Consider the following 110,669-nt stretch of genomic DNA (forward strand, 5'->3'; position numbering starts at 1 on the left):
TAGCCTCCTTAAATTCCCCATTCATTACCATACACTCTACCTCCGTAGTTGAAAGCGCCACAGTAGACTGCAAGATTGATCTCCAACTTATTGGTGCCCCTGCTACAGTAAATACATACCCTATAGTTGAACGACTCTTGTCCAAATCACCAACATAGTCAGAATCCACATACCCAACACACAAGTGATTGTTACTTTTATCCTTCACAAACTCCAAGCCAACATCAATTATACCATAAAGATACCTCAAAATCCATTTAACAGCATGCCAATTTCCCTTACCAGGACAATGCATATAACGGCTGAACATACTAACTGCATGTGAAATGTCCGGCCTTGTACATACCATCGTATACATCAAGCTACCAACAACCTCAGCATATGGGACTTGGGCCATATACTTTCGCTCTTCTCCAGTAGTGGGAGACATACGAGCATTCAACTTAAAATGAGCAACAAGGGGAGTACTTACATATTTAGTTCCTTCGTAGACACAAAACTTCTGTAACACTTTCTTCAAATATGCCTTCTGAGAGAAACAAACCTTACCCTTCTCTCTGTCACCTCGAATATCCATACCATGAATCTTCTTAGCCTCTCCCAGATCTTTCATCTCAAACTCAGATGACAACTTGCACTTCAAATTATCGATCTCTTTCTTGTTATTCGATGCAATCAACATATCATCGACATACAATAGAAAATATATGAAAAATTCATCACTGAATATGCTCGCGAAAGTTGGTAACACGCATTTCTCAAGAATGTTTGCATGTGTTATATCATAAGTGAATGGAGATTTGTCAGCCTCCTCTATTACCTCTGCTATATGTACTCTCCCACCTCTCCGGGAGTTGTTTATTAATGCCCTCATATCTCGTAGTTCGTTCAGGACTTCTTGATTCAAGTTTCCTCCATTTTCTTTGCGGGCACGTCTCCTTATTTCGTCATGCATTCTTTCTTCTTCGCGCATTCTGTCTTCTTCGTATTGTCTTTCCTCTTCTTGTTTTCTTTCCTCTTCATACCTGTGCCTTTGATCCTCCCATCTTGTTTCTTCTAATGCTCTTCGTAAATTCCTTTCCTTGCTGCTTTCTCTTCGTTACATTCTTCTTCGTTCTCTTCCATTCTCACTTCTTCTTTCTTCACTTTCTCTTTCATCATATGCATAATCCCTTCGACGCAAATTCCTTCTTCCTGACGAGACTGTTCTCATTCCTAAGTCCGTATCTCCTTCGCCCGAATCATCGACTACTCTTTCCTCGTTGAGATGGCAGTTCTGCAATGTCAACGCTGCATTTTGTCTTGCTAATCTGGTGCGTTGTGCCACCAAATCTCTTTCGCGTTCTCTTTCCTGGCGAAGTGTCTCCCTCAGTTGTTCCAACGTCATGTTCTCTTCGTCGACATTTTCTTCCATTTCCTCATGTGTTGGTTCTTCTTCCGTGGCAGTTTTCGTGTCTGAGCTATGGACGGATCCTTATCTGAAGTTATCTTAGTTAGCATATCCGTCTTGCCGCTGGTTCACACCGTGCCTACCTCCTGCAATTGACGTTTCTCCTCTTTCCATTCTTCCTCCTCTTTTTGCTTCCAAACGCTTGCTTCTTCTCGTCGCTATCACGTGCTTTGCTCGATCCGGTATTCTTTCCATTAACTAGCTCTTGATCAATATCCGCGTATCAATTCACTTTCCAACTCGTCAACGTTCTTTGATGATGAAAAGTAATTAATCTTAACTTAAAACTACAAAACAAACCTTTTCTCAAATCTAGGCAAATTTTCAAAATACTACTCAAAACTTCCTTATTCCTCATATTTTCATATCAAATAAATCGTCTGGGGTCTATGAAATCATGCTTTCCTAATGAACAGCTCGTTTAAAACCTTAGACAACAACCACTTAAAAGCAACTTCAAAGTTTTATCTTAAACTTTTAGATGAGGATGGATCCTCAATCTAAGTTCCTTGTTTCTGGACGCCAAAATGTAACTACCGGAAATCCAATAGCACACCCAACTAAGAAAACAAACAAGATCTAAGACATCTCAAGAACAAAGTGAAACCGAAATCTTTTATTAACTAATAATTTAAGAATGAAATACAAGTATGTGAACTCTCTTTATCCCTAATATCTCTCTTCCTAGACAATATCTCACCCAATACCAAAAATCCAACCTCCCTTACAATGACCAAAGGTCTCTATTTATAGGCAAACTTTTTAGTGGAATACAGCTCATTTTACTTCGCCGATGAACATACTTTTTGTGTGATTTTACTTTATACTTTGTGCAGGCCATTTTCCATAAAGTTTTTCCCTTCTTTTCGCCGATAATTCTGGTGGTCTGTCGGGACAACTTTCTCTTTTCTTGTTGAGTAATCTATCTACTTCGTCGGTTATCTTCTTTTCCAAGTAAAACTCACTTCGCTAAGATGACTTCGTGGCTAGTATCTTGCTCAATACTCTAATTGTTTCTTCGTGTCTCCGGTATTCTTTGATAGTTACTTTGCCACGAAATACTTTCCCGCGTTTAAATCCTTTTCCTTCGTGTCTCCATATTTACTTCGGGATCAATAATGTGATTTTGACTCTTAATTTGATAAGTCTCTGATCACTATTTTTGGGGAATGATACAGGATCTTTTGGTAAGATTTTTAGTCCCAATTCGTTCATTCTCGTGCAACCACATGGCGAGCATGTTTTGCGTATCTACACAATTCTTTGAGTTCTCAATTCTCCAACCTGTCTAGCGGAAACCAGAAATATCCATTCCAAGCAAACACTCACTTCCAATGAGTAAATTAGTAGGGTAGATCAAGAGATTCAACTTATGATATGAGGACGTCTATCTGAATCTAGGTTTTCCGTTTATGATACGAGATATGCAATATTTCCTTTTGGCGCAAAAACCACCAAAAGATATTGCGTATTTTTATGAATCTAGCTATATAAATGTAGTTTACTCCTCATTTTGGTTTGGTGATGTCACATCTCCATCACCCAAGGATTGTGGCGCCACAAATTTTATTTTGAACTCGCACTAAGAGTTCAAAATTTTTTCCGGTGCTTTTGGAAGGAGGATCAATTGAAAGTATAATTTTGTAAAAGTGAAACATAATACAAAATTTACGCTAAAGTGGTATATTTAACATGCAACAATTCAAGGCCGCGACCGATGTTATTGCAGTACAACGGTAAAATTAGTGATTTGAGTTCCAAACTCTTTCGTATAAAAAAATTTACCGACCAGAAAAAAACAATTCATGACTTCGACCACAGTAGAAAATTTGTATTCTACAACAGAAGTTACAACGCCCATGTGCATTTTGAAGAAGTTTTTTTTTTTTTTTTGATCGGTCATCTTGAAGAAGTTTAACTTAGATGAAGTATGTTTTGATTAGGTTATTGACACTTTTAAAACAAATATAGAACCCAATATCAAATATATATAGAACAGACACTTATAGAACAAACCTGCGGATTAGTGCAATAATCTGCAACAAATCTGCAGATTAGTTGCAGATCCTTACAGATTATCATGAGGGGGATAGAACATTGCAAGCAAGGGTCAGTTGGTCCCTGAAAATCCCTTGTTGGCAGGTCAGTTGGTCCTAAAAAAAAGGGGGATAAACCATCGCATGCAAGGGCGGTAAATCCCTTGTTGGCAGGTCAGTTAGTTCCCAAAGAAAAGAAAATTCATCGGGATAGATCTATGCAAGCAAGGACGGTAAATCTCTTGTTGGCAGGTCAGTTATTCCCAAAAAAGAAAATGACTGGTCGGATACCGATGATGGCCGGGTCAGAACAACGGCTCGATGGATTTAGCATGGGCAGCTATTCCGGATCGGACAACATCAGTCGGGAGGGATGTATATGGTGGGGATGCATTGGGAAGCGGATTAGTGTGGAGATTGAAGCGAGATGGAAACCCGAAATGTCGGTATATAGTTTGTTGAGCGAAGAGTGTTCTCCTTGGAAACAAGGGCGCTGAGGTGGTCTGGCCATGCTGGCGGGACATCAAATATCTGCAGCACTCACGGTCTAAACGGTGCGGATTAACTCTCCCCCAAAATCACCCAACCCGATAAGCGTTAAGGGAACAAAGGGTAATCTTCACTTATAGAACAAACATCGGATGCATTAATGGAAGGAAGCAATACTCTGCAATAACAGCAACCCGAAGTCTACCGTTAAGGAAAGCCTCGTATCCAATTTATTTACAACATTATAACACTTTTAGGAAGCACGTAATGAATCATCGGATGCATTAATGGAAGGAAGCAATACTATGCAATAACAGCAACCCGAAATCTACCGTTAAGGAAAGCATCATATCCAATTTATTTACAACATTATAACACTTGTAGGAAGCACGTAATGAATCTATTCTTTAGTTGTTTCCTCCCAGACACCGTTTGTGTGCTTCTAATCTATTCTCTTTGATTGATAAAAAAAAAGGAAGCACGTAATGAAATGGCAGTGCTTTATTTATAACTTATTAGACTTACATAAAGCACGTACGTAGTGATATAGCCATCATTACGATACGTCGATATGAAAACATACTTGCAAGGCCCATTTCTAAAACACATATATTATGTCTGTCTCGTAGTAGAGACACATCCACAGTTGAATTTACTTAACACACGATGAAAATACTCCTCCATCCAACGCCGAGGCACCTTCGGTCATTGCCGTTGAGATTATTAGAAACCGCACCAAGACAATTCCCGGTGTTGTACATTCTAGCAGTTTGACCAGTGTAAGAAAATTGATAACCACCCATATATAAAAGGTTTGAGCATCCACAGTTACTAAGGGTTTGGCTTTCGCCGCCGCAATTTGCTAAGCGATATACTGTTAACGAACTTGCATTTGCCACTTCACTTACTACAGCCATGAGGACCAAAGCCATGAACAGCACAGGGAGTGAGTTCTTACCGGATGCCATTGCTAAGAGAAGGAATGAGCTTAGAAAGTAGAAAGCAAAATAAGAATTTTCCTTTCTCTTTTTGGGTTTTTTGAAACTGTGTGTTTTCTTCTCAAGTTGGATGCACGTAATTATAGCTAAATGTTCAAAGAATACGACATGAATTGTTGGAAAACCATTAATAAAAAATTATAATTTATTGTTTTATTTTGTGAATGAAATTTTTTATTCCCACATCGTGGAGTTTCCAATTTTTAGTAGTTTTAAGAAACTATATAAACCTTTTAGTCCCACATCGGGGAGTTTTTCTTCTTAAGTTGTATTTGTCAATTATATAAAGAAATTCACTACTTTTGTAAAATGTATGGGAAAGGGGTTGCTCTATATTTTAGAGGGACCCCTAAGGGAAAATATTTTATAGCGGTTTTTAAGCATTCGCGATTTTCCTTAACGGTTTTTTCGGAGTTGCCAAGCTCAAGTTGAGCATCTACTACATATGCTAGTAGTAGGTGTATTAGGGTGTTTTATCCTGGAGATATCCGTCCTGTGAGGGCTATAGCATCACTCTTGAGTGTAGCCGGGCGCTAATGTCTTAAGGACAGCGTGTTGAACACGTGACTCACTCTATTTTCCAAAGTTTTGCCTTGTTGCTGTTGCGGAGATACGGGGAGCTTGTTCGTTTCGTCAAAGCAATCACTTCCATTATAAAGGAGCTAAGTATCAATAACTTTTGCTTATTTGATTTTTCTTTGTTTTTGATTATTGCACCCAACAATCTTAAGAAATTATCATTTGTAATAATCGAAAACGATTGATTGGTTTGTGAATCATGGATGTTAATTGTGGAGTGAAAAACAAAAACGAATTTCTGGTCAGATGTAGAGTTTCAATTTTATCTTTTAATATAGAAGGAATTTAGATGAACCCTTTTGACACAACGTAGTAGACATTCTGATAGTTGCGTAAAATTTCAGAATTTTTGGAGTTGTAAAAGTTTTTTGATATTTTACAAAACAGAAAAACGTTTCTGAAAAATTCTGACGAGCAGAAAATTGTTGTTAACTAAATTAATTTTTGTGGGGTAACCATGAGTTTTTTGAAACGCTGATTCAAACGAAGTTTGTATATATAGATGTTATCTTCAAAACTCATATTTTACTTTTGATTTGGAATTGTGATTTGTGAATAAAGGTGTCATCTCCGAGGGACATGGCTAATAGCCGCATGTGGTTGGAAACAAATCTTCCAAAGATGGCAAAGGTGAGAACATCGAACGCAACTCTAAGCATGGTCTTCATGATAAAGGTATATTTCGTAAACCTGAATCCGGAATTACTTTAGTTAAGGGTGAGTGTTATGTTTGTAAAATTTTGGCCACGCGCAGTAAATTGTAGACAACATAAAAACCTTAATAAGTAGAAAGTTAATGCTAATTTAGTTGAAACAAACTAGAACGAGTTTGGTGGCATGATGTCGGAAGTTATTTTAATAACCAATGTGAGAGACCAGTAGGTGGACTCTGGAGCCACCAAGAATGTTTGTTGAAACAGAGACCTGTTCACCTCCTATCATAGGATAGGGGATGTCGAGAAACTCTTATTGAGTAACTCATATGCAATAGAGGTTGCATAAAAGGAAAAGGTCGAGCAGAAGCTCATATCTGTAATATTCTCACATTGAATGAAGTTTTCATGTTCCGAGCATATGCGAAAATCTTGTATCTTGTTCTGTTGTAGATGGAAAAATATTTAAGATCTTAATTGAATCTGGAAAACTTGTTGTAACTAGGCAGTGATTTTTTAAGCAAGAGTTATAGGACTTTGGGTCTATATAAGCTTAACGGAAAAACTGATGATGTGAACGTAGTTGATTCTTGTGATATCTTTGTGTGATTGATTGTTTTACGTGGTAGACTTGGAACCGTAAACTTATAAGTCAATGCTTAACTGGCTAGCATAGGCTTCGTACCCAAATTTAGTTTGGATTTTGAACACAAAAGTGAAATCTGTGAAGAATCAAAATATGTAAAATCTTTTAGCACAAATGTTCAGAGTAATTCTAAGCCTTTAGAATTAATTCAGTTAGGCCTAGTTGACATGAGTTCAACCCAAAACCACTGTGGTAAAAGATGGTTATAACTTCCGTAGATGATTGTACGAGGTACTATCTTGTATACTTGCTTAGGATAAGGATGACGCCTTAGAAGCCTTAAGATGTATAAACTTGAAGTTGGAAACCAATTAGAAGCCTTGAACATAACAACCGTATCCTTAAGGAGATGATAATTTCCATGTTGATTAGTTCAGGATTACCTGCGGCCTTGTGGGGGGAGGCAGTCCTCTTAACTAGTATATCCTGAATAAAGTACCCTTTTAAGAATCAGATGAAACTCCATATGGTTTATGGAACGGTAGATGACCTTCTTATGAATGTGTCAAAGTGTGGGGGCGTTTGACTAAGATTGTAATTCCTCTTCCTAAAAGAACTAGATTGAAACCAAAAATGTTGATTGTGTTTTCGTATAGGGTATATTGAGTATACTTCTACAAATAGATTTTTGGTTGTGTGTTCTGATTTTTTCTGACATTGGTGTGAATATTATTACGGAATCTAGGGATGCTGAGTTCTTTGAACATGTTTATTCTAAACCTGTACCTCATTAGAGATGTGTTGTTGATCCCCTAGATTTATCTTCAAATAGTCAGAACTTATTTTAAAGGAAGATGAAGTTGATGTTGAGCCTAAGAGAAGTAAAATAATTAGACTTGAGACTTCTTATGAAACCGACTTCATAACATGCCTAGCTTAGTCTGAGCCACAGACTTGTAAAGAAGCCTTAATATCTACTGAAACCCCATTCTGGTAAGAAGCTTCATTTAGTGAAATGGACTCAGTCCGTTGGAACCAGACTTGGGAGCTTGCTAGTTTACCTCCAGGTTGTAAGACCATGGGATGTAAATGAGTCTTTAAGAGGAAACGATAGGTAGATGAAACTGTGGAAAAATATTAAGCTAAGTTGGTAGCTAAAGGCTATAAACTAAAAGAAGGTGTAGATTTCCTTGATTCTAATTCAATTGTGACGGAAATTACTTCCGTTGAGATACTAATTGTTATTGCTGCCATAAAGAACGTAGAGATACATCAGATGGATGTTAAGACAGCTTTTTCTAAAACCGTGAATTAGGTAAAGAAATTTACATAGATCAACCTGAAGACTTTGTAGTGAAAGGTTGTGAATACAAAGTTTGTAATTTGAAAAATCTTTGTATGGTTTTCAAATAAGCACGTAAACAGTGACATGGAAAATTTAATCATGTGATAATGGATAGTGGATTTAAATTAATGAATCTGACAAGTATGTCTACAAGTAACTTGTTAAGGATGTCTGTGTAATTGTATGCTTGTATGTTGATGATATGCTTGATACAAACATAGATGTGATCAATTCCACTAAAAACATGCACTGAATGAGAACATTGACTTGAAAGACTTGGGCCCTTTTGATGTAATCTTAGGGATGAGGATTAAGATAATCAAACATTTATAAGTCTTAGTCGTTCTCATTATGTTGAGTTGTGCTTAAGAGATACAATCAGTCTGATTGTAAACCTGCTTGTACTTCGTACGATTATTCTTGTAGTCTCAAGAAAAATAAGGGTAGTGGAGTATCTTAACTTGAATACTCAAAAGTTATAGGATGTCTGATGAATTTAATGAACTGTAAGAGTCCAGACATTGCCTATATTGTGAGTAAGTAAGTGGATATAATTGTAGTCCAGAGCAAGAGAATTCAGATGCACTGAGTAGAGTATTATGGTACCTAAAATACTCTTTTGATTTATGAAAGGTATCTTGTTGTCCTTGGGACTTTATGATGCAAACTGGATAGTTGACTCAGAGGAGTCTAAGTCTACGAGTGGATATGGTTTCACTCTAACATGTGGGTTTGTTGTTGGAAGATTTCCAAACAAACATATCGCTCAATTCATTATGGAATCTGAGAGTATTGCGTTAGATAAAGCATGAGAGAGGGCCGAGTGCCTAAGATGATTTTTAGAAGACATTCCTCTTTGGCATAGGCCTGTGCCAGCTATATCTATACATTGTGTTAGCCAAGCTATAATAGTTATAGCTAAGAAATAACTAATCTCAATCGGCGTTATTTCCATTGATTGGATAAAGTCCAAGGAGAATATCGCGCAATCTTTGACGAAAGGTTTGTACAAAGAGATAGTTAAAAATGCATCGAGGGGGTTGGGGCTTAAGCTCATATATTAAACTTGCCATGAAGTATACTCAACCTTGCTGACTGGAGATCCCATGATCAAGGTTTCGAATGAGACAACTAATTTGTGGTGGGTAAAGGTAAACACTATCATAGATTTTTCATTCTCTGTCCCTTCCCTATGGTGTAGACGTGATAGTGTGACTGCATGTGGAGGATGACTTTTTAATAAGTCTTAATGAGTTCTATAGTTTCAATTTAAGATTGAAGTGGGGTGTAGCAGTAACACTCTTTATGGAAACTCACCTATCTGAATGAGGAAGTGGGTCGCTTCCTATGAGAATATGAGCTGATTCTCTAGAGCATTCTGAGAAACAGGATACGTCCAGGGCCAAAACGGACAAAACGGCACGAGCTTGGCAGCAATCTTGGAGATATCACCCGTGGTTGTTATCACGAATTACATCAAATGCTAGCAGTTCAAGACATAGTTCACTGTCTCTAGCAAGTAATTCTGGTAATATCTCACTAAGCAAAGGTTCAAGACCTCATGGACACCTCTGCCTAAAATGGTATTTCCTGCGTTTTTTATGTGATTTTCATTTTGATGGTTTTGGTATTACTGGAACTTAGGACCTAAAGGTCACTAAGGGTTCACTAGTTCATGCTTTTTCACTTTGGTGAAAGATACCTATAGTCTCACCATGTGAGAATTAAAGATGAAAGCTCTCAATACTAGTATGATTTATGCAATCCATAGTATGACCCTGGGGTCAACACACTTTTGTGTGAGGGAGAGGACGTAGAAATGACTAGTATGATTTCAACACTTGCACGATCAGTCTGTTTGGATCGTGAGGTTGGGATGTTTATTTACCAAGATCTATTTGTGTTTTCATGTTTTATTGAGTTTTCATTCATGTGGGGGATTGTTGGAAAACGATTAATAAAAAATTATAATTTATTGTTTTATTTTGTGAATGAAACTTTTTAGTCCCACATCGTGGAGTTTCCAATTTTTAGTAGTTTTAAGAAACTATATAAACCTTTTAGTCCCACATCGGGGAGTTTTTCTTCTTAAGTTGTATTTGTCAATTATATAAAGAAATTCACTACTTTTGTAAAATCTATGGGAAAGGGGTTGCTCTATATTTTAGAGGAACCCCTAAGGGAAAATATTTTATAGCGGTTTTTAAGCATTCGCGATTTTCCTTAACGGTTTTTTCGGAGTTGCCAAGCTCAAGTTGAGCATCTACTACATATGCTAATAGTAGGTGTATTAGGGTGTTTTATCCTGGAGATATCCGTCCTGTGAGGGCTATAGCATCACTCTTGAGTGTAGCCGGGCGCTAATGTCTTAAGGACAGCGTGTTGAACACGTGACTCACTCTATTTTCCAAAGTTTTGCCTTGTTGTTGTTGCTGAGATACGGGGAGCTTGTTCGTTTCGTCAAAGCAATCACTTCCATTATAAAGGAGCTAAGTATCAATAACTTTTGCTTATTTGATTTTTCTTTGTTTTGTATTATTGCACCCAACATGAATGAGGGAACGTGCATGGAATAAACTAGTGTATTATATCGTTGAGAAGAAAATATCGTAAGCGAATATGCTTATTTTCATTGTCGTGGACGTGGATGTGCTTTTTTCCATTGATTCGTTGAAAGCATGGTCGTCGGTAATAGATATGATGGCAAAAACTTCAACAAAGGCGGCCAGAAATTATCAGCCAAAGCTATCGACAAAATCTCCCAGCTTTATTGACAAAGTGTCCCAGCTATAATGCAGTACGTAAGTGTCATCTCTTTAGCAACCAATACCAACCAAAAACGAAAGATAGAGATAAAGAGGTTTTTATTTCGACTAGAGTCACTCCTCAAATCGGAGTTTAGATCTTAATCAGTTTCCGTATTAAATAATGGTTTAACGGGTCCTATGTCAAACAAATGTACGTTACTTGTCCCAACAAGCTTCACAAGCATGAATCTCTAAACGTGACTCCCTTTGTTCCAACTTGTCCCTTGTTCTATGACAAGCGTGCAAGCCCATATTGCCAATGGAGATGCATTTTAGGTGCTTCACAGACTTACAAGTACTAGCCACGTAATGGTTATGTCTTGGGCTATGCAAGCCTGTCTTTCGCGACCTCATTTATCTTCGACAATTTGCTAAATGGCTGCACAGATCTTGCTCGTGCCTAGAGAAATGACGCATGTTATTTTTACCTAGAGCTTCCTAACTTGCAATACGTTTAGCCTCATTTGTTGGCTATCCCTAATTCACAGTTGTTTTATATTCACACCGCTTAACTCGATAGGTAGTAACAAAATATCGAGAATCGAATTTTTTTTCGTTGGTTTAATTGAAAGGATGGTGATAGGTACCATGGAAAGAAATTCAACAAAGGCGGCCAGAAATTATCAGTTAAGACTGTCGAGCCATCGACAAAGTGTGTCAGCTATTATTGCAGTAATAGAAGGTCTGATTTCCTTTTCTGTACTTTGTACGATCATTTACGCATGTTATCTCCACACAGAGTAATTTCTAGTCCATGTTTACACGCCAGTGTTTATCTATCTCGGTATCCGATCCAGAAAGAAAATGCTTTCCAAATAATAAAAATCAACGGTTAAACCACCAGAGACCATACCACATGGATGAAATGTTTATCCACTGTAGACCAAGCATACAAATATACAAAGTACATGCATGCCCTTTTATCATTCATTAAGTTTTTCTTTTTCCTTTTTATTCTAATTAAATTAAAAGTTTCACCGGAAAAATGCACAAGGCCAATATCTCTTAAAACATCTGAAACGTGAAAACCACAAGGGGAAAATATACGAGACTTATCGTATGTTTTCATAAACAACTTCTCCATTCATTTTTTTTCTTTTCTTTTTCTTCTAGAGGCCAGTATAATTGATCCACAGGTGCAAGTATATAAAATCAGCCGATTATTTAACCGATATAATATCGGTTTCGCTTGGTAGGATAATGGAATATGTAAGATTAAACAGGGGTTTCGAAATAGGATTACCAAATGACTACCCGTATTGTTCCTCATATACTTAATATGATTGCTTATTGTTTGCTCGCAGGCTTACAAGAACTGGTGGGGATACTATTGCTCACTGTTTTCTAGCTAACTGTACTGTGAAGTATACACTGAAGACTGAAGATTAGAGAGAAACAACATACCCAACTTTTAATAATGGGATATGATAAGAACGGGGAAGAAACATTTGCTTGTCTATACCAATTTGGGGATTAATCATGGGGTCATGATGAGACTAGTCACATGGTTTTGCTGCTACGTAGTCAAGTCAGTTATTGCAGTTGTACGTGGACTGTGATTCAACATATTATGCCCTACCGTTTGGGAGATGTTATGTGGTAAAAGTTAATGGGGAAATGAATGCAGTGATGAAGAAAGAATTGTCTTTCAACAAAGGGTGGGCTCATCGTCTTAGCTATGACGGAGATTGTTGCCGTGTTCAATATCCACAAATGTGGTTATTGCTAAGATTAGTCCCGTATTATAAGGGTTATTCAACGATCTTGCGGTTGCAAGTTGTGAGAAATCTTAACTTTGTAACTCCTTTTTTGAGGTTACTTATGAATGGAGACTTCGATAATTTGATGAATGGTTAATCATGTGTTGTTTTTGGATGGCGGATCAATTCTAATAACCATTTAATTTTGAGAAGTGAAGCTCCATAATTTTAGATGGATTTCCTTGTTTCCCAGCCCCGTATTCTATATTTTCCATTCCCTTCCCAACTTTTAAAACTAATTTACCTTCAATTTTATCTTTTACCATGCATGTACCACTTATAAATTTAATTTGACTATGACTATATAAAAGCTAAATTGACTATACCCATCACCGTTACTAATTTATTTAAGTGGAAATTTCTGGATAACTCCTGTTTGGTTCCTCTTTCTTCTAGAAACACATTATTAAGAAGGTATATATCTGTGGCCCAAAATACAAGGTATATGGTTGAGATTACTGGTTTTAAATTGAATTTAAATTTCCATATTTTATGTGAGATTAAATTAACCTTTATCTATTACACATTATTAATAAAACAAAAAACTTTAAAAAAATCATTAATTACGGTCAAATAATTATGAATAAAGAATTAAGCACAAAAAATCATTAACTACGGCTTTCTCTCACCTACGTATTTTCAGATCTAGTTTTCTCTCTCTCTCTCTTTCTCTTCTTCTTCTGCTGCTCCATAAAGATGAAGATTTATGTGAGTTCTAGGCTTTTGATTTTGTAGATATGATGAAGACGATTTGCAGAGATGATAAAGATAATGAACAAGATTTTTTGCGACGATGTGCGACGATTTTTTTGTTTTCTCTATGTTTGATGTTGTTGCGATGAAGATGATGATGAACACGATGAAGATGATGAAGACGACGATAGATTTATGTGTTAAAGATGACGATGATTTTAATTTTGATGTTGATGAGCTTGATTTTTGACGTTGAAGATCTTGTTTTTGATGTTTGTTGCTCGTGTTAAAGATGAAGATCTACTGCTGTTGAAGACGATGATACTTTGCTGCTGCTGTTCAAGACGACGAAGATGATGATGCTGCATTTCATTCCATAAAATGAATTCTGTTTTTTAGGTTTTTATATGGAGTTCATTTCTGAAACGAACTCTGTGTTTTTAAGTTTTTATATGGAGTTCATTTCTGGAATAAGCTCTGTTTTTTTTTTAGGTTTTTATATGGAGTTCATTTCTGGAATGAATTATTTTTTTAGGTTTTTATATGGAGTTCATTTCTGCAATGAACTCTGTTTTTTTTAGGTTTTTATATGGAGTTCATTACTGGAATGAACTCTGGTTTTTTAGGTTTTCATATGGAGTTCATTTCTGAAATGAACTCTGGTTTATATAGGTGATTTCTGAAAAAATAAGTAGAAATTCACAGGAGTTCATTTTGAATAATGAGCTGCTACAAATAAGTAAGTAGAAATTAACACGGAAGAATACATTTGTCTATTTAATATTTTTAAATAATTATGGACCAATCATTAAAGATGTTTTTCCCAAAGAACCAAACTGACTTGGGAGACTACGTAAAAAAGAACCAAACGATATTTTTCTCGTACAGGAATACCATTTTTTTCCATTACCAGTTAAAAACAACCACTGCCCCTCCCCCACGTTACTGCATATTAACACGCATGTCTTCACTAACATGGAAAACACGATCAAGTAAAAGGATGCGTTTGCGCCGTTGTGCGGCTGGTTACCCCAGCCCAGAGTGGCCGAGCGGCAATCTCTGTTGACTTCATCTAATTGGCATCTTTGCCGTTATTATTCTCCTCTGGGTGACCAATAGCAAAGTCGAAGTTACGGGATTCTTTTCATTTTTATTTGCGTTTTCTTTTCGTCAAATATTTCATATATGCAATCTGCTAAGTCATTACAACTTGCTCAAGCTAAGCTAGTGTTTTCAGTGGAAGGCTAGACAGTGAAAGGTTTTTTTTTAGAAGGTTTTTGTGATCTCATGAGGACGTGATTTTAACATGCTGTGGCTGTGATGATTGGGTGTTCAGAAGGGTCTTTCTTTGGTGCCTGTAATGGGGGTTTTAGACAGTGGAAGGTGTTAATGTTGCAGATTCAGGATTGGCTTCTTGCTCATCTGCTGCTCTTCTATTAGGAATTGACTAGCGCTTTTGCTGCAGAGTTGTGGTCTCTGCACGTCTCTGCATCTCTTTCTTTCGGATTTTGTACAGCTGAATTTTGTGGGTTTGTTTACTCGTTGTGTCAGGCAAGCTCTTTTGCTTCTCCTGTTGTATTGTTAGCTCTCTTTTGAACTTCTTCTTTTTGATATAACTTTCTCTTCGAAAAAAAAGCTAAGCTAGTGTTTCGTTAAGCCTAAAAAGAGGACAAAACTTATGTGAATATCTCTTATTTGTTAAGGTTTGTCAAGTAAGGGCAGCTTTGTAAACGCGTGTTACTAAGTATCCTTGGTTAAAAAATACATAAAATTGGTTAAAAAGATCAAAATCAACAATTTCTGGGTGAAAAAGATATTTAGATTTTGATACTGTTTAAATGGACAAAAATATAAAAATAGCCAGGATGTAAACAGTTTCATCATGCCCATTTTCAAATATTTTTTCTTATTTTTAATTTACACAGGATGCATCCAGTTTCATCCTCGCTATTTTTTAAATTTAAGCCAGGATGAATCCAGTTTCATCCTTGCTATTTTTTTTGTGTCCATTTCACCGATACAAATTTTTACCCGTCCATTAGAACTGTGTTTTAAAAATATTTGGACAAATGACCCATTTTCTCTAAAAAATAATATAACCTAAGGGAAGTAATTGTATTAAGCAGACGCTAAGATTTGAAACTGCCCTGCAGCTAATTAGACGTCCCCCTCCACCTTCCACGATCACCAAACAGTATACTACGTAAATGAAAAGGTGACATGGTCCAAAAGGTGGCAATAAGTGACCTTAAATGTTGTGAAAACGGATTCATCGTCTCTTAAACTTAAAAAAGAGTGAGGGTGAAACTGGATGTATCCTGATGTAAATTAATATGGGAGACATGGACAAAAAAAAAATAGCAAGAATGAAACCGGATTCATCATGTCTTAAACTTAAAAAAGAGCGAGGATGAAACTGGAAGCATCCTGATGTAAATTGAAAATAAGAAAAAGTATTTGAAAATGGGTAGGATGAAACCGTTTACATCCTGGCTATTTTTACATTCTCGTCCATTTGAACAGTATCAAATTTTACATGTTTTTTCATCCACGAATTGTTGTTATTGGGTTAATTGATCAATTTTGTGAAAGAAATACATTATCCAATTTAACGGAACATAAAAAAAATTATGTCTAATTAATGAGTGATTGTGGTATATGGATTTGGTGTAAAAATCGTGATGGGTATATGCCTATATGGGAAACATATTCATATATACACTTCACTAGGTTAGTAATGCAACATCTTGCCGGTTACCGGATTGCCTTTATGTATTGAGAATTGACAACCAACCATATAAATATAATGAGTGAAATATGTTGAACCGATATAATAAAATTCAGTATAAAACAGACATTTTATAGGACAGACATCGGATACATTAAGAAAGCAACGGTCTGCTTTAGAAACAACCCGAAGTTTGTCATTAAGGCACGGGCCATATCCCAATTTATTTAAAACCTATAAGACTTTTAAGAAGCACTGCTGCACTAATAAAATGGCCTCACTTTATTTATATCTTATTAGGCTTATGGGAAGTACGTAGTGATACATCTATCATTACGATACATAAGCATATTGCAAGGCCCATTCCTCAAACACGCACATACATAATGTCTGTCTCATATATAGCAGAGACATCCACAGTCGAATTTACTTAACATTGGATAAACATACTCCTCCATCCAACGCTACTGCATTGACGGGAATTTCCGTTGAAAGTGAAAACGCTCCCACCAAGACAATTCCCTGTGTTATACATTCTAGCACTCTGACCAGTGTAACGAAATTGATAACCACCCATATATAAAAGGTTTGAGCATCCACATCTACTATACGTTCGGGTTTCGCCACCGCAACCTCCTAAACGATACATAGTTATCGAACTTGCATTTGCCGATTCACTTATCACAGCCATGAGGACCAAAGCCATGAATAGCATGGAGAGTGAGCTCTTACTAGATACCATTGTTGAGTGAAGGAGCTAAATGGACTTCCTTTTGAAAATAGAAAGCAAAATGAGAATTTTTCTTCCTTATATTTTTTTTTTGGTTTCTTGAAATTGTGTGTTTCCTTTTGAAGTTGGATGCATGTATTTATAGTTAAATGATCAAAGAACGAGACAAAAATGAGGAAACTTGCAAGGAAAAAAGTAGTTGATATATAATATCATAGAGAAGAATATCTAGTTAACGAATATGCTTATTTTCATTGATTATGGATCTCGATGTGTTTTTTTTTTTCATTGATTATGGATGAGGAATTGCGCTTTTTGTTAATTAATTGAAAGGATGCATGGTTGGTCATAGATATGATGGCAAAAACTTCAACAAAACCGGCCAGAAATTACCAACCAAAACCATGGACAAAGCGCCCCAGCTTCAGTGCGGTATTGATCTTTTTACCAACCAAAAAAGAAAGGTTTTTATTTCCATGGCTGTTAATAGGGGTATCGATTTCATTGTGGGTGTACCGTTGCACAGGTATAGGATGTTTTGTCTTGAATATAATCTGGTCAGCCTTGAGTAAATAGATACCCCCATTAGCAAACTTGTTTATTTCGTCTAGATTCACACTACTCAAATCCTGTATATATATATTGTTGGCGTGCGGACATGTGGCTGACTCACCATATCACTACCCAATAGACATCTAGAAGCACCACCAGATCAAGATCAAGATATATCACTACCCAATAGATAAACAAAGTGATTATCTGTAAATCCTGTTTAACCTAATTAGCAAGGACACGTACACCATGTATGGTAAACTACTGTATATAGGTTTCATGCAGTAGTCCCCTTCGCATAATGAAACGGAACACTTCCCACTTTCTCACTTATTTCTGTTCATCATCTTTTAAGTTGAGCTTTGGACTCTGTTGTCCATTTCATCCAATTGGTTATTTCTTTACCGTTAACATCCTAATTTGGTTAAAGTCTATATGTCGATCAAGGTTCCTCAAGGAATATCCCTCACTCTTGAGATATAATTTTTAGCCCTGAAGGATGCCAAAATTGAGCCTATATGTTAGTATGTTGTATAAGGCGCTAAGCGAGGTGAGGTGAGGCGCCAAGCCCATCACCACACGCCTTAGCGCCTAGGCATGACTAAGGCACCTTAGGCGACCACTTGTATGCCAGATGAGTATTTTGACTGATACGATAGATTTTTTTATATAGCTGACTGAGCTTTTTTTATCAACTAAAAGAAGACAGTCAATGTGAAATCACGAGGTTTCTGTCTTTCAGACCTGAATGGTAATCGACTAGAAGAAAAACCAAGAATGGGCAACGAAATTAAATCACATCCTTTGTTTTTCTCACAACCTGGCTTTTGCAAATCTAAGAAAATAAAAGAAGAGTATATATATATATCTTGAGAAGTATTTACAAAGATAACTATGAATGATCTCTATATATAAAAACGAGATTTTCTGCTAATTGAATAGATAAATACAAAAATATGGTATATATAGTTCCATTAAGATATATTTAGTATATAAAAACTAATGCCTTAAATATTCACTGAACTCAATCACGTATCGCATACACGATACCTACTGTAGTTTGCTATGGCATCCTTCTAGCATGAAACGTGATCCTGTTGCTTTTGTTCGCAGCTATTAGAGATCGTAGGACTACGACCACAGGTTTGGGTTTGGATTTCGTGTTGAGGATCATGTCTTTGGGTCTTTCCTCAGAGAGCCTATGCATATCTTAATGAGAAATGGTAGTTGGTTGTTCGCCTCCAGCACTTCAAAATGTAAGTGTGCATGAACCAATAACATTTTAAATTCTAGCTTTCCTCTTTTGACAAGAGTCTGGATTCTTTTACATTAGCTGTAAATTAGTTATTTTGGGTATTATTTTGCATCTTTTTATCATATGCGTGTACGTGTAACTGTAGTTTTATGGATTATTAAGTTCATTCAGTAACGACATGACCTTATATGCTTATGTTAAAGTGCATTCTTATTGTAACGAGTCTAGGTCTGGTCATTAACACCTTAATTGGTAGTTCCTATTGAAAATTTGTGGTCCTGAAATGTTATTTACTTATAAATACATAGTATTAACTTATTTTTATGTTTGGTGTTTGTGTTGAACAGGCTGAGTTCACCCTAGTCGTAAGCAGTTCTTGAATCTACATGTAAGTCTTGTATATTGTCTTATCTACTATTTTAGCTGCAGTTAGTATATATTTACGGCGTGTGAGAATAAATGTTGGTGTGCTCTACTGTGAGATAGCTTTGAGTGTTCGAGAAAATGTAGTCACAAGAGCAATAAACGCAGTTTTTTTATTTTAGTTTCCTTTCCTTTGTTTTTTAAATGTACTTGATGTTTAAACATGTATCATTGAACATATCAATATCAATATTATTGGTGAAAAATTGGATTGATTAAATCAGAAAATTATGGGGTGTATGTAATAGTTGCAGGATAAACTTGAAATGGGAGAAAATATTGTGACTAGGTCAATGAAGACTGACCCTTTTTTTGTCTGTTGCATAAATTTAGCAACAGCCAGTACCTGTTGCTAATATTTACCGCGATTTTTTGCGTTAGTCTTCATTGACTCAGTCAAGATTTAGCAACTAATAGTAAAAATTTCGCAACTGCTACTCCGCTGTTGCTAAAAGTTTTGGTCGCGAGCTTAAAATAGTTGCGAAAATTGTTGCGACTCCAAATTCGCAACATCTACATTTTCGTTGCGAAAATTCGAGTCTTCCCCTATCGCAACAGTTGTGTGCAGTTGCGACCCCGATTTGCAACAGCGGGAGCCAGTTTTTGGTGTAGTGTAAGTAAACCCGCTCTCAACTGACCCAATGTAACAATAACTCTAGAAGAACACCAAGGTTCATAGTGAATCCACCCATGATATAACTCTGTATTCCTCAAAGAACCCTTAGCAGGAGAAAGGGAAAAGCCTTTCGATTTCAGCGCTCTCTGAAAATCTTCCAAGCTATTAGACGATGATTGAGACGAAATCCTTTTACGGTACATTGTGATTCCAATTTAAGAATGAAAGAAACACAAGATCAAGGAAATGGTACAGAAGAAGATAAACGACAGCTGAAAAGATCAAGATGTTGAATAATAGAAGAAGAAGGGACTTTATCTCACCAATCCACGTATATAAAAGCGAAAACCGGCTAAAACAAGTAACCAACTGTAAAAAGGGAATTTGAACCGACACATGCGAGTCAAGCATGTGAGAAGATCAAGATGTTGAATAATAGAAGAAGAAGGGACTTTCTCTCACCAATCCGCGTAGGGATGCACATGGGCGGATATGGGAGGGTATAAGCTAAAACCAACCTCGCACCCACAGGCTGCGGATTTTTATTTTTATAACCAGCCCCGCACCCACAAACAACGGGCGGGTATTGAAACCCGCCCGCTGCGGGTTGGGCAGGTATGGGTTTAAGCGGGTTTAACCCGCTTTATATTCAATAATCATTCATACACATCTGTTTTTTAAAATTTAAATAAACTACTTACTTAAGTTCTTGTATAACTTAAAAAAACAAACCATAAACATAACATTGCTAAGCTAAAACAAGTTTAAACAGTACAACTACTCTACTACTTTAAAGTTCAGATTAAAACTTAAACAATAAAAGTTTCCAGACTATCATATTCAAGTCTCTCATCCTAACATCCTCAAGGATCAAGGACTTCCAACACGGTCTTCTTAAATAAATCTGCAACCAAATTGAAAATTATGTTAGCTTCTTTTAAGGTCTTTACTCTTTACTCACATATACATAAAATAGAAAACAAATAAGAAGAACATTTTGAAGATTACCTTCCTCAATGCTAGAGGAATCATCTGGTACATACTCCATTAAAAAATCAAGATCGACAGGCTTTTGTAACCAACTCTGCGTATAGAGTAACGCCTCAACTGTCCTCGCAGACAAAGAGCTTCTCCATTGGCTAAGAACACGCTTCCCTGTACTAAATGCAGATTCAGACGCAACTGAAGAGACAGGTATAGATAATATATCCTTCGCCATATGTGAGAGTATTTTATACTTGGTGCTATTTTCTTTCCACCAAGCCAATATATCAAAATCGGGATCATTTGGAACATAATCATCCATCAAATACTTATCTAGCTCTGATTTTGCATCAATAACTGGGTTTTTTCTACTCTTTTCTTCCTTGACTCAAGAATAGCCTCAATCGAATCATCTACCATAATATCAGGAGTTACATCCACAGCAGCAACACTAGATGACCCTTCCTCCACTGTTGAAAACATACACTTATACTCTTCAAAGAGTCTCACAAGTTCTTCCTTTACCTTTTTCATAACACTTTCAACCCTGTATTCATCGCTCTCATACAAACACTGAAGCATAAACTCTAACCCACCTTCTTTCTCTTTTGGATCAAGTATTCGGGCAAAAAATAATGCTGAATTCATACCTTCATACCTATCCCAGTACTTATTGTACTTGCCAATCATAAGAGTTGCCAAACTTGAAATATAAGGATCTGGATTTCTGGTATCTCTAAAAGAAATTAATTGTTCATGGATGATTGTTAATTGCCATAAGAATATATGTGATATAACCTTTGTTGAAGCAGAAAACTTAGCAGTGCAGTCAAAGAATACCTTAAAACACTTCACAAGGCCTCTGGCATAATCCCAATCTTTGGCATAAGGAGCATACTGCTTAGGCTTCTTCTTCTTTTTCTTTTTCTTTTTCAGTAGTAGCTTCCTGCCCCTTGGATTAGCATTCACACTTTCACTGTCAGATTCAGAACTAGATGAAGAGTCGGAAGATAACTCTCCAAGGTCAGACTTATCAATATCAGAAAGTATATCTTGAATATTAGGTAAAGAAAACGATTCATCTTCAGGGAAAATATACTTCTTTTGGAAGTCTTTGTCATTCCTTGCTAACCTATTAAAAACTCTTTCGTACTTTTCAGCTGCCTCTAACATCAAATATGTGCCATTCCAACGCGTTTTAACATCTAAAATAAAACCTTTCTTGGAGTCAATCCTTTCTTTTGTACAATACTCTTTAAATGTAGCCAACCTAGTAGGAGAAGCAGTAACAAACTTCACAACTGACCTGATCCTCTTAATCGACGCGTTATATTTAAGTATTGCATCTCTTATAACCAGAGCAAGGACATGTACAGCACATCTCACCTGATAAGAACAAAAACAAGAGAAACTTAGAAATTGCATTGTTGAATCAGAAATTAAATCGTCATTTGTAATAAGAATAAATATAACTTTCTTACATGTAAGTACGCAGCTCTTTCAACTGCACCTGTCCAACCAATTACACTAGTCTTCAAGTAATCAATAGCCACAGTATTAGCATTAACATTGTCAAGAGTCACAACAAAAACATCTTCGAGTCCCCAATCCACCAAACAATTTTCTAGCATGATACCAATGGCTTTACCTGTATGACCTTTCACTAAGCAAAACATGATAATTCTCTTTTGCAAATTCCATTTATCATCTACATAATGAACAGTTACACACATATAATTGAAATTATTCGGCGATGTCCATGTATCTGTTGTTAGAGATACTCTTTGTTTGTTCGCCTTGAAATATGCTTTCAACAATTTCTTCTCATCAATATACATTTCTAAAATGTCTCTGTAAATTGTCATACGACTTGGGACAGGTAATCTAGGCTCAAACTCTTGAAGCAAAGACCTTAAACCCTCTGCTTCAACAATTCTAAACGGCAACTCTAGCTTAATTATAAACTCCACTAAACGCCTTCTGCACCTATCATAACTATAAGAGGAAGCAACTAGTTTAGCACTAAAACCTGGCTTTGGGGGTAATAAAACAATACTCTGTTGTTCCTTCTTCCTATCAAGATTCTTAGGACATCTAGCTGCATGATTCTTCAAACTAGTTGTCCCATTCCTAACCTTTGCATCAAAAGTATTTTTACAATGATTGCATCTTGCTTGAAGAGGATTTAACCTAGTAAAATCTTTCACCCATACATCAGAATACTGTTTTGACTTCTTGTTACCTTCACCTGGGGTTGTAACTTCAGTTTCAGAGACATCAGGTACAGATTGAGGTGTCCCACCAGTTTTAGATTGAGGTGCTGCCGAGGCTGGTGCTGCACTTGACATTTGGCTGGAAGTAGCCATAGCCAAAGCCAAAGGTTGAGATGATGAACCTTCTTCCATTAACCTCACTGAAAAACATTGAACACCAATTATATTCCATACCTAGATACAAATGAAATCACTTTTGTTACAAGAGACAATCGAAATAAATTCATAATGAATATTGGGTTAAACACTAGATAGACAAATGCTGGAGAATCAATTGAATAACAACATACATCACCACATCTGAAGGAAAGTCAGTGAGCAGTATATTGCTTCATTCCATGAATCTCATGTTACTAAGTTAGCTGGGGAAAGGCTAGACTAAGCAAATAAAGATTGTAATACAGGACCTAGCACAGTTTAACATGACAAAACTAGAAGAAAGGATTCCAATGACAAGAATAAAAAATTACATGTAACAGCATCAAATTGAACTTCCTAATAATTTCAAGGCTAGTTTCACCAAGTAGAAAGACTAATCAAACAACATATTATTAAGGAATTAGTCTACACAAACACTGATTGTTTCATTCATTCGAATCATGGATCATATTTCTGTTCTGATTCCATAAAATCAAATTGAAACAAATCAAAATTATAAAATCAAAACAAAAAATAAGAACAGTATAATTAGAATTCACAGAATCACAGATGAACATTAACTCAGTGAAGAAAAACCAAAACCCCAAAAATTTTCATACCTAGGAAGTTCACATATGCAGATTAGGTGTTGAATCTGTTGATTTTTTCGATTGCATGTGAAGATTCGAAGTTGTAGTTGTTGTTGTTGAACTGTTGATGAAGAAATAGACAAGTTATTATTGTTTTCGTAGCGAATCGTAGGTGAGGAAGAAGACCGAGGAGGAAGAAATGGAGAGGCCGAACAGAGTCTAGAGTCTGAAAGTCTAAAAGTGAATGAGAGTTTCCTAGGATTAGGGTTTTATAATGGATCGGACGGCTAGGATTATTTTTATCTAAAGGTATATATTTTTCGGGTTTTTCGGGCGGGTATGGGCGGGTATGAGCTAAAACCAACCTCGCACCCACGTACAGCGGGTATTTTTTTTTATAACCAACCCCGCACCCACAACGGACGGGTATGGACTAAAAACCCACGGGTTTAGCGGGTACGGGTGGGTATGGGTATCGTGGGCGAGTCTTGTGCAACCCTAAATCCGCGTATATAAAGGCGAAAACCGGCTAAAACAAGTAACCAACTGTAAAAAGGGAATTTGAACCGGCACATGCTAGTCATAATGGGAGTCAAGCACGTGAGAAGAAAATATAGCGAAAAATCCGGAGACGTGGCGGTTGCATTAACTGCTAGGAATTCTATTTCCTCTCTCATTCCACTCTAGCGAAAAGAGAAAGGAAAAAATGTGGGTACAAAATACCTTCGCCATATATAATACTAAAAAAGAACAGAATCAACGATCGAATCTCATTTGAAGACATTGCTACTAAATATTCAGACAAAGTATGCAAAATAAGTCGAAACAACGGATAAGAGAATATTTTAAATTACAAAGTATCAGTTACGAAGTAAAAAGACTAACGAAGCAATAATGTCAGGAAAAAACGAAGACATCGAATGAAAAAGATAACTCGATCAGCTAATCAACGAGAAACATCAGAGCAAAGAAGAGTGATTTCCGGTGAAGGAAGATTGTCGAGCAAAAAACAGTGACAGCTATCCAGACAAAAAGCCGAGGTCATCGCCGATATAGTAGCAGGGTTTTGTAATGAATATAGGAGTACCAAAATAAAAGGTAAAATGTGTGAATATTAGTGAAGTAAATATGAGTTGTATCCCACTTCAATCGTGGTTCATAAAAGAAAGCCTTAGGGCATTCTATGAAGGGTTGTGTAATTTTGTAAGGTGAAGGTCATATAGTGAGAGAGATTCTTCAACTTTCATATTACGGTTTTTGCTGTAGACTTAAAGATTTATCAATAAGATCATCCATATTTATCATTCTGTTTTCCAAATTAATAACATGTCTTAGTTTACTTTCCATTTCGATATTGTGGGTGTACCGTAGGATTTCCTGCGGCTACAATTAATCCCCATAAGTTGAACTCCTTGCAATTGCATTTGACATACTGAGCCTTATATAATGGACTTAATTTGCTGATTTGTTTAAGATTGATTTTGATCAATGAACTCCGTTATCAATGTTAATTAGTGAAGCAAATTAGCGGGACCATGCATTAAACATATCGAGTACTAAAGTCCTATTTATGAAGACCACGTTTAAAGCTAATAATATTTAAGCATCATTAGTACATCCAGCTTGCCTACATAAATTAGGCCTTGTTGGCAAGGTGGCTAGCAATGGCTTTACTAGCAGAAGTTGCGAACTCTACATATTGATGCGGATGAGGAACATCTTCGTTTTCTTTCTCATACTCCCCGGACAGTTTCAGTAAGCAGCTTTGCTCACGTCCTTGTTTAACCAGTGGAGTTACTGCCAACGTGTACTCAAACTTTGGGTACATATGCAAGACATCTCCATCGACAACACTGACACTAACAGTCCTACTTTCATCATCAATAGTTTCAATCTTATCTTTCACCGTCTCCACATGAGAAATCCCTAAACAGCAACAGATAACAAACGTGTGTTCAAATAATGAGATCATAATCACCTAGACTAGCTACTGACTGAACAACACTTAATGAAGTGGTAAATCTATGAGGGGCTTGCGGTTAACTCGTCCCTTAATTATTTTTCGGGGATCAATTCCCCCTTGAAGTATAGCTCTAGATTCATTGTTGTCTAAATATTTTGATCACAATTCAATAAATTCGTAATTAAATATCAGTACTTACCAATTGCAACTTTCGAGAGTCTTATGGTAACCGCGCTCTTTCCATCTCCAGCAAGAATTTCGAAACTCTTGAAGATATGAGGAATAACATGCGGCAGAGTGTGTTGGGACAATTGGATCGCTCTGATACCAATTGTTGCGCCAAAGCCCGCGGAAGCGTTTAGGTTTGCACTACTACGAGGTAGCTCAATATCGTCAAGAACATAATCACACACATAAGAAGAACAAGTATTTAACGAGGTTGAATCCTCGGGAAGGAATAACAATTTTATATATCACCGTATAGGTTTGAATATACAAAGCTCAAGCAGAGAAAAAGAGAACTCGTTCCAGTTCTGGTGTGATTTCTCTAGTTCTCTCTATGGCTATTTATACACATCAATAGGAGTGGACACATTCCTTAACAAGGATTAATTTCCTACAAGTATAGGGTTTCCTAACTTAGCTCCAAGAGACAAACTTCTTAAGCTTCTATACTTAGGACACAAGTACTTGGTTTCCTTAACCAACTAGATTTCCTAATCTAGTCCTTGACCATCCTACCAACAATTCTCCACCTTGGATCATGCATTCATGCATGAGACGATCAATAGACAAAATCACCTCCATCTTCCAACGTCGATTGAACCATCACTGGCTGCCTACGTATCCTCAATAGGAATCAAACCTGACCGTAGTTCTCTTAAATGGCTTTGCTAGAAGACCTCTACCAGGTTCCTAAGAAACTCTACCCAAAAAAGGCCTTTCACCAAACCGGAAGAATGTGGATCAATTTCGAACAATGTCGAAATTTGATCCCAGATACTACTTTAGTCAACATACCGGCTGGATTGTCTTTGGTATCGATCTTCGCAAGTGCAATGTCTTCTTCTTCAAAAATTTCTCTCACAAAGTGAAACCGTAGGTCTATATGTTTTGTTCTAGCATAATGCACTTGATTCTTAGCCAAATAAATTGCACTTAGACTATCACAATGCACAGGCAGTTGGTCTTGTATAACTCCTAAGTCATCTAGTAAACCTTGTAACCATACAGCCTCTTTAAATTCCCCAGTCATTGCCATACACTCTGCCTCTGTAGTTGAAAGCGCCACAGTAGACTGCAACATTGATCTCCAACTTATTGGTGCCCCTGCTACAGTAAATACATACCCTAAACCAACATCAATTGTACCATAAAGATACCTCAGAATCCATTTAACAGCATGCCAATTTCCCTTACCAGGACAATGCATATAACGGCTGACCATACTAACTGCATGTGAAATGTCCGGCCTTGTACATACCATCGTATACATCAAGCTACCAACAACCTCAGCATATGGGACTTGGGCCATATACTTTCGCTCTTCTCCAGTAGTGGGAGACATACGAGCATTCAACTTAAAATGAGCAGCAAGGGGAGTACTTACATATTTAGTTCCTTCGTAGACACCAAACTTTGTAAAACTTTCTTCAAATATGCCTTCTGAGACAAACAAACCTTACCCTTCTCTCTGTCACCTCGAATATCCATACCAAGAATCTTCTTAGCCTCTCCCAGATCTTTCATCTCAAACTCAGATGACAACTTGCACTTCAAATTATCGATCTCTTTCTTGTTATTCGATGCAATCAACATATCATCGACATACAATAGCAAATATATGAAAAATTCATCACGTAGCTTCTTGAAGTATACACAATGGTCATAGTGACTTCTTGTGTATGTCTTGCCAATCATAAACTGATCAAATCGCTTGTACCACTGTCTTGGAGACTTCTTCAGCCCATACAACGATTTTTCAGCTTGCATACACAATGTTCTTTTACAGCAACCTTGAACCCCCTCGACTGATTCATATAGATCTCCTCTTCTAGATCACCATGTAAGAATGTCGTCTTAACATCTAGCTGAACTAGTTCTAAATTATATTGTGCTACCAAGGCCAACAAAATACATATTGATGAGTATTTTACCACCGGAGAGAACACCTCATTGTAGTCAATCCCTTCTCTTTGGGCATAACCTTTTGCAACTAACCTTTCCTTGTAGCGTACTTGATTCACCGAAGATCCTTCTTTCTTAGCATATACCCACTTTCACCCTATGGCCTTCTTACCGTTCGGAAGCTTCATAAGAATCCATGTGCCATTCTTGTAAAGAGACTCCATCTCGTCCTGCATTGCACCTTCCCATTCTTTACACTCTACACCGCGTAAAACTTCTAAATAGGAAGTAGGAGTACTATCTTCAACAACTGGTAATGCATAAACAATATAATCATTCATCCAACCAGGCTTCCTGGTTGATCTTCTCGGTTTACTGGTAGCTATGGTCTCAGTGACCGTAGCTTCTGTATCTTCTACTGACTCTTGTTCCTCTTCCTCAACAGTATCACTATCATTTGGAACTTCAGTAGTTACCTCTCTTGCAGATCCAATGTCTTCAGAAGTATTCTGAACAGATACAGATTTAACTGGAATTGATTGAGTTGCATCAATATCCACCTGCTGCAAAGGCTCACTAGTACTGGTGCTTCTGTCCTCCACCTGCCGAGAACCCCAAGACTTTACCATAGACATCTCATCAAATGTGACATCTCTACACATGGCTATCTTCTTCTCAGCTGGATTCCAAATCTTGAACCCTTTTACTCCACTCTTCATACCCACAAAGATTCCTTTTACAACACGGCTATCAAGCTTGTTTTCACTAACATGATACCACGCAGGACAACCAAAAATATGAATTGAGTCATAATCATAAGCTGTTTTACCAAACCACTTTTCCATATAAGTTTTACTTTCTAATGCAGCTGATGGCAACCTATTAATGAGGAAGCACGTATACATAACTGCCTCAGCCCAAAACGCCTTACCTAATCCAGCATTAGATAACATACATTGTACCTTCTCCAGCAAAGTACGATTCATGCGTTCAGCTACCCCATTCTGTTGCGGTGTCTTCTTAACTGTGAAGTGGCTCTTTATCCCCTCATCCTGACATACTTGCAAGAACTGATCACTCTTGTACTATCCACCATTTTCCGAACGTAGTCCTTTGATCTTTCTGCCAGTTTGAGTCTCAGTTTCCTTTTTCCTCCTCACAAAGATTTCTAGGACTTCATCCTTGTGCCTCATGGTGTACAGCCATACGCGCCTAGAATAATCATCAATGAATGACACAAACCAATGTTTCCCTCCCAATGATGCATTCTTGGAAGGACCCCAAACATCTGAGTGAACATAGTCAAGAATTCCACTAGTATTGTGGATAGTTGTGCCAAAGCTTGTTCTTGTTTTCTTTCCCTTAACACAATGTTCACAAAATGCTAACTTGCATGCAATAGAACCTTTCAACAAGTCTTGTTGAATCAACCTATGCAACAACTTCTCACCTGGATGTGCAAGTCTCATGTGCCATAGCTTCGTCTTCTCGGTAGCTGGTCTCTCGATGTGTTCAGAAATAGACACATCCCCTGTTGTTGTACTCCCAATAAAGTAATACAATTTATGATGACGTGTGCCCTTCATGATTACCATATATCCAGATATTACCTTTAGAACATCATTTTCAGCAACTATCTTATAGCCCTTAGCTTCTAAAGTTCCGAGTGAAATCAGATTCTTCTTTATGGCAGGTACAAATCTTACCTCCTTCATCTCTCTAACCATACCATCATGCATCTTGATACGAACACTACAATCCCAATCACCCTGCAGGTATGATTGTTTCCCATACGTACTTCTCCATCAAGCTCTTCAAAACTTGAGAACCAGTCCCGATATGGGCATATATGATATGTTGCTCCAGTATCTAATACCCATGTACCATATGTAATATCACAATCTGATGGTGCCACAGTTAGCGAAAAATCATAGGCATCATCTGATTCTTCATTACCTTTAGCAATGTTCACCTCGGTATTACCGTTATCTCCTTCTCTCGCCTTACGCTTGGTACAATCCTTAGCCCAATGACCAAAGTCATGGCACCAAGCACACTCATTTTTCCGCAGTCGCGTTCTACTCTTAGAACGTCCTCTACCTTTACCATAACCACCAGTCTTCCTTCTCCTGTCTGTTGAACGACCTCTTGCAAGAAGAACATCATTATTAGATTCACTTGCAAGGTCTTCACGGTCCATCTTCCTGAACTCCTCACTACGCAATGATATAATGACCTCAGCGTATGTTATCTTATCCTTGCCTTGCATTAATGCTTTAATCACGGGTTCATACTTTTCAGGAAGAGAGTTTATCAGACACAAAGCTTGTTCCTCGTCGGCGATTATCTCATCGTAGTTAACCAACTCAGCAAGAAGTTTATTATATGAATCTAGATGCTCGGTTAGGGTTGCACCTCTCTTCATGTTATGGCGATACAAATTCCTTTTAAGATGTATCCTATTGGCCACGTTCTTCACACGGTATTCCTTCTCTAGCTTTTCCCAGAGATCCTTAGGTGAAGTCTCGTGATGATAATTAACTCTTAATGTAGTTGCTAAACACCCTCGTATCGAATCAAGACATAATTTATTCATCTTGTTCCACTACTTTTCAGACATCTCCATTGGCTGACCTTCTAGAGCTTCTTCTAGGTCAAGATGAACAAGAGCATCCATTACGTCTGTTCTTCATAAACCAAAGTTATTGGTTCCTGTAAACTTTTATACCTTGAGTTGTGATCTATGTGAATGAAGTATTTCTTCTTTTGTTTTTTTATCTTTATTTGTGGAATCCGAATGTTCTCCTAAAGGATTTTTCGGATATTCATCCCCGTCAACCATTGTTCACAAACAACCAAATATAGATAAAAAACAGAACCTTTGAGATTTGTATTACCTCAAGCAATCTTCAGAAATAAAAAATACCTTCACTTCAAGTGCAATTCGAGTACCCGTATCCAAGAGCGTCTCCTTGCTCTGATACCAATTGTTGGGACAATTGGATCGCTCTGATACCAATTGTTGCGCCAAAGCCTGCGGAAGCGTTTATATTTCACTACTACGAGGTAGCTCAATATCTCCAAGAACACAATCACACACACAAGAAGAACAAATATTTAACGAGGTTGAATTCTCGGGAAGGAATAACAATTTTATATATCACCGTATAGGTTGGAATATACAAAGCTCAAGCAGAGAAGAAGAGAACTCTTTCTAGTTCTGGTGTGTTTTCTCTAGTTCTCTCTATGGCTATTTATACACATCAATAGGAGTGGATAAATTCCTTAACAAGGATTACTTTCCTACAAGTATAGGATTTCCTAACTTAGCTCTAAGAGACAAACCTATTAAGCTTCTATACTTAGGATACAAGCACTTGATTTCCTTAACCAACTAGATTTCCTAATCTAGTCCTTAGACCATCCTACCAACAGAGTGATCATTTCATTCTTAAGAAAACCATAAAATTGGTCTGTTGTGCAGTTTTCCAACCCTATTTGAGCATCCAGCCTGTGAATTTGAGCCATTGGTATGCAATAGTAAATAGTGTAACTAGCTTACAAGTCTATGATAACAGATACTTAGGGCGGGACTTTAATAGAAAAAATTATTCGGGTGTTGCAATAGGTATCAAATTTATATTATCAAGAAAGGCACACTTTAATAAATGTAAATGTTCGATTCCCATTAAGGAAAATACCCTCTTTAATATGCATGATCATTCGGCAATCTCAAATTTTATTTGATTCTTTAGTTCTCACTGTCTCTACTTTTTATACTCGCCTCCCTTTAGCCATTTAGGGGCACACCTGCAACCGTATTATACACCGTTTTTTTTTTCATATTGAAAAGTTAGCTCAGTTGGATAATTACATCAAAGTTCGTTACATCAATAGAAGTAGAGTTTATTAATAATGTTCATTATGAATTTTTCATTTTAGTTCGTGCGAAACCATGTTAGGCATTTTTTTTAGATTTCAGCTAGCTACGTTATTGATTCAGTTTTTCTACTTTATATTACACTTTCTTTTATTTATTTCTATTTTTATTTTATTTTTTTTGTAATAAAACCCCCAGTGGCTAATTCAACGAAATCAACTCCTCTCAAACCTCTAATACTGTTGATAAAGATGATTTTGTAAACCTCTTGTACTGCATTTACTAGTTTTTATATATGAACTTTTCCATCTAAAAAAACCCCTCTCAAACATCCTCGTTGTTCTACCGGTGGGGTTCGAACACTGGTTACTCACAAGAAATAGAAAGTTTGGCATTATAATCTTGTGTACATAAAACAAAAAAAATGGTTCAAGAAAAAAGAAAGCAACACTTTTAGATTTCAACTGGAAAAAGCAATTCTAACCTCCTCCGGTAGACTTGTATATCCTAGTTTAATTGGGGCCCTAAAAACTAATTAGGGACTTCCAATTAAATGACAGAAAAGGTCACCCAAAACTAATTTGAATCACCCCTTATCCAAATATTTTAATAATGGCTAATCTACCTCTTATCTAATTAGTAATAATCTAACTGAATTAGTGCAATCTTACTTATTTGGAATTTAACCTCTTTTTTAAATTTTTTTTACTTTTGCGATATTTTTATTTTTTATTTTGTTTTTTTTCACTCGGATTTGTATGAAAAGTCATCATGATACATTTTGAAAAAAATTTAATCAATGACGACTCTAAAGAGTCGTTAATATTTTCAATGACGACTCTAAGTGTGGTTATTTTTTCAATGGCGACTGTACACTAACGACATTTTAGAGTCGTCATTCAAAGCATTAATGACTCTTTAAAATCGTCAAGAAAACACTAAGACGCTTAGAGTCCTTATTGAAAAAGTTAACGACCTTTAGGGTCGTGATAAAAATAAAATCGACACTTAAAGTCGTCATTAAAAACACTAACGACTCTGAAAAATCGTCATAGAAACAATAACGACACGTAGAATCGTCATTCAAAACATAAACGATTCTAAAGAGTCATCATTGAAACAATAACGACACTTTAGAGTCGCTATTTTGTAGCGACACCTAGAATCGTCATTGATTTATACGCCCCTAAGGAGTAAAACATTATCTTCACTTTATTATTTATTTATACGCTCTAAAAATTTTAGGATGCAAATAAAATGAGTGAGGCCTCTAATTAGTTTTTAGGGCCCAATTAAACGAGGTTATATACCTTTGGATAGAAATGTGACAAATGTCAGATACGAATGCCAACCACTAAAATATTGTCTATCAAGAAGAGATTCTCCTATGGAATTTTTGTTTTTTTTGATTTCTATTATTAAATACCTTTACCAGTTTCTAATTAATTAAATGAATAATATGTGATGCCAGGCCGGCCACCACCACCATTATGATGATGATCAGTACTGTGTGCGGAAGCATTCATAGTATTTGCAATAACCGTACGCTAGTAAAATTCCAAATCAAATAATAATGAGTAAATTTAGTTTTTGTTACTTTAAAAAAAGCCAAACATGCCCTTTTGACCTTTTCTTCTTCTTCTTCTTCTCTGATTTCTTTTTTCTTCTTTCTTCCGTCTTCTTCTCCCACCACCATCATCACCAGCAACAACAATGGATCTCCACGAACACCAACAATAATTTTATTCTCCCCCGACACACCACTACACGTCCGTATCTCACCACTACCACCACCCTCCTCCGCCTCCTTTAATTCCTTCACCACCAACACCATTTCCACCACCGTAAACATCACCATCCCCAGCTCCTCTTCACGTCACATCAACCATAATCAAAACCCTAACCATAGTTTCATTTTAAAAATCATAAGGAAACACAGGTGGATCTAGTGATGTTTTGATGATTCTGTAAGATCGGATGAAGAAATTGGTGAAATTAGGGTTGCAACTGTAATTACAATTGAAGAACAAGAAGAACATATATGGGTTGGTGACGAATTGATTCTGCCGCTGATGAGTACAATTGAAGCAGGAGAAAATTGAAGATGAAATTGAGTCCGATCTTGAGAGAGGATGGAAGCAACTATTGAGTTCTGAACCGAGAAATTCAAGGGATTGAGAAGATGTTTCTGTTGCTGTGGATATCAGAGAAGAAATCAGAAAATAAAAAGGAGAAAATGGGTTTGTTAAAGATGGGTATTCGATTCGAAGAGTTTGTGAAGATTTAGAAGATAGGTTTAAATTGGATTTGATTTCCAGTTGAACAAGGGAAGTTTTGGTTCGATTCAGAGAAGATGGGGTCGTATTAGGGTTTCCTTGAACTGAGATTTGAAAATGGAAATGCTGCAATTGAGAAGAATTGTAGATGGGTTTGATTTGTTTATGTTGTTCCTTTTGAGAACAATACATGGAGATAGCAGCGGCGACAGTAAGCTGAAGATAATGTTGCTAATGATGGCGGAGACTGAAGATAGAAACAGAGATGGAGTGATGGTTATGAGCTACAGAGAATAGAAGGTTTGAAAATTGTGTAACTGATGCTGAACTGAAGTAGCAGAATGAATGAAGTCACAGATGAACTGGAGTTACTGATGGAACTGCAAGAAGGAGGAGTTGTGCTTTAAAAGGCCTGAACCTAGATCTATGTTAGGATAGGTAAAAATTACAGGATCTAATGGGTTTTGAACTGCAAAGAGAACTGCAGCTGAAATGAACCAGTGATGATGGCTGGGCATATAACAAGAATTGGCAGATGATGGTGGTGTTGAATCTGTGACTGAGGTGGGGCAGTTGTGAAGTTGCAGGTACAACTCAAGGAGGAGATGTTATGCTTGCATTTAACTGGATAAGTTCGATGCTCAAGTGCAGGCAGTTGGAGTTGCTGCTACAGGTGGTTGAATTGAAACTGAAGTTGTTGCTGATGGAGTTTGAAATGGAGGTAGTGCTACATTAGACGAGCAGTCGAACTGAATTAAAGAAGTGTGGTTGCAGAATGGATGTAATGGAAGTTAGTATGTGCAGAATTTGTAGGCCGGGATAGTCTGTCATGTTGCTGTTGTTTAGAAGGGATTGCGAGATAGAAAGAAGTGCAGGCCTGAAGTTCAATTGCAGTTTCTGGTGGAGAGTTTAATGGAAGCATCGCAGGTGGTTTTGTTTGTGGCAGGAGATGTAAAGTTGCAAGAATTGAACTACAGGACCTGGCTGCAGTTGCAATGGAACTGGAGTTGGTGACTGTTGCAGAAGCTACAACTATGGAGTAATGGTTTCAGTCAGTTGAGTTAACTGAATCTGTAATGAGTGGAACTTGTGTGTTTGCAGTGAAGCCAAGGATGAGATTGAAGTGAATCTGTAGTTGCAGGTGCAATGAAGTGTTGCAATACAATGAGGAATTTCCTATAAACCTAGATGGAAAGATGTACCAGGTGAAGCTGAGTAATGGGTCTTGAGACATAACTGGTGGTATTGCTGTTGAAGCGCAGAAAAAGGTCTGAATCGCAGATGATAGACTGGAAGGGAAGTATGGTTTGAGATTCAAGGGTTGGATGCAGTTAGCTGGAGCAGTTGTGCAATACATAGTGGATGCAATGTATCGAGCTGTAATAGATTCTTGAATTGAACAAGATGCATATGGGAGATGCCGCTATTGCCGAGAGAAAAAGAAGTTGCAGGAACTGAAATGGTTTCATCTTATAATTTTGGATTGGATTATAGAGAAAAATGATAGCTAGAATTGAAATGGGAAGCAATTGCAGATGGTGAATTGGATTGTGGAGCTGAGTAGAGTTAGCTAGGAGATGTTGCTGCCGCTGCTTTCAGATTGGCAGTGTGCAAGTGTAGCTGCTGGTATTGTTGATATGGTTATTGCAGTGATGGGTTTGATATGGTTATTGCAGTGACATGGTCTTGTGACGAGTTTCATTTGATGCTGCTAGTAAGCTCCGGTTGCAGCTGAAGTTAATATTATAGAGAAGGTGGTACTGGTGTTGGCTTTGAGTTGGTTCTTTATGAAGAATGGTTTGAGATGATGCTTGAGAATGGTTTTTAAGTACAGTTGCAGGTTGAGAGTGTAGAGAAGAACTGAGATGCCTATGTTGGTGGTGATTATGAACTGCATCTGGTGATAATCAGAATCCATAGAGGAACTGGTGTTGCTCTGGTTGAATTAATATGGATATTGCAGGTCCAGTTGAAGATCAAACTGAGCCTGAGATGGAGCATTTGTGGTGTTCAGGTATGATCTTGAACTGAAATGGAAGGCAGTAATGCAGTGGGTATGGGATTTGAAGTGAATTTGTAGTTGCAGGTGCAATGAAGTGTTGCAATACAATGAGGAATTTCCTGTAAACCTAGATGGAAAGATATACCAGGTGAAGCTGAGTAATGGGTCTTGAGACATAACTGGTGGTATTGTTGTTGAAGCGCAGAAACCAATTATGGTTTCATCTTATTTATGATGAAACCAAAATCGGTTTCATTGTATTTCAACAATGTATTTCTATCCATGAAGATGTATAATACCTCTTAAAAAATTTCTTGCAGGTGATTTCTCACGAAACCAAGATGAAACCAAAATTGGTTTCATCGTATTTTTGGGAGGTGGTGGTGGTGGGCGGTCGTGGTGCTGTTTTTGGTCGGCGGTGGTCGACAGTGGTGGTGCTGGATGGTAGGGTGGCTGGTATTGGTGGTGCAATTACGTAGTATCGGTGGTGGTGGTGGTGGTGGTGGTCGGAGGTGGTGGCGGTGGTGGTCGACAATGGTGGTGTTGTATGGTAGGGTGGCTGGCAGTGGTGGTGCAATTGCGCAGTATCGGTGGCGGCGGCGGGCGAAGGCGGCGGAGTGGTGGTGGTCGGTGGCGGAGCGGTGGTGGTCGGTGGCGGCGGTGGTGGTCGGTGGCGGCGGTGGTGGTCGGTAGTGCGGCGGTGGTCAATGGTGGCGGTGGCGGGCGGCGGTGGTGTTCGGTGGTGGCGGCGGTGGTGGTCGTGGTGGCGGTGGTGGTGGCCGGTGGTGGCGGCGGCGGGCGGCGGTGATGGAGCGGTGGTGGTCGATGGCGGCGGCGGCGGTAGTGGTCAGTGGCGGCGGCGGCGGTAGTGGTCAGTGGCGGCGGCGGAGGTGCTGGTCGGAGGTGGCGGTGGTGGTCGGTGCCGGTGGTCGGTGGCGGCGGTGGTGGAAGGTGGCGTTGGCGGTGGTCGGAGGTGGTGGCGGTGGCGGCGGTGGTCGGAAGTGGTGGCGGTGGTTATCGGTGGCGGCTGTGCTTATTGGTGGTTGTTTATTTCTTGTTAGGGGTGACAATATAATAAGAATTAAAGTGTGGTTGATTTTTGTTTTTGTTGGGGTGATTTATACTAGAAGGGTAATATAGACAGTTTATATTAAATGGGGTTTTTGTGAACAAATTATTTTGTTGGAGTTTTTGTATATGGATAGTGACACCTTTGGGGTTATAACTCGCGGACCGTTTAGGATTTGATAGTAAATCAACAGGGAAATTTGAGCATAGCCTTTTTTTTCCTTTTTTTAGAGATTTGATCTCTTTGTTCTTGGAGCTTAATTTTGTTGCTGGAAGATATGGATAGCTCGGCGACTGCTACAACTCTCTTTCCGATGCACCGTACTAAGACATTGCATCTGGTATTGAATTTTGAATCGACGTTTATTGAAATCTATGTCAAGCTATGTTTATTTCTCAATTTTATTAAATTGGATTCGTCTCAACATTCTAAATGAATCGATTAATCGTCATATTAAACTGTACTTTCAGGTGAGGCATGCCCAAAGGATTTCACAATGTAGAAGGAGAAAAGGATTTCAGCGCATACAAATCTGAAGAATTCTTTGATGCTCAACTTACTCCTCTAGGATGGGAGCAGGTAATTGCTTCTTTTATTAACAGAATTCAGCAATTGGATGTATTTCAAGTGTAAATCTTAGCTTCTGGATTGACATTACAGGTTGATAACTTGCATAAGCATGTTCATGAATGCGGACTTGACAAGAAGGTTGAATTAGTAATCGTGTCTCCGTTGCTAAGGTACTCGTTTTCATGGCTTTATTCTCTATAAGATAGGCTAAAATCAAAAAATTGATAGTATCTTTTTTTGCAGAAACGGAGGGAGGGACATTTTTTATAGGTGCATTACTGTGTTATTTTCTCCTGATTAGAATAGGCGCCTATTTGGAATTGCATTTCAGGACCCTGCAAACAGCTGTTGGATCATTTGGTCCCGGAGGATACGTGGATGGGACGGATGTCACACCACTAATGGTGTCAAATGCAAAATATAGTAATCGTTCTGCAATTTAAAGTTTAAATACCCCACCATTCGTAGCAGTGGAGCTTTGCCGAGAACAATTGGTAATGTCTTGTAACTTGAAGCTTGAATTTGTGCCGTCATTTTAGCTTTGAATCCCCAAAACGGGTTCGATCCCTTCTTGTGGTAGGAAAAAGAAAAAACTTATCTATGGATATTTCATTTTCTTAATCTTAATAAATTTCTTTGAACAATTGAGGGATTGATTTCTAAGTTGAAATTCTTACTACAGGGTGTTTATCCATGTGATAGGAGGAGAAGTATATCCGAATATCGGACCATCTTTCCTGCGGTTGATTTCTCAGTGGCAAGTATCTGATAGGATCCCATCGTCACACAGTTTGCGTATTATTAGCTTTGCAGTTAGTTTCCAACCGCTATGTCGTGTGTTTGCTGCAGATAGAAGATGAAGAGGATGTTTTGTGGGAGGCTGATGTAAGGGAGTCGAATAAAGCTGTAGCTGCCAGGGGAATGAAATTTATCAATTGGTATTAAAAAAAATTGTTTTTTTTTTTGTTATCTCCCTTTCAATTTAAGGATTGTTGTATTTTGTTTTTGGACAATAATATCTAAAAATAGTAAAATTTAATATCTGTTTATCTAGGCTGTGGACTCGTAAAGAAAAAGAAATTGCAGTCGTCACCCATAGCGCATTCTTGCTTCAGACCCTCGGTGCATTTGGAGATGACTGCCACCCAACGGTGCAGAAATAAATCCACAACCGGTAACTGTTATTGGGTCTCCCTATCTATAGAACATAAATTGCACTATTGGCCTCAAACTTTTCCTGTTAAGACGTTTCTTTTAAGTTTTATCATTCACATTTTTAGTGTTTATGCATTTACAGCTTTGCTAACTGAGAGCTTCATTCTGTGGTGATAGTTGATACTGGGTAAGGATGCTTGTATTCTATGTTGACAGACCTGTTGGCACCCTTTGTTTATTTTCCATGCTGCTGAATCCTATTTTTTTTCTCTTCTTAATTTTGTAGTTTGATAGGATCAGATACTTCAGTTACCAACTATCCTGGAAAGATACCTAGCGGACTCGATCTTCCTAGTGCTGCTGCAATCGACAAGCACCCAGAGAAAGGAGCACCAAATTCCTAAGCCTAGATTGGTTATCTTGATTTTTTACGTGCAATGTTTTTACTATTCTTCTTCTGAAACGGGTTATTTTTGGTTCTGGCTTCATATTAAATAACAAGTTGAGATGGTTACTAGTAATGGGAAATTAAACCAAAGATTAATTAATTAGTTGTTTTCTTAATCATGTTCTACAAATATCAACTGATTCTAAAAGAGGGAACTAACAGTATCATTACCATGGATTTGGAGGATGTCTTGATAAAAGAATCGAGGTTGGTGTCGGATGAACCACCTTTAGCCAATGCTCTTCTACACTTATCCTTGAGTTCACTTGATCTTCTTCTCATCTCCTTAGCTTCATTCACATCATCTTCTTCTGCTTCATTTGTGTTCATGAAATTCTTCACAATCTTTTCAACTTCATCCCTTTTGACCACTGCTTTTGCTCCAAACTCCTTTGTGACTTTGATTCCAACTTCCAAATCATCTGCAATCAGTTTTCTGTTTGGAATTTGATCAAAATAAAAGGGAAATGTAATCATGGGTACACCCGCGTATACGGTTTCCATTACCGAATTCCACCCACAATGAGTCCAAAAGCCTCCAACTGAAGAGTGACAAAGTACCCTCAGTTGATCACACCATGGCACTACTAATCTTGGACTATTAGTACTTATCTCATCATTGGCAACAACACCACTGCGTGCAATTAAAGTAAGGTATATATCACGCGAAACTAACAAATATCGAACCCCAGTTTTACGCAACCCAGCCAAGATCTCCTCCATTTGTACCCCTGGAATCGAAACAATGCTTCCAAATGCAATATACAAAACCGAGCTAATAGGCTGAGAGTCTAGCCACTCTAAGTAATAGTGTTCTTTGCTGGTTATATACTTACCTGCATTTGATTCTATTTTCTTCCCATGGAACTGCTGATAATGCCCATTGGTAGCAGTGATGTTAGGTATGGAAGGGCCAATCGTGTAAGTTGGGAAGGGAAGTATTGCCTTTAGAGTGTCTGTGACTAGAGGTTCAATCTCATAAAAAGTAGCAATAAGAAGACAATGGACTTTATCCAACATAGAGAAGGCTACCATTGGAGGGTAGCATGGACCATTTACACGCGGAAACAATGGCATGTCTGCTAATCGTGTTGGCGAAACTCTTGGAACGTAATCTATCACCTCGTCGCAACAATCTATAACACAAAATAAAGAAAATATTCAACATGAGTTTTGCTTCTTTGTAACAAACTATGCAAATTGCAGCATACTATATGCATTGTCATGTACCTGATACATTAGCAAGGCTGTGCCCGTTCTTAATTAGAAGGTCAGTATGATACATCACGGTGAACACGACAGCTGGTGACGGCCAAAACAAAATCACCGGAATATTTCTTTGATTGCCGATCGAAATTGCCCATATCAAGTAGAAATCCGTAACAATAGCAGTCACCGGTTCAGATGTGTTCAGAATGTGCTCGAATGGAGATCCCATTTTTGCAAGTACGATTTCGAGAAAGCTGTCAAAATCTAATTTTGATGACCAGACAAATTCTGAAGGAATCACGTTTGGTATTGGTCGGAGATGAATTTGAGACGGCATCGGAGTTGATTCAAGGATGCCAAGCCATTCTTCGGTGACAACGAAGGTGATTTTAATATTATCTTCTAATTTATGAGCTAAATGCTTACAAAAATTCATCATTGGGTTGATAAGACCTCTTCCCGGAAATGGCACTACTACAATGTGGCATCTCTTCACTGATATTGGCGCCTCATCAACTTTTCCCTCCATGTCTCATTAGTTAATTTCAAACATCAGAGAGATGTAAGATATAGATCCTTGAATTACATTGATACACAAATTTGAACTTTGAAAGAAAGGCCTTGAGCATACAAAATATCTTGGATAAGGATAAGTTATCAAGAGTGGACTGATTAAAGTTTCAAGGACAATGATTTAGTGGGTCTTCTTTTGTACTTGTGAATCAATAATTGACTGTCTAGTAGAAATTAGGTGAATTCCTAGCTAGAAGAAACTAGTCCTTACAAAATGTTGGAACAAAAGATGGACTGTGGCACCAAAACTGTTGGCGCCCCTTGGGAACAGAAACACAACTGTTGGCACTTCTAAGTGCAAGTACAACGGCAATCGGATGGACGATGCCATGGAGTGTTTTGAAACGAGACCTACCGTGAACACAGCTGTTAGTAGGTTTTCATGATATCTCTAATGTAGCTTGTACCCTTTTCGACTCGTTTGTAGATCAAAAAAAAAAATGCCATATTACTACTTCTTTCGAATTATGAGATCAGAAAAAGTTTTGTTTATATGAGACATTACTACTAGTGGGAAATTGAATCCAACGTTAGAACGAGGAGGTCTCGAGCTTAAACTTTATTGAATTTTATAACATCAATAAACTAGCTTTACTTGATGCAAGTTCGACAACATAAAAAGTATTGTTAATATCGCCAGGAAACAAAAAAAACATAAAGAGAACTCGTAGGGTTCCCATGTAAACGGAGAATTCCCTTTATAAGTTATAGCAGCCAACTACCAGAAGACAATAAAACATCAGGATCGTAAACTTTACACCATGACCAGATCAGATCAGTCACTTACGAAATGTTGCAGACGATCACGTTTATATGGCACATTATTAGTAATGGGAAATTAAGCCAAATATTTGTTCTTCAGCATATACAGCAGTTCGGTAAATATCCTCTCATTCTAAAAGAGAGGAGTCAGAGGATAATAACATCATTAATTAACATGGATATCGAGGATGTCTTTGATAAAAGCAGTGAGGTTAGTGTCAGATGAACCACCTTTTGCCAATGCCGTTCTACAGATTTCCTTGAGTTCACTTGATCTTCTTCTCATTTCCGTTGCTTCATTATTAAAATATTCTTCTGCTTCTTCATTTATGTTCATAAACCTCTTCACAATCTTTCCAATTTCATCCCTTCTTACCAATGTTTTTTCTCCAAAATCCTTCATTACTTTCATTCCAACTTTTAAATCATCTACAATCAGTTTTCGGTTTGGAATTTGATCAAAAGATTTTGGAAATGTAAGCATTGGCACGCCTGCGTATATTGATTCCATTGTAGAATTCCATCCACAGTGAGTCCAAAATCCTCCAACTGAAGAATGGAAAAGCACCCTTAATTGATCACACCAAGGCACTATTAATCTCTGATCACTAGTACGTACCCCTTCATCATTGTCGCCATCACCTTCACCATGTATATCTGAATTAAGACTCCCACCAGGTAAAACTAACAAATATCGAACCCCGCTTTTATGTAACCCAGCCAAGATCTCCTTCATTTGATCCCATGGAATTGAAACAGTACTGCCAAATGCTATATACATGACGGAGCTCATAGGTTGGACGTCTAACCATTCTATGTAATTAGGTTCCTTGTTGTTTACATGCAAAGTTGTACTTGATTCTGTTTCCTTATCATGGATGTGATGATGATGCTCAATGATAGTGGTTGTGTTGGGTATGAAGGGCCAATCTTATAAATTGGAAAGGGAAATATTGCCTTTAAATTGTCTGTGCCTTGGGGTTCAAGCTCGTAAAAATTAGGAATAAGAAGACATTGGACTTTACCTAACATGGTGAAGGCTACCATTTCTGGGTTGAATTTTGGATCATTTCCACGAGGAATCAGTGGCATATCCGCTAGTCAAGTTGGTGAAATTCCAGGAATGTAATCTATCAACTCCTCGCAGCAATCTGTAGCACAAAATATTCTCAACGTGGTTATTACATTCTTGTGACAAACTAAGCTGTCTATTTGTCTATATGCATGGTTATGTACCTGATATGTTAGCAAGGTTATGCCCATTCTTAGTTAGAAGGTCAGCATGACACAGAACAAAGAACACAAAAGATGACGTTGTCCAGAATATAACCACCGGAATATTTCTTTGACTACCTATCGAATATGCCCATGTTAAGTAGAAATCTGCTAAAATAACATTTGCCGGTCCAGATGTATTCAGAACATGCTCGAAAGGAGCTTCTGACTTTGCAACTACGATTTCTAGGAAGCTCGCAAAGTCTAATGTCAATGACCTGGTAAATTCTGAAGGAATCACGTTGGGCATTGATCGGAGATGAATTTGAGGCGGCATTATAGTTGATTCAAGTATGCCAAGCCACTCTTCTGTGATTACATAGGTGATTCTAACGTTATCGCCTAATTTATGAGCTAAATGCTTACAGAAATTCAACATTGGGTTGATGAGTCCTCTTCCTGGAAATGGTACCGCCACAATGTGGCATCTCTTCACTGATTTTGGCTCCTCGTTGATTTCACCCATGTCTCTCACAAGTGTACTGATTATATTACTACAAGATGACTAGTGTTACTGGGATGAAAAAATGGATCTGCTAAACAGTGCAAATTCACAAAAATTTCGTGACCCCAAAATCCCTAAAAAGAGGAAATGACTTCAAGAGGTGAAGGAAAATTTTTAATTGTAAAAAAAAGGTGCAACAAATTAGCATCTACTGGTGTTCACAAATCAACAAACTAAAGATTACAAGCTACCAAGGGTCCAAGACCATCATTTGCAGAATGGATTTTGCAGCATCATTTTAGTGCTTCATAAAACAATTAGGCTACTAGAATTAGAAAGTAAAAAAAAAAGAACCAATCAAACAGTGAACCCGCTGAGGTTGCAGAGATTAGAGTACCTATTGAGATGGGTCGATTGAGGGGATTCTTTGAGCTTCAAACTTGAGTTGTGAATTCCACAAATTCTAGATAGAGAGGAAGATAGACATTAGTGGTTAGCTAAATAACATATGAATTGACCAAACAGCAGCATAGACTAATAATACTAACATCTGGATGCTTAAACAAGTAAGAAAGATCCAGCTAACACACTACGTGTTCTAATAGCTAACATGCTTTTGCAAGTACTACATAGAAATTTGCCCCTACGTTGGAGGGCAGGAGCTCCCCTAATTGGCTAAAAACCGGAGGCGACTATATGTTAAACATGAAAGGGGCTCCAAACAAAAGTCAGGTCATTAAATAGTAATTAATGCTAATGATTAGGTTAACTAAGCTAAATAAGATTATTAAACTAATCATTTCATTTATACTCCATTCGTACCATATGTATAGGTGGAGGTACCAACTTTCTTAGATTAAGAAAAAAAAATTGATTTCATAAATATCCATGTTTTTTCCTGTTTTGTCCTTTGTTATATTTCCTATGTTAGAGACATAAACCCAATTATGATGATAACCAAGCAACATAAATAAGGGTAAAATAGTTAAAAGCCATCTTGGAATTGCTATTCCGCCTATCTAATGGTACATGGAAAAAGCTATATTCCGCCTATAAAATGGGTACGAAGGGAGTAATTAATATTTGAAAATCAAAATAAAAAGTTCGGGATTTTTCTTTTTTCTGAAGCTAGAGTTATGGTTGGGAAACCTAACTGTATATTTTATATACGGTTGGGAGTTCATATTTTCCGAACCGTAAACAAAATCTGGATAAGTTACGGTTAGGTTTCCCAGCCGTAGAAAACATCAGGACAAGTTACGGTATGAAAAGTTTTGATGTTCTTTTGGAAAAATGACATACAATTCGGTTTCCTTAACGTATAGTGTATTTACGGTTGGGAAAATATTTATTTCCAACCGTATTCACTACTGAAACCAATTTTTCGAACCCTAATTTTAATCAAAATTTGATATATTTTTACAGAGAAAAAGGTGGGTTTGTTGATTCTTATCTGATTAAAGACGTTACTGATTTAGAATCAATGACTATCGTCGTCAAATAAAAAAATTGAAGAAAAAGGGAAGAGACGATCGAGGAGGAGAAGCGAGCAAGAAAGAGGTGGAGGAGATGAAGAGAGAAGAAGCAGGTTTTTCTTTTTAGTTTAGGTTAGGTTTTTGATTAAATTAGGGATTGAAAATATTATGTTTAAAGCCCTTATATTTATCAAACTAGGTTTGAGACCCTATATTAATTAGATTTAGGTTTGGAGCCCCTATATTGGGTCCCCTTTATCCATATTTAGGATAGTTGAATCCATATGAGCCCTCAAAACCAAATTCTTGAAGCCCCTATTATAAGTTTCTTAAAGAGATCCTGCATGTTTTCGACCAAGTTGGTGTTGGGTCAATTTCCCTTATGTCACACTAGCCGTGGAATCTTCCATGTCCATTCTCCGTGTGTTTATTTGACACATGGACTTTAAGGGAAATTCTTATAACAATCCACAAATACGTTTTGTTTTTTTTTTGAGCCACGTGGATGAACTAACTACGTTATTAGAATATAATATTTAGATAAGATAAAATAGGATAAAGTGAGATAAAATAGTATAAAAAGTTAGTAAAGAAATCAGGTGTTGTACTTGGCGTGAGTGGAAGAGTCGCGGGCGTGTAAAGAAGAGAAGTGGGCGTGTAAGGATGGTCCACGCGTTTTTGGTACAACCGCCAGCGAGTGTTTCACGATTGTCCGTCCTTCCTTCACATGCGCGTCTCTTTTTCCAACTCACTCCAACAAATTTCTCTAGTAACTTGTTGGTTTGTTTGTACGGGTGAAATATCGCACAACATTAATTCACAACTTCGCTCTGACCAAAACAGCCTTACGCACGAAGATACAATAATTATTAATGGATAGGACGAAGAGCAATCATGCGACAGGAGAGAAAGTATGTGAAGAGTAGACACGCGATTGATACAAGGCGATGATAACCTCTAAAGAAGAAGCACGAAGAAGAAAGTAGCAGTGCGACAGAAAGGGACAGCTCTCAAAAGCCTAGCGAATAAGACAAACTGATACAGAATCTATCTTTAGAGATCTTGCGCGTGAATATGGTTGTCTTCTACTGATATATTTTCCTATATAAGGATTCAAATGAAAAGGAGAGAGAAACAGGTTAAGATAGAGTTCATTTGAGTAAGATAAGTTATCAAGAGAGAAAATAAGCTATAGTATCTAGCTTTCATCTTGTATTTCTTCATTGTTACGTGAAAACTCATCTTGAATCTCTTGTAAGAACATCATATCGTTAATAAGTGTTTTTGAAGATCATTTTAGTGTCAAAGTAATTAATAATATCATTAATGTTTGGGTTGACTCATATAACTTAAGCTTTATGTTTTTATCATTACAATGGGTGTAGTTGTGGGATTTTCCGCAACTATATCGTTCATCCGCTTTTTCATGTTTGTTGAGTTCATAATAGAACCAAAATAAACAAATATTTGATTTGTTGAGTCTATAGGAACTTCTCCAAGATATTCGCTAAAGACAGCGACTTCACAACAATACTGTAAACCATACCGTAAGCCAAAAGGCATCGAAAAATCTTGGGGAAGATACTTTTCTTAAGTAATTCTGACCGAGTAAATTACTAGGGAAAATTTCGTAAGAGAATGGCCATACCATGGAATTTGGGTGGGGGGAGGGGGAGGCGATTATGATTATCTCTAGCGAGATCTTCTTGGAAATTTTATGAGGTAAACACAAGATTATTGTTTTCTCTAAGTATCCTGGTGGGAGTCGAAAAAGTTAGTTTTATTGAAGTGTGAGACAATAAACTTTTAGGGGGAATTGAACAAAGTTACTTTTATTGAAGTGTGGGATAATAAGCGTGGTACTAATTGCAACTGTTAATGCAATTTTCATTAATGCTAGAGATGTTCCTAATTCTTTTAGCGATTAGGTGGGGTTCGCCCTCCCGTAGAGATACATTTTTTATTTGGAAAATGGGTTATTTGTTCAATATCTATATAGTGTGAGGGTAATGGACTTGTAAAATATAGGTCTGGTTGGAAAAAACACCAGCCAATACAGTAGAACTTCGATAAATAAAATGATAGAATTTTTTGATTCCAATTATATTTGGATAAGACATATTTTAACTCGATAAATTAATAACTTACGTGAGGTATCGATCGGAGATGAGTAGATATCACCGGTCCTTTATGTAAAGACCCACAACCTCGTCAACTCAATTTGACCGATCAAGAGACGATTTAGCCGTTAATGACTCGATTATTCAACTAACAACAATAATTAATAGAAATTAATCAAAAAATAATATGGAAATGAAACTAGTACCATTAGAGAAATCTCGAAAAATTATGAGAAATGGATTATTTGATCGTGTCATTTGGATACTAGATGAAGAATAAATCATCTGATTTGTGTGAAGGGTAAAATGGTTATTTTACAGAAAAAAATTTCTTAAGTCAATCATATTTTTTTTTTGGTGCCCTATTAAAAAAATTACACCCTCTGTCCATAATTAGATGAGCTAGTTGTAGTTTGCAAATTTCTTAAGGCAAAGAGGAAAGAATATAATTTTTAAGTATTTTTTATAATTATACTCTTATATATAATTACCAGCAAATTTATCTCTCAAACTATACAATGGATATTCGTAAATTTTATGCTATCGGAAGACATTTTAAAATACATATATAAAAAATATAAACATGAATATGAGATTATACAGATTTCTTATACTACCAACTTTAATAGTTCTACGCATTGTACGAAGGTGTTGGGATTACACTTAAGGTTGTTGCATACCAACTCCCAAACGTACGTGGTCGGCTCAAGTGTAATGCAATAGCATATCAAGCGCATCTTATTGTAGGTTTTATTAATGCTTGTCTACGTAGGAAATACTCAAACACAAGATTATTATTTGAGTATTTCCGGCGAGATCTTATTGTAGCATATTAAGCACATCCTGATTGCTCAGACAATTATGATTATCTCGGACGAGATCTTCTAGGAAATTTTATGAGGTAAACACAAGATTATTGTTTTCTCTAAGTATCCTGGTGGGAGTCGAAAAAGTTAGTTTTATTGAAGTGTGAGACAATAAACTTTTAGTGGGAATTGAACAAAGTTACTTTTATTGAAGTGTGGAATAATAAGCGTGGTACTGATTGCAACTGTTAATGCAATTTTCATCAATGGTAGAGATGTTCCTAATTCTTTTAGCGATTAGGTGGGATTTCGCCCTCCCGTAGAGATGCATTTTTTATTCGGAAAAGGGGTTATTTGTTCAAAATATATATAGTGTGAGAGTAATGGACTTACGTGATAGAATTTCGATAAATAAAATGATAGAATTTTTTGATTCCAATTATGTTTTGGATAAGATATATTTTAACTCTATAAACTAATAACTTACGTGAGGTATTGATCGGATATGAGTAGATATCACAGGTCCTTTATGTAAAGACCACAACCTCGTCAACTAAATTTGACCGGTCAAGAGACGATTTAGCCGTTAATGACTAGATTATTCAACTATCAACAATAATTAATAAAAATTAATCAAACAATAATCTGGAAATGAAACTAGTACCATTAGAGAAATCTCGAAAAATTATGAGAAATGGACTATTTGATCGTGTCATTTGAATACTAGATGAAGAATAAATCATCTGATTTGTGTGAAGGGTAAAAACGTCATTTTACAGAAAAGAATTTCTTAAGTCAATCATATATTTGTTCTGGGCGCCCTATTAAAAAAATATTCCCTCTATCCCGAAATGGATGAGCTAGTTGTAGTTTGCAAATTTCTTAAAGCAAAGAGGAAAGAATATAATTTTTAAGTATTTTTTATAATTATACCCTTATATATAATTACTAGTAAATTTATCTCTCAAACTGTACAATGGATATTCGTAGATGTTATGTTATCGGAAGGCATTTTAAAATACATACATAAAAAATATAAACATAACTATTAAATTATACAGATTTCTTATACTACCAACTTCAATAGTTCTACCCATTGTACGAAGGTGTTGGGATTGCACTTACGGTTGTTGCATACCAACTCCCAAACGTACGTGGTCGGCCCAAGTATAATGCAATAGCATATCAAGCGCATCTCATTGTAGGTTTTTTTAATGCTTGTCTACGTAAGAAATACTCATAAGAGAACCCAATTAAACATCCTGATTGCTCAAACAATTATGATTATCTCTGGCGAGATCTTCTTGGAAATTTTATGAGGTAAACACAAGATTATTGTTTTCTCTAAGTATCGTGGTGGGAGCTTAGTTAGCAATTCGGGATTCGGTAAACGTACGGAACGGCAAACGTACGAGTATTATACGGTTTTGTAAAATCCAGATTCGGTCCAAAATTCGGTCAACGGGACGTGATTCGTCATTAATTCGGAACGGCATACGTACGTGTATAATTCGATTTATAAATGTGAGTTCGACTCTGAAAATTCGGTATATATATATAACAAATAATATGTGTATTTATAAGGTCATAGACCAATTTTTATGCATATGTGTGAGTTATTTAAGGAAAAAATAACCTCAATATGATGATATTAATAATATATACAACATTAGTTATCCAAAAGGACGTCGTATGGTGGTTTAGATGCTTGGTTATTGAGTTTGAGATCTCTCTCACCTTCACCTTCAAATCTTTTCAGTCGTTTTTGTTTCATAAAAATTACAACACGTCCAATATTCGGTCGTGTATGTTCGGGAGGCAGTAAAGCCCAAAAAGTGGAGTCTTTGAAAAGTAAAAGCTAAAGAATTTATGGCGAATTAAGCGGACGTATCATTCGGGATACGTAAAATTCGTGAATGATTCGCGAATAATCCGGGAATGCCACATAATACGCGATTTGGGTTCGGAGTTGCAAACGTACGCGAATAAGACGGTAAAATTCGTGATACGGAAAAATTCGCGAATGATTCGCGAATCATTCGCTGACTTACTAACTAGGGGAGTCGAAAAAGTTAGTTTTATTGAAGTGTGAGACAATAAACTTTTAGTGGGAATTGAAAAAAGTTACTTTTATTAAAGTGTGGGATAATAAGCGTGGTACTAATTGCAACTGTTAATGCAATTTTCATTAATGTTAGAGATGTTCCTAATTCTTTTAGCGATTAGGTGGGGCTTCGTCCTCCCGTAGAAATGCATTTTTGATTCGGAAAATGGGTTATTTGTTCAAAATTTATATAGTGTGAGAGTAATGGATTTGTAAAATATAGGTCTCGCTGGAAAAAACACCAACCAATACAGTAGAACTTCGATAAATAAAATGATAGAATTTTATGATTCCAATTATTTTTGGATAAGATATATTTTAACTCGATAAATTAATAACTTACGTGAGGTATCGATCGGAGATGAGTGGATATCACCGGTCCTTTATGTAAAGACCCACAACCTCGTCAACTCAATTTGACCGGTCAAGAGACGATTTAGCCGTTAATGACTCGATTATTCAACTATCAACAATAATTAATAGAAATTAATCAAACAATTATATGGAAATGAAACTAGTACCATTAGAGAAATCTCGAAAAATTATGAGAAATGGACTATTCGATCGTGTCATTTGGATACTAGATGAAGAATAAATCATCTGATTTGTGTGAAGGATAAAATGGTTATTTTACAGAAAAGAATTTCTTAAGTCAATCATATATTTGTTCTGGTCGCCCTGTTAAAAAAATACTCCCTCTGTCCTGAATTAGATGAGCTAGTTGTAGTTTGCAAACTTCTTAAGGCAGAGAGGAAAGAATATAATTTTTAAGTATTTTTTACAATTATACCCTTATATATAATTACTAGTAAATTTATCTCTCAAACTGTACAATGGATATTCGTAAATTTTATGCTATCGGAAGACATTTCAAAATACATATATAAAAAATATAAACATGACTATCAAATTATACAGATTTCTTATACTATCAACTTCAATAGTTCTACGCATTGTACGAAGGTGTTGGGATTGCACTTAAGGTTGTTGCATACCAACTCCCAAACGTACGTGGTCGACTCAAGTGTAATGCAATAGCATATCAAGCGCATCTTATTGTAGGTTTTATTAATGCTTGTCTACGTAGGAAATACTCATAAGAGAACCCAATTAAACATCCTGATTGCTCAAACAAACGCGACCAGAATCCAAATTGAGTCTGACCAAATATAATCCCACTACTTGGTAACTATATATAGATTTCATTGACAAATCAGAGATTTCGAGTGGTTAAGCATAGTCTTCCGGCAGCCACATTCACTTGGCCTAAAATGACCCCACTGATGGAAAATATTTTTCCAACTCCCAAATAGTGTCTCACATAACCTAATCAACCACATGGGCACTACTTATTTTCGAGGTACCACGTTTATGTTACATCCATTTTTTCCCACAAAATTGTAGTGGGATAAAGTATAGGAGATTGCAGAGTTGGACAAGCCTTATCGCATGACTAGGTTGCCTGATACTAGCTCTGATTACCAAATTCACTCGGCAAAGCCCAGCAGAAGCGAAAATGGACTGCAACCCATGATTTTTGCCCAATTGGCTACTCCAGGTTTTCTTTTAATGTCTTGATTGCACCTAGTTTGATTATTCTTGAGAGCCTTCTCTTATGACATAAGGTTACTCAAACTAGACCAACAGATTGGTAGTTCAGATCTAATTTTAGATCTGACGTTGACTTCTGATCATTCATTATTAACATACCACGTTATGTGCGTGATCGATTTAAGTTGGTTTCAATTCGTCATTGTGCATGTACAAAAAAAATATTGAATATTTGAAGAGACAAAGATTTTCTTATTGGTTTCGTTTCTTTGTAACTTTGCTTCGTACACAAACTTGATCCGTTAGGATGTGACTAAATCTAGTTTATCTTTGATTATTAGTCGTGTCAAGATCGAAAGCTGTCATTTGACAGTATTTTTCAGTATCAGAATCTGATAGTTTGTTTGAATTGACCTTGTTAAATGTTAATCCATATCTTGGAACATCTTACCTAACGAATTAAGGATTCATTGGTTTAAACAGAAGAGTCTTTGTTGGATACTGAACTATTATATGTCTAACTAAATTCATGAGATAAAAAGAGATTTTGTTTGGAATATTTTACCTAACAAATTAAGGATTCATTGGTTTAAACAAAAGAATCTTTGTTGGATACCAAACAGATTAGTCCTTTACTGTTTGGAAGATGATCCAAAGGGATTGAGTGCTAGAAGTCTTCATAGCCGCCGAAACAACTTAAGATAATAGACTCTATTTTAGGATTCACGTGTGTTGGCCAGATTGGAAGTAAGCGAAGGGATAATGAGGAAATTACGAAATTATGGGTAGTTCACTGGTCTCAACTATACGAAGTTGGTAGTGGTCTTTGAATAACGACTTAATTCTGAGATTAAAAACTGAACAAAATCCCGAAATTTTTATGCATTTACGGATTCCTCACTAGTAAAATATTGTTGTGTGCTTTTATTTTACTTTTCGCATTATATTTTTGTGTCAACTATAATAAAGTGATTGCACTTGTACGCTAATCCAAACACACCCATATAGTTTATGGTGCGGTTTCAGATTTATATTATATTTTTAGTGTATACCTTATAATTGCTATCTTCTTAAGGGTTCATGTCTGACGTACAAATATTAAAATTGATAAGTTTACAAAGAGATCCAAGCAAATCAAAATCAGAGCTAGGGAGCTTTTCCTAATGGTCGTAGTCTAGTTACTTACGGTTATTGCAAATACTATGCTGATCATCGTAGTGGTGGAGGTGGTAGCCGGCCTGGCATCGGCATCGGCATATCATTACTTTAAAAAATTAGAAGCTAGTAATAAAGATTAATTAATAATATTTAAACGGATCCATTTAAGTTTTATTTATGCGGAGTTGCGGACCAACCTTAAGCTGATAATATTTAAACATGCATCATTAGTACAGCAAGTATGTGTACATGAACTAAGCCTTTTTGTCACAGTGGCTAGCCACGGCTTTAGTAATACAGCTTGCCAATTCCACATACTCGGTTGGATCAGGGCCATCTTCATTTTCTTTCTCATATTCCAAACACCATTTTACTAAACAGCTTTGTTTATCACCTCCTGGTGTAACTAATGGAGTTACACTCACGTTATACTCAAACTTAGTATACACACGCAAAAGATCACCATCAGTCATTTTGAAACTAATAGTCATACTTTCGTCATCCACGGCTTCAGTCTTCTCCGTCAACGTTACAGAAGTCCCTAAATATCATAACAGAATCTTCAATTAATGAGGTCATCGTTAAGATAGTTAATCACCTATCTTATTTTTAAAATTTGGCTTAACAAAATTCCCTTATGCAAGTGTATAGACATTAATGGTGAGTTTGGATGTAGAATTTTAAGGATGGGATTTGTGGGTGCAGGGAATTTGGTGGAATTACGTTTCCCTCGCTACATTTGGTTACCCAAATTTCTGGAATTACGTTTCCGACGTGATTCACTTTTCCAGCAAATCCTCCATATGGAGTCCGACCTCTCCCCTAACATTTGTTGGGAAACTTATCAGGAGATTTATGGACCCACTTTTTTTACTCCAAATTTCATATATATACGATTTTAAGATTCTTAGAGCAATGCCAAACAATACATGGACTTTAACACAAGAAAATTTAATGAATCCTAGAAATCTCAACTGAGTTACCATACATACGAGGGATTTACATGAATCCCAGAATTTATAATCACGTGGGATTACAAATTCCTGAAAATTGTGAATTCTGCAACTAAACCCACCATAAATAAATCTCGTGGTGAAACAATATTTGTCGTACTTACCCATAATAAGTTTCCAAAGCCAAACAGTGCCCACACTTTTTCCATCTCCTGCAAGAATTTGGACACCTTGAATACAAGAGGAAGAAGCTTTGGGTACTTGGTCCTTTCATTCTTAAGAAAACCATAAAATTGGTCTGCCGAGCAGTTTTTTGCCTCATCTTGAACCTGTATCCTGTGAATTTGAGCCATTAGTAATAGTACGAACTATATGATTGGAAATAAGAAATTAACCGGTTCACAGTTCCAAGTGTATATCACCGGATATTTATGGAGCGCATTATATAGACTTTTATAAACTTCTGGACTGTACACTTCTGGGCTAGTTGATTACATATCCAAAGCAGGGCATCATTTGATGTCATTTAAATGATATCACATCTGTCATTCTAACTTGACAACATATGCATCTGTTAGTGATACTATAAAGGTAAAACACAAATTAAGTAAGCACATGTAAGTGCGATGAGAAAGTGGAGGAGATCATATTACTTCTGTGTCTCTTTGATACAAAGGTGATCAACCTTTATATAGCTAGCTGACCCATAGGTTAAGGAAGTCCGTGCGATGACACTTCATTTCATAATAGCTGAGTCACTAGCACATCTGTCTATTAGGTGGACAACCACACCATTAGCCAATAGTATTATAACACTCCTCCTTGAATGTCCACCGTCTTAAAATGTTGTTTTGTCAAAATATTGTCTGAAAAATTCAATTGGGACAAAAAATGGTTGAAAGGAAAAGAGTGTAATACTGGTAGCCTTAAAACGGTGACAGTCGTCTCTGATCATCTCTTTCGTTAAAGATGCGTCAGGAATACCTTTTAGGACAAGACCTGTACGCTGGGAGCTCGCAACATTATTGTCGATGCAGCTTCTTTGGCTTCGGGTAGAACTTATTAGGAAAACCGTGTGCGGTAAAAACTTGATTTAAGGGTATGAGAATCCGATTACTGATTCTGCCAAAAGTTCTATGGATATCCATTTCTTTGGATGATGCTCACCGTTCTAAGTTGTTATATCATTGAAAACCTCGTCAGTAAAATCCATAGGGATAAAACCTGAACGGAGGAAAATATGAGTTCTTATAACTATGATAAACCCGCAGATGTTGTCTCGTTAAAACCTTTCCCGGAAAAACTCAGAGGGATAAAAACCAGGACGAAGGAAAAAGAGTACAACACGTCGAACTGCGGATAGCAGTGGACTCGCATGCCTCATTAAAACCTTGACAAGAAAAACCCAGTGGGACAAAACCTTGACTAAGGAAAAAGAGTACACGACGTAATGCCCATATATCCATAGTCTTCCATGGATTTACTCCCCCTGATGAGAAGCCTTCTCGGTTGATCATTATGCCCGGTAGTACTGTTTAGAATTATGGACCACCCTTTAAAGTCTTCTGCAGCTCCAGCTTCCTTTAGTTGAGAAAATCAGTCTGATTTTCCCCTGTGCAATTTCTTTATGATCATCTGGTTGTGCCAGCCTTTTATATATTCTCCACTAGATTTGTCTGAACAATCATAATCTCTCGGAGGATACACAAGTTCCTCTTTTACAATACTATTAACTAGGAAAATATTTAGTTGCTTCAACGACCCTGCCAAAAATCAAAACATAAACAGTCCGATTAGCTTTTATTTGTGGGAGACATTCAGCGATCTTTCATGCAAAAGATCAAGCTTAATGGTACCGTGAAGATGAAGGAGCTTTTTCCGGACCAATGTCTCGATATTGGTGTTGGGTAGAACCAGGCTTACATGTTTACTACAAACCCAATATCAGGTATCTATAGCATATTTCAGCTAATGAACCAGTTACACATCTTTTGTGTAATGCAAACCACAGAGTGATACATCTCCTTTGTTGAGATGTAAATCGATCAATCTTAAAAATAAGAGATCGAATGATTAACTTATCCATTTAAACATGTCTAAAACCTTTATGGTTGATGAAATTAAAGGACTTCTAGCTACGATGCTCAATCAAATTGAGCCATTGTTTTACCGAGATTTTCCATCTCGAACTCCTGCTTTAAGCATTTTTTTGCTTTAGAGAACTCTTCAGGAGTTCCAATAAAGTAGATGTTGCATAAACAAATCTAGTAAATGCACAATTTATGAGCATATAAGATGGTTTACATATCCCTGGATAACATAAACATTCACTTAGACGATTGATTACTTTCGTCCTTGTTGAGTAAATGTATATGACATGGTAATTCAACTGATAGTTAAAAACTTCAGGAATTTATATGCAGTTTTTCATAAAGATCCGCAGTAAACACATCCACTAGATGCACATCGAGTCCTTAAAAGACTGTCAGACAAATACCAAAAAGGTAGTTGCATCCATAACAGGGAACATGTTACAAAGCAATCAATCTCAGGTTCCTGTAAAAGACTTTGTGCCATTAATTGACTTTACTTTTCTCACTATGCACATACACCCACCTGTAGCCACTAGGGGTTACATTATCGGATGTCGGAACTGGAAACACCCGTTTGTGGCCAAGAGTAGCTCACATTATCGAGTGTTCGGGCTTCAATACCAAATTTATGCATTTTTGCGAGAAACTGTTATTCTGCTTTGATTTCTCCTGGTTTAGCCAATCATACCTTTGATGACATTCCCATAGAGAGTGGTTTAAACCAACAACACCTACGGTAGTATCAGTGGATACTTTGACTATGTCATCAACAATCATTGGATTACGATCGCAAATTTCTCTATCCCATGCATGCCTTATGGAAATACTCTCATTTTGAGGTTTCACAGCCTTTGCAGAGACATTCTCTTATTAGGAGAACTATACTCATAGAATTAGATCTTCCACTGATAATCTCTTTGAGAGCACTATCTTTCAATGATTGTGATTGGCTTTTCCTTTCAGGAGGTGCAGAATATTTTAAATCAACTAGTCATCCATATTATGGTGTGTTTTAAATGACACACTTACTACTGCATACACAGCTTCTCATGGAGAAACTTGATTTGTAATTCCTGAAGATATCAAATCTTCTATGTGTCTTTCAGTGATGAAAACATCAAGATGAGATACATCCTGGTTTATCTTTGTGCAAACCGGGATACTTCACGCCGTTTTTCAGGAGATCGCCTTTCCTCCCCCAAACGGTGGGAAGACTTTCTCATCAAATTTGCAAATCTTGTAATAGAGTAGTAACAGCAATGGAATATAGCACGTCTCAAACAGAAAAACATGACAATGGTTACATGAGTAATAAGTTCAAAGTGCACAAGAACATCAAATGTGTTCACCATCAATGCCCAAAGCATCACTAGGATGATACAACATCAATAACTGACAAACAGGAGTTTCATTTAATATTTATATGAGTATAGATACACAGTTATCATCCAGGTGATATGTCGAGTCATTTATGACTACCAGACCATACTTCCATCAACCTGGTTGGTGTTTGCGGAAACTCGTTGTCAAGGTGGTGCTAAACAACAAGCGACCTTAGTTTTCTTCACCACGCTCTTTGATTAGCATCAAAATCGTAACCGATGCTGAGACTAAGGCCTGAAGAGCGTACAAAAGGGAGAAAACACATTAATATAGACTGAGGTCCATACTTGCCAATCATATAAACTTTGTCGATAAATCCTTTGCAAAGGGGGATATCCACCTACATCGATTTCAGTAGCTACTCAGAGTTTTATCGACGACCAGTTAATAATTAGTTAATAACGATCTTACATCATTCTCTAGAGTACGAGGAATCCTAATCCATTAGTATCAAACTTCAATCTGCGGATATTATTTCTGAAAAAAAATCAACGCAACTTTTATGGATATGCTCCTCGTCAGGAGAGATATCAACTCATCACTCAAAGAGAATATGGACATTATCTGATTAGATTGAGATACTTCATACAAGAGGTTTTTCGTCTATGCTTCTAAGCATATTTTCGGACGAAACAATCGCTGCGATTCCATGGCATTCCTTGCAAGAACTTTAATTTACCCCGAATCAAGCAAGCGTGCTCTTGATAAATCTAGCAACAAAGTAATCTCCAACACCTCAGGCATTTTTCGGTGTGAGAATTTAGATGAGACACAATTGGAGTTAACCAATATCGTCGACGATTCTCCCTCTGATCCTTAAGCGGGAATGTCTCATCAACAGAACATCCAGTTCTGCAAGACTCAACCTATCAAGGGAGCAACTGGGTGCAGAAAACAATAATAACACGCAACCCAGGAGAGGTAAATGATCCGGTTTGCTCTCTCGTTTACTGTCCAGCTGGTTTAATTTTAAGAATTTACATTTACCTGTAAAATTAACAGTAAACTGTGAACGAATTTTGTGACCATAAACACTATATCAATATCAGTACCAGTCCTGCCAAGACGACCGATAGAGATCAAACACAATGAACAACATTTCAAATGCACGTAACGTGTCTTTAATGTCACAACGATAGCAGAGCTCTTCCAGGCTCAAGGATGACTTATTCAGACCAATCACTATGCTACCGTCCCGTATTATTCCACTTCTAGTGGTACCGTGCTCATCAGGTTCTTAAACTTGATAACTATTGCGGTTCCCATATTCAAATATGCCTACCACAGTTGTATTTTCCTTTTTTTTCTTGTCTATTCATTTTTCCAAAAATAGGCTAATATTTGCATAGGTACAAGTGAAAATTTAATTCACCTTACTCAGGATTTTAGGTAATAGCTCATCCAGTGATAAGATATGATATTAACTCTAAATATCATTTACAAAATGCAACACTCATTATCGCAAGACGCTTGTATATCTACGAGGCACAGTCAACATATGCAGCACTCGTTGTTGTTGACACAACATATACAAAGTGCAAATTAAGAACTATCTCTTTAAAGCTCGTCGACGCATATAATAGGCGTATTTTATGCACGACGCAAAGCTAGCAGAGACACATAAGGGCGCAAAATGTGCGACTCTCCTTATTGCTCCCCGTAATATTATAAACAGTGCATATATCTTCTCTAAAATCAAGTCGAACTATTTTCCACAAAAATCAATGGTGAAACAAGAAAGAAAACATTCCAAATGCAATATATACGGTTTTAGCATAATACCAGCAAATCTCCGACTTCATCAGCTAGGGTCGCCGAAACATTAATTTATCAAAGTTGAAATATGAACACTTTTATTAAAGAAACTGTCTCGATATCAATTGTTGGTCATTTCACAGACCATAGATAGAGACTTTCTAACCGTGTTAACCCGGTATCCATTTTTCATCGCATTCCGACCCTTTAGGTGGAACGACTTTGAATTATGGAGATTACTATAGCAGAGGAATATAAAATTTTTCTATCCCAAGGATGCAATAATTCCTCGCTCTGCCGATATTAAAACCGTTAATACCATGAAAATTATTGGTGTACCAACAAAGATAATTTTACTCTCTACGCTATCCAAAAATACGCGAAAAATCTTCCGTTGGTTGCGTAAAGAGGAAAATAGCAAAACTTCTACAAAACTCAAATTTGGATAAATTCGGAAATCGAATAACATCACAAATATGAGTCGTTGCTAATACGTACCTATTTTTGGATATCTCTTCACATACCGTATATTGCCAGTGCTCGAAATAGCAAATATAAGAAACGGAAAAATATCTAACTTTCTCTTTAACAAGTCCTAATCAAAATAGGAAACAAAGTTAGACATTAAAATTATATGTATAAAATTACTTAGAAATAGTTAAATTAAATATACAAAGGTTGAAGAGAATTATCTTTTTTTGGCATCGTCAGTCCCATGGCAATCACCACGTAGCAACTCGTGTTGATGACGTTTTATAAAATTCTGAATTGTACACTTCTGGGCTAGTTGATTACATATGCAAAGCAGGGCATTGTTTGATGTCATTTAATTGACATGACATCTGTTATTCTAACTTAACAGCATATTGTTTGATGTCATTTAATTGATATCACATCTGTTATTCTAACTTAACAGCATATGCATCTGTTATTAAGGAAGCACATGTACGTGCGATCAGAAAGTGGAGGAGATTATATTACGTCCGTGTCTCTTTGATACAAAGCTGATCAGCCTTTATATAGCTAGCTGACCCATAGGTTAAGGAAGTCCGTGTGATGACACCTCATTTCATAACAGCTGAGTCACTAGGACATCTGTCAATTAGATGGACAGCCACACCATTAGCCAATAGTATTATAACATAGACAAACTTTTTTAGATTAAAATCTTATCACCATGAAATTTAGAATCATGTCATGCAAGTGGTGTCAGGACTCAGGGCCTCTTTGTTGTATTCGATTCCCACTATGAAGAATACTTTCTCCATGATTTCGTCTGTTTAATAGCGACTTTGATCTGCTTCTTATTGTACGTAAGGGGAACTTTAGTGTGTTCGATCCATATGATCCTGCTGCTACATATGGTTCCTCTCAAAACATGTGTAACCGGATGTTACGCCCCATTAGTTGCAAAGATGTTTATAACAACAATTAACCCAACTTTTAAGCAAAGGTTAATTTACACAATTTGATATCTATAGATCTTTTATGGAGACTCTTTAAGTTATCAACCTGTTGTGTTTTAATGGAGACTCTTTAAGTTTTACACTTGAAATGCATCCAATTTCTGAATTCCGTTTCTAGTTCAATTTCATTCCAATCTCTCCTACCGTGCCAGCCATAGTCCTGTGTTGTAGTAGTGTGTTTGATATATTGAGCCACTTATAAGTTCAATGTTGCGTTTCAATTAGTCAGTGAATTCAGTTATCGTGTCAAATAGCGAAGAAAATTAGCGACCTCATGCATTAAACGAATCCATTGAAGTTTTATTTTGTAGACAACGTTTAAGGTAATAATATTGATGCATCGTTAGTACAACCAACTTGTGCACATAAATTAGGTCTTATTGGCTAGGTGGCTAGCAATGGCTTTATTCATAAAAGATGTCATCTCCATATACTCATGTGGAGGAGGGGTATCTTCATTTTGTTTCTCATACTTCGCGCACATTTTCACTAAGCAGCTTTTCTCACGTCCTTCTTGTGTAACTATTGGAGTTACAGTCATTGTGTAATCAACTTTTGGAAACTTACGCAAGAGATCTCCTTCGATGATACTGAAACTAATAGTCCTACTTTCATCGTCCATGGCTACGATCTTTTCCTTCACCATTTCCTCATGAGAAGTCCCTAAAAAACAAAACAAGAGAAACACAATATGATAAAGAACGAAATATCATTTTGCAAAACCTAAACCAAATACGTTTTCTGCCGTTTTGGTATTTTGGAATTTAAAAATGATAAAAGCGGTATTCTGGTCACAATATGATAAACTTTTCGTGCTTACCCGTAGCAAATTTCACGATCCATATGGTTCCGGCACTCTTTCCATCTCCAGCAAGAATTTCGAAACTCTTAAACATATGAGGACAAACTTGAGGAAGCGTGGTCATATCATTCTTTAGAAAACTATAAAACTGATCTGCTGAGCAGTTTTTCAACTCGTCTTCAACATGTAGCTGGTGAATTTCAGTCATTTATCAAATGACCAACTAGCTTACTAGTGTGTGGTATCAGAAACTTAAGAAGGGCTTATCTTATATAGACAAATTTATTCCAGTTTTGCAGTTAGCACTTGGCAGCAAGTTTGTTATATTATCGTTAAGCACGACCTTTAATAAAAGTAAGTGGCACGCACTTCAATCTCCGTGATTTCTTTTTCAAAAAAGAAAGAAAAGATCTCCATGATTTATCGCTCCCAAACTTTATATGATTCTTAAGCACTCACCTTCTTTACCTGTTATACTGACCTCATATTGTTCATAGCGCGTTTGAATACTAAAAGATATACTTCAGCTTCACCAGAAGTACATAGTAGTCTTCGTTTCAAAAAAAGAAAAGGTGATCTTTGTACTTTCTAAAATGGGTCTTAAAATTTGTATCCAAACTAACTACTTATTGTTTGAATTTTAAAAATCAAAAGATTATTTCTTGATTATATAGAATCCACTTTATATGGATCATCACAAACCTAAAAACGGATCTAAGATGTTTGGACCCAACTCGGAGAAACAAAGATAGCTAGCGGATCAATACTTTGATGCAAAAAAGAGAGGTCAACTGTTTTGTTTCGTAGACCACATATTTGCTAAACATCATGTTTCTCTCACATCCATTTTCTAACCATTCTCCAACCATAGCATTCTTCATCCCTGATAGTGATTAGATTTCTTAGATCCCTTAGTTTCCTAGCCTTAAATCCATTAAAATCCATAGGAATCATGTCCTCAGAACAACGTTTCATCACAATTGATAGGAAGTTTTTTAGAATAACATGTAGTAAGTCCACTCCATCCTCAACCATTACCTTAACTGAGTTTCATTCACATGGAAAACTTAGTGGTTCTTTCACCCATAGCCTAGCCATTAATTTTCAGAAGCTACTCTTTGAAGCAGCAAAGAATGAAGATCTTGGAAGAAAAGTCTGGAAATTTGAAGATAATCAGCAATGGTTCAATGCAACGAAACTCGCCAATGATAAGGGATATTATCTTCAGATTTTTTTATCTAGGCCAAACCCAAAAGCATACCCCGTTTCTTTTTATATTTCATCTGGAGAACGTTTCGAAGGCTGGTTTAACATGGATGATGTAATGGAATCCATCATCAATTTTTCTTCATCATTGTCAAAACCTAAATCTCAGTTACTTTATCCACAAAACCATTCCACCTCATTTGAGAATTTCACAAGACCTAACATCACATATGCACAATCCCTGTTCCACCAGAATTCAAAACCTAACAAACCAAAGCATCATCCCAAGCAAAAACTTTCACCATTTACCTGTGACCGGTATGCAGCACCATCATCTGCCAAAACAAAGATTTCCAAATATGGAAAATTCATACATATGGACCATAACTCAGCAAACTTAGGAGAATGGGATAAGGCTTTTGTGATTTCTTCTTCTGACAAGGTTAACTCATGGTCGAAATTAGTAAACTGCTTTGTTTTGAACTCAATATTCCGAAACCATTTGAGATATTCCCGATCAATTCAACACAGGCTATCTTCTATGTTGATGAAAACTTTTCCAGGGAAAATCTTGAGTTCCAGTTCATTGTAAACAACATTAGTTATTATGTGTTCTGATGGCATCACAAGATTTGGGGTAGTGTGGCAGAACATCATTATGTTTTTAACATTGAAATTGTGGGAATTCCGTTTCATTATTGGTCTCTGAAACTCATTCATGCTATTGGTGAAATCTGTGGTGAGTTACTTTTGATCGACAAACATACCCTTAAGCTTTCCAACCTTCAAGCCGTGCGAATGAAGATCAGAATTATGAATGGTATTAATGCAATCCCACGAGTAATCAAGATCTTTTGTGGTAATCAAATGTTTACTGCACATATTGCAATAACTGGAAAGTCTTCTCACGCTGACTGTAGTTTCATAATCACACCGTTGAGAGGTCAAGATCCCTGCATATCAGTTACACATGATTTGCGGGATATCATTAATATCAAAAAAAAGGAAGACTCACCAGAATGCCAATATAATAGCGGATGCATGCAGGGAATATTCTCAGTCAAGGGATTCTGGTGCTAATATCACGGAAGTTAAAGATGTAGTAATTCTACGGTGGTTAAAAAACTCAGTAAAAAAAGGAAAAAAATATCGAGAAAAGCCACACGAAAGTTTGTAGTCCAGGTCTAGCAAAAAGTCCAATATGCGGAGCCGTCATCCAATGTATCTGCAGTGGCAATTTATGTGGATGATGATATGGACATTGATGTGGTGAGTCATACGGCATCCTTCAAACTCACAGCCCCAGAAATAATTGCACTAAAAGTCTAGAAGATTGTCCCACTGATTTCAAAATCCATGCAGTTCATGCAACAGATAATTCGATCCATGCATATCAAACAGATAATATGATACTTGAAGTAGTAGAATCTGTTGAACCTGTAGCCTTCAACCTCAAAACAATCATCCATGACCTTCTTCAATACCCTAAACCTACATCCATTCACCTACAATACCCTAAACCAACATCTGTCAACTTTCAAAACCCTAAACCTATAACTTTCACCTATCAAAACCCTAAACAAACATCTCTTCATCTACCAACTTCATTCAAACACCTAAAAGAAGTTACGAAAGTTTACAGAAACAACAACAACTTACTGCAGCCATAGATTGCATCACCACAGCATACAATGACTCAGATTTCGATTCCAATTTGGATAATGAAAGAAGTTAAACGTCTCTTTGCACTGGGTGTTACACTGAGTATTGGATTTCCAGCAATGGAAAATCACACAAGGAAGTACCTCATCTCTAAGGTATCAAATTCAGGTCATGTCCTCAAACCAATTCCAAATTTACCAATAAAGAAACAAATACATAAGGATTATGTTGTTCAAACCTTTATCAGTATAGAGGATGTTGATATTGTACCTGTGCATGAAGAACGACAAAGCTCTTTACCCTTATTGGGTTTGGAAGATTCTCTTCTATCTTTGGAAGACGACAGCAAACAAACAGCAGAAGAAATTCCACCGGGATTTGAGCATGCAGCAAAAGAATTCGCATATGACACTGATAGTACTTCACTGGAATACCCACCGGGCAATGAGCCAGTAGCAGCAAACTTTGTAGATGATAATGTTTCATCTAGTAATTCTTTAGCAGCAAACCTCTCGGATGATACGAGTTCCAATGACACTTAGTTCCGGTTATACCAAGGAAGTTTAGGAATGAGCTAAGAAGACTGGGGATGTCCATTGAGGTGATTTCTTCACCAACATCCAGAACAAAGAGGTCAGTAAATTCAAGGGGCGAAGTTTGTTTTAAATGAATCTTAAAATTCATACTTGGAATGTAAGGGGATTGAACTCCAATAGAAGAAGAACGGTGGTTCATAAATTCCTGCAGATGATTAGAGCTCCTATCATTATTCTTCAAGAGACAAAGATGATGCAATGTTCTTCTTGGGATATTAAGCAAATATGTGTTTATAAGAATGTAGGTTGGACTCTACAACAATCGTTAGGAAATTCCGGTGGCATGTTAATTCTCTGGGATAGAGATTTTTTGGAAGTAAGTGATTCACTTGTCGGTGAATACACGCTATCAATTTTATGTAAAAATAAGAATGATAACTTCCAGAGGGTGCTTACAAACGTTTATGGACCAAACAATTCAGTGTAGAGGACTAAATTTTGGCTAGAACTCGATAACGTTTGTAGATATTGGATTAATATTCCATGGTGTATTGGGGGTGACTTCAACACAACTGTGAAGTGTGGTGAAAAAAATAATTGTAAGAGGATTACAAGAAGTATGAGAAAGTTCAACAAATTTATAGTTGAGCACGATATCATTGACTTGCCTCTGAAGGGTGCAAGATACACTTGGTCGAATGGACAATCAAATCCGGTTATGTGCAGGTTAGACAAGTTTCTCATTTCCCCATCTTTGGAACAATATTACCCTTTCTTTACCCAGTTAGATAAATCCAGACCTAAATACGATCACATTCCACTCCTTCTAGACATTTCTAACCCTTCCTGGGGACCTAGTCCTTTTAGGTTTGAAGCTATGTGGTTCATGGAGAATGGTTTCTTACAATTACTGGAAGATTGGTGGCTTTCTTTTTGTTTTGCAGGTACACCTAGTACAGTGCTTTGGTTGAAGTTAAAAGCACTTAAGGAAAAGCTAAAAGTCTGGAACAAAGAAGTTTTTGGACACACAACCACAAAGCTCAATATCATTCTCTCGAATATTCAAACTCTAGATTTGCTAGGAGAAGATAATGGTCTCACAGAAGAAGAGCGGAATGTGCATATACAAAATAAAGCGGAATTCGAAAGAATTTCTAAAATGGAGGAGACGTCATGGGAAATTAAATCAAAAACCAAATGGCTACAAGATGGAGACCGAAACACTTCATTTTTCATCAGCAATGCCTCTGCGAGACGTAGATACAATAGAATAAGGCAGTTATACGTCGACAATGAACTTGTGTCTGATAGGAAGAGGTTACAAGAACATATTGTGGGTTTTTACAAGACACTTTTCACTGAAGAAGAAATTAGGCCTGATTTAGAAGGGATTGATTTTGATTCCATCACTGCTACATAAGCTATTATCTTAGATTCTGATTTTAATGAAGATGAGGTCGTACGTGCCATCAAGGACTTAGGAAATGACAAAGCTCCGGGTCCAGACGGATTTCCAATTATTTTCTTTCAGAAGTGTTGGCATTTCATCAAAGGAGATTTTATGGCTACGGTGAATGAATTTTGTACCACAAGTAATATTAATTCTAAGCATAATTCTACTTTTATTACTCTTATACCGAAAAAGGATCACATCGAAACAATCAAGGATTGTAGACCTATATGTCTCCTTACTAGTGTTTACAAGATCATTGCCAAGGTGTTATCCACGAGACTTAAACTTGTCATGGATAAACTCATATCCCCGGTGCAATGCGCGTATATCGAAGGCAGACAAATTATCGATGGTACCCTAATAGCCAACGAGTTGGTAGATTCTAGACTAAGGTCTGGGAATGCTGGAATTTTATGCAAAATTGATCTGGAGAAGGCGTTTGATAAAATAAATTGGAATTATCTTGAATCTGTGCTTATTCAAATGGGGTTTACCTCAAAATGGCGCAACTGGTTGAGGTTCTGTTATGCTACTTCATCATTTTCAGTTTTAATTAATGGATCTTCTTTTGGTTACTTCACAAGTACAAGAGGAGTTCGACAGGGATGCCCTGTTTCTCCTCTTTTGTTCAACATTGCGATGGAGGGTTTTTCCAGATATATAGATAGAGTTGCGAATCAGGGTCTTTTCAGCGGTTTCTCAGTCACACCTACAAGTATCATAGTGAATCACCTTCATTATGCAGATGATACGATTTTCTTTGTTGAAAATAACAAGGAGCAATTACATAATTTGTTTTCAGCTTTACAGTGTTTTGAGTACATTGCAGGTTTAAAGGTAAACACTGCCAAGACAAGGCTTATTTCTGTTGGAAAAGTCCCAAACTTAGCCTTGTGGGCTGAGGAATTCGGTTGTGCAATAGACTGTTTACCTTTCCAGTATTTGGGAATGCCGTTAGGTGCTAAATCCAGTTCGAAGAGAATTTGGGACCCAATTATAGAGAAATTCGACGCCAGATTATCCGTCTGGAGACGTATTTCTTTATCAAAGGGAGGTAAGCTCGTTCTTATCAAATGCATCTTGTCATCTCTTCCAACATATTATTTTTCGTTGTTCAAAGCACCAATTTCTGTTATTAAAATCCTCGAAAAGAAGATCGCAATTTCTTATGGGAATATAAAGATGGAGTAAAGACTTCTCATTTGGTTAACTGGAATTTAGTCTGCGCTACTAAAGAAAAAGGCGGGCTAGGTGTGTGTAACCTGAGATTAATGAATTTATCTTTGCTTGCAAAATGGTGTTGGAGGTTTGGTGTCGAAAAGAGCAAGCTATGGCACAAGATAATAGACGAGAAATATGGCTCAGAGTTTTCTTATTGGAATCCCGGTAAAATTGCTACAACATATGGTACCTCTTGTTGGCGAGCCATTGCGGAAACTGCTAATCTTGTGAGTGCCAATTCTACCTTATACTTACATTCAGGTAGTTTAATTTCTTTTTGGAATGACATTTGGTGTGCAGATTTGTCATTAGCAAAAGCACATCCTAATCTTTATAAGCTTTCCCGGGATAAACATATAACAGTTGTTGTAATGATATCTTTATAAGGTGGTTGGAAGTTTGATTTTAGGCGTGTTCTTTCAAATACAGAGGTGGTGGAATTTTCTACACTACTTACCATTATAGGGGACAATCCACCTACTCAAGATGATCTGACAGATACTCGCAGATGGAAACTTAACTACACAGGAGTTTTTACTGTGAAATCACTATATGCTTAGTGGCAGAAGATGGAGTTAATCACTTTCCTTATTCGTTCATTTGGAAGACGGCAATACCACCAAAGATTAATATCTTAATGTGGTGTTTGATTCACGGTAAACTGAATACAATTGATATCTTGCAACACAAAGGTATGGATCTCCATAATTCTTGTGTTCTGTGTGGAATTGGTGTAGAATCTCAGGATCATTTATTCTTACATTGTAAGATTGCTTATAAGATTTGGTCGAGCATTCTGCTTAATACAGGTTGGAGTTGGGTTTTACCGGGTTCCATGAGAATTTTGGCAGAAAGTTGGCACCATAATCATTTTTCCCCTACAGGGAATTATATTTGGGATCTAATACCAGCAGCGGTTGTTAATACAATTTGGAATGAAAGGAACTGCAGAGTTTTGAGGAACAATATATTTACAAAACAGATGATGATTTGGTTTTGTCTGTCAAATCCTCTATTTTAGTTTGGGCAGCAGCAACAGGTACACAAGATTTTGTGTCTTCACAGATTCAAAATTGGAACTCTATCTTTTTGTAATTTGCTTATTTGTCCTTTTCTGTTCTACCTATGATAGATTTACATGTACATTCTTCTTCTCTAAATAAAATTTCTCTTTCGATCAAAAAAAAATAGAACACATCAACCGATAAACGTTCGCGCTGCCCATTTTGCTTCTGATAGAACCCAATGAATCTTGGTGGCATTTAAGTATAATTGGGCTACAGAACCTGATTATTACTAGTCCGTTCTAGGAAAAGTGTTACTTTCATTTTTTTCACTTTGGCCTAAAAATAGACCAAATTAAAAAAATAAAAGTAACATCTTTTCTGAAACGGAGGGAGTATAAGATATTAGACTTGGAAGTCGGTTAGGTCGGGTGTGCAAACTGCTCATCCATGCTTGATGCCTGTCTGATATGATTTGGTTTCCCATCTTATCCCTTTTCGGTGAATAGAACAAATTAATATCTAGATGTGGTGGAAAGATTCCATACACTTTTGCGGGAAATTCATTTTATCCATTCAATTTCGTATACATAATCCATCAACGGAAACTCATTTTTATCGAATGAAGTTGTCCAGATTCCACACATATACAAGTTATGCCACCCACCCACCCCCATTTTTTCTTTTTGGAAATCGGATATGTATTGAACGACTAGCTCAGATGGCTAGTGTAGTGTGTTAGCTATTTACTTGGACCTATGTGGGGTCTAAACGAGGCTCATGAGAATTATGGGCTTGATTTAAGGTTTCAGCCCAGGAATAAAAATTAACCCTTCCTGGTGAGGGGGGTTGATAGCCATCTAAACTTTAATATAATAGAACAATTTTTCTTCGGCACCATCAAATTTTCGATGAAGGAAATTACTAAATTAAATTACGCTTTACTTATATAAATTTACTGTTTTTATTTTTATTTTTAATTGCTAAATAGAATAATACTTTCTTCGTCGCTAAACAGACGACCTAGATCAAGTTTGCACAATTCTAAAAGCAGAGGTTAGAGAATTTTAAAGTATTTTTTTGCAATAATACCCTCATAAATAATAACTCCCTCCGTTCCATTTTACTTGATGTTGTAGAGTTTTTCAAGTAGATTAAGAAACAACAAAGAAAATAATTTTTTTCCAATTCTATCCATATTAATAACTTCCTAAGAATTTAAATTACCTAGTTTTTAGGTTTATAGATTTAATATAAATTATAAATCCCGTTGTAATTTACTTTGGATAAACCAAATATTCCTCCATGGAATAGATTTAAAAATTGGATTAATTATATGTCTGCTGATTACAATGAGAATTAATGTTATGGTGTGATTCCAAGACAAGGGAAAATCAGTGAGAATTTTGGAAAAATACTTAAACTCTCATCTATTTTGGAACGCAAAAAAACCCTTAAAACATCAAGTAAAACGGAACGGAGGAAGTAATAAACATTGAAATTTATAATTCTCAAACTATACCACGAATATTCGTAAATGTATTACCATTGAAAAGCATTTTAAAAGATAAAAAGGAGACAGCTTTAGAACTTCATAATTATTTGGATAATTTGTTCAAGGCATTGCCAACTGACCAGAATGAGGAAATCTTTTATCATCTCTCAGTAGGAGTAACAGAGGAAGACAATATAACTTTAATGAAGAAATCTTCTCTCATCTCTCAGTAGGAGTAACATAGGAAGACAACATAACTTTAATGGCCACTCCCTCTCATAAGGAAATTTGGGAGGTGGTCAGAAGTATGAAACCTAACAAATCACCCGGACCAGACGATTTCCCGGTATCTTTTTTTAAACATAATTGGTCTTTAGTTGGATATCAACTAGTGGGATTAATCAAGGAATTTTTGGAAACAAAGAAACTAAATACTGAACTTAACAAAAACTTTTCTCTTCTTAATTCCGAAATGTAAAGAACCAAAATTTGCTTCTGATTTTAGTCTAATTGGCCTTTGTAACACTCTTACAAGGTAATCTCTAAACTGTTAGCTAATAGAATGAAATGCTTGCTGGATAAGCTTTTTTCTCCTTATTAGTCGGCATTTCTGTCTAACGGGCAGGTTTTTGATAATGTCATTGTAGCTCATGAGCCAATTTATGCTATAAACCATAAGAAAACAAAAGAAAAAGGCTTGGAAGTAAAAATTGATATGTCGAAAGCTTTCGACAGAGTGAGTTGGGATTTTTTATTAAAGGCTATGGGAAAACTAGGTTTCTGCAAGGATTGGTGTACCTTAATAGGACAACGCATATCCACTGCTTCAATTGCAGTTCTTTTAAATGGTTCAGCAAGAGTTCTTTTTAAACCTTATGAAGGCTAAGACGGGGGAATCCTCTATCCCCCTATCTCTTCCTCATTTGTATGGAGGTGTTTTCGAGATTTTTGATTTCAAAGGAAAGTTCAAAAGAAGTTCAGGGTATAAAAATAAGTATGAACAATACTCGGATTTCTCATCTATTCTTTGCAGACGATTTCGTGATCTTCACCAAGGCAAATCTGCAAAGTTGCAAAAATTTACTAAATGCTCTTCATGAATTTAGTCTGGTGTCAGGGCAAATGGTAAATTTTGAAACATCAGGAATTTTTTTTAGTAAAAAGATACATCATAAGCTGAAAAAGATGATGTCCAAGCTGTTAAAAATAAAGAAAATAGATATCAAAGATTCTTATTTGGGAGTGCCTTTATTTATTGATAAATCAAAAATCAAAACTTTTGATTTTATTGTAACTAGAATGGAAGAAAGGATAACTGGTTGGAAAAACAAGATTCTTAGCCAAACTAGTAAACTTGTTCTTAACAAGTCAGTCTTTTCTAATATTCCTATTTACCAAATGGAGTGTTTCAAACTCCCCAAAAAAAATCACAGCTAAGATAAATTCAATTCAAACTGAGTTTTGGTAGGGAAAAGAATCAAATGCCAAGGGCTACTACATAAAATCTTAGAAATTCTTTTGCAAACCCATCTCCATGGGAGGTTTGGGATTCAAGGATTCCGAAAAAATGAACCAGGCAATGCTAGCAAAGATTTCCTGGAGGATCATATCAGAACCCAATTCATGGTGGATAAAAATGTTTAAAAAAAATATTTCAAAAAAAAATCTTTTTTGGCCATTAAGAAAGCTTCATGATCCTCTTGGATGTGGAACTGCATTATCCAGGGAGCTTCCTTAATTCATAAGCATACTTGTTGGGAGGTACGAGATGGACGGTCCATAAATATATGGACTGACCAATGGATACCTGATCTAGATTTTACTCTAGATCAAATTTGTTCCGAAAGGAACATTCAGTTAACACTTGTATCGGATCTGATTAATCCTGATACTAATAAGTGGAACCAAGACTTAATCACTGCTTCTTTTCCTCATATAATTTCTCAATCTATTATGCATATTAACTTCTTATAGATAAGAATAATATCTTAGAAAAGGAAAAACCTATATGGAAACTCACTAGGAATGGCATCTTCACTGTTAGGTCTTTATATGATAAACTTTGTGGAAAGAATGATATAAACACATACAATGAGAGATTTTGGAAGAAATTTTGGAAAGGAAAACTGCCACAAGAGTTAAATTGTTCTTATGGAAATGTATGAATGATGCACTTCCTATGAGTGAAATTCTTAGTAGACATATGTCTGACGTAGATAACAAATGTATTTTTTGTAAAGAAAATATAGAATTTGTGCATCATCTGCTATTTGATTACTGGTTTGCAAAGTCCATCTGGATGCAACCTCCCTTTGCTGATGGAGGTAGGTATGATACTGCTAGAGACTCTTTCATGGATTACTACAAATGGTGGCAGCTGCAAGGAGAGAATGTAACAGAAATCAATGCGACTAAATGTTGGTTCATTTGGAAAGAGAGGTGTAATCGAATCTTCGAATAAAAAAATGTCTCTTCCTTGCAAACTTCTATTATCATATAGAGACACTTAAACTTCTGGAATTACAATGGAAGAAGTTTAACTACTCCAAATGCGGGTCCTACTAGAAGTTTAAATCTTAATGTTCCATGGACACTACCGGATTTTAATTGTTTTAAGCTTAACTATGATGCATCTTGGATTTCTTCCACTGATTATGCTGGTTTTGGCCTAATATTAAGAGATGATGCAGGTAATGGGAGAGAAGTAAAGGAGGGATCTTCATTGTCTCAAGTGCTGAGAAGGCAGAAGCTTTAGCTCTTTTACAGGGAGCTAAATGGGCGAGAGATGAAGGCTTATCGCATTTTTGGCTGGCGGGGGACTATGAAAGGGTTGTAGGTTTCATCCAAGGAAGACTGACTTTGATGGACTAGAGAAATGAGATGGTAGTCAAGTAAGAAGTGCAAATCTTAGCAAACCGCAACAACTTTTTGGGTTTTAAATTTGTCCATAGATCTGGAAACTCTGTGGAAGATAAGTTAGCGTCGGAAGCAAGAAAATCCTCCATTTTTAACACTTAGAAGGAGGATTTTCCATCTTTCCTAAATATTATTCTTAGTAGAGATAAATTAGGTAATCAGGAAGAAGGTAGTAGTACTACCATTAGGTTGTTGTCTACATCTCAGAATTGGGCCTGTCCTGTTTTGATAACATGACAACAGCTTGTGTTGCTTTGTTTATCTCTTGTTTTGTGTTTCGTTTGGGTTTTAATACATTTAACTTATTCTCAAAAAAAAAAAAACATTTTAAAAACTAACTTAACGAATATAAACGACTACCAAATTATACATATTTCTTATACTGACAATAATCAATTAAACGGGTAGTTTTAGAAAATATCCCCTTGTTTAGTGATACAGGTCATCTATTAATGGGACAAATTTTAAAAATGAATAGGTCATCTATTTAGGGACGGAGTGAGTATAACGGACTACAAGAAACTGGTTTGAAAACTAGCAACAAAATGGGCTCCAACACCTTGCATCAGAATCCTAAAAAAAAAATTAAGATTAAACAAGCTTTTTAAATTAAATTTAATTTTTTAGTATTAATTTTTTAATTTTTTTATTGAGTTAAGCTAGGGGAAAAAAATATAGCTAACCTCTATGTTTTTTCACATGAGAAACATTCTATTGAATTCGTCGGCTAGGAAAAGTTAAATAAAACGTAACCGAACCACTGTTGAACATCCATTGAATTCATGTGAGAAAAAATAACTAGCCGAGTTCGACTATGAGAAAAAAATCTAAGTCGAACTTCTATGTTGCTTTTAAAAAATGAATAAATTATTGAATCCGGGTAGAAGAAAAAACCAGAGAGTTCGGCTACGAGAAAAGAATTTTTAAAACATTATTCGGTTGAATCCACCCAAGCGTTGGCATGTCAAGATTGATTGTCATATTTTAGTATCAAAACTCAATTAGAGTCTCTTGATTAAGATTATTAGAGTCAACTTCTTCTAAATTAGAGTAGAAAGTATAGAAATGTTGAGACATACAAATATTACTCCGAAGACCTGAGATGTTACGACTACAACGAAGACATCAATAGTAATGATGACTTGACTTGTTTCGTTCATATCATTTCTTTCAAGACGTTTAAGATTCCAAATATAACATGCAAAGATTAGTATTAGACTTGGTCATATATTATGACTCATATTATTATGATCAAAGTATCAGTGAAGTATATACCACTTGTTGAATGCTTTGACATGATGACAAAATCTATGTAACTTGTTACTTGATTGTGTATATGTATGATTTCATCCCAAGAAACTATGTTTTATTACATTGATTTAAGGAATTATCTTTATGAACTTGTTTCGTAATCGAAAAGAAATCAATAGGTGTTCTGGTACGTTTTTTTTAAAAGATCCATTGGATGTGAGGCCCCTAAGTCCACCTACTTAGGAATATAAGTTAACATTCTACAAACTGAGGCATCAAGGATCCAAAACGTCTATTTAAATAATAATAATAAGAAATTCTAAAAATGGATCAACCCAAATCTAAACCCTCTCTGTGAAAATATATACAGAAATTCCTCTCCAATGATACATATACAGTAGCGTATTGGTTTTCAAACTATGTATATACATAAAAAAAAATAAAGAAGAATCATCCAATCTTGATCATCTTCGCGAACGCTATCGAACCTGTTATCTAAAACTGGAGTGGGAAACGAATGAGCACATCATCCCCAATAGGGTGCTCAGAAGAAATATATAACAAACTTTCGAACATTCATCAAAACTATAATGCATGTTGGATGAAAACAAAACGCATTCATCTCGCATGTTAAAGGTTCCTCCATATAATAAAAATAATAAATACTACCAGGAAAATTTGGGCCTCAGCACCATTCCAGACCGGAAAACATGGAAAAGTCCCCAAAGCACAGAGGTCCTATATATCGGGTTGGCTTACCCGTAATATGAGGAACCATTAACATAAAAGCGAATAACCCTGAAAAACACAGATAATGAATACAAGAGAGTCTGTTATCGATTCTCACCTCTTTTGATGAAAAGCCATGCCTACCTCGAGGACCGTGTTCCACGTGATCATCCTTTGAATCGATCGTTGTTAAATTAGGTTAACTGCTAATCACACAGTCACTCTAAGGTTTTATCTAGAAGATTCACACAACAATCAGAGCACAACATCATACAAGTTTCTAGTTACGGACTAAGTGAAATAACTAATGGTTCTAATTTTATTAATAGTTCTATTCCATGGCATTTAATGTTCTAGACATAAATCAATATCTACTTATCCAATTGGGGTCAAATTGGGTGTCATCGGAAAACCTTTGAAAAACCCTATAGCCTTGCAGAAGGAACCGAAATCTAATTCGGACCAGAAGTGGTCCAAAACTACATAATATGTTTTTTAACTCTAAGCCCAAGCCCATTCGTGTAACCCATCAGGTTAACCCACAACTTGATCCATAAACCCGGTCCACGAACAGGTCTGACTCGCTACCTAGGTACGACTCGTATTCACTTACACCATGTTTGGTTACTCCTGACTCATCTGAGTCGTCTGGATCTGAATCATCTGGATCTGAGTGAAATCACCTGACTCATCTGGATCTGAGTCGATATGTTTGTTTTGAGATAGATATGACTCATCTGACTCGGAAATAAGTGAGTCAGTGGTTTGGTCCCATGAGTCAGTGGTATTTTGTTACCTGACTCAAATGAGTCCGAGTCAGGGGTTATGTCTGAGTTAGAGGTCGAGTCAGATCTGACTCAAAATGGAAAACAAACGATCTGACTGCTGACTCGGTCCGAGTCAGGAGTTGACTCAGATTCAGACGCCGAGTCAGCTGCAAACAAACAAGTTATTAGTCGAGTTAGCTCGGTCATTTCCACAAACACATGACAGATAACTATAACTTGTACACAACACAAAGGGTCAAGTTTCTGGGTGTCTATTTCTTATTTTTGATCCAAAACTATCATATGATAGCTCTTTATAAAGGTGGAAGTCTCCTCTACAACTTTATTGTTTTGTCCGGGAACTAACTACAAGTTTAACATGCTTATAAAGGTCCATTAACATAATCATACACCGCTGAGTCCAGGCAAAGGGTGATCTTTGAAAATTCATAACTAATTGTATGATGGTCCAATTTAAGCAAACTCAGGATCTAAAAAAAGGTGAAAGATTAATATATAACATTATGCTGTAAAACACGTCCAAATAACAATTTAAACTAATCTTAATCATGCGAGAACATATAGCAGAGACACCCAAACTTCACATAAAATCATGATTTCATATACTAAGAACATATTTGTTTTTATGATATTTTCATATCAACAACTACCCAATTCCTCAAAAACATTGTAGAGTAGACTAAAAGCATTACCTTGATTGTTTCATGCAATTCTAATGATCATCAATTCCATGATTAATTAACTCATCTTCATGCACGAAAGCTTTACCGTCATCCTAATCACTTCCTGATTTTCCATCAACCAAAAGAACTTCCTTTCTCACTTTCTATCTATTTTACTCTCCTTTTACCTATTATCTAATTATCATCAACTAACTTTGTCACTTCTCTAATGATATTATTACTATTCTTTTAACTAACTTCTCCTCATATCTATCTCTCCTTCTATATTTCCTTCTTCAAACGACTTATAATGATACCACCACCACCTGAGTTAGCATGACTCACTCCTTCGTAAACCATATTACAACACCTCCTCCTCCTCTTTTAAAAAGAAGATAAACTTGTACAGACCTTAGAGATAAGTTTCCCTCAAATTTAATTCTAAAATGACACTCAGCTCACACTCATTTGAGCTTCAGTATTAGCCAGTCACTAAAAATTACTATGGACTGACCTTTTACTAATCTAAGAGCGTCCACAGTGGGCGACCAAACCCAAATTTTTGGTCAAAAAACATGACGCAGTGGAACAGACTAAAGATCAAATTCCAGACTAAACCCAAATTTCGGACTATATTTGGTCTGGGACCAAGACCAAAACCAAATTTGGTCGAGCGGAGTTATAATGTCCGTTTGGAATGGGGCGGAGTTATAATGTTCGTATGGAGTGGGGCGAACAATTCATCAACCGCCCCATGAATAAGAAATAAAAATAAAAATTGGGCGAACATTTCAAATCCGCCTGAACAAACAAACAAAAAAAAAATATAATGGGGCGGACATTTCATCAACCGCCCCATGAATAAGAAAAAAACAGAAAAAGTGGGGCGAACATTTCAAATCCGCTCGATCAAATATAGTCGATCACCATAGTGTGACACCGCATACTAAACTCAAATTTGATCGTATTTTTTGATCTTTGATCTTTGGTTTTGATCGCACCATTGCAGTTGCTCTAAAGGTCCGATTAATTCACAGGTACGGTCAACTCAGGTTGACTTAGTAGTCAACGGTCAAGTTCAAGAGAAGTTGATTAATTTCCGACTCCATCTTGCGAGTATCATATATTTTTTTACCGGTATTTGATTTGCGCGTTCTTGTAGTCTATTTCGCATAATTATTCGAGATCTATCTAATGGTACTAATTGTTTGTCCAAACTATTATTTGATTAATTTCTATTAATTAAAATCTATATCAACTAATTGAGTCATTAGCGGTTAAATCGCCTCCTGATCAGTCTAATAACGTTGACGTTCTTTACGAGTCCTTAAAGGAGAATCATTTCGTACCTAAGGAGGGAATTAAGGTAGAACCAATCTTAACTTATGTTGACAGAAAATGAAAAACTGATCCCTACCTATCTCGGACACATGGTAGAACAAATCATAGTTTTTGTTGGGAGTCAACATAGAACCGACCCCCAACTATATAGGGAGTCATGGTAAGCGTATTTCAGAAATCATGGTAGAACCGATCCTACGAGCAAAACGATTTCCGATATTCACATATACTTTAGGGTTTTTGTGAGTTTGAAATTAGGGTTTTCTAGATAGGAAAGTTCTAAATGTCGACATGATTTGAACATGTGCATAATTTTTATCATGGATTGTTCAAAGATATTCCTTGATACTCAAAATGATCCGAAACAGAAATATTGGAGAATCTTTTAATTAAGATTTTCGAATTATCTGTTTTGATTTTCCAGCATTTATAACATATCTCTAGTAAAGCTATATGAGTCAAGTGCTAAGCTAATAACAAATATTTTCTAAGATAAATTTAGGAATTATATTAATTGAAAATATGAAAACTGAAATTTGGTACTTTGTTGCATATGTTGAGAATTTTTTAGTTTAGGAATTTCCTAGTTGTCCAAACATCCTTAGTCTATAAATAGTGAAGTTTGTTCTTCTTACAAACTATCCTTAGCCAGGTAAACTTCATCTTTGTTTTCTCTGATGGAGCCGACTAAAATATTAATATTATTCCGGAGAGGAAAGTACCCTAATTAGGAGAAATCTCTTACGTTCGCTCGTTTAAAAACTTTTGTGGGATCAAGAAGCTCTAGAAAGTACCGTTGGTGGGAAACTAGATAATTGCACTGTTATTTTAGTTTTCGATTATTGATTTGATTGGATAATGGTTGTTGAACCTTTGATTGTAGCTAGTTTTATTATTCTTGAGAGCATTCTCTTCTTATATAAGGTCACCCAAACTAGACCAAAGGATCGATGGGATCTTCAGAACTGTTTTTATATCTGAAGAAAACTTGTGATCATCCATTGTTTGTTTGTTTTTTTATCGGCAAATAAAAGATTATATTGATCAAAAAAGAAGAGGATATAAAAGAATTATATCACCCTTAACTAAAAAAAAGAAAGCAAAGAATAAGGTGGTAATAGATTACCAAACTTATTGACATGAAAAATAAATTGTAAACCAGTTTCTCATAACAACATTTGCATCCACGGACTCAAACTCCTTTATTGTTAAACACCAAGTAAACAAGCAGTACATTGCTTTGATAATAACAGCTCTGGCATTACTTCTCTTTTCATTGAAAACTCTGGTATTTCTTTCATTCCACAGACTCCACATTATAGCTGCGGGGATCAAGTACCAAACCATAGAACTTTCTTTGCTACTCTGAAGAAGACCCCAAGCTTGCAAAATTAAGTCTTGTCATCTGGCATAGTGAAGAACCAATTTAAATGGCATATAAAATCATTCCAAACCTGTCTTGCAAAGGTGCAATGAAGTAAAAGATGAGAAGAAGTTTCATCTGCATCACAAAATAAGAAACCTTGTGGAATATCCATTCCTCTCCTTCTTAAAAAATCTCTGGTTGGTAATTTATTGTAAGACAATAACCATAAGAAGAATCCAATCTTAGGGGGACATTTAAGCTTCCATATAAGATTGGAAATTGGACTAGTAAGCAAAGTATCATTATTAGCAGTAAGTTTGTCATAGACAGAACTTACAGAAAACTGCTTTGACTTTGTGAGAGACCATTGCAGTTCATCAGGAGAACTTATGTCAAATCTAAAGTCATTCAGATCTGCAGAAATGAGAGAGTACTCCGCTCTAGCAGCGGCATTGAGTCTTCTGGGGATATGAAGATTCCAGATGACTGTATTACCAGCAGTAGTTCCCATTGCAGCAACAGTGAAATTCTTAGCTCTAGAAACTGCATATAAGTTTGGATAGAAAGATTTAAGAGAGTGCTGATATAACCAATTATCATCCCAAAAACTGCAAAGAGCTCCATTATTGACTTTGAACTTAATAAATTTAAAAAAGGTAGAATGGTACTTCATGATAGCTCTCCACACAGATTTACCATAAGTACAAGTAGGACTTTTTGTAGCCCAACTGACATCTCCAGAATCATACTTTTCTTCCATTAAAGATCTCCGTAAAGCTGTATCTTCTACTTCATACCTCCAGGACAATTTAGTAAGCAAAGCATGGTTAGCTTGCTTCAGATTTTAATACCCAAACTACCAACTTTCTTTCTTCTTGTTAGAGCATTCCATTTCACTTATGGTGATCATCTGTTGTTAACAGACTCCGTTCTGTGCATGATCGATTATAAGTGGAATCAAGTTTTGTATTCAATTACAATTGAAGATTTGAAGACAAAAATATTTTTCTGATTGGTTTCTCATCTTTTTATATTAGTGCAAACACCTTGATCATCTAAGATCCGACTAAGATATTATTTAACTTTGATAGATTTGATTAAGTAGTCTTATAGATCGACAACCGTCATTTGGTGGTATTCCTCACTATCCAAATCTGATAGGTTGTGAATCTAGATATGATTATTTCAAATTTTGATTGATCTAAACCTGACAAAGAATTTTACTTGTAAACGGAAGAATGTTTGTACAAAACTCAACAAGTCTTTTATTTAAAGATTGATATAGTAGTTAGAAAACAAATTTTTACCTTTACTATATGCAATACGATCACACGGAGTTGAGTGCTAAAGAATTTACATTGGTAAAACAACTCAAGATGTCGATTTATGTCTTAAGATTCACGTGCGTTGGCTAGACGGTTGTAGGCGCAGGGATACTGAGGGAACTAATTAACTAGGGGTAGATTACTTAGTCTCAACTATGCGAAGTTGGCTTTGTTCTTTGTACAACAGCTTAATTTTAAGAGTATTCAAAACTAGATTAGGTCCCGAGTTTTTCTTTTTCATTTGCGTTTTCCTCTTTAATAAATCTTGTTGTATTATTTACTATTACTTTTCACAATTATAATTATGTTCCATAAACTCTTCTTCAGATGTTTGGTTGTTCTTCAAAAGAGGTTAACATTCCAGAAATAGACATGATTGCCCTGATGAGATATTCGTTTCCATGTTCCTTTGAAATTCTTACAATGTTAGGTTGGCTATTGAATCCATATAAATAATGTCAATTAGTACATTTTGTGTAGGGGTGATCCAAGAGTGATGCAACGATGAATTGTATTTTACACATTTTCGTGAGTGTGTTATATGTATGCAGATAACTGTCAAAGTGTTGAAAAGGATAAAAAAATTGTTCTTAAGAATGGTAATGTTGCCACCAACACTGAATTAACACCTATAACAATTCGGGATATCACGGATACAAAGATTGAGCTGATAAGGAAATTCTCTTATGTAAATTATTTCTCGGTTCACAACAAATAAATAAATCGTCCAACTGTGTTGTGCGAATCAGTGAAATCTGACTATCATCAATTCTCACTTGCCAGTGCAAATTAAGACTGACGATTCCAAGACTGTTTTCTAAGATTGGCGTGTTGGTGATGCAAATATGGGGTTCACAGGGAATCACTCAATGTTACTTGATGCATGATGTTAACAAATAACATCCTAAAATTTAAGGGGAAACAACTATTGATAACCTAGTATGTAGCATGAGACCATGGTTTACTATCTAGTATATCTTATCTACAAATTTTCTATGATAACCTTCGTATATCACTAATATTATTATTAAATCAGATGTTTAGCGGATGGTGATATTCCACCCGCCTTTAACCGATCTTTAAAATTAATCCGTGTCCAATCCGTCGAGAAATGGATAGTGTCCACCCCTACTTTTTGCTCACCCCTACTTTTTGGTATGGGTGTACAACAAACGGACGTTTGCGTATTAGGGATCACCCGTAACCAACTCGTCAAAGTTGCGGATTTGGGAAATCCAACCGTGTTCGACCCAATCACTCGTGGATTTCACATCCGCGAATCAACGGGTGATACAGACCGGTTGCGGATTAACCGCGAATTTAATCATTAAAAAAAAAATACTAAGTTCATAATTTAAAATTTAACACAAAATATTAATGTGCTTTTTTTAGCAACAAACAACTACAGCTTCAACAACAACTAGAACAAGAACGACAACAACAGGAGCAGCAGCAGCTCCAACAACAACAACCACCACAACAACAATTTCTACCAGTAACTGATGCCTGTAGTCTGAATCAAACATTCAAGCTATCTGATAATCTTAAAAGTACCACTAATAGAGTCCCTGCAACTGACTGCCATAATGAAACCCAAGTTGATTCACTCAAGGAAATCAAGAGATGTGACTCACTAACTGACGATGACAATTATTGCCCTACTTGTTTCTATGGTAAATGCACTATTACTACCACCACCAACCAATATCTTAATATCTGCTGCATCCTTTAGTATCAATCTACTTGTAAAATTACAGGTTATGAATCGGATAACCCAAAGATTCCCACCAACTGCCACCATCACTATTACCTTTCCTGCATCCTCGAATGGACGGAGAGGAGCCCCTTATGCCCTGTATGCGTCCAGGTTTTCCCCCTACCACTTCTCGCATTCATGGTTTTTTTTCCTTCTTATTTCTTATTTACTACCTTGCGGTGCGGATGAATCCGCGGATTTACAAAACCAACCGCAACCAAATCGCTAAACCTTGCGGATTTGAAAACTCAACCGTGACCGGCCCATAAACTCTTGCGGATTGGTTTTCACCTATAATTTTGCGGACGGTTACGGATAAAATCCGCGGTTTCGGTTTTTCTGCACCCCATACTTTTTGGTACAATCAGGCATCAGCCGACTGAAAAAACCCAAAATACAAACACAGACAAAGGCCCAAAGCCCACCTCAACATTATGGTGAGTTAAAAGAGAAAAGGTGGTCTCTTACTTTAAACGGTCACATTATTTCTTCAGAACTCCTAAAATTTGAATTGGAAGGAAAAAAAAAGTTTTTTAAAGGAAGAAAGGAGGGGAAACTAATAATCACAGATCTCATTTTTCTTTATCATCAACAATTGTTAAGGATTTTAATCTTCACTGAATTTTACCAAGAAGTGTTTTGAAGATGATCTCAATTCCAATGGATGAAGAAAACACATTAGAAACCCTAGATGTTGGTTTCACGGTGTATGATTGGCAAAAAGAGTTAGTATCTGATACAGCAGGTTTACTGGAATCCTTTCATTGTATGTCTGGCTCCAGATTGGTTCCTTCTGCGATTCCAAAACTCAACTCAATGGGTAAGTATTTTCGTCACTTCGATTTCCCCTCTTTCATGTTTCTTTGAAGGTTTTTAAGATTTGGGGGTTTTAGATATTAGGGTTTTTTCAAATTTCATTTTTGGGTTTATGATTTTTCTGATTGTGTTAAAATTTGAGGGAGTTTGATGAATTGGGGGTTTTTGATTTTAGGGTTTTCAAATGTCTATTTTATTGATTGTGTTAATTTTGAGGAGTTCGATGAATTGGGGTTTCGTTAATTTGTACTAATTGAAGCACCATTTCAGAATCATAATAATTTGGTTCTTGTAGAGGATTTTGTGGAACCGGAATACCTTACATGCAAAAATTGTTCAACTGAGATTGAAGTTCCTTACACTCAGGTAAGGAAGAACTAATTTTAGGATTGTAGATTATAATTTTCATACCATTCCATGTGTGTGAATTTATGTGGTTTTCGACTGATGTATTTGTTGTAGAAGAAATTGACGGCTAAGTTTGAGAAGAAGATAGAAGAATTGACTAGCCAGTGCCAGATGAAGACTAATGAGTACTACGAAGCTTCGATGGCACTTACAGCTTCTAATGAGCAGTTGGAGAAGGTTCGAACCGAGCTTGATGGCAAGATGATTGAACTCCATGCTCTTGGTAAAATTACATTCAAAATTTTGTGTATTGGATCCAGTAGACTTAATGTACTTTTCGTGTGTGGGGAAATGAGCAGCTTATTATGAGTCTTTTTGTATCTGTAGATAAAACCGTGGAAAAACAAGCAGCGGAGTTGAGTGATGTTTCTTGTATACATGAATGTGGTAAGAAGTCTTGGGTTGTAGCTATTAATGACTTGGAAAGAAAAATCAAGGTACAACATTTGATTCCTTGATTATACAGATAAATTCCGCTCCTTAAATGAATACATATTAGAATTCACTTAGGTTTTTCATTTGCAGATTATGAAAACAGAGCAGTCACAGGTGTCTCTTGAAGCCCATGAATGTGCTAATTCGATTCCTGATTTAAATCAAATGGTGTCTGCTGTTCAAGCATTGGGTATGCTTAAGCTCAGCTCCAATTGATCTGCAGATTTGGTACAATATGCTGCATCTCATGGAACTGTTATTGTTTATTTATTTGTGTAGTTGCGGAATGTGATGATCTCAAAAGCAAGTACTTGGAGGAACAAACAATGAGAAAGAAACCATACAACCAACTTCAGGAGTCTAAAGTTGAGCCAGGTCCTGCAAAGAAGCAAGTCGACAATGTTGAGCTTCAAAAGTTGAAAACAATGGTATGAAAAAGCAAATGACGATTAAGATGTTTCTTCAGTTTTAGTTGATAAGCTTGTTTCTTACTTCTTTCTTGTTTCTAACTATCCTGAAGCTTGATAAAGTAAAACAAGAGTCCAGATCCAAAGACGAGTCCTTAATAAAGTTAGAAGATAACTTACAAAACTTGGAAATTCAAGCGAGATCCAAGGATCAGCTGTGCAAAACCCAACTGGAAAAAGTTAAAGAACTAGAAGGACAAATAAATTCAAAGATGGCAATGCACAAACAATCTGAGAAACAAGTTTGGCAACTTAATGAGAAATTGAAGAGCAGAGAAGAAACTTGCAGCAGTCTTCAACACAAGGTCAAAGAGCTCGAGAGTAAACTGAAAGAAGGAGAACACATGGAGTCTTCGGCACTACAACAAAAGGTTTGTTCTGTATACACTTCATTTTTATGTCACTGATAATTACGCCATATGTTCTTCTAGTTAGATATTTCTCTTAAGATATCAATCACAATTCACGGTGCCATTATGTTGCACTAATGGACATCATAGAATTGATATGATTAGTTTTATGTGTTGTGTTGTGCACAGATTAAGGTGCTCGAAATCAAACTAAAAGAGAAAGCTCAGCAGCAATCTGACCCTATGGACCTTCAACAAAAGGTTTGTTGATTGTGTATCCTCAACAAAAGTTATTTCGTGAACAGACATGAAAAGTTAGATGGAGTGAGGCTACACTAAGTTAATATGCCATGTGAAATTCTCCCATCTGAAAATTTTGTTGCTGTACAGGTAAGGGAGCTCGAAAACAGGCTGAAGGAAACAGTGCAAAAGCAGGCTGAGTCTGTGATTCTTCAACAAAAGGTTTGTTGCAATTAAACAAGGCTTTAATTTGTTTTTGTTGAAACTGAAAATCTAGATTCTAAATGCGCTGCATGTTACATAGGTGAAGGAGCTCGAAAGCAAGCTTAAAGATCGAGAACGGAATGCGGATTCAGCACTTCTTCATCAAAAGGTGTTCTTACTGAAAACCAATTTTTTATACTCTGCTAATTGTATGATTGATTATGCCGCTGCTATAAACACTTTTTGGCTTACGCAAATGCTGTGTGCAGTCTATGAAGAAAAACATTTGCGGGAATTTCTAACTTATTTTGTGCATGCTATGTCAGAATAAGGAGCTTGAAGTAAAACTTAGAGAGCGAGAACAACAATTGAAGTCTATGCCCCAACTGTCGCATTCTTCTAATTTCAAAGAATATGTGAGTGAAAACGGAAGCCAGTCGATGGTAAGAAGGAAAAGAAAACTTAGTAGTGGTCCATCCAATTCTTTGCTCGAGAAGAATATAAGGCCTGTGGAAGCGAAGAAAGCTAGGCTACTTTCAGTAGATCCTAAAGCATTGGCAAGAGTTGCAAGAAAAGCAAAAACAGGGAATGTTTCTCGGCTTTCATCACATAACAAGGAGGATCCTATCAAAGAACGAGATAAGACGAGAGGGTGGCTTAGATAGTAACTGTAATTGTGTTCTTACTTTCCCTTTCATTGTTTGTACTATAATGGTGTGTGGTGTGTGTGTTAGAACTTGTAATCTAACTTCAGTTGAATAACAAAATGAATGATATTATGAAGCGAAAACGGCTTCATCAGTAGAACAGTACATTATCATGCAAATCCAAATCAAGATAACCAATCCAGGCTTAGGAATTTGGTGCTCCTTGCTCTGCCGGGTGCTTGTCGAGTGCAGCATCACTAGGAAGATCTAGCCCAATAGGGATCTTTCCAGGGTAGTTAGTAACTGAAGTATCAGACCCTATCAAGCTACAAAATTTATAACGAAAAAATGAAAAAGAAAATCAGCATCATGAAAAATAAACAAGCGGTGCCAACATGTCTATTGGGAGCCAAAAATGCTTACCCACGATCAATGATAACCACAGAACGAAGTTCGCAATTGGCGAAGCTGTAAACAAAGAGGATAAACACCAATTTGTCAATGACAAAACTTAAAAGAAACGTCTTGGCAGGAAACTTTTGGGGCCAAAACTGCAAATTATATATGTTGGCAGAAGGATTCAAAATAGTACTTGTGGCAATGATGAATTCATTATCAGATATATAACAGGGAAATTCGATACTTACGGTTTGCGGATTTCTTTCTGCACTGTTATGTGGCAGTCGTCTCCAAGTTCAGCAAGGGTCTGACGCAAGAAAGCTCTATGGGTGACTACTGCAATCTCTTTCTCTTTACGTGTCCACAACCTAGATAAGATATCAGATTTTACTATCAATTTCTGTTCTTAACTACACCATTCTCAACAATACTTAACTTGAAAGTGGGATTAAAAAAAAAAAATCACCAATTGATAAATTCCATTCCCCTGGTGGCAACAGCTTCTTTCGACTCTCTGACATCAGCCTCCCACAAAACATCCTCCTCATCTTTTATCTGCAGCAAACACATAACATAGAGGTTGGAAACTAACTGCAAAGCTAACTCAGCTGCAAAAATTACTACATATCATGTCAATGCTATATGTGAACTGTGTGACAATGGGATCCTATAGAGCATCATCAGATTCTTGCCAGTGAGAAATCAATTGCAGGAAAGATGCATCGATATTCGGATATACTTCTCCTCCTATCACATGGGTGAACACCCTGTAGTAAGAATTTATAGTTAGAAATCAATCCCTCAATTGTTGAAAGAAATTAAGATTAAGAAGAAGAAATCTCCATAAATATGTTCTTTTTTTCTTTCCTAAAACAAGAAAGGATCGACACCCGTTTTGCGGATCCAAATCTAAAATGGTGATCTCCTCACAACTAGGGGTGTAAATATTACCCGAAAAAACTCAGCCTGCCCGTACCCGCCCAAGCCCGCCTGTACCTGAAATTGCCCAAAACCTGTTATGGCCCGTTGCGGGCTACCCGGCCTGGCCTGGATTAATTTATTGGGCGATCTCGGGGTTTGCGATTAATTATGATGCCCGGCCTGATACCCGGCCTGAAAGGCTTCTATGTGCTATTAATCATTTAATATCCTCTTAAAAAGACTTAAAAGTTACAATTTTATAATTGTCAATTTTGTGTCAAGAAAAATAAAATATATAATTGTTTTTACTTATAATTAACCTTTTCAAAACATTAATGGTAATATATTTTCTTATTAGAAAGTTTATTGTACTCTAATTAATTATTTATTATAGCCTAAAATTAAAAATTTGTCAGTGTAATTCAAATATAAAATAATACTATCACTTTACTTACGATATGTGATGTTGGAAAGGAAAGGATATTGTATTTAATATCGTTCATTTGAAAATTTAAACTTAAAAAAAAAATCAAAATAGTGGCTTGTCCGGCCCGATCTGGCCTGCCCGTATAAAAAGCGGGCTTTGGGCGGTCTTTGGGTAGCAAATTATCTACTTGTACCCGGCCTGTCCGGCCTGAATTTGTTTACGGGCTCACAAATATTTAGCCTGGCCTGCCCGGCCTGTCTTAGTTTTTGGGTCGGGCGGCCCGGCCTGCCCGAATTTACACCCCTACTCACAACTGGTACCAATTCAAGTATGAAGTTCCAAGAGATTACCAATTGTTCTCGGCAAAGCTCCACTGCTACGAATGGTGGGATATTTAAGCTTGAGATTGCCGAACGATTGCTATTCCCTGCATTTGCCACCATTAGTGTTGTGGCACCAAATGCTCCAACAGCTGTTTGCAACGTCCTGAAATGCAAATTCCAAATAGGCTCCATCATCTAATTAGGAGATACTAACACAGAAATACACCATAAAATGTTACTCCCTCGGCAAAAAGAGATACTATCATTTTACCCTATCTTAAAGAGAATGAAGCCGTGAAATTGAGTACCTTAGTAACGGAGATACGACGACTAATTCAACTTTCTTATCGAGTCCACATTCATGAATATGCTCATGCAAGTTGTCTACCTGTTATTTGTTAATGGAGACGCTAAGATCTACAGTTGAGATATAACCAATTGCTGAATTCTGTTAATAAAAGAAGCAATTACCTGCTCCCATCCTAGAGGAGTAAGCTGAGCATCAAAGAATTCTTCAGATTTGTAAGCGCTGAAATCCTTTTCTCCTTCTACATTGTGAACTCCTTGAGCATGCCTCACCTGAAAGTACAGTTTAATATGATGACTGATGAATTTAGGATGTTTACAAGAATCCAATTGTATATAAATGGAGAAGAAACAAACATCCTCAGACTCGACATAAATTTCAAAAAAACATCAACTCAAAATTCAATACCAGATGCAAAATCTTAGTACGGTGCAACGGAAAGAGAGTTGTAGTCGCCGAGCTATCCATATCTTCCAGCAAAAAAAATTAAGCTCCAAGAACCAAGAGATTCAATCTCCAAAAAGGAAAAAAAAAGAAAAAAGAGGCTATGCTCAATTTTCCCTGTTGATCCACTATCAAATCCAAGAATTGATAATTTTACAATAGCCTCTTGAAACAGAGAGATACAAGCAATATCAAGAACAGATCTCGCTAGCTAGCTTTTCATAGAGTCCCAGCTGATTCCGGTGCTTTTAATTTTCTAGTCTACGGTTATTGCAAATACTATGAATGCTTCCGCAGACAGTACTGCTCATCATCATAGTGGTGGTGGTGGCCGGACGGGCATCGGCATATTATTAAACAATTTGAAGCTAGTAAAGGCATTTAATATTTGAAATTAGAAGATTGTCCATCCGGGAGAATGAGCATCTTTCTTGGTAGACAATATTTTAGTGGTTAGCATTTATGGATCACATTCTATCCAGAGGTTATGACTATGACTCTATGAGGCTAGAACTGCTTTCTCAAAAGGACCGGTGGGAAACTAGAACTGCTTTTATATTTTTTTCAAGTACACAAGATTATAAGCCATCCATCCCTCCTTTTCCTGTAAGTTCGATTCCCACTAGTAGGAAAAAATAGTGAAACTTTTACAACCACTTTTCCCTTTGGTTAGGGTTGAGTCGAAGATGAGGCCCCTTGAAACAATGTTGGCATAATAAACTGAGGTTTCGGCAAGACTTGCTAACATGGCAGAAACTGGGGTTGGTCTGCCCTATATCTAACTGGTACAAATATGAAAGAGCCGACTAAGGGGAAAAAAGAGGTAATTGGCATTTGTCCTTAGTTGGCTTTGCTCCGGATGTACTTCCTCCACCAACATTCTGACGCCATTCACCCTTCTTTCTTTGACCCACGGATGGAGAAAATTAGTTTTGACTTCAGATACTTGATGCTCTCAATTTCCTTCACAAAACTAGACTTCGGTTTCTTTTTTCCTTCCACTGAAAACATGTAAGAATATTTTCTTTTGTTTGAGTGATACTTAGAAGTTCGATCGTCTCCAATTCCGTAAGGTATGAATTTAATCCTAAGAGACTTTGAAGTCATAGATCCGAGTCATGAAAACTTCAATTGTTTAATTGAGTATACCACACAGTCGTCACATTTCAAATAGGAGTTGAGAGTTAGATATGAACGTTATTCTGTGGCGCAATGATACCGTGTTTTGAATCCAGATAAGAAGGTTGCATGTTTGATCATTCAGATCATGTTCACTTTTGTCAAAAAAAAAAAAGTACCGGAAGTTTAGAGAGAGCTTTTGGCATGACAATTGTTAGGGGGAAAGCCACTTTTACTAAAGGGAAGGCTGGCTTCGGGGTATATTTAAAAGACAAAAATTGTACTCCCCCAATCAATAATTCTTTTTCGGTTTTGATTTTTGTATTACCATCTACAGATACATATTTTAAAATTAAACCTATCCTTGTGTGCTCTATGTTGCATATTATGAGTTTTGGGATGAAAATAGTCCAACTGATAATTAAACTAAACGAAGAAGGAGAGGGCATGGAGGTGGCAACACTAGCTTGAGTTTATTTGCATCTCGAGTTTAAGAAATCCGTGTTCCTTCACATGTATTGCGCCTTTCAAATACATGAACTGCTTATGGTTAGCATATGTATCCCTCTCTCATGCTGCCTCCATTTTTTTGGTAACCATTATTCTCTTATTTTTCAAAAGAGTGATATCCATATCATTAGCCTTGTTGGTGTTAATTATTCTTTTTCCACTGATTTTCAAGCTATGACGCAGACTGAATCAATTTCAACTAAATTTAACGAGTCTACATACCTCGTGTGCAAGCATCATCTGTAAGATTTCGGTGTATACCGTCAAAAATGAAACTAGACCTACGTTGCCAGATTCGCAAATAACTATGGCAATTTGTTGAAGATTCCTAGACTGACTGTGTTTTAATATATACTTCCGGAAGGAATAATAGGATTCAAATCACAAGTGATTATACGGAAATCTTTTTTGTTTCTCTTTTTAAAAATATTTTTTTTAAATACGTCCCAAAATTGTCTTTCCCCGTAGTAAAAGTGGCTTCCCCTTAATAATTATCTTTGGCATAATGCAAATTATGCAATAGATCATTGAATATTATACATGTATTATTACTCCATTAATTAAACCAACGTAATATATCTTCCAGAGATTCTGTTTCAGTTACTGTCTCCCCCACATTACCATTAGTTAACTTTCGTAAAGAGTAAAAGTCCAAGGGCGAAAGGTGGCTCATCAGATACCAACATGGATGCTTTTAACAAAGACATTCTTCATTTTCGTGGATATTAGCCATCTATATATGTGCTAAAACTTGAACTAGTGACGTCGTCATCACGTTTGTTTAATCTAAGATCTTTTCAAAAAATGATTTTTCTTGCTATCTTTATGCTGCGCTAGTAATTTTCTTATAAGTGTAATTATTGTACACAAAATTGGTTAAAAATATCAACATTAATAATTTTTGGGTGAAAATGATATTTAGATTTTGATATTGTTTAAGTGGACAAAAATATAAAAATAGTCAGGATGTAAACAGCTTTATCCTATGCATTTTTAAATACTTTTTCTTATTTTTAATTTACATCAGGATGCATTCGGTTTCATCCTTGCTATTTTTTAGCTATTTTAAATATAAATTATTTTTTTTATTTTTATTTAAACAAACATGGGCTAACCCGTAAGCGGGGGTGTCTCTTTACATCTTGATCTCGAATAGTTGAAATTTTGTTGAATCGAAGTGGCAATAAATTAGCTTCTTTTTTGGTTTGCAAAAATTAAAGAGTTGAACAGATGGTATATCAATATTATAAAACTTGAACAGATAGATGTATGAATCTGTTACCTACTACTTCCTCCGCCCTTTTTGAATAGGTCACTTTTGTTTTTAGCGAAATTTAAAGAAATTAAGAGAACTAATCATTGAAAGTGGTCCTCATGACACTTGTCAATAAAAGAAGTGAATTGAGATGGTTCCCGTGACACTTGTTAGCAAAAAAAAATAAAGTGAAGTGGTCCACATGACACTTGTCACCAAAAGAAGTTAAGAGAAAAGTGGTCCCAAAAAATTAAAGTAACATTTGACTTTCCCAATTAAGAGACTCACCTATTTTTTGAAATTTTTATTTATAAAAACTGGTCTATTAAAAAAGAATGAAGGGAATATAAATCTTGTTTAAGCATCCAATTGATAGCATACATAGTCAATATTTACATTGATCTGAAGGATCATATAATTATATATTAATTCTGCAAGCATTTTAGGGAGAGACATGGAGGAACTAAAATCAATGAAGAGACGCCACATTGTGGCAGTGCCATTTCCTGGAAGGGGACTTATAAATCCAATGATGAATTTTTGTAAGCATTTAGCTCATAAATTGAATGATAATGTTAAAATCACCTTCGTAGTCACGGAAGAGTGGCTTGACATACTTGAATCAGATCCAAAGCCCCCTCAAATTTATCTCCGATCAATTGCCAACGTGATTCCTTCAGAATTTTCCAGGTCAGTAGCATTAGACTTTGATAGCTTCCTAGAAACCGTACCCATGAGCATGTTTTGAACACATCTGAACATGCAGATGTTATTATAGCGGATTTCTACTTTATGTGGGCAATTTCGATCGGCAGTCTGTTGGAAATATATTTTTTAAAACAAAATTTTATTTCCATTTATTATTTTCTATTAATGTTATTTTTCATGATCTTAATGATACTCATAAAAGAAAGTTATTCTTGTCATAAAATCATTTATTGTTTCATCTTACAAGAGTAATGGTTTGCATTAAACCATATTAATTAATGTTTTCATTAAAAACATTATTAAGACCCCTTGACTATAAAACAGATTTTTGTTTGGAAAACGAAAGATAGTTTTTCATTTTTAATGTTTTTGGAGTTCTAAAGAAAAAATAAGAAATTTTGAGAGAAAGAAAACTATTGTGTGTTCATCACATGTTTTCTAAAAGTTTGATTCTGACCAGAATAGAAGTGCACAAGTATCACATACTCTTAAAGTACAAGAGTGATTGTGAAAGAGATTCCACTCGGCTATTTTATCCTGGGGACGACGCGACATGGAAGAACTGCTTGCACAATCTTGGGCAGAGGCGCGAAACGTCTTAAAGAGAGCGACCTGGTCGTGACTCAGCCGAAACATTTTTTTTTCTGTTTGGTTTATGATTATTTTGTAGGCTATTTTCAGCAATTGTTCCAACAATTTTAAGACGTTTTCTTTTGCCAGGGAGATTAAATGAGAAACTATTTCTGAAACACGATAAATATCATTGTTTATTTTGTTTTATCAAATTATTAAGGTATAATTATTGATCAACAAATTATCTTGATGCTCGGATTTTTAGTTTCTTCATAACTAAAATTTAATTTTGATGTCTATTCTTAATGGACCATAGTTGTAACATGTTATAGAGTTTTCTGTGTATCTATTAAATGATAATGAATTTGGACTTGAAATTTATACCATATATATTAGATATCATGAGGATCATCCCTGTAAAATTTCAGAATTTTTGGAGTCCGAATAGTATTTTTAAGGTATTTTAACAAACCACATAACAATGCTGAAAATTTCTGACGAGTAGAAATTTAGTCCCGCATATTTTCGTTTTTATGATCTTTTTGTTGTTATTTTTAATTCGGTTATAACATGAAAATTGTAGATAATGAACTTATCTTGAAAACCCATTTTTGAAATTTTCTATTTGGATTTTCGATTTGAGAGATGTTGTGATTTTAAAATTGTTGTGTTTGTATGTCCAATATATGAGTCGTGATACTTGAGATACTTAAGCATAGAGATTAGATATGTAAGAAATTGCATTAAGAATCATGGTTTGATCTTAGTTCTTTACTCTTGTTTTGGTAATGAAAAAAAATAAAACTAGTGCACGACAAATGTTTGATAATATGCTTAGTAGAAAGTTATAATCTATGACCTTATAATTATAAAACTTCATTTTTGTTTGATACTTGGAGTACTAATTTTTATTTGATTAAGTAGCTTTACAAGTGCATGCCTTACTTATTTTGGGTTATAAATACTCACATTTTAGATGATTGTGACAGGTGATAATTTCACTTACATGAGCAAGTTTTTGTTTCCCAATGAAAACAAAAATTGCGAGCAAGTACTGGAGATTAATCGATATATGGAGCAATTGTTTTGCTGATTTCTTTGTTGGTGTAGAAAGAGTGGACAATGGTTTATGACCAATTGAGCCTTCAAAGAAAATGAGGTATGTTTGATGAACTATTTGTAGTTATTGTGGTAATCAAATAATTGCATTCTGGATTGAAATAAATTGATTTTTCAATCACTACACCATTTTCAGGATTTTGTCACAGGCTATACCTGTTACTGATTGAATTTGTAACGGTTATAACTGTACTAAATAGGCCGTTATTAATAATTGTGATGGTGTTTTGTAACGGTATTATCTGTAACAATATCCAGATACAGTCACATATAAAAAGCGTAACAATAATTAATAGCCACAATTGACCTAATTTTATGATTGCGACACGTGTCATATTTGTCACATATATCTTAACGGTTTTAACTGTTACTCTTTATTTACAACAATTCTTTGGATGACACGTGGTACTTTTTGTTACATATACAGTAACACCTATAAGTGTGGCTATTGATTTGCAACAATATTTGTTGACGCGTGTTGTTTTTAAGAGGTTGACACGTTTTTTTTTAATTACATTTCTTGTTCCAGCTAAACCCGTGACAATTCTTTAAGTCACAATTAAAAAAAAATGGGTAGCCCAGATTTTCATGGATCCGGGCTTCCAGTTTACAGGCCTGCGATACAGGTCACGATGATGGACCTGCACTCTCAGTTTACAGGCCTGAACTACAAATAAACCACAAACTACACAGATTCTACCATCATGTTCTAGTTTAATGTTCTAGTTTACAAACATGCAGTACAATTAAACCTGAAACACAACTGCAATCTATTCTCTTTCAATCCGCAATTCATACATATCACATCTACAATCCCTAACCTCACCATAACTTCAAAACATGGATAAAGTTCTCCAACCTCTTCATACATATTCCACACATACATTTTATACTGCAACTGCTCCAAAGACCACCATCATCTATCTTCTGATCCTTTGCCATGTGTAGGATCAAGCAAACACTCGTGAGCTGCAACCAAACAGAAACAAGCCCAACTTCAATAAGGACAACTGCAGATCAAGCAAACACCATAATTATTCTAACATACGCCAGGGTTAATAAGACATTCATAGCATCATTCACTAGAGCCATTACCCATCAACTGCGCTACCATTACTAAACTATAACAAGTATCACTATGTAAACCATATGAACATATTCAGAATGGAGAATTACTTGAGCGAAAGAGAACTATAGATCAGAAGCAAGAATGATGGTTAACTGCAGACTCATGTTAATGCTCTTCTCCTCTTACATACTCTCTTACAAACACTCGCAACATCTGATCCATTGCGCTAAACCACATCATGCCATTACAAGAGTGTGTTATTAGCACCTTTGAGAAAACTACCAATTGCACTAAACCACTCGGGAATTTCTGGTCATCGTGTAAGCACACAAATCCGAAGTGAAAGAAACATACTTACTTAGTAACATCTATAATGCAGCATCATGTCATGTTTCATCCACACCTATTCAAATTACAGAAGCAGTTAGTTAAGCCATCATTTGTTGCAACATAATTGGTGAGACCAACTTAGTTAAGAAAGACAATAAGAAAAGCTCTAACTCATGATGCTCACATTTTATGTTTCTTACATCAGAGACGATTATGGAAAGTAAGTACCTATGGGCCTGTCTGGATAAAAATGACATTGCAGCAGCTACTGTTAATTCAATAACCATCTACAATACCAATACTTGTACTCCACCAACTGCGTAACCTTCTACCTGGTAAGGAGGCAGAGATAAAAATACAATCAAACGTTCAAATCCAAGTGATCAAAGATAAATATAAGAGTATAATAAGGCTTACCTTTGGTATTACACATTTGCATTTTCGATGCTTGGACACCAACCTGTGACATCAGCCCAGCTTCAATGAATTCAGATTCAGTAATTCAGAAATAAAGAAAGACATATCATATGGTAGTGCATGTAAAATAGTTATCATCCTTGTACAAAATAGATTCTCTCAAAACCATAACAGAACATCAATTTATGTGTATGACAAAGATATGTGAAACAGAGTTAAACGACTTACAAAAGATTGTAAAACACCTTTTATGGAAAAAAGATATTTGACATTCATACTCTTGTGTCTAAGCCTCATGCCAACAGATACATTTTGCAAGATATACATCTCAAGAAGAGAATTATATATCTACAAATTAGTAATCTGACTTTCTTATATTGAGGAACTTCCCTCTGTGGTGCCACAATCGCTATATTTGTCTACTAACAGGCTGTTGTTGTATTCTCTCTATTCAAAATAATGTAACAGGTATATGGTAATGCGCTAGACCTACAACATTGGCATCTAACTAATGTAAGAAACCCATAATAATATACTTGAAAAGAGAGGGATAAAGAGCACCACTTGCACAGAGTACATGTTGCAGTTCTGTTGCTTCTAAACCTTGCACTGCAGTTATGTCGCTTTACCAAGAACTGATTTGTTTAAATATTAATTTCCTAAGCCGCAACAACACACTCGTTTCAAGTTTACACCCGACATAAAGCCACTAGAAAAGAATCACTATTAAAGCTCAAATCTACAATTTCCTACAATGTCAAACCCAAGAGAAATGTTCAAAAGACAAGCTTTGGAACAAATGACAAGTAACATACCAGAAATTCTTTTTAGCTCATCAACAAAGGACAAGTTTACACCTAGCGTCTACCAGTTCTTTCTCTGTATATTTTTTAGCTCATCAACATCTGAGAAATCTGACACCATACGTCAAAAGAGAAACAAAGCTAGTATATATAATATCTTCAGAATTATAAAAAAAAAACTCTGCACAATTTAAGAGTTCTCGAAAACATAAGAAATCCAGTCAGTCTTAGTTAAGATAGATTTTCCTTACATAAGTGGAATGAATCTACACATGATTTTGCATTCGCATAAAAAAAAGAGCTTGGCACATTTGAGGGTTAATTCTAGTGTTGGTCGTAGTAAACCAGCACACTTAGGTTACCTACAGTTAAATCTATAGAATTTCAAGTAGCCAATGCATTTCTGAACAAGGATTAGAATGAGACGCCAAGAAACAACCAGTTAGATTCAGAGAGCTATTCAACTGAGTATTGACCTGTGAACATATGCAAAGTTTTTCTCTCCTAGTAACACAAGTTACAGAGAGAATAAGATCAAATTCTTTGACCAAGTAAGTAGTAAAGAAAAGTACAAATACATAGAGAAGAAAAGCAACAATTTTGCTTGTGCAAATAGAGAAATAAAGGTAAAAAGCTAACAAAAACATTACTTCCACTAAGCTAACCAAGTTCAAATCTGAACCGAAATCAAAACCCCACCCCATGCTATCACAGTAAACCTATCACTTCCATAAATAAATGAGACTTCAAACCCAAAAAAAGACTATCAAAACTTTACCAAAATCAAGAATTAAACAAAATAAAATCCAACTCAAGAATCATTGAGGAACCGTAAATCAACATACTAATCTCAACCCGTAACTTAAAATAGTAGAACAAACCCCCAATTCGATGATTGTGAGAGAGATTTACATTTTTTTTCAACACGGAGTTTTCAGATCTGTGAACCCAAGGTCTTGACCTTAAGCTCAATAATACTTTCTCCTGCAGCTGAGGTTATAGTGGCTTCTTGAGCAGCTTTCTTCTGTCATACTACTAGGCTATCACAACAAAGCACAAAGCATCAGATATTCAATAGTGTATGTCTTGTCACCTACACATCCAAAACCAAAAAAAAAATCAGATTTAACCTTTCAATAATGTGATTCAGTCTCTTGAGAACAAGTAACCTTGATCCCGAGCTTCCAAACCTTTCAAGAACTTGGGCATCACCTACAAAATCATACAAACCAAAGTAGTCCCCGTTTTCACCATAGAGAAACCATTAATCTGTAACCCTAAATCTAACAAAACAAACCCCTAATCTGTAACCCTAAATCCAACAGAACAAACCCCCCTAATATGTAACCTTAAAACCAACAATTGAGTAACCATCTTCAGCAAAGAATACCGCATCAGCAACACTGCAATCAAAACAATTGGATCTTCAATTCAAAAATCAGTAGAGAAAAAATCTACAGAGAGACGGGGATTAAAGAATTTACCTTTCGATTTGTTTTCTCATCTTTGTCGTCGTGATTTACTGTAGATTAAGAAAATGATCTAAGATTTTCTTCTTTGTTATCATCAGTGGATTCTTGAATCTTATTGTTATTAAATTGGACAGTGATTCAGTGAATGAAGAAGAAGAAGATTGTAAAAAAGAGTTCCGCCGCTGAGGAGGAAAGAGAAAGGAGAGAAGAGGGAGAAAGGAAAGGAAGAGAAGATTGATATGAAATGAAGGAATGTATTAGGGTTAGTTTCTAGTGCGTGGTGAACGTGTGCGATGTGCATGTGCTGAATTAGTGTAGAACTTTTGACAGGTCAGCGATCCATATGACCTTTTCAGTTTCTGTTGTGCTTATCATTGGATCAATGCATAATGGATGGCTAGAGATGCACAAGTTGATGGTGAGCGAGAAGCATAGACTAAAAGATGTTTATGTTTGAGTGAGGGAATGACCGGTTGAAAATGAAATGGTTTTCACTCGGGCTATGTATAGTTATCGTCAAGCCTTTAAACCGGACCAGACCGTTTAAGTATAATTGTCTATCTTATCTAATATTTTGGGATAATTTTAATTTTATCTGACTTTCTCATTCGGATGAACTGGAGACGAAATATATCATATTTGAACATACCATGTTCGAAGATTACTAAAGTTAGAGTTCAATTTCTCGTTCGGATGAACTGAAGACGAAATATATCAGAATTGAACATCACGGGTTCAAAGATTACTAGAGTTTGACCTGAGTTTCTCGTGCGGATGAACTGAAGACGAGATATATATTATTCGAACATCACAAGTTCAAAGATTGTTAGAGTTAAACCTGAGTTTCTCGTTCGGATGTACGGAAAACGAAATATATCAGATTACTAAAATTAGACATGAGTTTCTCGTTCGGATGAACTGAAGACGAAATATATCAGATTCGAACATCACAGGTTCAAAGATTGCTAGAGTTTGTCCTAAGTTTCTCGCTCGGATGAACTGAAGACGAAATATATCATATTCGAGCATCACAGGTTCAAATATTACTAGAATTAGACCCGAGTTTCTCGTTCAGATGAACTAGTGACGAAATATATCAGATTACTAGAATTAGACCTAAGTTTCTCGATCGGATGAATTGAAGACGAAATATATCAGATTTGAACATCACAGGTTCAAAGATTGCTAGAATTAGACTTGAGTTTCTCGATCGGATGAACTGAAGACGAAATATATCAGATTCGAACATCACAGGTTCAAAGATTGCTAGAGTTAGGCCTGAGTTTCTTGTTAAGATGAACTAAAGACGAAATATATCAGATTACAAGAATTAGACCTGAGTTTCTCGATCGGATGAACTAGAGACGAAATATATCAGATTTGAACATCACAGTTTAAATATTGCTAGAATTAGACCTGAGTTTCTCGATCGGATGAACTGAAGACGAAATATATATCAAATTCGAACATCACAGGTTCAAAGATTGCTAGAGTTAGACTTGAGTTTCTCGTTCATATGAACTGGAGATGAAATATATCTGATTACTAGAATTAGACCTGAGTTTCTCGTTCGGATAAACTGAAGACGAAATATATCATATTCGAACATCACAGGTTCAAAGATTGCTAAATTAGACCTGAGTTTCTCGATCGGATAAACTGAAGACGAAATATATCAGATTCGAAAATCACAGGTTCAAAGATTGCTAGAGTTAGACCTGAGTTTCTCGTTCGGATGAACTGAAGACGAAATATATCAGATTCGAGTCACAGGTTCAAAGATTGCTAGAGTTAAACCTGAGTTTCTCGTTCGGATGTACTGAAAACGAAATATATCAGATTACTAGAATTAGACATGAGTTTCTCGGTCGGATGAACTGAAGACGAAATATATATCAGATTCGAACATCACAGGTTCAAAGATTGCTAGAGTTAGACTTGAGTTTCTCGTTCAGATGAACTGGAGATGAAATATATCAGATTACTAGAAATAGACCTGAGTTTCTCGATCGGATGAACTGAAGACGAAAATATATCAGATTCGAACATCACATCTTCAAAGATAACTAAAATTAGACCTGAGTTTCTCGATCGAATAAACTGAAGACGAAATATATCAGATTCGAACATCACAGGTTCAAAGATTGCTAGAGTTAGACCTGAGTTTCTCGTTCGGATAAACTGAAGACGAAAAATATCAGATTCGAACATCACAGGTTCAAAGATTTCTAGAGTTAAACCTGAGTTTCTCGTTCGGGTGTACTGAAAACGAAATATATCAGATTACTAGAATTAGACGTGAGTTTCTCGGTCGGATGAACTGAAGACGAAATATATCAGATTCGAACATCACAGGTTCAAAGATTACTAGAGTTTGATCTGAGTTTCTCGTTCGGATGAACTGAAGACGAGATATATATTATTCGAACATCACTGGTTCAAAGATTGCTAGAGTTAAACCTGAGTTTCTCGTTCGGATGAACTGAAGACGAAATATATCAGATTACTAGAATTAGACATGAGTTTCTCGGTCGGATGAACTGAAGACGAAATATATCAGATTCGAACATCACAGGTTCAAAGATTGCTAGAGTTAGACCTAAGTTTCTCGTTCGGATGAGCTGAAGATGAAATATATCAGATTCGAACATCACAGGTTCAAAGATTGCTAGAATTAGACATGAGTTTCTCTATCGGATGAACTGAAGACGAAATATATCATATTCGAACATCACGGGTTCAAAGATAGCTAGAGTTAGACCTGAGTTTCTCGTTTGGATGAACTGAAGACGAAATATATATCAGATTCGAACGTCACAGGTTCAAAGATTGCTAGAGTTAAACCTGAGTTTCTCGTTCGGATGAACTGAAGACGAAATATATCAAATTACTAGAGTTAGGCATGAGTTTCTCGGTCGGATGAACTGAAGACGAAATATATCAGATTCGAACATCGCAGGTTCAAAGATTGCTAGAGATAAACCTGAGTTTCTCGATCGGATGAACGAAAGACGAAATATATCATATTCGAACATCACAGGTTCAAAGATTGCTAGAATTAGACCTGAGTTTCTCGATCGGATGAACTGAAGACGAAATATATCAGATTCGAACATCACAGGTTCAAAGATTGCTAGAGTTAGACCTGAGTTTCTCGTTCGGATGAACTGAAGACGAAATATATCAGATTCGAACATCACAGGTTCAAAGATTATTAGAGTTGGACCTGAGTTTCTCATTCGGGTGAACTGAAGATGAAATTTATCAGATTTGAACATCCCGAGTTCAAAGATTACCAGAGTTAGAACTGAGTTTTATGATTCGGATGAACATCATTTACTAGAGTTAGACCTGAGTTTCAAACTCTAGTAACCTGTAACATCAGAATTGAACATCACAGGTTCAAAGATTACTAGAGTGAAAATGACCAGATTACCCTTATCGGAAATAAGTAAAGTAAATATTACATATTAAGAAAATGACCATATTACCCTTATCGGAAATAAGTAAAGTAAATAGTACAAATAATGAAAATGACCATATTACCCTTACTAGAAATTAGTGCAATAAATATCATGGAGATAGTGAAAATGACCATATTACCCTTATCGGAAATAAGTGAAATAAATATTACAGATAATGAAAATGACCATATTACCCTTATTAGAAATAAGTGCAATAAATATCACACAAACAGTAAAAATGACCGTATTACCCTTACTAGGAATTAGTGCAAAAAATATCATGGAGACAGTTAAAATGACCATACTACCCTTATCGGAAATAAGTAAAGTAAATATTACAGATTGTGAAAATGATCATATTACCCTTACTAGAAATAAGTCAATAAATATCACAAAGACAGTGAAAATGACCAAACTACCCTTATCAAAAATATGTAAAGTAAATATTATGGACTGTGAAAATGACTATTTTACCCTTACTGGAAGTAAGTGCAATAAATATTATGGAGCCCGTCAAAATGACCAAACTACCCTTATTAGAAATAAGTGCAATAAATATCACACAAAGGGTGAAATGACTATACTACTCTTACTGGAAATTAGTGACATAAATATTATGGAGACTGTGAAAATGACCAGTCTACCCTTATCAAAAATAAGTAAATTAAATATTACAGACTGTGAAAATGACTATTTTACCCTTACTGAAAATTAGTGAAATAAATATTATGGAGACTGTCAAAATGACCAGACTATCCTTATCGGAAATAAGTAAAGTGAATATCACAGACTGTGAAAATGACCATATTACCCTTAATGGAAATTAGTGCAATACTGTGAAAATGACCAGACTACCCTTATTAAAATAAGTAAAGTAAATATTACAGACTGTGAAAAATGACTATTTTGCCCTTATCGGAAATAAGTGCAATAAATATAATGGAGACTCTCAAAATGACCAGACTATCCTTATCGTAAATAAAGTGAATATTATAGACAATGAAAATGACCATACTACCCTTACTGGAAATAAGTGTAATAAATATTATGGAGACTGTGAAAATGACCAGACCACCCTTTTCGGATATGAGTAAAGTAAATATTACAGTCTGTGAAAATCACCATTTTACCCTTAGGGGAAATAAGTGCAATAAATGTTATGGAGACTGTGAAAATGACCAGACTACACTTATTGGAAATAAGTAAAGTAAATATCATTGACAGTGAAAATGACCAAATTACCCTTACTAGAAATTAGTGCAATAAATATAACGGTGACAAAGAAAATGACCAGACTACCCTTATCGGAAATAAGTTAAGTAAATATTATAGAATGTGAAAATGACCATTTTACCCTGACCGGAAAATGACCATTTTACCTGTACGGCTGTAAGGGTAAAATGGTCATTTTCACTGTCTCCATAATATTTACTGCACTTATTTTCTATAAGGGTAATATGGTCATTTTCACAATATATAATATTTACTTTACTTATTTACGATAACGATAGTCTAGTCATTTTCACAGTCACCATAATATTTATTGCACTAATTTCCATTAAGGGTAATATGGTCATTTTCACAGATTGTAATATTTACCTTACTTATTTCAGATAAGGATAGTCTGGTCATTTTCACAGTCTCCATAATATTTATTGCACTAATTTCCATCAAGGGTAATATGCTCATTTTCATAGTTTGTAATATTTACTTTACTTATTTCCGAATAAGGGTAGTTTGGTTATTTTCACAGTCTCCATTACATTTATTAACCTTACTTCCAGTAAGGGTAAAATGGTCATTTTCACAGACTATAATATTTACTTGACTTATTTTTGATAAGGGCAGTTTGGTCATTTTACAATCTCCATGATGTTTATTGCATTAATTTCTAGTAAGGGTAATATGCTCATTTTCACAGTCTGAAATATTAACTTTACTTATTTCTAATAAGGGTAGTCTGGTCTTTTTGACACTCTCAATAATATTTATCGCAGTAATTTCCAGTAAGGGTAATATGCTCATTTTCACAGTCTGTAATATTTACTGTACTTATTTCCAATAACTGGTCATTTTCACAGTCTCCATAATATTTATTGCATATGTTTCCAATAAGGGTAAAGTGATCATTTTTATAGTCTGTAATATTTACTTTACTTACTTTTGATAAGGGTAGGTTGGTAATTTTCATAGTCTCCTTGATATTTATTGCACTTATTTCCAGTAAGGGTAATATGATCACTTTCAGTATGTAAACTTTACTTATTTTTCATAAGGGTAGTTTGGTCATTTTCAAAGTCTCCACGATATTTATTGCATTTATTTCCAGTAAGGGTAATATGGTCAACTTCACAGTCTGTAATATTTACTTTACTTATTTCTGATAAAGGTAGTCTGGTCATTTTCATAGTCTCCAAAATATTTATTACACTTATTTCCAGTAAGGGTAAAATAGTCATTTTAATAGTATGTAATATTTGCTTTACTTATTTCTAATAAGGGTAGTTTGGTCATTTTCGTAGTCTCCATGAAATTTATTGCATTTATTTCTAGTAAGGGTAATAATTATTTTCATAGTCTCCATGATATTTATTGCACTTATTTCTAGTAAGGGTAATATGGTCATTGTCACAATAAGGGTAATATGGTCGTTTTCAAAATGTGTAATAGTTCCTTTACTTTTTTCCGATAAGGGTAGTCTGATCATTTTCACAGTCTCCATAATATTTATTGCACTTATTTCCAGTAAGGGTAAAATGGTCATTTTCACAGTATGTAATATTTTCTTTACTTATTTCTTATAAGGGTTGTATGGTTGTTTTCACAGTCTGTAATATTTAATTTACTTATTTCCGATAGGGGTAGTCTGGTCATTTTCACAGTTTCCATAATATTTATTGCATTAATTTCCATTAGGGGTAATATGGTCATTTTCACAGTCTGTAATATTTACTTCACCTATTTCTGATAAGGGTAGTCTGGTCATTTTCACAGTCTGCATAATATTTTGTTGCACTTTTTTCCATTAAGGGTAATATGGTCATTTTAACAGTATGTAATATTTACTTTACTTATTTCCGATAAGGGTAGTCTGGTCATATTCACAATCTTCGGAATTTTTATTGCACTTATTCCGATAAGGGTAGTCTGGTAATTTTCACTGTCTTCGGAAGAAGCAGATATGTCAAAGTCAAATTTCTATAACGTCATGACTTGGTGACTTGGTCTTGATCTTGTTTTCTAATTTTAAGAAAATTAAAAAGAAATAGAAAAATGTATTTTGATTTATAGAAATGAAATATAATTGTTAGTTTGTACAAATGTGGGAAAATTAGTGACAAGTAAAATTCAAAGTGTCATAATTTTGGGGTTGTTTTAGATGTGGTGAAATATTTGGGTGGAATCATCACTTTGAATTATAATTGTGATTGTCTGTAAAATTGTCAACAAATATTATTGTGACTAATAAAAAAATTTAATATTCCTAATTATTATTATCACGAATACATAATTTAATAACAGTTATAATTGTTGCAGGACTTATCACAGGTGTATCTGTGACTGAAAGATAAACTGTGACAGGTTGCATTGTTACAAAATCCTGATTTTGGTGTAGTGAATCTTAGAATGAGTTATATGGAAACTAGATATTGAGAATTATTGTTTATGACAATATATGAGCGACTCATACAAGTTTGGAACTTATGAGATAGAACTTGACACCAAACTAAAACCGAAAGAATAAGAAACCTAGTCAAAACAAATATGAATACCAACTCTCACCAAGAAATGAACATAATTTTAATTATGAAGTTATTTGATATGTTTGCATTCAACATTGCAAGAATATCAAATATTGTTAACAATGCTTTTCAAGATAAGTTAATGTGAATTGTGGATACGGTGAGAGGTGATATATATTGGTGTTTTACACCAAATTTGTTTTGATAGGTTATGGTTCAAAATTTGAACCGAGTTGTTTGAAAGAAAGTGGTGTTGAGTTATACTCACATCTCTAGGATTCTCGGTATTGGTATGGTCTCAAAAGTTTGATTCGGGTAGAACTATCTTGTTAAAGATGTTCATACCACCAAAATGAGAAAGAATCTAGTTTCATGCGCCTATCTTGTTTTTAACAAGATTGAGATTAAATTTTTTGATGAACTTGATCATTGCACTACTACAATGGAAATATTATCAATGGAATGTTTAAATTAAATATTATAGTATTCATATGATATGACTGAAACTTTGGATGTTTGAAATATGAGAATTTATCTTGCTTTTATGAAATTTTCGAGTTAGTGATGAGTATGAGCATGTTGTGTTTTCCTCTAAAAAATTTTAAGGATTTTTTTAAGTGACATGTATCAAATTTTACCCAACACACTGAAGCATGCAGACTCTCAATCTTGCTAGTTTTAAAAAGCATCGATGAAATAAAATGTTTGAGAATTTTATAAGATATTTTTGGTATTTCACGTAGTCTAACTTGGTGACCAAAAATGATATTTTCAGTAATGAAATTGATGTTGTTGTCTGCACGAAAAATTTCTGTTTGGTCGTCCTCTATATTGTGCCAAAAGAATTTTGAAATTGGATAATTACTTTATTAGTAATGAAAAAGAACACATAATACGTCAAATATGAATTTAGAGAAATTACGTGCGAAACTTTGTAGTCTTTGAATTGGTATTAAACACCGAAATCCGACGTCTAACGAAGTCTATAGAAAATTTTGAATGAACGTGGGTAGAAATACAATTTACATAAGTAACTTCTCGAATTTAGATATTTTGGTTTTGATTTGAAATTTCATTTTGAGTCAAAAAATAGTGGGAGTTCTTTACCCAATGTCTGTTTGAATACTAAACTTAGATTAAAGAGCTAGCTAGAAATGGAGATCACATGATCATTAAAAATGGATTTGTAAGTGGTAAGACTAAAAAGAATTTTAGTCATATTCATTACCTTGTTTGAGATACTTAGCTCCTCATGATTTTAATCTTTGGAAAAAGTTTTAAGAACCAAATGTTTTAGTTTGACAAACATAGAGAGGGTAATGGAATTGATAATTGCTTTCATGTTGCTGGATTTATATTCTTGATTGGTGATACTGTTTCTATGATGCGTGATTTGTTGTGTATCATATATAGAAAAATATATTGAATCAGTTAAATGTTGAATCCATGTAAACCAAGCATGAATAACTTTGTAGTTCCCATAAGAACGAAATGCATATAAGTTGATTAGTCAACATTTATTTTGAAACAAGCTCTTAAATAATTGAATGAGAAATTTGATTACTTAGCTAATTCAAATAGTTTGAAAAGTTGATTAGGGAGACAAATGCATAAGACTGTTTGTATATATGCATAAGTGATTTGTTGAATTTGTACTCTAACTCATATGATGTCAATGAAACTGAGAACATGGCTTAGTTTATTATTTGGCATAAAAAGATATAGTCTTTATAAACTTGGATGAAGATAGTGTAAAATTTTTAATTGAAACATTTATTTTGTCTATTGCATTGAAAAAGATTTGTAAAGAAATAAAAATATATAGTCTTTATAAACTAGTTTTCACTCATTTCATTATAGTATTAGTGATTATGATTGTGTGTGATTGAGCTAGAAAAAGAAAATGAGTATGGTAGCATGGCATTGCTACGTGATGGACTATATCTATATTACTTCTGTAATGGGGCTACATATAAGAATATTTACTAATAATCAATGTATGGGTAATTAGTAAAACATTGAGAAGGTTATGAGGTGTCTGAAAAGAACCTCAAACCTAGAAATACACAATCTATAAATGTTTACCGCAATCCTTTAAGGATATTATTGCGATGCTGATTGAGATATCCTCTCAAATGAATCCTTCAAGAAATAGAGTGATTCATCCCTCTACTAGATACAAGAAGAACAGACATCTTAATCCAATGTGATAGTAACGCGGTTTCAAGAGTTTAGAACCGTTAATTACAATGGTAGAGTCGACATAGAAAGGCATTTTTGATGCTATGAGAATGGATTATATATGGTATGAAAAAAAGTTATCGTTAATCCTTTGACGAAAGGATTAATAAGAAGGTGTAAATACATATTATGGGATGATGTTGATGTCCATTGAGAAATTGAGTCATTTTTGATGGATACCCACCTAGAAATAGGTTCAAAGGGAATAACGATTCACAAATGATATGAACACAGTTGTTCGTGATGGATGCCCAACCTATAACTCAAGATTCCATAAGTAGGTTCAAAAGGTACTCCCTACCTATGAATGGTGATCCCAAAATATAGGTTCAAATTGGACTAAGTTACGGATAATATGTAGACACGGAATCATGTTTTTGAGAATTCATCCCACAGCATGATATCCTGAAGCGAGTTGAGGTTGCGTTTTTGTTTCTAAAACTCTTAATGATGTATATATCTTTATTTAAAGTGGGGTACTTAGCTACAGGAGTACTCTTGATAGATTCACATGTATGGATGTGAAAGTGTGGCCGCTTTCTATGAGAATTTGGGCAGTTCTCTAGATCATTCATTAAACTGGATTCAAGCACAGGGCCGTAATGTGCTGGGTTTAGTCTTTACACTAGTATAGTTGTGTGTGTTAAACAATATTTTAATCTCCTAGAGTTCAAAGACTTATGTTCACTCTATCGTTAGATTTTGAGAGACTCCAGCACTTTGTAAAGGTTCGAAATCGGAAGATACATTTACTTATGCACATCACTATATAGATCTTGCTCAATGTTTTAAAAATATAAGTGGGGGACTGTTGGAAATATATTTTTTAAAACAAAATTTTATTTCCATTTATTATTTTCTATTAATGTTATTTTCATAATCTTAATGATACTCATAAAAGAAATTTATTCTTCTCATAAATTCATTTACCGTTTCATCTTACAAGAGTAATGGTTTACATTAAACTATATTAATTTTTTCATTAAAAACATTATTAAGACCCCTTGACTATAAAACAGATTTTTGGTTGGAAAACGAAAGATAGTTTTTCATTTTTAATGTTTTTGGAGTTCTAAAGAAAAAATAAGAAATTTTTAGAGAAAGAAAATTATTGTGTGTTCATCACATGTTTTCTAAAAGTTTGATTCTGAGCAAGAATAGAAGTGTACAAGTATCACATACTCTCAACGTGCAAGAGTGATTGTGAAAGAGATTCTACTCGGCTGTTTTATCCTGGGGACGACGCGACATGGAAGAACTGCTTGCACAATTTTGGCCAGAGCCGCGAAACGTTTTAAAGAGAGCGACCTGGTCGTGACTCAGCCACAACATTTTTTTTCTGTTTGGTTTATAATTGTTTTGCAGGCTATTTTCAGCAATTGTTCCAACACAGTCAAAGAAATATTCCAGTGGTTTCATTTTGACCGTCGACATCTCTTGTGTTTTCTGTGATGTATCATGCTAACCTTCTGGCTAAGAATGGGCATAGCCTTACTGACTTATCAGGTACGTAGATCAATAGGCTAGTGTAGTTTGTCATAAGGAAGCAATAATCAAGCTGAGCGTCTGCTATTTTCTTTTGTTACAGATTGCTGTGATCAGTTGATAGATTATATTCCTGGAGTTTCCCCAACACGTTTAGGGGACATGCCATTGTTTCCTAATGGAAATGATCCAAAATTCAACCCATCAATGGTAGCCTTCACTATGTTAGATAAAGTCGAATGTCTTCTTATTCTTACCATTCACGAGCTAGAATCTAAAGTCACATAGGCATCCAACTCAAAACCAATTGGCAATGAGTGGAGCGTCCCTTCTATATTATATTTAAGTTAATTATACGGAAACTAGTGATGTAGGATTATTGTCCTTTAACACCCCCCTCACGTGTAAGGACAGTCATTCGGCCTAACACGTGGACCTACGCACATGTGGGTCATGGGTATGCAGGTGAAATTCGGTCACGGTCCATCCCATGTACAGGTCATACGAGTAACCAGTAATTCGGTCACGGGTGCACATGTGACAAATTCGGTCACGGCCAAAATCGGGACTGCACCTCGCGTACGGGCCTAGCTCTCATACCATGTTAAAGAAAGTCTGCGGGCATCCAACTCAAAACCAATTGGCAATGAATGGAGCGGCCCTTCCATATTATATTTAAGTTAATTATGCGGAAACTAGTGATGGAGGACTATTGTCCTTTCACAATATCTAACATCTCCACTGCCATTGAACAACATCATCACATTCACGGCAAGAATACAATATCTAGTAAAGTTAACACTACAAGAAAAACTGGATTAAGCAACCTGGCAGTTTTGGTTGGAAAAACCCATATTGAATCGCTCTAACCCTTAGAGCGACTTAATTTGGCTCTCGCTCTTAAGTTGCAAAAGGTGGGATCTCTATAGGTCTAGAGCAGCTAGGCAATTGCTTTAATAATCAACCAACTATCATGTAGCATCTCCTTTGTTCATTGCATCATAGCTAGACCGACTCACCTAGAGCAAGCAAAATAATCATCGCTTCATAGCTAGACCGACTCACCTAGAGCAAGCAAAATAATCATCGCTTCATAGCTAGACCGACCTGCTTAGAACAAGCAAAATAACCATCGCTTTAGAGTTAGACCAACCATACTTGAGCAAGTGAAACGCCGATCGCTTCATAGATAGACCAACCAAAACTAGAGAGTGAAATACCGATCGCTTCTTAGCTAGACCAAGTACCCTTTGAGCAATTAAAATAAATTCTGATTGCTTCATAGCTAGATCAAGCAACCCAAGAGCATTTAGAATACCTATACATGGCCTGAAGTTGGTTGCTTAAACCAAATTTTTGTACTCCTGGTTTAGAAATCCGAAAATTAATTACAATTTAAAAATTAATACTGAAGGTAATTACTAATTAAGATTTCATAATTATAATTATCCACTTCCAATTAATTAAAACCATTCCTTGATTACACGTGGTATCAGTATCCCCACCCAAGCAAATTAACTTGTTACAAAAAAACAAAAACCATCAAGTTAACCAAATTGTTTGCAAACCATCCCCGAAAAGAACAAGAACCATACAGGTCCATACAGGTCCACACAAAAAAGTAACAAAAGGAGCCAGTGAAGGCAATGGACCTGTATGTTCACCAAAATAAAACTGCACATTCAACATTCATCCTATTCATCCTCCCCTGACAATTCATTCTCCTAATTATCATTAGCACATCCATCTGCCTGCAAATCATCATCGTCCCCAACATAATTATTCTCATCTTCTTGCAAATCATCATCGTCCCTAGCATAGCCATTTTCATCTTCTTGCACATCATCCCAAGTAAATCGATCATCAACTTCATGTTCACCTTCATCTTGGGACTCATCTTCTGAATCATCTGGCACAGGTTGACAACCAAGCGTCTGCAAAACATCATTCAAGTACTCTCTGAGATTACACTCCCTCTTTTGAAGCTTTGAGATTTCTTTGTCTTGCTTCGCAACTTTCTTCTTTTCAGAGTCCAACTGTTCTTGGAGAGCAACCATTTGTGTTTCATTTTTCTCATATAAACTGAAGCGGGCAGCAACTTTTGACTTACGAGTACGCTTAGCCCCTATACGACGTGGATCAACAACCATTGCATAT

At 36.0% G+C, this 110,669-nt stretch overlaps 7 protein-coding genes, 1 long non-coding RNA gene and 2 pseudogenes across 20 annotated transcripts; 3 read left to right on the forward strand and 7 right to left on the reverse strand.

Moving 5' to 3' along the window:
• The first annotated feature begins 37,231 nt into the window (after nucleotides 1–37,231).
• Nucleotides 37,232–39,247, forward strand: LOC113329252 (annotated as a pseudogene).
• A 60-nt stretch (nucleotides 39,248–39,307) lies between these two features.
• On the reverse strand, nucleotides 39,308–40,913 carry LOC113329169 (annotated as a pseudogene).
• A 972-nt stretch (nucleotides 40,914–41,885) lies between these two features.
• Nucleotides 41,886–43,460, reverse strand: LOC113329170 (UDP-glycosyltransferase 87A1-like). The gene is made up of 3 exons (XM_026576135.1): nucleotides 42,956–43,460; nucleotides 42,745–42,816; nucleotides 41,886–42,649 (listed from the first exon to the last, which is right to left on the reverse strand). Exons 1-3 carry the CDS (start codon nucleotides 43,458–43,460, stop codon nucleotides 41,886–41,888), a joined length of 1,341 nt encoding a protein of 446 aa, XP_026431920.1.
• A 9,447-nt stretch (nucleotides 43,461–52,907) lies between these two features.
• LOC113329171 (major latex protein 146-like) lies at nucleotides 52,908–53,959 on the reverse strand. Its single transcript, XM_026576136.1, has 3 exons — nucleotides 53,771–53,959; nucleotides 53,391–53,475; nucleotides 52,908–53,194 (listed from the first exon to the last, which is right to left on the reverse strand). Exons 1-3 carry the CDS (start codon nucleotides 53,957–53,959, stop codon nucleotides 52,908–52,910), a joined length of 561 nt encoding a protein of 186 aa, XP_026431921.1.
• Nucleotides 53,960–60,556: 6,597 nt separating this feature from the next.
• LOC113329235 (major latex protein 146-like) lies at nucleotides 60,557–61,368 on the reverse strand. Its single transcript, XM_026576195.1, has 2 exons — nucleotides 61,124–61,368; nucleotides 60,557–60,966 (listed from the first exon to the last, which is right to left on the reverse strand). The coding sequence occupies exons 1-2, from the start codon at nucleotides 61,311–61,313 to the stop codon at nucleotides 60,674–60,676; spliced, it is 483 nt and encodes a 160-aa protein (XP_026431980.1). The 5' UTR covers nucleotides 61,314–61,368; the 3' UTR covers nucleotides 60,557–60,673.
• A 3,760-nt stretch (nucleotides 61,369–65,128) lies between these two features.
• Nucleotides 65,129–65,929, forward strand: LOC113329172. Its single transcript, XM_026576138.1, has one exon. The coding sequence runs from the start codon at nucleotides 65,129–65,131 to the stop codon at nucleotides 65,927–65,929; it is 801 nt and encodes a 266-aa protein (XP_026431923.1).
• A 12,831-nt stretch (nucleotides 65,930–78,760) lies between these two features.
• LOC113329173 lies at nucleotides 78,761–79,495 on the reverse strand. The gene has a single exon (XM_026576139.1). It carries the CDS (start codon nucleotides 79,493–79,495, stop codon nucleotides 78,761–78,763), a length of 735 nt encoding a protein of 244 aa, XP_026431924.1.
• Nucleotides 79,496–82,309: 2,814 nt separating this feature from the next.
• LOC113329237 (kinesin-like protein KIN-14R) lies at nucleotides 82,310–85,537 on the forward strand. Of its 2 annotated transcripts, none has more exons than XM_026576197.1 (11): nucleotides 82,310–82,636; nucleotides 82,928–82,998; nucleotides 83,095–83,263; nucleotides 83,368–83,477; nucleotides 83,566–83,665; nucleotides 83,755–83,903; nucleotides 83,996–84,313; nucleotides 84,482–84,553; nucleotides 84,683–84,754; nucleotides 84,837–84,905; nucleotides 85,063–85,537. In XM_026576197.1, the coding sequence occupies exons 1-11, from the start codon at nucleotides 82,462–82,464 to the stop codon at nucleotides 85,399–85,401; spliced, it is 1,644 nt and encodes a 547-aa protein (XP_026431982.1). In that variant the 5' UTR covers nucleotides 82,310–82,461; the 3' UTR covers nucleotides 85,402–85,537. The 2 variants fall into 2 exon arrangements, with proteins under 2 accessions (XP_026431982.1, XP_026431983.1); XM_026576198.1 differs by having other exon boundaries at nucleotides 82,316–82,636; nucleotides 82,903–82,998.
• Nucleotides 84,082–88,672, reverse strand: LOC113329239 (phosphoglycerate mutase-like protein 1). 4 transcript variants are annotated; one of them, XM_026576200.1, is made up of 11 exons: nucleotides 88,169–88,672; nucleotides 87,925–88,032; nucleotides 87,762–87,841; nucleotides 87,481–87,616; nucleotides 86,734–86,778; nucleotides 86,475–86,549; nucleotides 86,249–86,337; nucleotides 86,031–86,150; nucleotides 85,807–85,851; nucleotides 85,550–85,709; nucleotides 84,082–84,097 (listed from the first exon to the last, which is right to left on the reverse strand). In XM_026576200.1, exons 1-10 carry the CDS (start codon nucleotides 88,226–88,228, stop codon nucleotides 85,589–85,591), a joined length of 879 nt encoding a protein of 292 aa, XP_026431985.1. In that variant the 5' UTR covers nucleotides 88,229–88,672; the 3' UTR covers nucleotides 84,082–84,097; nucleotides 85,550–85,588. The 4 variants fall into 4 exon arrangements, with proteins under 4 accessions (XP_026431985.1, XP_026431984.1, XP_026431986.1 ...); XM_026576199.1 differs by lacking the exon at nucleotides 84,082–84,097 and having other exon boundaries at nucleotides 85,402–85,709; nucleotides 88,169–88,671; XM_026576201.1 differs by lacking the exons at nucleotides 84,082–84,097; nucleotides 86,734–86,778 and having other exon boundaries at nucleotides 85,402–85,709; nucleotides 88,169–88,669.
• A 5,375-nt stretch (nucleotides 88,673–94,047) lies between these two features.
• Nucleotides 94,048–97,820, reverse strand: LOC113329226. Of its 9 annotated transcripts, none has more exons than XR_003349757.1 (8): nucleotides 97,592–97,820; nucleotides 97,238–97,510; nucleotides 97,020–97,147; nucleotides 96,120–96,209; nucleotides 95,305–95,364; nucleotides 95,116–95,219; nucleotides 94,916–94,960; nucleotides 94,048–94,457 (listed from the first exon to the last, which is right to left on the reverse strand). It is a non-coding gene; the product is annotated as an uncharacterized LOC113329226 (long non-coding RNA). The 9 variants fall into 9 exon arrangements; XR_003349754.1 differs by lacking the exon at nucleotides 96,120–96,209 and adding an exon at nucleotides 94,665–94,783 and having other exon boundaries at nucleotides 95,305–95,347; nucleotides 97,592–97,819; XR_003349755.1 differs by lacking the exon at nucleotides 96,120–96,209 and adding an exon at nucleotides 94,665–94,783 and having other exon boundaries at nucleotides 94,048–94,498; nucleotides 95,305–95,347; nucleotides 97,592–97,819.
• Nucleotides 97,821–110,669: the final 12,849 nt, after the last annotated feature.

This window comes from Papaver somniferum, unplaced genomic scaffold (genome assembly GCF_003573695.1).
Source record: "Papaver somniferum cultivar HN1 unplaced genomic scaffold, ASM357369v1 unplaced-scaffold_115, whole genome shotgun sequence".
NCBI lineage: Eukaryota > Viridiplantae > Streptophyta > Magnoliopsida > Ranunculales > Papaveraceae > Papaver > Papaver somniferum.

Excerpts from the sequence above, each read along its gene's own strand:
- LOC113329170 (XM_026576135.1), bottom strand. The coding sequence starts at position 43,460 with ATGGGTGAAATCAACGAGGAGCCAAAATCAGTGAAGAGATGCCACATT. Across the intron at positions 42,817-42,955 it reads TAACCTTGCTAACATATCAG|CGGATATGCCACTGATTCCT; the intron begins GTACATAACCAT and ends CAACTTGACTAG. Across the intron at positions 42,650-42,744 it reads GGTAGCCTTCACCATGTTAG|ATTGGCCCTTCATACCCAAC; the intron begins GTAAAGTCCAAT and ends CCAATTTATAAG.
- LOC113329171 (XM_026576136.1), bottom strand. The coding sequence starts at position 53,959 with ATGGCTCAAATTCACAGGATACAGGTTCAAGATGAGGCAAAAAACTGC. Across the intron at positions 53,476-53,770 it reads GCTTTGGAAACTTATTATGG|GGGAGAGGTCGGACTCCATA; the intron begins GTAAGTACGACA and ends AACAAATGTTAG. Across the intron at positions 53,195-53,390 it reads AGAAATTTGGGTAACCAAAT|GGACTTCTGTAACGTTGACG; the intron begins GTAGCGAGGGAA and ends TATGATATTTAG.
- LOC113329235 (XM_026576195.1), bottom strand. The coding sequence starts at position 61,313 with ATGACTGAAATTCACCAGCTACATGTTGAAGACGAGTTGAAAAACTGC. Across the intron at positions 60,967-61,123 it reads GATCGTGAAATTTGCTACGG|GGACTTCTCATGAGGAAATG; the intron begins GTAAGCACGAAA and ends TTTGTTTTTTAG.
- LOC113329172 (XM_026576138.1), top strand. The coding sequence starts at position 65,129 with ATGAGAAAGTTCAACAAATTTATAGTTGAGCACGATATCATTGACTTG.
- LOC113329173 (XM_026576139.1), bottom strand. The coding sequence starts at position 79,495 with ATGGAAGAAAAGTATGATTCTGGAGATGTCAGTTGGGCTACAAAAAGT.
- LOC113329237 (XM_026576197.1), top strand. The coding sequence starts at position 82,462 with ATGATCTCAATTCCAATGGATGAAGAAAACACATTAGAAACCCTAGAT. Across the intron at positions 82,637-82,927 it reads TCCAAAACTCAACTCAATGG|AGGATTTTGTGGAACCGGAA; the intron begins GTAAGTATTTTC and ends TGGTTCTTGTAG. Across the intron at positions 84,755-84,836 it reads CTGTGATTCTTCAACAAAAG|GTGAAGGAGCTCGAAAGCAA; the intron begins GTTTGTTGCAAT and ends CATGTTACATAG.
- LOC113329239 (XM_026576200.1), bottom strand. The coding sequence starts at position 88,228 with ATGGATAGCTCGGCGACTACAACTCTCTTTCCGTTGCACCGTACTAAG. Across the intron at positions 88,033-88,168 it reads GTACTAAGATTTTGCATCTG|GTGAGGCATGCTCAAGGAGT; the intron begins GTATTGAATTTT and ends CTGTACTTTCAG. Across the intron at positions 86,151-86,248 it reads GGAATGGAATTTATCAATTG|GTTGTGGACACGTAAAGAGA; the intron begins GTGATTTTTTTT and ends TATCTTATCTAG.